This window comes from Amborella trichopoda, chromosome 7 (genome assembly GCF_054954075.1).
Source record: "Amborella trichopoda isolate Santa Cruz 75 chromosome 7, AtrichopodaSantaCruz75HAP2 v2.0, whole genome shotgun sequence".
Taxonomy (NCBI): Eukaryota; Viridiplantae; Streptophyta; class Magnoliopsida; order Amborellales; family Amborellaceae; genus Amborella; species Amborella trichopoda.
The window spans coordinates 39116634-39260812 of record NC_142342.1 but is presented as its reverse complement, the minus strand read 5'-3'; the positions used below and the strand labels follow the sequence as shown (position 1 = coordinate 39260812).

The 144179-nt window shown below is 35.2% G+C and overlaps 4 protein-coding genes and 1 long non-coding RNA gene across 8 annotated transcripts in view; 2 read left to right on the top strand and 3 right to left on the bottom strand.

Annotated features, from left to right (window-relative positions):
* Positions 1 to 31510: 31510 nt before the first annotated feature.
* On the bottom strand, positions 31511 to 69611 carry LOC18422968 (protein DETOXIFICATION 35). Of its 3 annotated transcripts, XM_011627619.3 has the most exons (7): positions 69231 to 69611; positions 40793 to 41418; positions 33732 to 33788; positions 33351 to 33589; positions 32908 to 33026; positions 31915 to 32001; positions 31511 to 31821 (listed from the first exon to the last, which is right to left on the bottom strand). In XM_011627619.3, the coding sequence occupies exons 1-7, from the start codon at positions 69489 to 69491 to the stop codon at positions 31753 to 31755; spliced, it is 1458 nt and encodes a 485-aa protein (XP_011625921.1). In that variant the 5' UTR covers positions 69492 to 69611; the 3' UTR covers positions 31511 to 31752. The 3 variants fall into 3 exon arrangements, with proteins under 3 accessions (XP_011625921.1, XP_088728597.1, XP_088728596.1); XM_088872471.1 differs by lacking the exons at positions 40793 to 41418; positions 69231 to 69611 and adding an exon at positions 38966 to 39435; XM_088872470.1 differs by lacking the exons at positions 40793 to 41418; positions 69231 to 69611 and adding an exon at positions 33967 to 34050.
* Positions 60174 to 72405, bottom strand: LOC148781407 (uncharacterized). Its single transcript, XM_088872472.1, has 4 exons — positions 71538 to 72405; positions 61264 to 61391; positions 61102 to 61177; positions 60174 to 61012 (listed from the first exon to the last, which is right to left on the bottom strand). The coding sequence occupies exons 2-4, from the start codon at positions 61333 to 61335 to the stop codon at positions 60813 to 60815; spliced, it is 348 nt and encodes a 115-aa protein (XP_088728598.1). The 5' UTR covers positions 61336 to 61391; positions 71538 to 72405; the 3' UTR covers positions 60174 to 60812.
* A 7339-nt stretch (positions 72406 to 79744) lies between these two features.
* On the bottom strand, positions 79745 to 96890 carry LOC18422828 (protein DETOXIFICATION 35). Its single transcript, XM_006827471.4, has 7 exons — positions 96515 to 96890; positions 83473 to 84098; positions 82054 to 82110; positions 81672 to 81910; positions 81323 to 81441; positions 80267 to 80353; positions 79745 to 80173 (listed from the first exon to the last, which is right to left on the bottom strand). The coding sequence occupies exons 1-7, from the start codon at positions 96773 to 96775 to the stop codon at positions 80105 to 80107; spliced, it is 1458 nt and encodes a 485-aa protein (XP_006827534.2). The 5' UTR covers positions 96776 to 96890; the 3' UTR covers positions 79745 to 80104.
* Positions 85125 to 87406, top strand: LOC148781406 (uncharacterized). 2 transcript variants are annotated; one of them, XR_016059588.1, is made up of 2 exons: positions 85125 to 85544; positions 86156 to 87406. It is a non-coding gene; the product is annotated as an uncharacterized LOC148781406 (long non-coding RNA). The 2 variants fall into 2 exon arrangements; XR_016059587.1 differs by having other exon boundaries at positions 85314 to 85544; positions 86130 to 87406.
* A 43040-nt stretch (positions 96891 to 139930) lies between the features above and the next one.
* The window catches only part of LOC18422826 (GTP-binding nuclear protein Ran1B), an 8801-nt gene continuing 4552 nt past the window's right edge, over positions 139931 to 144179 (top strand). Inside the window, exons 1-6 of the mRNA XM_088872468.1 lie at positions 139931 to 140006; positions 140186 to 140255; positions 140407 to 140455; positions 140816 to 140824; positions 140891 to 141008; positions 144030 to 144119. Of these exons, the coding sequence (XP_088728594.1) occupies positions 140244 to 140255; positions 140407 to 140455; positions 140816 to 140824; positions 140891 to 141008; positions 144030 to 144119 (278 nt within the window). The 5' untranslated portion in view covers positions 139931 to 140006; positions 140186 to 140243. The remainder of the gene's footprint in view (positions 140007 to 140185; positions 140256 to 140406; positions 140456 to 140815; positions 140825 to 140890; positions 141009 to 144029; positions 144120 to 144179) is intronic.

Genomic DNA, 144179 nt, shown 5'->3' with positions numbered 1-144179 from the left:
CACTTACAATGGCACCAAAGTTCTAGTGGCATGGGATCTGATGCCATTTGAAGTGGCGCCCTGCGTATCCTGATGTCATTCACAGCGGAGCCATACTTCTGTTAGGGCAACATTTGGGATGGTCTCGGCCTAGGATTGTTCGGATTCTGATCTTTACCTTATTGAACTCTTAGGCAGAAGCCATTCCGCCCTAAGGCAACCCAAAGAGAGACCTTTTGGGGTCTTGCTTTCCTATCCCTTGAGCTTATCAAGGATGGACATACTTCTATATTGATGATGATTATTATTTTTTATTTATTTCTTTTCACTTCTTCCATGCCCTAATGATGGGCCTTAGGGTAGGGAGAACTGCTTATGTGTTTTGGTATGTATTCTCCCCCTTATCCTAAGTGAAAATTCTAAGGATAAGGGAAGATTCAATCAATCTTTAGTGATCTGATGTTTTTGTTTATTTATAGCCCGTACCTTTGAAGACGTTCAATTATCTATATGGACATAGAATATGGGCTACGAAGCTCTCTGCTCGATTGATTCAAGAAGTGATGAAGGTTGGGTCGTGGGAAATCCTTTGAGAATACGGATTCCTATTTCTTAATGATATCCCATGATTGAGACGTGTGGGAAATTTGCAGGATAAGACCTTTCCCTATAGATCTCCCTTTGATTAGCGCTCTAGTACATAGATTTTCCCCAAAAACTGGGACCTTCCCACTTCCCATTGGGGAATTAGGTATTACTTTGGAGGATGTCACCCCCATCTTGGGGGTAAGGAGTGATGGGGACTTCTCCTATGCAAGCCTCCATTTGCAGGTAGGGGTATCTAGGAGAAAGTAGAGGGGTTGTTGGGCCAGGTTCCTCCTAACAACCACAGGCGTAAAAATGAATGGATATCCAACTCTTGGTTTTTAAAGGTTTTAGGGGGAATAGTGTTGACTCGAAAGGAGCAGGATGCTCATTCAAGGAGCGCCTTACATTTCTAGGCTAGAAATCTTCCGCCTTCAAGTCGACCGGAGCCGACTGTGGATGAGACGGAGATACCCTCTAAGGAGAACATCCATGTGGAGGAAGTGGATATCCCTGGTGAGGCGAATGATTTTTCAAATTCTGATGAAGAGGACATAGATACTCATCCTCCCATGCCTTGCGGTGATGCAGCAGAAAGTTCGCGTGCTGGTCACAAGAGGACTAGGGAGGCGAGTGGAGGGAGCGATGGGAAGTAGACGAGCCGACCGAGGGAGGCTTACCGAAGTTCATGTCGAGGACATAGTAGAGGATGCCACTCCTTTGGCCATGATATACCCTAAAGCTCCTCCCCCTATGGCTGAAGAAGATATCCTTGCTGTAAACGTATTCAGACCTCCTTTTTTTATCCTCCTGATGATGGTGTCTTGTCCCTTGAGCGCGCCCTATTTCCTAATGCTTCCAAGTGATCTCCTCGCGTGCAATGCTTATGGGTTGTGAAGGACATCACCTACCTCCATCGAGTGGCCTGAAGGCCAGCCATCTTGACTTTTCTTTTCAACGGCATGTGGAAGGCTTCCTTAGAGGGGCATATTTATGTCATGGGCTTCATGGCTTTCCTCCAAGTAATACACTTTCCTCCTTGTGCTTTCTTGAATTTCATGGGAGTTAGTGTCCTACTCCTTTCCTTGTGTTTGATGTAGCTTTGGGCATGGGAGCACATTGCTGTTACCTGTTCCATTCTTTCAATGGAGGCCAAGCGCTTCCCCCACAGCTAGCGATGGGCCGAGGGATGGCGCAAGAAGGTCAAAAGTTTCTCAATTTCTCATTATACTTTGGTATTTGATATACTGGAAGAGAATGAGGTATAGGGTCGTTACTTTGTTCATTTCCATCCCATTTCTTTTGAGATTGTTTGAATGTTTAAAATTTTATGTCTTAGATTGACTGGTACCCTTATGCAAATGAGGAGAGCCCTAACTTGGTTCAAGACTCTTCGAGCGTGTTCAGTACAACGACTCCTCTCGTTTGCATGGATATTGTGGAATCTTACCACCCCGATCGATTTTTGAGGAATTTTTGTCATCCCCAGCTGGGGTCACCGTAGATTCCCATCTTCGATGTTCCTAAGATTAGTGATAGCCGATACTGTCGAACAGTTTTGGATTCCTTTATTGCTCAATGGGGGATCGTTTCGACCTTTAGGAGGCTATTCTTGAGATGGTGCCTTATGAGATGTTCGAGGCGTATAGTCAGGAGTATTATAGATCCATCCGGTCTTTTGTCTTCAGCTCCCCTTGGTTTGAGCCATTTGCTCGTAATATTTCGAATATGAGGCAGATGAGAGAGGAGGTGTCCCAGGGAAGAGCGGCCCTCTAAGCTCTTCAGGTTCACTTTGACCACTTGCAGCGCCAGTTTCATGAGGCTTCCCGAGTTCGCCCCCAATTACAATGAGAGAGAGGTAATCTGCCACACTCAGTCCCTCCAGTGGTGCCTTCTTCATTGGATATCCCTCATATTAGCGCTCCTCCCCATGTTAAGTCGGAACCTTATGTGGCCGCCCTTCAGGATATAGAGCGTCTCCAGGCTCTGGTGGCTGGCCTTCGAGTGGATTTAGAGTGGTGGAGGTTTGAAAGGGTATGTATCTTTACCATTGTTTGCTTCGCACTCTTATTCCTCTTACTTCTATTAATTCCCTTCTTTTCTTACAGGATCGCGTGATGGCTGAGTTTGAGGAGAAGAAGCATATGGTCGAAGTTCTGGAGGCTGCGTACATTGGGAAGGGCAGTGACTTAGAGCCCTTGAGGCGACTGGCTCAGGAATGCTGCACTCCATCTTCTTCCGGGGAGGAGACCTTCGGTCCATCGGTAGCTCGGTCGGGTAGCAGGAGATCCCATAGCTCGGGCGGCCATAGATCTACTCCGACGGGCGTCAGATCTCATCAATCTGGCGATGATCAGGAGGTATCTTCTTCGAACCCTTCCCCGAGTGGGCAATAGCCTTTTCTTATTTAGACTTTGAACTTTTATGGGAGACTATTATTTGAGGGTTTTGTGTGCCCTATTATGGTTGACTTATTGGGTTTGTAATAATTTTGCTTAGCCACCATACTTTCGGGTTTTGTTGCTATCATGGATGATCTTCATCTCCTTTTGCTAATCTTATGGTACGCCTATTGATTGCTTATATATTTGTATGTCTTTTATGTAGATGGATTGATTGAAGCCAACCATGTGCACACACTCACAAGCGGATCTTTTTTTCTTTTCAGCTTGTAGAAGCCATTTCCCTCATATGTTGAATATACATAAAATGGAAAATGAGTCACCCCTTAATTGCCTCATAGATACGAGCGAGAGAGAGACACCTCTTTTTGCACTGGTTATACTCGTCATTGGAGGGGAAACATTGTTTCCATCAAATGGTAGTTAGCAATTTAAAGTCATGCGACCATGGACTATATATCCTATTTTAAAAGATTTTGAAAATAATTTGGAGCAAGTGAAAGCCAATTTTCATAAATCATTTTAAAATAGGAGTGGGCCTTACAGTTTAGACACTTGTGGCCCCTTGGTGGAATGAAATTAGGTATGTTTTAGGGGTTTAATTAAATCCAGAAACTAGTTTAAGACCCTGGTTTTGAAATGAATTCTCGCCCCAAGAGTGGATTCTTATGAATGAAAAGGACCCATTTTCTAAAAATCATCAATTTTTTAAAAGGGAGTTTGACTTTTAGAAGGCCTAGTCAGAGTTGGGCCGGTTCCATCTAGACCAAAAGGACTTGGAAATCTCAAGTTTTTCTTGCCTCGAGCACCTGCCCATTGTCTTGTGCATCAATAGATCTTCTTTGGTTTCTTTTCAACCTACCATCTTAGAGGCCAAAGGAGTGTCTTTCTTGGACTCTTTGAACTCCCCTAGAATGTACGAGAATTCTTGGAGGTTTGTGACCCTTGATTTTACCACGGGCCTTCCTGGTTGGATCAAAGCCTGGAACGCCCCTTTTGGGCCTTTCATCAATGGCATGGGGTAACAATGTCTTTTTCAGATTTTCACTATTCCCCAGATTTTTATTTCGACTTTATTGCCCATAGTATTTCTACTATGTTTGTCGTTTTCATTTTCACCCATGGCGCCCTTTCAGCTTTTCACCATGTTCAATTATTTTGGCATTTTTATCCATGGGCCGTGTTTTCACCATGTCTGCCTTTCTCTATTTTTTTTATATACATTTTTTTTGCTTTTTTGATTTTTTATGTTTCCTTCTTTTTTTTGTGTATGTGTCCCCTACGGTTAATATTCCTTAAGGTATAAGATGTTGATAGGGTCAGGTATTTCCAACCCTTCTTGGTTTCTTAACTTGTAAGAGTTGCCTGGATGTACCTTGGTTACCACGAATGGTCCTTCTCGATTAGGTTTGAATTTTCCCAATGGGTGAGGGTTGGCGGATGAATGAAATATCTTCTTTAATGCCATGTCGCTAACCTGAAATTGTCTTGGAATGACCTTAGGTAGGCTTGCTCGATGCGCTTGTGGTAGCTTAGGATAGTATTGCAATCTGGAGGCATCTCATTGAGAGTGAGAAAGGAGGCTAATCATGCTTCATGTATTCCATTGTCATCGAAAGCACGATGAGCAAGTATCCTAAGGGAAGGGATATCGATTTCGACAAGCATGACCGCCTCCATACCATAAACTAATGACTATGGGATCATACCAGTTTGTGTCATTGTGGTGGTCTGGTATGCCCATAAGGCATCTGGCAATTTTGCATGCCAAAATTTCCCATTCTCTATGTTTCTATCAATGATCGTAAGAAGGGATTTGTTTATGGCTTCAGCTTGGCGATTTCCCTGAGGATAGTAGGGAGTTGAAAATTTAAGGTGATGCCAAATTTCATGGACACCCTTGTGACAATATCATTTTTTAAATTTGTCTCATTGTCGGTGATGATTGCTTCTAGAACCCTGAATCAGTAAATGATGTTGTTTTTGAGGAACCACGTCACATGTTGTCCTTCAATTTTTGTGAAAGAGGCAGCTTCGACCCATTTGATGAAGTATTCAGTGGCAGTTAGAATGAACCTATGTCCATTTGATACTCTGGGAGATATCATTTCTGGGGCAACCTTGCAAAGGGCCATACTGGTGGTGTTGAATTCAGAGGGATGGATGGCACGTGAATAAGGTCCTCATATACTTGACATTTGGGACAACTCTTTGCATGCATCCAACAGTCCTCGTCCATGGTAGTCCAATAATATCCTTGACGCCTACTTTTCTAGGAGAGGACACCTGCCCCAGGATATCCCATTCGCTCTGTGCCTCGATGAGGATTCTATTGATTTATGGGACTCCATCAAAGGATTTCTTATAAATTTGGTTGCCTCAGACGACAAAATTGATTGAAAATCTTCTTAGGGCTTCCTTGCGTTTTGCACTTGCCCCTTCTGAATATTTATTATTTTTTAGAAGGGCGAGTATGTCACTATACCATGGCTTGGTAATGTTTTTCAACATCTGTGTACCTAGTTTCATAGTCGACCAAGGTTTTACTTAGGTAATAGATTGTTCGTTCCTTTCCTTGGTCGTCATATTGCCCCAACATAGCCCCCATGGTTTTATTTTTCATAGAGAGATATAAGAAGTTAGGAACAGGTGGGCTCAACAACGATGGATTTACTCGTTTGAAAGCTTCTTGACACGTTTCATTCCATTCAAATAGCGTATCTTTTTTCGATAGGCAATTGAAGGGTTCACATTTGTCCACTAATTGGGATAAGAAGTGTATTATGGTTTGTATTCTTCCTTGCATGCCTCGTATTTCTCGTATGTTTTTAGGAGGTGGCATGTTGGTGATAGCCCGAATTTTTACGGGTCCACTTCGATGCCCCTTTGATTGATTATGAATCCTAGTAATTTTCTCGAAACGACTTCGAAAGCACATTTTTTAGGCTTAAGCTTGAGTTGATATATTTAGAGTCGCTCGACTACCGATTTTAAGTCAGCTTGGTGGTTATCCCTAGTTTTGGATTTCACTAGGATGTCATCTACATAATCTTCCATGTTTATATGCATCATGTCATGGAATATAGCGGTCATTGCCCTTTGGTAGGTTGCTTCTGCATTTTTTTAGTTCGAAGGGTATGACTTGATAGTAGTAGGTTCCCCATGGCGTAATGAAAGATGTTTTTATCTAGTCTTCCTTAGCTATATGGATTTGATTATATCCCGAGAAACCATCCATAAATGACAATAACTTGTGTTCGGCAGTATTGTCAACTAGGGCATCTATATTACGAAAAGGAAAATCATCTTTTGGACATGCCTTGTTTGGATCCCTAAAATCGACATGCATTCTAATTCGGTCGTCCTTCTTGGGGACAACAACAATATTGGCCAGCCAATCGAGATAATCGACAGATATAATGAAGTTTGTCTATAAGAGTTTATCGATTTCCTCTTTGGTCTTAAGTTTTAGGTGGGTCTTTAGTCGTCAGGCCTTTTGTTTGATAAGATTAGCCTCATCTTGTACGTTGAAGTGATGCTCAACTAGGGCAGGTTCCAGTCCAGGCATGTCATTGTATGACCAGGCAAAGATATCCTGGTATCCTTTGAGGAAGGCCACCATCTTATCTCGCTCTTCAGGTGACAAGGAACTCCTGACTTAGGTTTTTTTTGGGTCGTCCTCAGAACCAAGATCATCTCCTCGATGACGACTGACGAGTTGCCATTGAATTTCTACTTGAATTGCTCGATGTGGAACTTGAGCTCTTTTAGTTCGGAATCACTTTCGATTTCCGCATTTGTTTGATCCGAGATAGAGGGGCCTGGCTCATCACTAGGGATTAAACTTTCCATTATAGGACTTTTGAGTTTATATCTTTAAAAGCATTTTCTGTAACAAAATCTGAATTTTCATTAGATTTGTTAAGATTTTTATCACTTTCAGAATTAGCATCTCGTACGAGACTGGATGAGGTGATAGGAAAGGATGAGGGTGTAGAGCACCCCTGGGGATACCCCGCGCCTACCTGTTTTTTTGCACCTGTGTTTGTTGGTGCCACTGGAAGCCTTCCAGCACACTAGAGGTCATCAAAGCGAGAGACCATTCCGTCCTTGGCCCTCTTGAGAGGTCGAGAGAGCGTGACCTGCATCCAAGTTCATTCTTCGGCTACCCAAGTCGAGTTGGGCGAGATTGTCTTCGACTGGTTTGTGTGAGTGCTCACTTGAAATTGGGATTTTTGAAATCCATGGGGAGCCAGCGATATTGGGTGAGAAGGTGATACATGTTTGTCTGGTGTCCGGCAATCGTGAAGTTTCAGAAGCAGTATTATACAGTAATTGAATGATGTCTTCCATTTGTTGGGCTGGAGGAACATGACTTATGGAGATGAGATTTTGAGTACCCGGGAAGATGAACTTGATCAGCCTTTCGGGCCTCTCATAGTCTTCCATGAGGGTGTGTGAGGACCCTAACCCTCTCTAATCATGTTTTTCTTATTTAGAGTTCATAGATTCCGTGACTGTCGGGGTCGCCCCTGTTTCTAAGGGTCATACCCGACGTGAAAGCCTTGGGTTACAAGCATGTACCAGGCTTCGGGCGACCCGTATTTATCATAACAGAATCGAACTTGCTCGAAGTGTGGAGAGTTGTGAAAATTTTGAGAGCAGGGTTGTCTGTTTTGAGAGTGAAAGGGCACATTAATATCACCAGAGGTGCGTCAAAGCTCCTCGGGATATTGATGGCTTCTAATGGGTTTGATTCTAGTAGATTAACAGCTTGGGGCTGTTCAGCATAAATGGTGACTACCCCTTGATCTTTAGGGAACTTGAGACACTGGTAAAGTGTCAAGGCTATGAGTAGATTTTCATGAAGCCAACGCCATCCTAAGAGAAGGTTGAAGGAGGAATCTATATCTGAAACATAAAATCTAACTTGCTGATATATAGGTCCTACACTAAGGGATATGGGCATAATGCCCTTTGCCTATTTCTTACTCCCATCGTAAGCAGTGATGGTAAGCTGAGAGGAATCTAGGTAAGCTGGGTCTATTCCTATTCTTTCTGGGGTCCTAACTGGACAGATGTTGAGGGATGCCCCATTATCAATGAACACCCTTGGGATTCCATGGCCAGCCATATGGACAGTGATGTAAAGGGCCCGATCAGTCAGTGTTAGGAAAAATGTCGTTATCACTAAAAGTAATGGCCATTGACATCATTAATTGTGTGATCATTCCATTGAGTTGTTCGAGTTTGATATTGCGAGGCACATGCGCTTTTTGGAGCACACTCTCAATCTAGCGCCAGTGGACAGGAGAGCTCCTATGCAAATCTAGAATGGATATGGAAGCAGGGATCCTATTTAGGTGTGCCTGGAGACCATAAGTGCTAGGGAGACTAGTGATTGCCCCCTCTTGAACTGGTTGAGCACTGGAAGTTACTTCGTTTGTGACTGGTTGCGATATAGGGGCAGGATTCCCCAACCTTTCTTATAACATATCGGCTCTAAGATGAGTTGGCTTGAAATGTCGACCGATTTAGTCATTGAGGTTAATGTCTTGAGACTGTGGCAATGATTCCTTAAGGGTAAATTCTTCCAAGATCTCCAGAGCGATTGTCATCATGATGTCTTGATGCCATGTTTGAGGTTCTAAAGAGGTAGCATCCCCTTGGTCATTTTGAATGGTGGGCATAGGGATATCTCGAAGAGGTTCTTAAGGGATGGTTTCCCTTGGAATCGGAGTAGCCGGTATTATGCACGGGAAGATGAGTAGGGACAGGTCTATGATATAGTCTCTTCATATATGGTAGAGGTCCAGGCCTTACCCATTGGATCCGGTGGTGGAACTTTAGTGGCTGCAGACGGTGGTGCACTGGGCTGAGGGTCACTAGTTGGTGGTGGGTCGACATAGATTCCCATCTCGTGATTGGCCTCTTTAACGGGCTCACCAGGTTCCACCACTTTAATGACCCCTCTTTCTATCAAATATTCAATTTGATGTTTTAGAGTGATCCAATCCTAGGTATTGTGTTGATGATATTGACGCCACTCACAATATTTGATTTTATCCATCATTTCATATGGGAGTAGTGAAGGAGGTAGAAGAATCAAATCTCCTTCCTTCAGAAGCTGCTGAAGTACTTCAGTCAGAGGTTTCTTTAATGGGGTGAAGCATCTTTGAGGTTTGATGGCTGACTGTAGGGTCTGTATCGGTTGCGCCGCCCCTCCCCCCATTTTGGTTTCCTCCTTGGTCTTGACTAGGTGGTCAGTTCTACCTATTTGGATTCACTTAGTGGAGGAAAATTTGGTTTATGTCCCCAACTTGTTGTGGTTTAGCTCGAGAGACTTCTCTTAAGGTTTTGTTGGTTTTTTTATTCTCGCCTGGCTTAATACTAATCATATGATATTTAGTTATCTCATACAACGTGATCCTTTTTGACGTAATGTTGAATTTCAGAGGGACAATGCCATGGCTGAAGAATTCATTGTTGGCATTTCCCAATATCATGTTGATTTTATCATGGTCAGATAATGGGCATTTTGTTATCTTTGAGACCATGACATTGAACTTGTTGACGAAATCTGTGAACAATTTGTCTTAAACATTTCTCATAATGAAGCCTCGGGGTAGTCCCTTACGAATTCATTATACCAGGTGTTGGTGTCTCTTGTGAGATTGTGGACGAACATCGCTTTAAGGGCGACCGATCTATCTCGGATTGCTTGCACAGCTAGCAGATAACTACTTACATGAAGCCATAAGTCTCCCTTGCCATTAAAGCGATTTCGAAATTCCGGCTGCAAGAACTTCATAGGTAGGTTTGCGAATCCATCTAAGTAGGATTCATCATAAGGGTCGGTGAAAGCCGGATCGTTGACAATCTTTGAAGCGCTGCATGCATGATTTGCATTTGTCCTTCTAAGGATTGTTATTTCATGTCTGCTTGTGTGGATGATACTCAAGGGTTACTTCCTAAAGTGTTAGGTTGACCAGCCGGATGTAGAGGGGTTGGCTGGTGCACTGGTGGGTATGTTGGCACCATAGGAGGAGATTCCCTGGGTTGAGGGTTATAAAATGGGTATGATGGTTCGAAGACGGGCCAGCTTGGTACCATCCCCCAATCTAGTTGTGATTAACCAGGTTGAGGGGGCCTTAAATTAAGTTGGGTCGAGAAGTTGGCAGCTTGTCCTAAGCTAGGATTTCTTATGGCTTGGAGAACTGCTTCAGCTATCCTAACTGGGTCAACGGGGTTTTCTACGACTGGTTGGCTTGGCCCTAGGGAAACTGAGCAACACTAGGGTTGGGTGCTAGTCTTATGCTAGGTTGGGCGACTCTAAGAGGAGCTCGGTCAGCCCTATGGTCGTTGTGGGCACTTGAGGATCCTATAGCACCACCCCTAGCGAAATGCTCTCTTTTGGGAGGACGGGGAACTACTGGTATGTGAGGATCACCTATGCTTAAATCACCAACTTGACCACCGCTGAAAGCATAGACCCTATATTGCGTTCGGCGTAGGGATGGGGGTAGTACTCCGGCTTGTTGGAGGACTACACCCGGCCTAACTCCTTGGCTGTTTAGGGTGCTTCGGGCAATACAAACTTGGCGCCCTTAAGTCGGACCGGCAAGTTAGTTGGTCTCCGGACTGATGACTAGATGACATAACCATAGGCCTAGGTGGAGGCTGGGTGGCATAGTCCCATGAGACAACTGCGTGATGTCTCGATGGACGATCGGACGACATACCCGATTTTCAGTATGAGTTGGTGGTTGACTGGGTGTTTGATTCTCCTACCACATTACTTGGGTCATAATACATCTAGCTACTTATGCAAACAAAGCAAGCAAAGACAAGGGTACATCTAAACCGCTAGTGGGTGAGGCCAGAATTAGAGTTCCTACCTAGGATAAGACCTAGCTTAGAAATGAGGTAAGGCATCAGGGTCCACCCACCTTTGGTCCGAGCCACTCCTATAAGCAACCATGGGTTCAAAGTATTGTGGGGTTTTATTAGAAGCCGAGTATATATAGAGGGTGCACTCCTGTTGCGGGCCCACAATCCATGTTGCTCTTCCTCTAGGAACTAGGTGCCTACTCCGAAAACATTAAGGCCAGATGCAGGTTTTTCAAAAAACTGAGTTTGGAAGAAGTTTTACTTTCATACGCTCGTACAAACTAACATGTAAGTATTGACAACCGCACTTTGTACTGACAACTGACATGTCAATAAGGCGACGAGTACGAATTGTCATGTCATCCCATCACATTAGTCATTCTTGTTAAGCTGTGTCCCGGCTGTTGAAGGGCTCGGGGCCTGATGCTATTGGGAATGGCGCTAGCAACATTGGCTCTGTTGCTAGGCATTTGATCATGTTTTGGTCTTGAAAGTGGATCTTGTTTGGGCTTGCAGATGGGGGCCCAGGACTTAGCACCAATGGGAGTAACGCTGGTGCCAATGGGAATGGTGTCAGGCCTCTGGTGCCCAGAGTCGCTGATATTGTGGTCTTAGTCCCTCTGGTACCTTGCTTGCGGAGTTTGGGTAGGACTTTGGTGCCCGCTGAGGTAACATCAGAGCCTTTCCTTTTTGAATGCTTCAAAGTTAGGCTGCTCTGGGTCTTCCTCTTCTTATTCGGCCTCTTGACATCCTTGGTCCCTCTTGAGCAGTGAGGGTTTGATGGAGGCTAGGTTTACGAAGAATGGGTACTGGTAGGGTGAATGGTTCAAAATACCTGAGTAGTTTGCCCACGACATTTCAACCTATCAATAACCTTTCTAGTTGAGATCGGGGTGTCTACATCTCTTTATCTCCTTTGTCTTGAACCGACGGCCAGGCCGTCGGTTCGCACTCTCCTCTCTCTCTCTCTCTCTCTCCCCCTCTCCCTCTCCCTCTCTCTCTCTTATCTTGAACCGATCACCAGGCCGCCGGTCACACACACACACTCTCTCTCTTCCCCCTCTCTCACTTGGTCCAAACCGACGGCCAAGTTGTCAGTTCCTCCTTTGTCTCTCTCTCTCTCTCGCTCTCTCTCCCCCTCTCCCTCTCTCACCTGGTCTGAACCAGTGGCTAGGTCACCGATTCCTTCTCTCTCCCTCTCCCTCTTCTTCCCTCGTCTCAAGGTCTAAACCGACGGCCAGGCCACCTATTCCTTCTCTCTCTCTCTCTCTCACCTGGTTTGAACCGACGATCGGGCCCCCTGTCCTTCTCTCTCTCTTCCTCTCTTTATATTTCCATCATCTCATCTCTCTCCCTCAACCTCTCTCACTTTCTCTTTCTCTCTCCCTCACTCTCTCTTGATTTCTCTCCCTCTCTCTTTCTCCTTTCCCACTCTCAATCTCTCTCTCTCTTTCTTTTGCTCTCTCTCTTTCTCCTAATATCTTTTTCACTCTCTCATTCTCTCATTCTCTCTCTCGATCTCTCTCTGTCTTTATCTCTCTCTCTTTCCCTCACTCTCTCCCACTCTTGGTCTCTCTTTTTCTCTCTCGACCTCTCTCTTCCTCCCTCATATTCTCTCTTACTCTCTCTTTCTCTCACTCTATCTCTCAGTCTCTCCCTCTCTCTCTGTCTCTTGCTCGGTCTTCCCCTCTTTTTCTCTCTCAGCCTCTCTCTTTCTCTTCCCTCGCTCTTCTCATCACCTTTTCATCTCATCTTCTTCATCCTAACTCCCCCCAAATATTCTTAAAACACATATTTCAAAAGACAAGCCAGGGTCTTTCGACCCCTTTTTCTGGTCATCTTACGCATGTGTGTTTATAAGGAGCAGAGTATAGCAAGGGAGCTACAGCCGAATCGAGCCATAGGCTAGGGGGCTTTCCATCGTGATCTAAGAGGGCGGCCTGCATGCCCGAGCGTGTCACGAATCCACCGTTAGGTAGGTCTCACCTCATACCCCTAATTCTCTCTCTTTAGTTGGTGCGCACAGTGCTTTCCGAGAGAGCGATCTCGGGCCGAACCCCATAGTTGCGTCCCCGCTTACGAAACCGATGAGATCAAGGCCTAACCACCAACCTCTACCCTAGACCACAGTCCTCTCTTAACCCCACCATACTTCCTAGACCACTAAACCCCAAACCATAGACCGTAATCCCTACTTAACATTACCATACTCCATAGGCTACCAAACTTCCTACCATAGGCCATAGTCCTCACTTAACCCCATTATAGCTCATAGACTACCAAAGACCTACACCCTCACAACCTTATATACCTTAGCTCACCTAGGCTCATATCCATCCAACCCATACACCTTAACCCTCCATACCAAGATCCTAGCCCACACTCAATGAGCACTTAAAGGCCATTAGCACTGAACCCAGCACCCGGGCTCGAGATCTCCCTCCCTATCTCGATTTCTCTCTCCCGACCTCCATCCATCTCTCTCGATCTCTCTTCCTCTCTCAATCTCTCTCTCCCTCTCTCATTTCTCTCTCAACCTCTCTCTCTTCCCCCCAATATCTCTCTTTCACCCTTTCCCACTCTCTCTCTCATACTCTCTTCTTCTGACTCTTCTCACCTACACTCTCTCTACTTCTTCTTTCTTATTCTGTCTACCTCTCCTTCATCTTCTACTCCACTTCTTTGCTCGAATTGCTCTTGAGAGGCTCTTTTGAGGCGCATATTGTATCAGGTTCGTCCCTTAACATAGCACCTTGAGAATGCTCTTTCCGTTGAGGTAATACCCTCCTCCCTCAGAGGGGTTACTTCTGAAGGCTGTTCGAGCATTGAAAGGTCTTCCCTTCATTTCTCGTCTCTTCTTCTCTCTTCTTCATTTCACTCATTCCTCTTCTCTCTTCTTCATTTCACTCATTCCTCTTCTCTCTTCTTCATTTCACTCATTCCTCTTTCTCTCTAGAGCACCTTTCACTCATCACTCATTCAATCACTTTTTGTGAGGCTCTTATGATGTGCATGTTGCATCGGGTTTGTCCTTTAACATAGCAATCTTAAGAATCGTTCGAGTATTTGGACTTCGGTCTAATACCCTTTTTGTTACTTTTGGTAATACCTCATGGGGGAAGTAGCACTGGAAGGCTGTCAGATTACCGAGTGATCTCTTTCTCTTCTCCTTACCCTCAATCTCTTATTCGTCTTATTCGTTTATTCTCTTCTTCTTCTCTCCCTCTCTGCTTCTTCTTCCACTCAACCCTTATCCACTCTATCACTCTCAAACCTCTTTCCGAGCCAAGGTTATCGCCCCATTAGCTAGCCATCTCATATTTGAAAGGCACATCGCAGCGCAAGGGACCTAGAGTCGAACCGAGCCGAGAGGCAGGGGCTTTCCAAATTTGTGATCTAAGAGGGCTGCTTGAGCGCCCGAGCGTGTTACGAACCCAACTCGTAAGGTAGGTCCCACCTCACACCCTAAATCTTTCTTTTTGCTGGTTATAATCACACATGCATGCACACACGCACCACAATTTCTAAGAAAGTGATCTCGCACCAGGCCCCACACCAGGTCCTCAGTTGCGAAGGAGACAAGATCAAGGGTCGACCATATTAGAAGATGTAGTTTGATGGAGCTTTTCGATAAGAACAAGGCGGTGATGGGTTAGTGTTCTCTATGCCCTAGAACGATCTCGTCCCGTTATCATTTTCTCTTCAAGGGGTGGAGTCTCATAGTGAGGCCGAATATCAAGTGCTCATCATAGGCCTGGAAATTGCTTCTTACATGGAGCTGAAAGACTTGGTCATCTTCAAAGACTCTGAATTGGTAATACGGCAGCTCAAGGGAGTGTATGATGTAACAATCTCAAATTTTACTACAACACCACCAAATCCCTCATGGCAGAACTCGAAGGGGTCTTCCTCAAGCATGTCCCGTGAAGGCTCAATTCACAAGCTGACGCACTCGCCAAACTGGGTGTGACCATCCAAATCCCAATAAAAGAGCTAACACCAATATGGGTAGCCAAAGGGAGACTCGTCAAGCTCATGGATGGACTTGATAGTGACGCTGAGCGGTATTTGTTCCCAAAGTGCCCACTGTACCGATTCAATACATTGTTTGCTGCCAAAGATACCCTTAAAGCTTCAAGCAGTTCTCAAGAACCTCACATAATGGAGATAAACAATGAAGAACCAGAATCTCCGACACCATTATGTGCTGAAGTCGAGCAAGTTGAATATTGGAGGATGCCTATACTCGACTACTGGACGCTCCGAAAATGTGATGACGGATTAATCAATTAAGATGTTTAAAGAAACATGACACTCCAAATAAACAACCCGAGGACAACACACTCCGGTCCAAATTCGCCCACGCATTCTGTATCATAGAAATATAGGTTTTATATATATTACTAGGAACAAACAAGTTCCATATATTTAATCCGTTGTTACAATTTATATCAGCCTAAACTAGGCCTACCATGGGGTATTATGAGCCCGTATATCTACCTTTACATAAGGTTCTCATATTACCTGGGGAGGCTTTTGTAAATCACTGAGATGATTCATGGACTAAAACAATGAACAATTTGAAAAGGAAAAAAAAAAACTCTATGGTTTTGCCTCAAAGCTTAGCTCACCTCCATGGTCGAAGTGAACAGTGCAAGGTAATCAAGGGGAAATGCTTCAAGATGGAACATCATGTAATGGTCAAGGTGGTACTTGATAAGGAAAGCAAAAGTAAATTGGAGAGATGGAAGGCTTGTACAAAGATGATAAAGTAGGGAGAAATAAGAAAGGAAGCTTCCAGATTGTTTCACAAACCTCTTAGTGATCTTTTGGAGAGAAGACCATAATTTATTGGTTCCTATGAGAGGGTATCAAAATAAGAAAAGCCTCATCGCATAACCCTTCGAAATTTGCAATTCAAGCATTCAAAAACCTTTACATCGATAATCTCGGCTTGAAATATTATGGTTGTAGAAAAAATTAGGATTTCAAGCTCTAAAAATAGTGTATATTGAAACAAATTATTTAGGCTGTCTATTTCACCTTAAAAATAAGTGTTAAAAAATCTGCAAGATGTATACATTTTTTTAGTTTCAAATTTTATCGTTGTTGTTGGAAATTGATTTTAGGGCAATTATAGAGATTTCCGTTGCCAAATGTGCATTCCGGTGAGGATTTGAGGTGGGGTTATTTTGCTTTCATAAAGCCTAGAGCTTATAGAAACATACAAATAGTTTATGGAGGAGAAATGGCTAGAAAAATGGCCAAAATAACAAGAGAAGTTGATGGTATGTGAATCCCCAAAGCTTCCAAGGAAAACTGATTGTTCTTTCCCTCATAAAACCTATAACAAATTTTCCCTTCTAATAAGGATAGGACAAAAAGTTGATTTCATGCCCATGTATCATCTAACTCTTTGGTCTCTGATGCAGGGAAAATTGAGGGAACATTAAAAACAACATGGAGCAAACCAAACACAGGCACAAGTCAAAGAAACCTAGGGTTTCTTCTTCATAGCCTAAGCTAGAGTTCCAAAAGCCTAAGCTTTTCTCTCTTTCAATTTATAAAAATATGTGGAATTCGACTTTCAAGGCTCCACACACCTCTTATGTATTATAATCCAATATTCAAAGACGTTACATATCCATACAATGATTAAAATGACATGTATATCCTAACTTAAACTTAAATTTCGTAATGACGATTTTATCTATGTGAATAATATTCATGAACATAATTCGTGAATAGTACTTGCGAATAGTATTTATGAAGTAAATAAAAAAATAAAAACCCTAGAATCCTTAAAAAACTAAAAAAACCTTGAAATAAATCTTAAAAATAAAAATATAATATACATCATTTGAAATTGAATAAATATAGAAAATAAGAACAATTTTATGTCCATCATTCTCCCTTGATTGGAGAAAACCCGTCCTCGAGTTTTGAAGTGTGCTAAGATGAAATTGGCGTTAATCTAGCAATATTATTCAACTCGAATATTATAAACATGATCATGGGACTTGTGGGTTACTGCACTAATCAAAACATGATGATTATACATTAGAACTAAGAAACTATCGAAGAAAGAATCATTGTATGCCAATAGAATATTTTTAATCATATAAACTTATTGAAATCGCATCACTTCAACCATGCAACCCTGTTGAATTTACCCAGACTCAGCTCTAGAACATACTATAGGTTCATCTTTGGGATCAGAGACTAAACCAACATTTTCACCTATCAATTCTTGTTTGAGTCCTTCATCTCTTTCCTCATTAAATGCCAATTCAACCACAAAATCTTGATTATCATCATAGATTGGATCTCCTACAAGATCTTGTTATATAAGATCTTGTTATTCATCTAAGTATGCGTCGAAGAATGGTGGCAAATCCCAATCCTCATCCTGCTGTTTTTTTATATGATCTGTATCAAAATCAAGAATCTCATCCTCTAAATCGAAAACCCTAGAGTGATATTCCTAATATCTAGGTCTTCTATCACTATCCTCATCACTCGACTCCCCACGTAGAACGTGAAAGTGAAAAGGCATGTACTCGAAATCCTCTTAGACTGAAAAATCACCATCTTGCCCATTATTGAGGCTCGTGAACTATTGTGCCAACTTCTAACTTGCCTTTCAAATTCCTCAATTCTGTCATCTATGGATCATGCAACGGATCTATAAAAATCCCCCTTCTACAACCCCTTCTCGCTATCATCGCCAAAATAAAAAACCCTAGGCAAATGATCAGCAAAACTGTTGAAATCAGCAAGATCTAGGCTGTTTAGGCAAAACTTTGGCAAAAATTAGCAAACCCTAAACCCCCATTGTAACTTCCCTTCTTTGTTGTTGATCTAGGGCATAAAAAATGTGGTGCTACAGTAACTCTGTACACTGCTACATTAACATCATACCATACTACAGTGACTCCGCACACTGCTAAAGTGATTTCTTTGTAGATTGCGGGCTCGTATAGCATTTGATGCAAGGAAATAGAGGGAACAATAAAAACTACAAGGAGCAAACTAGATTCAAGCACAAGTCGAAGAAACCTAGTTCTTCTCCATACATCAAGTTAGGGTTCCAAAAGCTTAAGCTTTTATCTCTTTCAATTTCTTAAAATATGTGAAATTTGACCCTCTTAGGGCCTCACATACCTCTTATATATTATAATTCAATATTCAAATATATTAAATATCCATACAATGATTAAAATGACCTATGTATCCTAACTTAAATTTCATAATGATAGTTTTACCCCTATAATAGTACCCGTAAACACTACTCGTGAATAATACTTATGAAGAGTATTTATGTAGTAAATAAAAAAATAAAGACCCTAGAATTGCTAAAAAAAAACTAAAAAACCCTAGAAATAACCCTAAAACCAAAACTATAATATACATCCTTTGAAATTGAATAAAAATAAAGTAATAAGAACAAGTTTTCCCTCCATCACTTTCTCACCCATGCTTCATTCTAACTCTATATAAACCCCACACCTTGATCATTTGATGATGGACAAGGAAAAAATAAAAATAAAGCACCCAAAAAAGTAAAAGAAAATGATAAAGGATGAGAGCTTATACCCTCTTTTCAAAGTCTGTAAGAGAATCTATCTCAAAAGGATTTTTTTTCACATGACCAAAAATAAGGGATTATATACTATGAGACCATTTACCTTTGTTACAAGGAGGTCATAGATACTCCTAGTCATTTGATTTCAAATTGAACCGCTTAAGGTGTGTCATGAAATTCAAGAAATTTTTCTTTAAGTTTTGAACATGGTCAATGATGCACTCAAAATCACATATTGAAAATCTGATAGACAAGAGTGATTGTGAACTCCTTAAACAAAATAAACTGTTCTTCTTGTAGACACCCCCTAGAAATTCTAGCTAAGGGAACTCCTAAAAACCTTGATTCTGGTCCTTAAGGACCACACAAACCCTAGTAGACCATAGGCAACCTAGACCCAATTTAATTAACCCAAACTACCCAAATCTTATCCCAACTTTAAGTAGAGCTCAAGAGCTTTCCAACGGTCTAAGAATCGCCTGAATCGGACCTACGGATAAAAAAGATATAACAAATAACAATTTAGTCCATGTGGGCTGATGACGTAGTCAACGCATCTGATGATGCAGTAAACATGTTTTTTTTTAATTAGATAAGGATAAAACTTCAATATAAATTAAAAAAAATCCAAAAACAACTAAAAAAAAGAGATCAGAAACCATAAAGAAATCCCTTAGAAATTCTCGAAATTAAAAAAATAGCCCCAAAATAGGAAAAAACTTTAGAAAATTCCTAAAAATTTAGGCAAAATCCCAAAAAATTAGAGAAAATCTCTGAAGTCGTATTCAGCCTATGGAGATCCTAAAAACCTTAGAAAACTAAGGAAATTCTCCTCCAATCCCAAGAAACCTACCTAAAATTCTCAACTTTTTCCCCTGCCTTAGGAACCCTAGATTTAGGTAAAAGAACCTTAGATCTACTAATTCTAGTAAGCAAAGGCATCCAAAAAAGGAGATGGTGGCGTAAATAGGAAGAGAAGCCTGATCCAAGCCCGAAACTCAAGGTTTCGAGTCCCTAGAGGTAAATATATCTTTTTTTGCTTAATTTAGTTTTTTTTTTTTCTTCATTTAATTATCTGTTTTATTTTATTTTTTCTGGAAATTAATTCATCATTAGATCTAATTAAGTTTAGAAACGTTTTTTGTCAAAATATGGATTTGGAGCTGGCGCAGTCAGTGGGCTCAGAAAAAAACCGGATCTGTATAGATTTGGGATTTTTCTAAGCCTATAATTCAAGTAACCCCACTTTCTTTACTGTTTCAAAAAGGAACTCAATTTTTTGAGCAGATCTCATCACAGATATTGGTGCAGATCTGACTGTAAACAGTTTGGTGCCCACCGTGGGGCATCTTGAGCTTTAGATCCATATTTTAGACTTAAAAGGCTTATTCTTTTTCTCATATTTATTTATTCAACAAAAATAAAAATAAAAAGTATAAAAAAATAAAAGAAGAAAAACAAGGTAGATTTGAAAAGATTTCTTTTTTATTAGATTCGATCTTTTCTTTTTAGATCTTATTTTTTCTCTCTTCATAAAAAATTTAGGATCTTTTTTCTCTTAATCTTTATGATCTTTTGGATTGTTTAGATCATATATTCTTTTAGATTCATCTTTTATATCAATCATTATTATTATTATTATTATTTAGATCTTCTTTTATATCAATCATTATTATTATTATTATTTAGATCTTCTTTTATATCTATTTTGATCATCTTTAGCATAAGATCATCTTTAGATCTATCTTTTAGAGCATATTTAAATCAATCTTTAGATCATCATTATCTTTTTTAGATAATCTTCTTTTATATCTCATCTTGATCATCTTTATCTATAGATAATCTTTTAGATCATCTTTATCATCTAGAACATCTTTCGATTCATCTTGATATCATCTATATCTTATTTATCATATTTATCATATCTTCTTTTATTCATACTTTTCATCTTTAGATCACATTTATCGTTTTTAGATCATACTTATTTTCTTTAAGTGCATCTTTATCTTTTTAGAATACATCTTTTTTAAAAAAAAAAGAAAAAAAAAAAAAAAAGGAGAAAGAATCTTGATCTCTTTTGATAAAATAAATTTTTTTAAAATAAAAAAAGAAAGACAAAAAAGGATATATCTAGGCCTTCTCTACTTTATCTATTTAGAATAGAATAGATCTCATTTTTTATCTTATATTTTGTTGTTAAATCTTATCTGCATAGCCTATAATTTTCTTGACATTATCCTCTCTCTTCTTCTTTTTTTTGAAGAAAAATCTTTTCTTTTAGATGCATCTTTATCTTATTTTTTTATTAGATAGCTAAAAAAAAAAAAAGATAAAAAAAAAGAAGAAGAAGAAATTTTTTGTTGCATAATTTTCTAGTCATGTGTGTAGTTCATGATGACTCAGATACTTAGTCTACTACCCATACTAGACCCAAAGAGCTAAGCGACATGATCAATCTTTTAACGACACCGATCCCCATTACATTTAGTGATGATGGCATACTTTCGGATTTCAATCGTTTTCATGCCCATCCACTTTATATCTCTATTTTCATAAGAGGTTATGAAATCAGGAGAGTGATGGTTGACAATGGGGCATCTCTGAACATATGTCCCTTGAAAACTATTACAAGAGTAGGGTTATCATAAACAGACCTTGAGGTCTCAAACATCTCAATTGCAGCCTATGATGGGGCTCTAAGAGAAACTTTAGGGATCATCCCTCTCACTCTTAAGATTGGGCCAGTGGTCCAAATAGTGAGGTTTTATGTCCTTGACATTGAACCTTCTTTCAATCTACTTATTGGCAAGCCATGGCTACATGAAAATCTTGTTGTGACCTCCACTTTGCACCAACGCCTGAAGTTCCCAACTGTTGGAGGAGTGGCTCGTGTACGTTTAGATGTAGTCAAATTGAAAATCCAAGAGATCCCACCTCTAGCATATAAGGAAAATTGTGCTATGATCCATGAAACACATGAAGTGTCTGAGAAATTGAAAATTTATTATAGTCATTATGATTTCGGTTTGTGCACAGCATGGAATATGTTATTGGCTCAGGGGTACTACCCCGGCTCTGACCTTATAAAAAATGGGCAAGGTGTTGCTGAGGCAATTACTCATCCCCCTCATGCTAAAGTAGACACTGACGATCGAAGAGGGTTGGGTTGCACACTTTCTAAACTTCAATGTATACTCAAATCTTCTCAGCATCCAAGTTTTATTCTTGGAGGAATTCAAGGTCTTGACTACCAAAAGACCGAATCTCTTCCAAAACCAAAGATCATAATTGAAATTCCTCTAGAAGAAGAGCTGGAAAACTTTCCTGGCTTACACTTGGAGCCCATATTGTGGCTACCACCTCCTCGGCTCCCAAGCAAATTAGGGAAATTACTGAAAATTTGAGCATTACTCCCTTATCTATTGAATCCATCAAGGGGATACAATGACACTTTCAAGTCCCTATGCCAAAAAACAGGCATCCTGCACGAAGCCTCTCTAACACCATTACCTTTCCGATTGTAGAAAATGCAGTCAAGACCCTTGACAAACTCAGTGAAAACTTAAACGAAGTCAAAGGAAGAAAATGAAAATGAAACAAATGAGGACTAACCTGCCAATGAAAATTTCGAGGCGGATGAAGAACCTTCCACTGAGGAACTCATGTTCCAAGCTGAGCAGTTGAAGACAAGATTCGACGGTAGTTCTATTGCTATTATCGAAGAGACCTTAGACATTAATCTAGGAACTGAGAAAGATCCGAAGATCACAATAATTGGAAGCTCTCTGTCACCAGAAGAACAAGACAACATGATCTCCCTCTTAAAAGATTACATTGACATATTTACCTGGTCCTATAAAGATATGCCTGGCTTAAATCCCGAATTGGTACGACACCATCTTGTACTCCATAAAGGGGCAGGAGCCATCAAACAGAGACTACATCGACAAAAGCCTTACTTGGAGTTGAAGATAAAAGAAGAGATTGATAAAGTTTTAAAGGCAAAGTTCATCTTACCTATGGACTATCCGAATTGGTTAGTCAATATCATAGTAGTACCTAAGAAAGATGAGAGAATCAGAGTTTGTATCGACTATAGGGACCTAAACAAAACATGTCTAAAGGATGACTTTCCTCTTCCAAATATAAATGACCTAGTTGACAACACTGCTGGATACCAAATCCTATCCTTCATGGACGGTTTCTCTAGCTACAATCAGATCCTCATGGCGAAAGAAGGCCAGAAAAAAACTTCCTTCATCACGCAATAGGGGACATACTGCTATAAAGTCATGCCTTTTGGTCTTAAAAATGCTAGGGGAACCTACCAAAGGGCCATGACTACTATATTTCATGCCTTGATGCATGACATTATGGAAGACTATGTGGATGACATCCTCGTCAAATCAATAACTTGGGATGCTCATCTTCCCAATTTGAAAAGAGTATTTGACCGACTTCTAGAGCATCAATTAAAGCTGAATCCTTAGAAGTGCGTGTTTGGTGTTGAGTCTGGCAAGTTTCTTGACCTTATTGTGAGCCAAAGAGGAATAGAAGTGGACCCAATGAAAACTAAGGCTATCTCAGAAATGCCACCTCCAAAGAATATTCGAGAAATTCGTGGGTTGCAAGGTAGAATACAGGATATCCGGAGATTTATATCCCTATTAGCTGAGAAATGTGGTCTATTCAATTGTCTATTAAAGAAAGACACCTCCTTTATTTGGGATGAGACATGTCAAAAAGCCTTCGACCATATAAGGGAGTACCTTTCTAACCGATTGATCTTGAGTCCACCTGATTCCAACAAATCTCTATTCCTTTACCTTGTTGTGACAAATAAGACAATGGGGGCGATGTTAGGGCAATATAATGACCAAGGAAAAGAGAAGACCATCTACTACATCAGTAAGACAATGGTTGACTATGAAATACGATACTCGGATGTGGAAAAACATTGTCTAACCTTAGTGTGGGCAACTCAAAAGTTGAGGCATTATATGTTGTCTCATACTATCAAGTTGATATCCAAGATAGATCCACTCAAGTACCTGCTAGAAAGACATGTTTTAAATGGACGATTAGTCAAATGCAGAATGCTTCTAAGTGAATATGACATCGAATATGTTGCTCAGAAATCAGTCAAAGGGGCAATTTCTGATCATTTAGCTGAACATGCCTTACCTGACTGCGTCCCCATCAAAACGGATCTCCTTGATGAGGACCTCTTTGTCATTGAGGATTCCACTTGGGAGTTATACTTTGATGGGGCTAGGAATGAATATGGCACTGGTGTCAGAGTCATCCTATGCTCTCTAGAGAAAATAATGTTTTCAACCGCTATAAAACTCAAATTTTCGTGCACAAGCAACATTGCAAAATATGAAGCCTTAAGAGCTGGTCTTGAGAATGCTTGTGAACTCCAAATTGAATAATTACGGGTCATGGGGGATTCTTTGCTTGTAATAAATCAAACTAACGAAGAATGGAAGGTTAAAGACAAAAAGCTCCAGCTCTACCAGGACTCAATTGCAAAGTTGTCAAAGTGCTTCAAAAGAGTAACCTTTCAACATGTGACTCGGAAAAACAACCGGTTCACCGATACCTAGCCACTTTCGCATTAATGGTGAACATTCATTCCCAAATGAGTGTCCAACCATTCTACATTAGACACAAGAGTAATCTTTCTCCTCCCAAGATGGAGTCCGAAGAAGAAGATCAAGAATCAGAGAGGGAAGAAGAAGTGTTCACCCTGGGGGCCAACCAGATAGCCAAAGCTAAGCTTTGGTATCATGCTGTATCAGTCTTACTGAAAGATGAAACGTATCCCGAAGGAACCTCAAAGAGAGACATGAACACCTTAAGAAGATTCTCAATCAACTTCTTGATCAAAGATGACATCCTCTATAAGAAGTCATTTGAAGGAATCCTCCAGAGGTGTATTGATCAACCAGAGGTCGACACGGTGCTCAAAGAACTACACAACGAAGGAGGACACGCATGGGCAGCACTCTTAGCTCAAAAAGTCAAAAGACAAGGATACTACTGGACTACTATGGCCGAAGACTGTTGGAAATATATGAAGAGACGTCCTAAATTTCAAGTTTATGAGGATCTCATATATGTTCCTTCCATGCTACTCAATCTAACACCTCTGCAAGAGTTAAAAGAAATCAAACCCCAAGAAATTTTAAGGGGACCATCTGGGCCACTTTCACAGGATTTTCTGAATAACCCACCTATATGGGATGAAGAACCATACTTTAAAGATCAAATCTTATTATTTCTTGAAGAGAAAGGATCCAAAAAAAATGATAGGAGCAGCGGCATGATTTCACTACTTGGGGCACCCCACATACAAAGAAAAGAAGAAGATCCAACAGAAGCAGACGTATCCACCAGTTTGATAGGGATCGCCCCATATGATGAAAATACTATAGAGGCGGTCTCATCTAAGATACTGATTGTCTCATCAAATGGAGAAGACCCTACAGGGGCAACCTTGTCAAACCACTTGATAAGGATACCCTCACTTGATGATGAAAATAAAGCAAGGGCAATCGGTGAGGCCCACGCCTTATATGAGGACTCCCAAAATTCCTTGAGGCGATGTGCTCATCAAGAGCAACATGAAATTGTAACGGAAAAAGATTACCGAAAAGGTGTGGGGTGATCACTTATGTATCTCTTTCAAATAAGCCAAGTGGGGCATCCATGCTCTGCTTAGGCATTCTACTCTGTGGTATTGACAACCTAAGGAGTTGAAAAATAAAAAATAAAAAAAATAAATAAAAAAAAGGAAAAAATATGAGATTAGCCTACCTAACAAGATATTGAAGGATTAGGAAGCTTAGAGTGACTCCGAGTCTGGAAATCAAAGCTCGAGTAAAGGATGAAATATTCTATAAAGATTCGACAACCTTTATCAAGGAAGTATCAGATACCAACTAGGAGCAAGGAAAATCGAAGGATAATCAAGACTAGGACCTTCCTGCCATTTGGAAGTAGGAAGGATAATCGAGTTCTTATTTGTTTTTTTAGGATGAAGTGCCAAAAGAAGGAAAAAAACACCACCAACTCTTCTCCTCCTCCTCTATTTCCATCTTCTTCAAAAGAAAAGAAAAAAAAAAAAAAATCTACCAAGATGAAAATCGAAAAGAATCTCGAGCGTTGGAAAAAAAGTCATTGGGATGAACAACCGAAAGGGACCCTAGTAGCAGAGAGAAAAAAAAAAGAAGGAAAAAAAAGAAAAAGAAAAAGAAATCTGTTGGGCTGAAAATCTGAAATGAACCCCAAGCATTGGAAAAAAAGCTACCAGGCTGAACACCCGAAAGGGACCCCGGGGTGATAGAAAAATAGAACTTCTCTATCTGTTTTGTCTCTTCTCCAAAATCTCCAGAAATTCTTCTCTTCTCAAGTCAGAATGAAGTCAGAAAGCAAAGGAAGGCATCAGTCCAAGTAAAAATTGAAGAGGCTCAACTATCTGAACTTCAAAAGAATGGTAGTGGAGGAACAAAATTGGAAGTCCAAGGATATTTTGAGCACTTTGAGGCACATCTCATATTATACAAGACACCGGTTTGCTCGAAAAAACAAAAAAAAGTCTTCCTTGAATTGTGGCATAAAAGCCAAGATTGGAAGATGAGGAAGTACTTAGTGATTCCTCGTCCTGACAGTCCAAAGTAGAGGCTCAACAAGCTCATGAAAAAAAAAAAAAAAAAAAGGAAGAAAAAAAAAAACAAAAAAAAGAAAAGAAAAGAGAGAGCTTTATGGTAGCATGAGCCTAAATTGCTTACCAAAAACTTGCTTTTCAAAATTTCTCATCCATCTTTAAAATTTCCCCTATGTGTTTCAGGAGTTTTCAAAAACCTTAATTTCTTTAGTTAAAACGTAGCTCGAAACTCTGTTTCTGTTTCAAAATTCAAACTATCTTCAAAACCTTCTAAAATGTTTAAAAAACAAAGGAGTTTCATGGAGGCTGGGATTTGATGCATCCGCCGCCACCAAATCCTGGATTGCCATGCTTGCAAACCCTTGGGAATACAGAGACCAACCCATAGGTTCCCATACCAAAAAGCCTGAACTTGTGGACCCCAATAATCAGAATCAAAGGAAAATAAGAAGTTCAATTAGCCAGAAATTCATCATCCCATCATTTCTTCTAAATCAAAATCCCAATTGATTGGAGAATCAGACCCCGAGAAAAAGGTCTAAAGTCGAAGATGACTACACTGGCAGCTTCCCAGGTAACATTGCAGTGACTACAACAAGGAGTGTCACCAGCTCAAAGATAGCACAGTTCTTTTTTACTGTCAGTTTGGATCCCGATTGTCGGAGACCTCTCAACCGCACTGAATCAAAGATAGCAATGCCAGTTCAATATCTTACGGATCAAAAGCATCCATCGGCGTACCACCTACCCAAAGGGTACTGGTCATTCAAAAGAATGATCCCTCGAAAAATGTTTTCCTTCCCACCATGTCTCAGGTGTCTACTTCTTTGCTATTCACTTGGTGCCCCAGGTGAATGTCAAAGAGGGGCAACTGTAGACACCCCCATGTAATTTTGGCTAAGGGAACTCCTAAAAACCTTGATTCTGGTCATAAAGGACCAAACATACCCTAGTAGACCATAGGCAACATAGACTCAATTTAATTAACCCAAAACTACCCAAATCCTATCCCAACTTGAAGTAGAGCTCAAGAGCTTTCCAAAGGTCCAAGAACTGCCTAAATCGGACCTATGGATAAATAGATATAACAAATAATAATTTAGTCCATGTGGGCTGATGATGCAGTCAACTCATCCGATGACGTAGTAAACGTGTTTTTTTTAATTAAATAAGACTTAAACTTCAAGAAAAATCCAAAAAATTCCAAAACAAACTCTAAAAAAGTTAGGAAAAATCACCAATGGAGTTCTATAAATACCCCCTTCATAACCCAAAAGAAAGAGACTAGAAACCACAAAGAAATCCCTTAGAAATTCTCGAAATTAGAAAAATAGCCCAAAAATACCAAAAATAGGAAAAACCTTTAGAAAATTCCTAAAAATTTAAGCCAAATCCAAAAAATCAGAGAAAATCTCGGAAGTCATATTCAGCCTATGGACATCCCAAAAACCTTGGAAAACTAAGAAAAGTCTCTTCCAATCCCAAGAACAGGCCTAGGTAGACCGTATCTAAAATTCTCAGCTTTTTCTCCTGCCTTAGGAACCCTAGATCTAGGTAAAAGAACTTTAGATATATCAATTTCAGTAAGCAAAGGCATCCAAAACAGGAGATGGTGGCACAAATCGGAAGAGCGGCTTGATCCAAGCCCGAAACTCCGGGTTTCGGGTCCCTAGAGATAAGTATATATTTCTTTGCTTAATTTAGTTTGTTTTTATTCATTTAATTATCTATTTTATTTTATTTTTTTGAAAATTAGTTCATCATTAGATTTAATTAGGTTTAGGAGCTTTTTTTTGTCAAAATACAGATTTGGAGCTGGCGCAACTAGTGGACTTAGAAAAAAATCTGATCTGTATAGATCTGGGATTTTTCTGAGCCTATAATTCAAGCGACCCTACTTTCTTTACCTTTAAAAAAAACAACTCAGTTTTTGTAAAGATTTGAGCAGATCTCACAGAGATCAGTGCAGATTTGAGTGTAAACACTTCTCCTCTCTATTGTTTTTTTTTTCTTTTTTTACTTAAAACTTCCAAGAAATCTGCATCATCAAAAACTTGAACTTCCATTCCTACCGCTCAATTCTTTACAACATAAAAAGACTAATACATTAAAGTTAAACTAGAAACCCAAATAACCCCAAACCTAAATTTCAATCTCCTAATAAAATGATAATAATAATAATAATAATAACAATAATAGGAATAGTACTAACAACAACAACAATTTTAAGTTATTCAAGTTTTCATAGATCTGCTCCATCTACACTATTTTGAAAGCTTTAAGTTTTATAATTAAAGATAAGATATACTTTAAGGCTAGTCAAAGATTTCTAATATTGAAACCACATTATAATTAAAGATGAAGATATATTTTAAGGCTAGTCAAAGATTTCCAATATTGAAACCACATTTCTCGTCAGTATTTAAAGATGAGCTCTAATTTGATTGTTCAGAGCCTCGGCTCTATATAAACCGCACCCTACATACATTCTCAACTCTAATAGTGGGTTTTAGTACCATTGTGATGGATAGATCTTTTAAAATCTGATACCAATTGATGCAGAAAGAATGGAAAAAAGAAATAAAAAAATAAAAAATAAAAAATAATAATAATATATGGCAAGAAAATATACCCTCTCAAGATAAGCAAAAGAGTCTACTTGAAAAAGATATTTTCATATGACCTAAAATAAATATTACTTCTTTCTCTCTATTTTTTTTTGTTAACAGCTACCCTTAAACCTACCTTTCTCTCAAAGAAACCCTAGTCAATCTTAAATATTTGTTTTTTATCTTATAAAAATTAAAATTTCAATCCTACACCTTAATTCTCTATAACAAAAAAAATGACACAAATAGCCTGAACAAAACTTAGAAATCCAAATAATCTCAAACCTAAATTTCAATCTGATAATAAATTGAATAAAAAATAAAAATAAAACCTAATTGATCATTTGAGGAGTTGAAGAGTTAGAAATTAGAGACTTCGGTTAGAGAGAAAGAGCTAGTTAGAGAGAGACCCTTGCCTAGAGAGAGAAACCTCTTAGATTGAGCCATAAGTTTCCCATTCTAGAGAGACAACAAACCCAACCCTAGCCTAGAAAGTAAAGTCTCACCCTAGTACGAAAACCCATTCCCAAGGCCTCCTGGCTAGTGAGAAGGCAAGGTCACACTCCCCTTCAAGACTCATAAACTTCGGAGATTTGGAGGGGGAGACTCATATCAAACCCTTAGGAGATCTCCTGCGTTCCTTCTGCTCAACCCAACTCACCTTCTAGAGTGTGCGAGGACATCTCGCCGGTAACATATAAGCCAGGTCCCAAGACAGTCTACCTAATCGGTTTCACAAGAGCTCACAAACCCAATGCAAGCATTTTATTTTTTTGATAAATTGAAAAGGTGTTGTTCTTTTCTCATTGTGTTCTACATTTCATTTGTTGGAGTCGTATATCACCATACAAACACACGGAAAAGAACACACATCAAGGTAAAAACAAGTTACTTTTGAGTTTAGAGCAGTGGGATTCATTTATAAATATTGAAATATTTAGAGTTTTTCACATCCCAGGTCTTGTGGTGCTCTAAATGCACCTTAAGAAGAGGTTGAGCTATGCTCTTAATGAATCATTTGTCTAGGTCATAAAATGACTGGGCAGGGATGTCATCATACAAGGCATTCTTCATGGACTCGCCTGTATGAGTGTTGAAGTGAAGTTTCTTCCTACAAGATTCAGGCATTCTCTAGAGCGCTCTAGGAGTTTGGAGGGCATGGCCTTTAACCCACAAGCATTTTTAAGGAGAAATGATCTTCTCATAGATAATGTATGATATGTGGGATATTTTATGTACACATAAACACAATTTAAGGTTTACCCACTCACAATTATAGTATACACTATGTAAAATTTCAAGCCTCTAGGACACTTTCAGGATTGTACAGTCTCTCCTAATTTGCTATTGGCAAGAGTAATTGTTTCAAAATGGGGAATGTTAATTTTAGTAAAGGGTGATCAATACCAACAAAAGGAATTTCATAATTTGTTTGTTGCATTTTCATACTTGAGGCAAACTATAATTTATGTGAGTGACTCACGTTTGTGTCGTCAAATTACGATGAGAGAGGCAAGTACATATAGAGAAATCCTGAGAAATTCTCTCTAACATTTTGTGCATGGGCATGTAGTCTACACTTCGCATGCTCGCATAGGCGCCATTTTCTTGTGCTCAAGTGCAGAGGTTATTAGTGACTCTCATTTGACTCTTGCTTCTCCACAAGCTTTGGCTGCAGTTATGACTATTAAACCTAGGGTGAATAGTGTTTTGCAATCTTTAGTGACAGTTATAACGACTCACTGCCACTAGATATCATGTGAATTTTTCACCACAGTTATGGCATAGCTCTACCTCGTGTCGCCTATTTCTTTGCCACACGTCTCACTTCATTATAGATCTTTATAAACGTTGGACCAAATCAAAATCTATCCAATGCCAAATCGTTTTATGGGCAAATACGTGCGAAGTTTTTCTTTGGGTGGCTTCTCTTGAATGTGCAACTCAAAGAATCAATACAATGCTTCACTGAGCTTGGTAGTATCCCAGGGGTATTCTTGCCACAACCCAATTGTATGTTGGATCTTCCAAGTTAGGGGCATTAGATGCCTCTAAGACAATGAGCATCTCATGCCTCCCAGTCTTACTGTTGAAGCAAAGAGTTATGTTGCCTTGGCTAAGTCCAAGAACCACTACAATACAGATCATGTCAATCAGACTTCCATTTGGGACTTAAGACTTTGCAACAACGGTCTTGATTTCAGTTAACGACTTCGAAATATTATGGATCCCAAAAGCTTAGTTCCATTTCGGAATTGTCTTCAGAATTATTGTATAGAACTCAGGTTGAGCAGTTTTAGGCCCTGGTAGTGCAATCTAGACCTTGGTTGAACGTTTCATCTCGGTTATGCATGGTTATGCAGTGTTCTCCTGGTTATGCTGTTTCAGCGGTTAACCAAAGTCGAACCTAAAAGGATGAGGTTACTTTCCAGTTTTCAAGGACAAAGAAAACAACATATGTCTTGAAATATTGCACCTAGGTGGTCATCTATACATAACTGCCTATTTTCAAAATTGTTTATGAAAGACGAATCACCAAATCATATTGGAAACCAAATCTGAATCCCAATGTCATCACCCGGCAAACGAAAAATAGCATTTAAAACCAAAATTCATGTGTTTGCCTCTTTCCATAAATTCCAATTTTCAGGTAACAAAGTTGAACTTTTACAAGTTCATGTTTGGTTTAGTCCTCATGTGGTTACAGTATATCATTAGAATCTGAAAAAGAAGTGAAGTTGGACCTTTGGACCTTATTATTCAAATAGACCAAAATTCTTTGATATTAGAGCAAAGGGGACTATTATTGAACCAAGTTAAAGCACAATAACTCTTCAAAATCTTCACTTTAACCCCTTAAACGTGGGTTAGATTCCCTTATTTAATTATCTAACTATAGTAGAACTAAATTGAAAACAAAACAAACTTGAGAAGGAATGCAAACCCTCTACCACTTGCATTCAAAAGTTTGTGCATTGAATGCACAATTTATAGAGCATGTAGCAATAATGATTTGATAAGATCCAAAACTCAAATTTGCTCCTCCTTTTTTCTTTCTAATCCTCCCCATTGCTGAACTCGTTCAACCGCAGATGCAGCCTATATTGTGAAAACAATTTAAACAGACACAGATATGAATCAGTTTAGCTTTGGTTATGTAAATGCTAACAATCTCCAGAAATGGATTCTCACCTCGTTGTTCCAATTAGTCTGCCAAATGATAAATAGCAGTATTAAGGTTTGCAATGCAAGTCCACAAAGCATGCCAGACCAGATACCCTAGTAAGATGTGAATTGCCAGAAAGTCTAAGTAAGCCCAGAGCATGACAAAATTAAGCAAATATCTACAAGTATCAACTTAGTGACGATTATCGTTCTTGATATATCATAGGTGGGGCATTTCATCAGAATTACTCATGATTATCTGTTATATCGGGAATTAATTGAATAATTCCAGGACTTTAATTGACATATAGGCTATTGGGAATTCAGCAAATATATTATTTATCACGAAATAACATTTTAGTTATATATGAAAAGTTATATGGAATTAAAATATAAATATGATAATAAGTTTATAAAAGATGAAGTTGACAACAAATTCTACTTTCTATCCAAATTAAAATATCAAAAACCACTATCCAACTTAATGGCTTTGACTTGTGTATCCATTATCATTTACTTGCAAATTGCTTTCGATTTGCCTTATTGAGATATCAGAGTGACATGCTTGTTATCAAATACAAACTGCTGATTTCATTTTCAAATGACATACATGTTATCGGAAAGAGTCTTTACTGGAGAATAACAGGAGCGATTTGCAAAAAAAAATATCGAAATAGTATCTGGTCATCAACATTAGAACTAATCATGATAATTTAAAAAAAAAAAGTGCGTAGAAGATAAATGTCTCTAAGATTATCAGTAAATATGACAAGCCCCAATGGAAAACAAAATACAGAGAAATCCAGACCAGGTCATGAGAAGACCAGCAGCCAGGATTGAAGGGCAGAGATTTACATTTATTTGTTAGGCCAAAAATAGGTATATTACATTTTGAAAGTATAAGAAAGAAACAAAGGGGCCCTTACCTCTGAAACCATGAACTGTCCTTTTTAAACTTAAATCTGGTCAAAGAACAATGAATTATTTTCATTATCATAAGAGACGAAGTTAAGATTTGACCTTAACACCCATGTTGAACTTGTAACCTAAAAGGTACCCAAGAGGAAGCCCAAAAATATAATAGCAGGCCAAATTAATATAAGCCACTAAAGTTTGCCATCCTCCACCCACCGCAACACCTGCAAATACCAATTAAAAGTATAAAGCACCAACCACAATTAATAAATTACATAATTAGTCAAATGGTGATCACAAGTTAAAAAGAATTAAAAACAGCAATATGACATAGGCGGAGTTATTCTTTTTTTTTAACATGACATGAACTAGGCCGAGTTACTCAGCCGAGACTCGGCCAATGTCCGATTTCCTTGGCCGAGTCAATTTTTTGAACATTGATGCAAACTATAAGGAAATAATGCTCTCTTTCTCTCACATGTAAACAAAACACATTAAACTGAGTGTTTAGATGTGGCGCTGATGAGGCAAAACAGTGAAAGAATTGCCTGAAATGACAGGTTGAATGCTGTTAAGCACCATGGTTACTGTAAGTATGGGAGCTAACTTAGAGACAGCTTGTTGGATAATGTCACTGCTAGTAAAAAGGATGGCAATATGGTCACGGGCTGCAAGAATGACAAAACTGAAGAAAATCCCAATAATCAGAGAAGTAATAACCACCACAACAACAGAGATCTTTGCAGCCCTTGGGTGGCCACAGCCGAGTTCATTGGAAACCCGAACACTGCAAAATAAATTCCAATTAAGGAGCTGGTAAGATTGTCATTTTCCTCAAAGAATCATAAGGAAGACGAACAAAAAATATTCACATTACGCATCAGAAGAATAGCAGATCTTTAAAAAAAATTGGTTGAAACGGTTAGCACCTGATGGCGGCAATGAAACCGATGAAAATCATGGCCTCCCACCCATTGACATTCATGCTGAAACACAAAAAAAGTAAAAAAAAAAAAGGTCATCAAGCAATCCTCTATCTTCTTATACAGTTTTCTCTTTTTTTGGAGTAATTACTTCAAATAGATGTAGATATAGAAAATTGGGTGCTCTACATATTATAAGTTCTCAAATTCAGTCATTTTCTTTGTGGGGTTTTCTTCTTACAATGTTTCTTGCTAATATCACGGGACTAGCTCGAGTCCGCCCCGAGCGACTAACTTGGCCTCGCCCATAGGGCAATACTAAGTTAACGCGATTTGTGTCCAACTTGGGGTACATAAAACATTTTCAAAAAAATCCAAAAAATTGTAAAAAAATATATGGGTATGTTTTATAAATGTTTTGTATATGATTTAGATGTTTTAGTCTCTACTTTTATATTTTCCTTTTTTGGATTTTTCTTTTTTAAATGTCCCCAACTATAAACCAATTTTTTTAGATCCATTTTTTCTATACGGTTTTAAGCATATTTTGGAGTTTTCTTTTGGTTTTATCTTACTTTTAATATATTTATTTTATTTGTCATATTTTTATGCTTTTATTTTAAATTTTCCCAAGGCTTTTTGGCCATGTACAGGATTTAGGATTCGACATTGTCCTAACCACTGTTTCTTGCAAACTTATTTCTTCTTGTAATTATAATATAGAAAGCCTGTTGAAGAAATTTAAGAAGAAGAGAAGAAGAATATACAATGATTTAACGTGGTTCGGTCTCTTGGACCTACATCCATAGTTTAAGGGTTATCCAATTGTACCCATTATTTCATTCACCAAGTATTAAATAGAACTTACAAAATAACAACAAATAAAAACTGATTCCCCAAATATCTCTGGAATATTTGACCAACTTATCACCAAGATATTTTTCGCATTTAGTTACCCAAAAATATTGAATATGGATAACCATATCATCCATGTACTATATCGAGTACTATTTCAACACTCCCCTCAAGTTGATGCGTTGATATCTATCAAACCCAACTTGCTTAATGTTTCTTGAAACTGTAGTTTGCGTGTGGCCTTTGTAAGTACATCTGCAAGTTGATATTTGTTTCTTACAAATGGAGTAGTAATTTCTTTGGCTTGAACTTTCTCTCTCACATAATGACAATTTGTTTCTATGTGCTTAGTTCGTTCATGAAATACGGGATTTGATACAATATGTATAGCAGCTTGATTGTCGCAATTCATAACCATTGCACACAAAATATTGAAACTCATATATTTTAGAAGAAATTTTAGCCAAATTTTCGCAGATTGTAGTTATCATGGCTCTGTATTCGGCCTCTGCACTAGATCGAGCAACCACTGATTGTTTCTTACTTTTCTAAGTTACAAGGTTACCCCTTACAAATGTACAATACCTAGTAGTGGATCACCTATCTATAGGACTACCTACCCAATCAGCATCAGAAAAATGCAATAATATCATAATGACCAATCTTTTTCATTAAAATTCCGTTTCCAGGTGACGGCTTAAGGTACCTTAAAATTCAATTGCCAGCTTCAAAAAGAGCAGTTTTTGTAAAATGCATGAATTGGCTTACCATACTAACCTCATAAGCAACATCGGGTCTCGTGACAGTGAGATATATAACTCGACCAACCAAATGTTGAAACATCCCAATATCTTCCAAAGCTTTGCCGAAGTCAATTGTAGCTTTATAATGTGTCTCAATTGGAGTATCAATAGGTTTGTACCCTAAATTGTCAGTGTCGCTTAAAAGTTCTAAAACATGTTTCTTTTGGGGAATAAAAATTCCTCTATGAGAGTAAGCAACCTCAAATCCAGAAAAATATTTAAGTTTTCCCAAATCTTTAATATCAACCTTCGTATGAAGGTAATTTTTCAATTTTGTTATGGTGTTTGAATCACTTCCTGTTATAACAATGTCATCAATATAAATAAGGACAATAAAATTCCTAGTTTGCTTTCTTTTTACAGACATGGATGAATCGGCATTATTCTGAAAAAACCCTATATAAACGAGAGCTTGACTTAACTTTGTAAACCATGCCCTAGGAGACTATTTAAGCCCATAGATTGCTTTCCTGAGCCTACAAGCCAGAGTTTTGTTGCTTTCTTGAGGATGACCAAGAAAAAGTTTCATGTAAATTTCTTCTTCCAAATCTCCGTGCAAAAAGGAATTTTTTACATCTAGTTGATAGAAAGGCCAGTCATTATTTGCAGCAATAGAAAGTAAAACCCTCACAGTATACATTTTGATCACAGGAGCAAAGGTTTCTTTGTGTCAACACCATAGGTTTGGCTGAATCCCTTTGCAACAAGTTTCTCTTTGTATCTCTCTATAGTTCAACCACTTTTGTATTTCGTTTTATAGATCCAGTTGCAGGAAGCCAAATTTTTCTGTTCAGGAAGAGTAACGACATCCCAAGTATAATTTTTCTTTAAAGCAACAAGTTCTTCTTTCGTAGCAATTTTTCATACTGCATTTGAATTAGCTTCTCGAAGTTAGTGGTTTCTTTAGTTGAGGAAATTTTGGTAAAAAAATGCAAAATATTTTGGAGATAATTTCTTCTAATCCATTTGTTTTTCAATGGGGTAACGAATTTTGTGATTGTTTTCCTGGACATGATATGTATAGTAATCTTTTAAAACTAGGAGGAGGTTGACTAATATGACCAGATGGTCTTGGTTGAAAGTCTTCAATAATTATTTCCCCTTAATATTCATTGGATTGAACATCCTCATTAGATTATTGTGCTGTGTCAAGAATGGATTCTTGAACTAATTCCTTATTAGGAGTAGTACTCTTAATGACTTCGACTCTAAAATTAGGATCATCTATTTTTTAGAGATCTTGGATAGAGGTTGTCTTGATAATCTCCCCTGAGGCTTATCAGTTTGAAAATAAAGAATTTGTTCATTGAAGACAACATTTCTTGAAACATACATTCGCATGTTTTTTGTGTCATAGCATTTGTAACCCTTTTTGGTAGCTGAATATCCTACGAATATACATTTAATGGACCATTTACAAGTTTATCTCTATGATTTTCTGATAAATGTAAAAAATATTCACAACCAAATATCTTTAAATGATGAACAATAGGAGAGAAACCAGGCAACATTTCATAGGGGCTTCTATTGTCCAAGATTCTAGTTGGACATCGATTAATAAGATGACAAGCAGTAAGAATACCCTTAGACCAATATGATTTAGGAACATTCATTTGAAAAAGTAAGGCACGTGTTACTTCAAGAAGATGCCTATTTTTTCTCTCAGGAATTCCATTTTGTTGAGGAGTTTCTACACATGACATCTGATGAATGATCTCATGATCCATCAAATATGAAGAAAAATATGTAGTTGTATATTCTGTGCCATTTATCAGTTGTGAAAAATTTCACCTTAACATTAAATTGATTTTTTATCATGGCATGAAATTCCTTCAAGGCAATGAAGATATCACTCTTAAACTTCAATATATAAATCCAAACATAATGAGTTCTATCATCGATAAAAGAAAGTACATATCTAAAACCAGAAAAATCCACTGGAGCAGGTCCCCATAAGTCTGAATAAATGATATCAAAGTTATTTTTACTGACTCTATCAGAATTTTGAAATGGAAATCTGATACGTTTAGCATACCGACAGGCTTCACAAGTTGCAAACGATGTGTCAATACTAGAGGCCACTTGTTTCATAATTCTATCAGATAGATGTCCTAATCTACAATGCCATGTACTGTTCTCGGATTGCACTTTTCCTGCAAATAATGTTTTTTGAGGTTTGATCAATAAGTACAACCCATGTGATTGGTTACCCTCACCAATCTTCTTCCCAAATACCCGATCTTGAAAGACAACTTTGTTAGCAAAAAAAATAGCCAAGCAATTATAGGTTTTTGTTATTTGACTAACTGACAAAATATTCGAAAGGAAAGAAAGAATATATAAAACTTTAGAAGTCCTATCTTTAGAAAAAAGATTAATATTTCCTACTTCACAAATTGGTGTCATTGTCCCATTAGCCAATGATATAGGACTCCTTGAAGACGTGAGCTCAAACCCTTCAAGTTCTTCACAATGGCTTATCATATGATCTGTACCTCTAGTATCAACAATCCAAGTATGACAATTAGTAGAGGCAAAGCTAGCAAAAAAATTAGCTTTAGTAGGCAGTATCTCAGAAAAGGAAGCAATGTTCGCATTCCCAATTTGTTGAAGCAACTCTTTTAGCTTGTCAACAGCAAGGAGCTTCTCATTTTGAGCAACTTGAGCAATAGGTTTCCCCCCTACCAGGGGGTTTTCCATGGAGAACCCAACACATTTCTTTAGTGTGTCCCAACTTTTTGCAATGAGTGCACTTAGATCGACCGCGACCACGACCTCGACCACGACCAGTATTCTCGAATTTTTCAACGATGGTAATAACTTTTTCATATTTTTGAGACTCAATAAGAAATGTTGATTTCTCAATGTTGTCATTGAGATCCTTCTTTTTAATGGCAGGGTTCATAACCTTGTGCCTAGTTTCTTCTTTCTGAATAGTTGCGCATGCAGAAGTATACGAAAGAAATTCAGAGGCCATTAATATTTGACTTCAAGATTTGACTTCTAATGGCCTCATACTCAGGACTAAGGCCTACCAACATAGCAAAGGTTTTATCTTGTTCGACTTCTTTTATTCTGATGTTTATATCAAGAGTTATTGGTGTATATTGGGACAACTCATCCCACATACCTCCAAGCATTCCAATATACCCCCTAAATGGCTTTCCTTGCTGTTTAAATTGACATATATCTTGGTTGAGCTGAAAAATCCTAGCTGCATTATTTTTTTTTCCATAAATCTCTTTAACAGACTTTAAATCTTCAGCAGTAGGCTGGAAATACATGCCTTCACCAAGTCATGATTCCATTGAGTTTATAAGCTACGATCTGACGAGGTTGTTCCTAGACTCCTACTCTTCATAAGTAGGATCGTCGGCTTTTGGAGCTGGTTTTTTTTCATTCGCAAAACCCAACTTACATTTGCTACTGAGATACAAGGTTGCAGCTCTAGACCCAGTTTCATAATTGGTTCCATTGAGAAGCATGAGAGTAATTTTCAGATTTGGATTGTTACCCTCATGCCCTACAATATTTGAACCGAAATTTTGATCCCCCATTTAGAATAAAGGTCTTGGAAATTACCTAATGGAAGCTTTGATTGACTGCTGCTGCAGAATTGGAAGTAATATAAACTGATTTTGGAGTCATTATTTTTCCGAGCTCTCTCAAGGTGTCTCCTGATGGCCACCGCTTTTTAATGAGATGATAAAAATCCTCTGGGATCTCTGGAGCAAGACCGTGAGCGTTCACAATCCGTAAGATCTTATTTCCAGTAACACTTCTTTGCAAACTTGCAAAGAATAACGATTTTGACCATTGGAAGGTTTTACCAAAGAATAACGATATTGGCGTCTAACACCAAAGGTGAACTGATGATCCCACCTAACGCCTAACCAGAGGCACAAGGAGCTCGAATTGATCAATGAGATTCTTAGTGTTACTGAGATACTCGTGATGCAAAACAATGTCCATCATGCAAGATGGCAATATTAAGAGTAGAAGGATGCAATAAGATGGTGCGTCAAAACTGTCGGCAAATTTTCTGTTACAGTACATTATTTCATTCACCCAATATTAAATAGAACTTACAAGATAACAACAAAATAAAAACTGATTCCCCAAATATCTCTTGAATATATCCCAACTTATCACCAAAATATTCTTCACATTTAGTTACCCAAAAATATGGGATATGGATAACCATATCATCTTGTACCATATCGAGTATTATTTCAACAAAACCCCATTCTCTATGTTTTCTAAATCACCATTTTCAGTTATCTCTTTTGTGGGTAGCATCTTGCTTTTAAAGTTATCAGAATTGGGTCCTCACAGTCAACAATCACTTGCCAATATGTTTTTCTCTCGTACCTTTCTTCGTTCATGGTTTGATATTATGGTGCCCTAGGCGTAGAGGAACTACACCAGTCCATCCTGAACTTGGTGGTTAAACTCTACTACGGTGACGATACTATGGGGGAGGTCCTGCAGAAAAATAGCTCAACCCCAAGATGATAAAAAGATTAACACCTCTTATTCAATGAAAAGTTCGTCTTATTCAAAACTGCAATTATGACATCCCTTCTCTCCCACTTCTTTGTCTCACTTTAAGGAAATGCTCATCCACTCAATTGCAATATGGACAAACCCAATATAAATAAACTAGAAAATGGAAACCCAATTAAAATCTCAGACTGAGGATTAGATAGTCTGAAGTAGAGCTCTCTACTCCGCCACAAGGTTTTAGGTCTGATTTCCAGATCAGCCAAAACAAAACTACACTAATTAACAATAAACTATCTTTAACACAGGAGAGAAGAACAGCAAATATGAAATAAGGAATATAATTTCAACTTTCAAGTAGCAAGCACCAATGGAGAGCATCCTTAGAATTTAAAGTGAAGTTTTCTTATGTAAGAACAGAGTTTAGTATTAGAAAGCTAATTTGACAAGATCCCAATAATCCTCCCCAAACCTACATTAAAGTAATGCTGTTATAATTTTTTAGAATTTAAAGTGAATCTTTCTTATGCAAGCACAGAGTTTAGTATTAGAGAGCTAAGTTGACAACAACCCAATAATCCTCCCCAAGCCTACATGAAAGTAATGCTGTTATAATTTTTTAGAATTTAAAGTTAAGCTTTCTTATGGAAGAACAGAGTTTAGTATTACAGAGCTAGGTTGACAAGAACCAATAATCCTCCCCAAGCCTACATGAAAGTAATGCTGTTATAATTTTAAGAACAATTCAAACTATGTTTTCTTATCCCTTCTGCACTCTTATCACCCCAGCTCTAATTACTAAAGCATCTCCTAATTACTTAATGAAATCATAGAGAAAACCTACATAGAGCTTCTAAGCTATATTGCAGCAATTTAGAAAGAAGAATATAAATCATTAGAGCTCACCATATGGAGATCGAATCGACGGCAACCTCTGCGTTCGCAAAATGTCCTGCGAGCACAGTTAGTGACATCAAGTACCATATCTCCAAGCAAAGCATAACAGCTGAACCCAAAGAAAGTTTCACAAAGGCCCACATGTCCTTGAAGGCCAGCCATGAAAGGCCTTTCCAGCAATCGTTACACCAATACACCACATAAACAGCTTGAGAAATTGCGATGAACCAAGCTGACAAATTCACAACAACTGCGGCTGCAGGAAGACCCCAACCGACCAACCAAATAAAGATCCACAGAAGAAAAACATGGAGAACCAGACCTATGAATCCGATCCATGTAAAGGCCGCGACTTTGCTCTGAGCTTGAAGGAACTTTTGTGCAGGGACGTTAATGCAAAGTGCAAAGATTAGAGGTATCGTCCAGATTGTGAATTTGCCTGCAAGGCTTGCGATAGTTTTGTCTTGGCCTATGAGCACTAGAATTTGGGCCGAGAACACATACACAGGGACGAGAAATAGGCCAGAGATGAGGAGGATTATCCATGAGCGCTGCAGATAGATGCCCAGCATTTCGACCTGGCCTGCTCCAAAGGCTTGGCCGCACAGCGTTTCTGCAGCGCTCCCCATTCCCAGCTGCGAGTTGAGGAGACAATGTGGTGAGAGTTGTTAGCATACATCTCTCTCCAACCAAATGTTGGACTGGTAATAGTGGGTAAAGTCCTTCTTGTGCAGATGACAAAAGATGAACTGTCTCTCTCGAACCAGAAGTTGAACTTGTATAATAGATTACCAAAATGTTGTTCTCTCTCTTACCAAAATGTTGCTCTCTCTCTCTCTATCCTACCGTATGTTCGGGTTCTGGTAATGGGGAAAGCTATGCCCAACAGATAACCAAAAATGGATTCTCCCTCTTTCTATCATGTAGAAAAAGGGGCGCAGCAAAGGCAAGGAGGTGTTCATAAGTATTCTCTGTCTCTCTCTATTGTTCTCGTAAAAAAGAAAGACACATGAGGCAGGAGACATTCATGAAGGGGTTGAATGCCTGTTGAAAAAAAATGTTTTAAACAGTGCATGAAAAATCATACCGGACCAATTAACTGAATGTCTCCTGAAGGGGTTGAATGCCTGTTGAAAAATGTGTTTTAAACAGCGCATGAAAAATCATACCGGACCAATCAACTGAACATGGGCTTGGAAGCGGTTCAATCGGCCTAACTGACCCAGCTTAACCGGTAAATCAGCCGGTTCATCCAGCCAAACCGGGTTTGTCCGGATCCATAAAAAAAATGTTTAAAAAATAAAAATATATAAAAAATATTAATAAAATATATAAAATATATTTAAAACATGATCAAGCAAAGCACATCCAAATGAAGATTTGGATGTTGAAAATTAATGAAAAATAGATTTTAAAGAATTGATATGTGTGAATGGGTTTTTTTTTAAAAAATAAAATAAAATTTAAAAATATGTATTAATAGCCCAAACGATTTTCAATCTTTGCCATAATGATGAAAAATATTAAAAAAAATGCATTACAAACACAATCCCTTATTTTTTTATATTTTATATAAAATTGAATTTTTTTTTAAATACCTAGCCGATTCATCAAAACCAGAACCGGTTCGATCTAATCGGGCGGTTAGATTTTGAACCACTCGATTTGTTCTACCTCGATTTAAACCCCCAACTAATCTAATTATTATTTATTTTTATAGCAAATTCAAGGAAGAAAATAGTCTTGTTTTCGACATAAATTTGTCAAAATATTTAGAAAATGAACTTATCTTAAATTTCAAATTTAGAGAGAAAAATTTATTTTATAATTTTTTGGAGAAAATTATTTTATAATTTTTAGAGAATGCAATTATGTCAAAGTTCTTAAAAAGAAACTATTATCAATTTTCAAAGTTTTCGAATTGAGAAACTGTTTCAAACTTTTAAAAGAGAATCTATATGATAATTTAAGACATAGAATCGTGTGTTTATACACAAGGGGTGCTGTTTGTATAGAGCTTGGGCTCTAAATAATAAAGTTAGAACATTAGTGTCGAGAAATGTGGTTTCAATACTAAAAATCTTTGTGATAGCTTAAAAATATATTTTCATTTTTATTTATAAACTTTCAAGGTTCAAAAATAGTGTAGATAGACAGATTTATGAAAACTTGAAAATCTTGAAAATTGACAGTCCAAAAATGCATTACAAAACACACTATTTCCAATACTTAAAATCCATTTTTTCTCATGTCCATGCATCTTGATGTCCAGATGATCAATTTAAAGATATTTGAGCATCAAAACAACCTCTTCTAAAAAAATTTTAGGTAAACTCTAATTTGATTGTTTAGAGTCTCGGCTTTATGTAAACCTTTCCCCGTACATAAGAGGCATTTTCAGCTAAAATAAAGTCATTTTCTTCGGCTCTAAAAATAATAGTAATTTAATTAGCTCTCAAATTTAAAAAGTATCAAGAGCGACCATGCCTTATTTGTATAATCTATATAGATATGCATCATCATCATCAGAATCCATATAAAATTTTGATAAAGTTTTGCTTATGGTGTCTACCTAATACTATCTACCTTCTTTACAATTTAAGCCCTCACCTTCCTACTAAATATATATGCATAATTTTCTGAAGTTATTAACATTAAATTAGCAACGAAATCCTCCATTAGACACAAACCCAAGTATCCACAGAATTTTCACTCTCTCTCTCTTTCAAGATCGCCTCTTGCATCACCCTCTCTCTCTCTAGAATCCCTTATCTCTCAAGACGGCTTCTCAATCCAGCTGCCTCTTCTCTATCGCCTCTAACAAAACCCAAAAATCAGTCAAACAGGTGTACTTCCAACCTTTAGAGATAAAAATACTCTCTAAAAACTTTTACACGTTAAAAGGAGGTGGGAAAAGGAACCCCTAATAAAGCTTTAAAATGGGAGGATAATATTTTCGAAGTAATATGAGCAAAAATAAATCACAACTCTAAAAAAATTATGAAAAGATACATTAATTTTAGTCAATTGAATTCAAGCCCATGGCATATGGTGTAGAGAGAGAAACCATTTTCTTTAAAGAGAAAAATAGAGACACAAACAGGTTCTGTAGAAAGAGAAACAGGTGTCGTGGAGGTATGACTTTTGGGCCATTGGTCTGGTATTGCATGCCCATCGCGAATGGGGTGTGGTAATAAAGGCTGTGGACAATACGTTTGGGGCGTGCAAGCCATGTGGGATGGAGACTCGGGTCCTATACATTTCTCATCTTAATGATGCAGAGTGAATGGGAACAAGGATTATTGGAGCGATATTTGGGGGAAAATTTTCCGTTATAAGCCCTCACAAACAATATAGAAAAGTATTTGATCTTTTGTATAGTTTGGTCAACTTTTTGTTGTCCGTGATGAGGCTTTACACCAAATATGGTGTGGCGTAACAAAACCCATCGGAAAATTATAGATACCCCAAAACTGAACTCGGTACGCATCCCTAATACATTTACTATGGTACCCTGACAATATTATTTTATTACTTTTACTATGGTACCCTGACAATATTATTTTATTTATATTTATCCCTAGTCAAAAAATCCAAAAAATTAAATAAAATTAAAAATATTTTTCTCTTCTATCTCACTTTCCACTCACCCTCTCTCTTTCTCCCTCTACGTGCCTTCTTTCTCTCTATCTATCATCTCTCTCTCACTCTCCCTACCACTCTCTCTATCTCTCTTTATCTATCTACCACTCCCTCTACCCACCCTCTCGCAATATCACTCTCACTCTCTCTCGACTTGCCCTCTCTGACTCTCCCTCTACCCGCTCTCTGTCTATCTCTCTCTCTCTCACTACAAGTGGCCAGATAAAGAAGAATTTCCGGCAGGCATGATACATTGACCAAGATAGGGAGACCATTTATGAAGAGGTTTTTGCCTGAAATTCTAATTGGGGCTTCAGAAGGTGGTTGGGTGTGACACATTACAGAGCTCGGAGCCTCACCCATTGCTGAAAATGGGATTCTCCCCCCAAATTTGAGATATAGGAAAGTCAAGTGACTGAATATTTAGGCTTGTAAGAAGGATATGGAGCGCCGAAATTTTATCAACAAAATATGTACACTGCACGCTACAGTTATGATTAGCAAAGGCGGATTAAGTGTGCAACTCACATAATAGTTAAGTGGCCGGAATATGGGCCTGATATGGTGACCGGAAATTTAGAGGGAAAGAAAGAGTGAGATGGCAGGTAGACAGAGAAATAGAGAAGGCGGGTAGAGAGAGAGAAAAGGTCGGTAAAGACAGAGAAAAAGAATAATTTTCTAGCCGTGTAGAGAGAGAGAAAGACAGAAAAGCGCGTTTTAGTCCCAATAGTTTTTGACTTTTCCAATGGATGTAAATACCAAAAAATAAATAAATGTTGGCTTTGAGAGTGTGATATTAAAAATATGAGAAAGTATAGAAAGAAACCATTTATTTTTTAAAGATGGTCACAATAATCACGACTATTGGATGTGAAATTGAGTGGCTTCAATTATTTCATTGACTAAGCTCAAACTTCAAAAGAAATTTTTTCGAACTTTGTGATACATCCAAGCTATCAAATTTCACATCAAATGGTTTTAAGGAATTGTGACTACCTTGTATCAAAAGTAAATGGTCTTATTGTATACAATCCCTAAAAATATTCGGGGTAGAAAGTTCATTTCGGGGTATCTATAATTTTTCTAAGTTTATTTAGGAATTTTTTTCAGTTCGGTCCAAAAACAAAAAAGCAATTTGGTGCTTAGGCCAATTTGGAAGAAATTTTAAAATTTATATATATATATATATATATATATATATATATATATATATATATATATATATATATATATATATATATATATATATATATATTAAAAAATATCCATGTACAAAACAAGGGTATAGAAGTATCCAAAATTGTTACGTATAAATTATTCCATAGTGTGAGCACCCTAACATATCCCTTGTAACCTAACATATCCATAGTGTGAGCACCCTTCTATAACCCCCAAGATATATATATATATATATATGGGTGCGGTTTTATAAGGTTACAACCTTAAACAATCTAATTAAGGCGCACCTTCAAAATTTATCATAACATATAATTTTGATGTAATTTTTTTTTAGAATTATCTTAAAAACTATTTTCATATCTAATTAAAAAATTTTAAATTCCAAAAATGGTTAAAATCAAGTAAATCTATAAACATATAAAAATCTTGAAAATGGATGGTCTAGATAATGTGTTGCAAGATGCAATATATTTGAGACTCAAATTTTTTTTTTTTTAATATTAATACATTTTGATGTCGCATATATATATATATATATATATATATATATATATATATATATATATATATATATATATATATATATATATATATATATATATATATATATATATATATATATATATATAAGAGTAACAGAAATATCAATTACAAACCACGATGTGTGTGTGTAATTTCCTATTTTAATACTAAACACAAGTTTAAACTGCATTCCAAACTAACTGTATCACTTATTACAGACACAATACCATCAGTATAAACAGAATTAAACAAACTTACAAACAGAAAGCATAAACAGACACTTACAGTTTACATACACAATAACTGGATAATAACTTCCACTTGTGAGGACAATACGATGGGAGTGTGTGAAAGTTGCAGTCGCACATAATAAAACAGAGAAAATTAAAAAGGAATAAGAGAGAACCTGGTTATGATGAAAGGAAGGTAAAGGACCTAGAAAACATAAGATGTGTTCAGGTTGACAGAGTAAGCTGTGAGGTCAGGACAGCAGAGGTGGAGCAGTTGAGCAGAAGGTCTATAAGGAAAGACCTTAAAGGTTGAAGCGATAGGGTTCAGAGAGCTGGGAGAAGAAGAGAGTAGAACAGAGCAGAGAGCTGGAAGAAGAGAGCAGAGAGTCTGAGAAGAGCTCCGAGACCAGTAACTCAAACTGGTCAAACTTTAAGAGTAAAAAATAAAGAAGAAATAATAATAAATGATATTGAAAAAGATATACAAAACTGGAATATTCCCAAGATGCCCATCTCAGATATTTACCAAACGGGAACATTCAATTTAAAACTAGGATATGCAATTAAGACAGTGGAAGAAAGTTTATCAGTAATACAAAATCAAGAAGACTTCCAACTGTTATACCGAAAAATAATAGGAAAACATAAAGAGAAAAAATATAGATAAAAGCAGAGAGAATGGCTTGCCATCGAGCAAATATTTGTTTGAAAACAAGATTTTGAACATCTTTTTGCAGAATATCTTTGGCTGCTTTGCAGTCAGTGCGAATAAGAAATCTTTGATTCAGAATATCGCTTTGAAATTTGGTGACACAATGAACAATGGTAAGGAGTTCTTTTTTGACGGTAGAGTAGTTTTGTTGAGTTGAATTCCAGGCTTTAAAAGTATACCTGAGGAGTTGTTCATGATTATCAACTTGTTGTTTTAGGATTCCTCCTAAACCCAACTCTGAAGCACACATTCAATAACAAAAATGCTGAAAAAGAACGTGGAGTCCCTAGATTGGTCATAAATTATAAACCATTAAATAAAGTATTACAATGGATAAGATATCCAATTTCCAATAAAAAAGATTTATTAGATAGAGTAGCAAATGCTTGCATATTTTCTAAATTTGATATGAAGTCAGGATACTGGCAAATCCAAATTAAGGTAGAAGATAAATATAAAACAGCATTTAATGTTCCATTCGGACAATATAAATGGAATGTTATGCCTTTTGGATTAAAAAATGCTCCATCATAATTCCAGAAAATAATGAATGATGTTTTCAATGCTTACCATAAATTTATGATTGTCTATATCAACGATGTTCTTATCTTTTCAAAATCCATAGAAGAACATTTTAAACATATTAACGCTTTTATACATGCAGTAACTCATGCAGGATTAGTAGTATCGGCTAAAAAGATTCATTTGTTCAAAACTACTATTAGATTTCTAGGACATAATATTCATCACGGTATGATTATTCCCATAAATCGTTCAATTCAATTCGCTGATAAATTTCCAGATAAAATTTTGGACAAAAAAGAACTTCAACAATTTTTAGGTTGTTTAAATTATATTATTGATTTCTATCAAGATCTTGCTATTGATGCCAAACCATTACATGACCGATTAAAAAAGAATCCTCCAACCTGGACAAATAGTTATATCAGGGCAGTCCAAATAATTAAACAAAAGGTAAAATCTTTACCTTGTCTTTCTCTGCCTAACCCTACTGCTTTTAAAATCATTGAATGTGATGCTTCAGAGTTGGGTTTAGAAGAAATCCTAAAACAACAAGTTGATAATCATGAACAACTCCTCAAGTATACTTCTAAAGCCTGGAATTCAACTCAAAAAAACTACTCTACCGTCAAAAAAGAACTCCTTGCCATTGTTCATTGTGTCACCAAATTTCAAAGCGATATTCTCAATCAAAGATTTCTTATTCGCACTAACTGCAAAGCAGCCAAAGATATTCTGCAAAAAGATGTTTAAAATCCTGTTTCCGAACAAATATTTGCTCGATGGCAAGCCATTCTCTCTACTTTCGATTTCACAATTGAACTATTTCTTGATTATGTTCATTTCTGGCTGTCCATTGTCTAGTATTGGTTAGGATTTTATTTTTGGTTTCATCATCAACATAAAAATCCCACCAACCTCTTAGCCAGCCTGTGAATCCATTGACTATTGCTTTGGCAACCTCTTGATCAGGGTTGCCAGCCATTTTATTGGCTGATGCAAACATAGTCATATGTCTCATGACGTCGAATATTTTTAAATCAGATAAGCCATCACTAGTCAAATTTACAATTGATTTGCCGGAATATGATATTATGTCTCTTCTGCATCTTCTCCAATCTTTGGCATTTTCTCCGCCTTCGCCTGTAAGAGGAGGCATAACTCCTCATCCTCCCCAGGTCTCGAAGCTCTTCTCAGACTCTCTGCTCTCTTCTCCCAGCTCTCTGCTCTCTTCTACTCTCTTCTTCTCCCAGCTCTCTGAACCCTATCGCTTCAACCTTTAAGGTCTTTCCTTATAGACCTTCTGCTCAACTGCTCCACCTCTGTTGTCCTGACCTCACAGCTTACTCTGTCAGCCTGAACACATCTTATGTTTTCCAGGTCCTTTACCTTCCTTTCATCATAACCAGGTTCTCTCTTATCCTCTTTTAATTTTCTCTGTTTTATTATGTGCGACTGCAACTTCCACACACTCCCATCGTATTGCCTTCACAAGTGGAAGTTATTCTCCAGTTATTGTATATGTAAACTGTAAGTGTCTGTTTATGCTTTATGTTTGTAAGTTTGTTTAATTCTGTTTATACCGATGCTTTTGTGTCTGTAATAAGTGATACAGTTAGTTTGGAATGCAGTTTAAACTTGTGTTTAATATTAAAATAGGAAATTACACACACACATCGTGCTTGATCCTCCAGATTGTCATTATCCGCAACCTACAGATGGCAAATTTAATTAGGAATCTAAAAGGTAAAATAGTAACTCAAACTGGTCAAACTTTCAGAGTAAAAAATAAAGAAGAAATAGTAATAAATGATATTGAAAAAGATATACAAAACTGGAACATTCCCAAGGTGCCTATCTCAGATATTTACCAAACGGGAACATTCAATTTAAAACTAGGATATGCAACTAAGACAGTGGAAGAAAGTTTATCAGTAACACAAAATCAAAAAGACTTCCAACTGTTATCTCGAAAAATAATAGAAAAACATCAAGAGAAAAACTATAGATATTTACATATTGGACTAATACAAATAGCAATAAAACCTTTAACCCGGTTGGGTTTAAATAACTCAGTGCTTGTATGCCTAAGAGATACAAGGCACAATAAGTTTTCGGACTCACTCCTCGGCATGGTTGAATCCAGCCTTTGTAGTGGACCCATTTACTTTAATTGTTTTCCAAATTTTTCTGTTTCATTAACAGACCCTAATATCCTAAATGTATTAACAATAAATCTTAAAACCCACGGATTCAATATGACCCCTGGATCTCAAAACCTAGTCATTGTATATCGTATATATTACAAAGTCATGAATACTCTTTGTTCTAACATTATGCAAACAGATGCAAAGGGACAAATGGTATTATTTCAAACTAATATAGAAAAATCAAATACCATTATTCCAAAAACTATTGCCTGGTCAGACATTATTCTACCCCAATCATGGTCAATTCAAAATGAAAACCAATGAAAAGAGGTACCCATGCATAATATCCCTAATCAAATAATTGAACATCATGATGTTAATATAGAAATAAAATTTCAAAATAATAAACGATTAGTACAAGATGACTTAGAAATAAATAGAAAAAGGATGAGAAAACTAATAGTTCCTGCAAGAAAATCTTGTCATACAACTCCAGAAATAATAATTCTTCCTCCTCCATCAACATCTACAGGATCCTCAAACTTACAATTACAAGGAATAAAGAGAACAGCGGATCATGTAGTTATACCTACTTATACATCAGAACCAGATATATCTGAATTCAGATATTAACTCTGCAAGAAGAATATATGGAAATAGATGAATACTTCTTAACATCAAAAAAGAAAAAAGTAGATATTGAATATCTGAAAAATGATTATTTGGCGCAAGAAAACCAAGGTATTAGAGAATGGTATCTTAAAGCTTTTCAACCTAGATTAATAGAATTATTTCATAAAAAATACAATAAATTTCTAAGAAAAAAAAAACAAACTAAAGGATTTTTCATATGGTTACAAGAAATCTATGCTCAATATAATATCCAAATTCCTCAATTTGAAATTCAAACAATAGAAGAAAAACCTTATATAAGCACAGATGGAACTAGTACTGCCAGTGTTCATCCCCCTTAAAAAAGTATAATACTCAAAGGTGTCAAAACTCCACTACTAAAAGGAGAACCACCACAGACCTTATATGAGATTATTGCAACACCTTATAAAGCTATACTAAAAGACATGGTAAAAAAGTAGGAATTAATACCCCATATAGTGGAACAAAATAATTATACAAATCTATATATGCAATCCTTAGGAAGACTGGCCGAACACATAGAAAAATTAATTACTCCTCAACCTAAACCAGTAATTCCTCCTACTCCTAAAGCTGTTTTGTTCAAACCTCCTCCAAAACTCAATTGAACTAAATTTCATATTGGAGAAAATAACAAAACATTAATGGATCAATTAATATCAAAATTAACCCAATTAGATATCAACAGAATCCCTTCTCCAAAGATAGATCTTCCTATACCTATACCTAGTATTCCTGAATCATCTGATAAAGGAAAACATAAGATTCTTGAGCATGATACCTTAATGATCCATGAACCTCCTGAGCATGATAATTTAATGTTTCAAGAAGAAGAACCAACCATAGTGGATAATTTGCATAATAGAGAACTAGCGTTTATGGATACCTCAACCAATGATCTCAATAGAATAGCACATGGTAAATCATGAAAACCAATTACAGCCTAACCATATGATAAAAGACCTACACCTGTTGATGTCCAATTGGAAGAAGACGCTATACAACAAGCAGTATCATATTCCGGCAGATCAATTGTAAATTGGACTATTGATGGCTTATCTGATTTAAAAATATTAGACGTAATGAGACATATGACTATGTTTGCATCAGCCAATAAAATGGCAGGCAACCCTGATCAAGAGGTTACCAAAGCAATAGTCAATGGATTCACAGGCTGGCTAAGAAGTTGGTGGGATTTTTATGTTGATAATGAAACCAAAAATAAAATCCTAACCAATACTAGACAATGGACAGCCCGAAATGAACATAATCAAGAAATATTGCATATTTCTTGCATATTCTAAAATGCATATTCTAAAATGCATATTCTAAAATGCATATTCTAAAATGCAAATCAAAAAGCTTTTATCCTATGAGGAGTGGGGTTGCAACCCCACCCAAGGAAAAAAATTACATAATTCAGATTTTTCCTATAAATACTATAAGTATGCAGAATATATTGAGGCATGGCATAAAATATTTTCTTATCAAAATCCAAACAATTCTCATAATTGGTACATCCAATTTCGGATGCCTCTCTATGAACACTTTCCTAGTTGGTTTAAAAACTGGTTTCTTATATAGGGCTCTACAAGTGTTATTTTACCTCCTGCGTTTAAGAAAGCATAGGAGCAATTTGAACTATTCAATAAAATTGATAGTAATATTGATCCACACTTATATTTTGCCACTTTATATCAACTCCTATGGATTATGAAGTGGGAATACATTGTTTCTTCTAATAATACAGCCGATTATACCTATATCCCTCGCTTGGAAAAAACCATCTCTGTAAAATGGTAGGATATTTTCAACATGGATCCCACTACTATTGTACCCAAAAGAATACCATCAGATAAACCTATATATAATCCCAATCTTTCTGCTTATAATATTGCAACTGCCAACACTTCATTTAACTTCCCTACATATCTCAGAAATATGCTTCAAACCAATCCGAATGCCACTAAAGAAACTCTGGAACAACAAATGAGAGAAATATTTGCTGAAGCAGGCCGCAAGCCAGTCTCGTCAGATGAAACAATTCAATCATCCCCCAACCGTACCAATAGATATTTTTTGTTGGAAGAAACAGACCCTGATGAAGAAGATGAAGAAGAAGACCCTAATGAGTTCAGCCAACGACCATAAAGAAACCTGACCCAATCAAACAGATTCTCACCGACAAAGATTCTCAGCCGTACCATGTCATCTCATATCACCATCATGGTATCAACATAAAAAGCTGCACAACTCCATGGTGATAGACTTGGTCTAATTAGTTTTTTATTTTGGAGTTCAGCAATTTCTTTTCTGCACATATCCAGTAATGTAGTATTCATTTGAATTGGTCTTTCTTTTGTAGTTTGTCTTTCATCAAATCCTGGTTCATAGGGGAGACTTATACTATGTTTTTTCCTGTCCCAAAAAGCATTGGGATGCTCACTACAAATAGAGGTTTCTATCTGTTGTTGGAGTTCTTGAATTTTATTTACAATAAATGGGTCTTGTAATTGTTCTTCCACATGCTTATATCTAACTTCTTGTTTTAAAGTACATAAAAAATTTTCTTTGTTTTTTAATTGGATTTTTACATTATTTATTTCCTTTATTTTAGGTTTATTAATAAACTCAAATTTTATACGGATGTTTTGGTAAGTAGATGTTATCCCTGTATGGTCTATGGAAAGAGCGTATAATAATGTAAGAAATGGTACACCTAAAATAACTGTCTGGCTGAGTCCTTTTACCATGATAAAAGGTGTTTAGATATACTGTTGGTTATTACAAACAGAAGCATTGGATAATTTATAATTGATAAAAAGTCTGCTGCCATCAGCAGTATTTAGTATTTGAGTTGTTTTGTCAAAATACTTAGTTGGTACAAGACCTTCATTTATACAATTCAAATCAGCACCTGAGTCTATTAATGCTGATGTTTGGAATTTATAATCTTCTGCTACTATAATGGTTACTAGTACAAACCATTTTTGTGTAATAACTCTATCAATAAGATTGACAGAAGTAGGACTATCATTTATGGGTTTACAACCGGAAGATTCTGGAGTATCCACTGTTGTTTCTGGATTAGGAGAGAGAGACGCAAATGTTGTAACCAGACGGTTGAATTCTAATTCATCTGTATCAAAATTGTGATTAGATAAATTTTGTAATTATAATATTTTTATTTTATTTTTTAACTGTTGTACTTCATTCTTTACTTCATTTATCTATTGTTTTAACTCAGGAATAGAAGGTTCTTTTTGGACAGTGATGTGTTGTTCACTTACTCTTTTCATAATAGCTGCAAAATTATATTCATCTGGTGTTTTGACTATAGGAGGTGGTTTTGGTTTAGTTTTTGCTAGATTAATAAATTTAAAAATTACAAATCTTTTCTCTTCTGGATCGGTGATTTTTTCTATGAGATCTAAAATTAAATTATCTTCTTGTGTTAGGGTATGGAGATTATGTGTTTGGGTAGGACAAGCACTAGATGGTTCTTCCATAGGATCAGATGAATGTTCATCAAAGGAGGAAGAGGAATTTGTCCATTCAAAATCATCTTCCTGTATATTTCCTAATAAAGATTCATTTGAATTTGTAGTAGATGAGGATGTACTATCATAATTGATAATATTATATATTTTGTTTTTTAATGACTCATCCAATTGTAAAGCGTCTATCTTCTTTTTTAATTTACATTGGTGCTTATAATGTCCAAGTTTTCCACATTTGTAACATACAGGTATTTTTTTTTTATTCTTATTAGTCGTAAATTTTTTTATGTACTTTTGTTTTTTAGATTTTTTATATTTTTATGTGCTTTGTCTGGCCTAAATTTATATTTATGGTATTTTTTCTTTTTCTTCTACAATTTTTCTAGTTTATTTTTATTATCAATGTGATAACCAAATTGTTCACAAAAATCACCAAGCTCTTTTCTTTTAGTAATTTGTTGTTTGTCGAGTTGGCGTTTAAGCTTCAGGTCTGTGCATAAGACTAATCCTTCAGCACATATTTCTGCTGATAATTATCCTAATGTATAAGCAGAATAAATAATAACGTCATTATGTTTTTTTCTTAGTCTTTCTTTAAATTTTTCAGCAAATAAGAAGGGAAGACTAGCAATAAACTTTTCCTTACAATGATCAAGTTGACAGTCTTCTCTTATCAATAATCTTGAAAAGAATACATCTTTATACCATTTATAATGGGATAATGTGGGACATCTGAGGTTTGACAGCAAATCCTCTGATCTTGCTGCTAATAAAGTTGTACTTCCTACGAAATGTAGGGTGATAGTATAAATTAAAGTGTTTACAGCATCGCTTTCTGTATAAACTATTTCTTGATTATATTCATTTCTGGCTGTCCATTGTATAGTATTGGTTACGATTTTACTTTTGGTTTCATCATCAACATAAAAATCCCACCAACCTCTTAGCCAACCTGTGAATCCATTGACTATTGCTTTGGCAACCTCTTGATCAGGGTTGTCTGCCATTTTATTGGCTGATGCAAACATAGTCATATGTATCATGACGTCTAATTTTTTTAAATCAGATAAGCCATCAATAGTCCAATTTACAATTGATCTGCCGGAATATGATACTGTTTGTTGTATAGCGTCTTCTTCCAATTAGATATCAACAGGTGTAGGTCTTTTATAATATGGTAAGGCTGTAATTGGTTTCCATGATTTACCATATACTATTCTATTGAGATCATTGGTTGAGGTATCCATAAACGCTAGTTCTCTATTATGCAAATTATCCACTATGGTTGGTTCTTCTTCTTGAAGCATTAAATTATCATGCTCATGAGGTTCATGGATCATTAAGGTATCATGCTCAGGAATCTTATGTTTTCCTTAATCAGATGATTCAGGAATACTAGGTATAGGTATAGGAAGATCTATATTTGGAGAAGAGATTTCTTTGATATCTAATTGGGCTAATTTTGATATTAATTGATCCATTAATATTTTGTTATTTTCTCCAATATGAAATTTAGTTCTATTGAGTTCTGGAGGAGGTTTGAACAAAACAGCTTTAGGAGTAGGACGAATTACTGGTTTAGGTTGAAGAGTAATTAATCTTTCTATGCATTCGGCCTGTGTTCCTAAGGATTGCATATATAGATTTGTATAATTATTTTGTTCCACTATATGGGGTATTAATGCCTGCTGTTTTACCATGTCTTTGGGTATAGCTTTATAAGGTGTTGCAATAACCTCATATAAGCTCTGTGGTGGTTCTCCTTTTAGTGGTGGAGTTTTGACACCTTTGAGTACTATACTTTTTTCAAGGGGATGAACACTGGCAGTACTAGTTCCATCTGTGCTTATATAAGTTTTTTCTTCTATTGTTTGAATTTCAAATTGAGGAATTTGGATATTATATTGAGCATAGATTTCTTGTAACCTTATGAAAAATCCTTTAGTTTGTTTTTCTTTCTTTAGAAATTTATTGTATTTTTTATGAAATAATTCTATTAATTTAGGTTGAAAAGCTTTGAGATACCATTATCTAATACCTTGGTTTTCTTGCGCCAAATAATCATTTTTCAGATATTCAATATCTACTTTTTTCTATTTTGATGCTAAGAAGTATTTATCTATTTCCATATATTCTTCTTGCAGAGTTAATATCTGAAATTCAGATATATCTGGTTCAGATGTATAAGTAGGTATAACTACATGATCCGCTGTTCTCTTTATTCTTTGTAATTGTAAGTCTGAGGATCCTGTAGATGTTGATGGAGGAGGAAGAATGATTATTTCTGGAGTTGTATGGCAAGATTTTCTTGCAGGAACTATTGGTTTTCTCATCCTTTTTCTATTTATTTCTAAGTCATCTTGTACTAATGGTTTATTATTTTGAAATTTTATTTCTATATTACCATCCTGATGTTCAATTATTTGATTAGGGATATTATGCATAGGTACCTCTTTTGGTTGGTTTTTATTTTATGTGATGCTTCAGAGTTGGGTTTAGGTGGAATCCTAAAACAACAAGTTGATAATCATGAACAACTCTTCAAGTATACTTCTAAAGCCTGGAATTCAACTCAACAAAACTACTCTACCGTCAAAAAAGAATGCTCGATAAGAATTCCAGAAAATAATCTTTGATTGAGAATATCGCTTTGAAATTTTGTGACAATATATATATATATATATATATATATATATATATATATATATATATATATATATATGAAGATACTAACAAAGCACTTGTAGGCAAAAATGAACAGTGATTTGGCCCACCTTTATCACCGTCCAAAATTCATCGCATGGATACGATTGTCCAGTAGTGTTTTATTTTTCATTTTTCATTTTTTTTCTACAAATCACACGGTCACGATTGTCTAGTAATATTTCATCACACGCTCCAAATTTCAAGTCATTTCGATTTTTAGAAAAAAAAAATGAAAAATAAAACACTACCGGACAATCATAACCGTGCGATGAACTTTAGACGGTGATGAGGGTAGGCGAAATCACTGTTTATTTTTGTCTATAGGCGTTGGGTAGACTTATATATATATATATATATATATATATTAGGTTGCAACCTTCAATGTACAATTGCAGATGCACCTCAAAAATCCATCGAAAAATGTTGTTTTAATGTTGAAAAACCTTCTAATTGATCATCTCGATATCAAGTTGTATGAATATGGAAAAATAATAAATTTGAGTCTAAAAAATAGTGCAACTTACAACACATTATCTAGACCGTCCATTTTCAAGATTTTCATATGTTTATAGATCTACTTGATTTTAAATATTTTTGGAGTCCAAAATTTTATAATTAGAGATAAAAATAGATTTTAAGATAATGTTAAGGATTTTTTATACTAAAATTTAAAGGTGCGCCTTAATTGGATTGTTTAAGATTGCAACCTTATAGAAACCACACCCATATATATATATATATATATATATATATGGAAAAGTCTTTCTATCGCCTATAGGTGAAAATGAACAGTGATTTCGCCTATGCTCATCATCGTCTAAAGTTCATCGCACGGTTACGATTGTCTGGTAGTGATTCAATTTTTATTTACTTTTATATAAATCGGAATGGTATGATATTTGGAGAGTATGTACATCTTAGTGAGACGCACCTAATAAAAATATGAAAAACATATTTTGTAAAATATAAGTGGTTCAAAATAGCCCCGTAAATTTTCAAGGGTATTTTGATCAAATTATATTTTACAAATTATTTGTTTTATATTTTTATTAGATTTTTTCATATTTTATGAAAATATGCTGTAAATTTCAGATCATTTCAATTTGTAAAAAAAAAATGAAAAGTGAAACACTACTAGACAACTGTGGCCGTATGATGAACTTTGGACGGTAATGAGCATGAGAGAAATCACTGTTCATTTTCGCCTATAGGCGATAGAAAGACTACTAATAGAATGCCACTATTTTATTATAAAAATATCCATTCTATCCTTCTAAATGACCAAAATTGCCCCTACTTGAAAACTTTTGTATTACAATTCAAGGGTATTTTAGTATAAAAAAATGTTGAGCACTTTAAATGTCTACACCAACAAGTTGTGAAGCCTAACAAAACCCTATATATATATATATATATATATATATATATATATATATATATATATATATATATATATATATATATATATATATATATATGAAAAACACTACGTAACACCTGTAGGCAAAAATGAACAGTTATTTTGCCTACTTCTATCCCCTTCCAAAGTTCATCGTGCGGTCACGATTATCCGGTAGTGTTTTATTTTTCATTTTTTTTATAAAAATTGGAATGATTTAAAATTTAGAGCATGTATTCATCAAAAATAAGAAAATCTTAAAAAATTATAAAAAAAATATTTTACGTGAAATAAATTCATCAAAATACCCACCAAAAATTTTTGGAGGTATTTTGGTCAATTTATTTTTCACAGATAATATTTTTTATATTTTTATTAGATGTACCTCAATAAGATATACATACCTTCTAAATTTTAGATCATTCTGATTTGTATAAAAAAAATGAAAAATAAAACACTACCGAACAATCATGGACGCGCGATGAAATTTGGACGGTGATGAGGGTAAGCGAAAATGAATAGTAATTTGGCATATATATATATATATATATATATATATATATATATATATATGCTCCTGTGAGCTAGTGGGCTCACAAGAAAAATGAACCAACGGCCCAAATTGAATCGGAGCCGATCCGACGATCACGGATGTCCAGTAGTGTTTGAATTTTAATTTTTTTCTATAAATTCAAATCACTTAAAATTTTAGGGAATGTGTTCTTATTATTAAACCGCACCTAATAAAAATATAAAAATAATAATCTGCAAAAAATGACCAAAATACCCCCAAAACTTAATGGGGGTATTTTGGTCAAGTTTTTTCATATAAAATATGTTTTTGATATTTTCAAAGATTCACCTATTTTTAATAAACACACTTCTACAATTTCAAGTGATTTGGATTTGTAGAAAAAAATTAAAATTTAAACACTACCGAACATTTGTGATCGTCAGATTGGCCTAAATTCAAGCTGGGCCATCAAGCTCATTTATACTTGTGAGCCCACTGGCTCACATGATTAGTTTCCATATATATATATATATATATATATATATAATTTAAAGTATAATTTTTTAAAAATAATAATTTATATCATTTTTAAAAATAAGAATTTCAAAATAATTTTTTAAAAATGATAATTTTATACTTCGCTTCGCTTCACTTTGGTCTGGGCTGAAAATCCAAAGACTTTAGTCTCTTCATTCGAAACGAAGCAAACATTGATAACCATCATTCTATTTTTCAAAGCTCGTTAACTTTTGAATAAATGTCTCTGACTCATTCTCTTCCAGTTGCCGATAAAAACATGGGATTGTATACATCGAGACCATTAACTTTTAGAAATAATTGAAGAAACGTCTCGAACTCATTCTCTTCCAATTGCCTATAAACTCTTGGGATTGAAATAATTGAATAAACGTCTCAAACTCATTCTTTTCCAATTGTTTATAAAAACTTGGGATTCTATACAGTGAGACCATTTATCTTTAGTACAAAGAGATCATAATTACTTCTAACATTTCGGTATAAAATTTGATAGCTTGATTGCATCATAAAGTTTGAAAAAATCTCTTAAACTTTAAGCTTAATTAATCGAATAAATGTTCCCGTCTAATTTCACATCTAACCGTCGACATCATTATCGACCACCTTATAATACAGGAAATTGATCTCAAAAAGCCCCAAAAGAACAAAAAGTAGAAAGTAAATGAGAAATTGACTTATAATTTCGAAAGTTTGAAATAAAAGACAAGTAAATGTATCAATTTCGTTTGTGCGAACATAAATAATAGAGGCATTTAAGCCAATGAGACATCACAATTCCAGAATTAAATAGTTTTGCCCAATGGTTTAAAAAGCGGATCGGTGACCCGGATTGGGCACCCAAAAAACCGATACGGATAGGCGAATCGGCAATCCGGATCGACGAATCGGCGATCAGGATCGGGAATCGGGTGAATCGGTCAGAATAAAGCTTCAAAAATATCCGAAAAAATTATTAAAATTCATTATAAATATTATTTTTTAGGAATTCAATAAGAAATGAGGGTACTCCATTAAGAATTTTCATGTTTTTGCATGAATATGCGAATATTGATATGTTCTTTCCCTGCATGAACTACTATTCAGCATTTAATTTACATCACACAAAAGGATAAACATAGAATTATCATGGAATAAGTATATCAACATACATGGACTACAATAAAGCATAAAATTAGTAACATACGATCTAAAAATAAAATGATAGACGACGTTGTTGTTCTTCTTGGTCACGCTGGTGTCATTGATTGAATTCGTTTGACAATTCATTAATTCGATCTAAAAACGAATCATCGATATTAGCAGGCGTCTGACTATTCCCAAATCCTTGAGTGTTAGTGTTTTGTTGTGTTCCCAATCCAAAATCCCCGAAGCTTGTCCATCCTTCATGCTCACCTGCACTGTGGTGCTCATCCCTACACTGTTGCTATTGGGACTCGATATGTGAATAATATGGTTGGGATAGGGTGGCCTCAGAATCATCATCTCTCTCATTTTCTCTTAAACCCCCTTCCTACTCTCCCTCATTGGGTGCAATATCACCGACATCTCCAACGAATTGTGGATACGATGGCTGGCTGCTTCCTCTTTCATGTTGCTCATCACTTTCTTCAAGATCTTCATCACCGATAGCCTCAAGGAACGCTCTCTTGTGCAACACTGACTCCTCCTCTTCTACTACCCATTGGTCTGCAGTGTCTGTGACAAATATTGTGTCTACGTCTATCGGCCCATAGTCTTCAAGCTTCCTTCTTATTTGTCGATCTCAGAGGTTTAAATTATAATGAACGTAGACTAGTTTATGAAGCTTCTCAGAAGCGAGTCGATTCCTCCTAGTAGTGTGCAACCATTGGAACGTACTCCAGTTGCGCTCACAGCCAGTAGCAGAACATGTCTGGGAGAGCACCTTGATTGTTATCCTCTTTAGGTGAGGTGCATCAGTACCATATATCTCCCACCATTCAGCTGGATTAAAATGCAAAAAGCATTGTAAGGACGAGAACAATTCATCAGATTAAATATATGAGTGAACAAAATATTAGCGAGGGGATAACCTGGATCCATCATAGTTCGAGAATTCCTGGCAAGTCTAGTTCCGAAGGATCCTACAGCATCCCTATACATAGCAAGCTAAAACAAATATATTACGGTTTAGTGCATTATTCCTTACAAATATAACAACTCAATGAAGTTTTTATCCAAACATTAAATAATACCTCTTGTATTGCTGCTACCTGGTTTCGATGGCTTCTCTCCAACCTCACAATAATGTATCTGACCCCTTCCATAATCTTGTGGGGTTGTTCAGGTGTCAAATAGAAAAATTTTGGGTTGAAGTAGTAACCTACAAAATATATATAGAAAAATGTCATTTACAATTTCATAAAAAAATGATTTAAAATGAAACATTGTAATGATATAAATATATATTTACTAGCATAATAAATTGGACGTCCAAATTTGGTGTTCCACCTCCTTTCTATAATCGCGATCACTTTGCTAGATAAATTACACTTCTCCCCAATAGCTGATTTCGCCCTCTCAATACCTTCATAAAGGATACCCATGGTAACTTTCTTGTCAGCATCCACCATTCTTACTACCATGACCAAAGGAGCAGTTGCCTCTACAACACTGGAACATCGAGACCAGAACCGCCTATTTGAGACTATGTTGTCCACTTTTATACCGGTACTGAACTTCGAGAGGTGGTCATTTAACTACTCTTCACAGGTAAACAATCTCTTTAATGTACCTTCAGATTCTCGAATGGAGTCCACAGCTAAGTAATCGGTCGCAAAGCGGGTTATGTTAGGCCTGATTATCTCTTTTTTCTTAGAGTGTTCTCTAAACAGAAATAAAATTTTAGAGTGGTTGTATATAAATCTCGACACCAACCTTGCTTCCTCTAGAGTCTCCTTCACAATTTTGATCTCACCGATCTCCTCTAACATAAGATCGATGCTGTATGCAGCACACGGGGCCCATACTAGATGCTTCCTCTTATCCATCAACTTGCTGCCTGTAGAAACACATGCACGCGCATTGTCTGTAATAAACTGGACTACATGCTTATCTCCCACCTCCTCCACTATCTGATCATATAGTCGTACGTAGAAGTTTGCATCCTTCTTCGTCCCTGATACGTCTTTGCTAGACAAAAAGTTGTACCTTTTGGGAAATAGGCCAAGAAGTTTAAAAACTCTTTTTTGCTAACTTTATTCAACCAACCATCACTCATGAGAGTAATGCCTGTCCTTGGCCAACTCTGTTTATATTCTTCAATCCACTTTTGAACTTCCTCCACGTCTTCATCTAATATTAGCCCACTGAGCTCATATGCCGTCGGGGGTTTTACCCCGGGCCCGACTCTCTGGATTGCACTGACCATAGGTGGAAAATATAGGCTATTGGCTGCATCAAAAGAAATCCCTTTATCGTAGAACCATTTACCAACATATCTCCCCAACATGTTTCTTGTACCTTTAACCATGCCTTTTAGGGTCATCTGTTGTGACTTAGGCTTTGAGAGAAATGGGTCTTTACGACCATGACCTGCAATACTGACACTACTAGGTAACCTAAAAACAATTTCTTCAACATCTGATTCTCCTTGATAGATATTGCCATTAACCCCTCCATACATATTTGAGCTGGGCCCGTCATACATGCTCGAGCTGGGCCCGCCAAGCATATTTGAGCTAAGCCTACCATTCATGTCAGAGCTAGACCCACCGGGCATTCTAAACCCACGTTCCCTCTGATATTATTCATATAAACTCAATCTTGTGGCCATGTCTAGCTCATTATTATATTGCTCTTCTAGGTCATTATTATATTGCTTTTCTGTATCATTCCTGCTTGATGGCATATATAAACTAGCTATCTCATCATTCATCCTATGTTTGGCAATTTTTACCTTTGTTAGCATTAAGAATTGCCGCCATCTATTTTTTTACATTACTAGGGACACTAACGCATGCAGAAACTTCTCCCTTAACCCCTGCCAAGTGTTGCTTGAACCTATGTACCCCACTACTTATCACTCTTTGACAGTAATTACAAATAATTTTGTCTTTTTTGTTGGGATCAAGTCTGACCCCATGTTGCCATGCACGGTCTTCTGCAGATCTTGACATGATTCAACTGTTTTAAGATGTAAAAAGTATAAAATTAACCTGACAGTTCAACAAGAAAAATAATCACCATGTGTAGTGATAATATGTTGGGGTAGTTCATGTAGTCATATTTGTTGTTATTTGTTATTGCAAAATACCTCTATTGACAATAATATTTTCGTACATATCAATTACAAACATTCAGGATAATATAATACCAAATGCAAGCTCCAAACATGGCTACAACTCAATTATCAAGAACATACATTTTTTGCATTAAAAAATTAATAATAAAAATAATTCTTCACAAAGCCAGCTAACAGCTGTCATTCCAACTAAAAAATGCATTAACAACAGATAAAAAAAATACAGTTTTGCATTAAAAATATAATAACATGCATTTTTTTGCATAAATAATCTATCAACATACAATTTTTTCAACAAAAACTTTAAAAATAAAAATTTAAAATATGGTTTAATACCTCATGATAATTAAAACCTTGTCACGATTTTCACATCTTTTTAGAAAATCATCATTTTTCAAAAAATTCGATCGTGGAAAAAAAAAGTACAGCAAACTCAAACAATAAAAATTAAAAATTGGGTTTAATACATCATGATAATCAAAACCTTATCACGATTTTCACATCTTTTCGGAAAATCATCATTTTTCAAAAAATTCGATCATAGATAAAAAGAAATATAAAAAAAAAGTACAGAAAATTTTCAAAAAATTCGATCATGGATTACAAAAAAAAATTCGATCATGGATTAAAAAAATAAATTAACAAATTTTCAAAAAATTCGATCATGGATTTAAAAAAAAAAATCACAAATTTTCAAAAAATTCGATCATGGATTACAAAAAAAAATCGATCATGGATTAAAAAAAAAAAATCACAAATTTTCAAAAAATTCAATCATGGATTACAAAAAATTCGATCATGGATTACATAAAATTCGATCATGGATTACAAAAAACAAAAAAAACAAAAAAAAAAAGCTAAAATTCGATCGTGGATTACAAAAAAAGAAAAAAACAATTCGATCATGGATTACAAAAAATTCAATCATGGATTACAAAAAACTCTATCATGGGTTACAAAAAAAACAAAAAACGAAAAATTCGATCATGGATTACCAAAAAAAAACAAACATTTCGATCATGGATTACAAAAAAAAAATAAACATTTCGATCATGGATTACAAGACAAAAAAACAAACATTTTGATCATGGATTACAAAAAATTCGATCATGGATTACAAAAAATTCTATCATGGGTTACAAAATAAACAAAAAAACGAAAAATTCGATCATGGATTACAAAAAAATAATTCGATCATGGATTACAAAAAAAATCGACCAAGTATTACAAAAAATTCGATCATGGATTACAAACAAAAAAAAAAAAAAACAATTGTTCTTCACAGAGCCATCTTACATAAGCCATTTTAACTAAAAAATCCACCTCTAAGCGAATAAATTACATCCAATTGAGTACATTTTCTGATAAACAACAATATAAGGAATCAAAACCCTAAATTTTGAACGCATTATTTATAATATATCATGAACAAAAAATCAAAAGGCGGAAAAAAAAAAAACAACGGAAATTTGGTTCCGCAGACATCTCTGTGTTCATGTGAAATTTCATGCTGTAATTGACCAAATTACAAAAAATTGAATACGTTAAATCATAATAGACACAATAAAGATTAAAAACCCTACAAATTGAACTTATTATCTTCAAAATATGCAGTGAAATTAATCATATGGCGGAAAAAAAAAAAACCCAAACTTCTTACCTGGTTTTGTGAACCGGAGCCTTAAATCTCCAAAAAACTCTGTTTTTCTCAACGATTATCACAATTAGTAACATAAGGTTTTGATGAACAACTTTACGATCAAAATGCCTACAAATTTTGAAAGATTCATGCCCTATTTGGCATGAAACACATGGAAAGGCAGAAACGCTAAAAATGCAAGTTTCGTGATCCAAAAACACAAAATTTCTCAACCATTTAATCCATGTAAAAGCTGAATAAAGTTGTTTAAAGCCTGCAAATTAGATCACATGCCAAAAAAAATGATCAAAAAATGACAAATTTCAAAAAATCCCGTGAAGAACACTGTGCAGCCCGTGTTCTTCACGGGACTCGCCGATTCCGTACAGTGAATCGGCGAGTCACTATACAGAATCGTCCGGTTCTCTCTAGAACCGGACGATTCCCGATTTTTTTAGCTATTCGAGCCGTCCATGACGATTCTCGAGTCGACTCGACGTTTTTTTAAACACTGGTTTTGCCTTTTGTTACATGGAAAAAGTTCATTTCGAGGGTGTAGAAAAGTCAATGAGTAAAGCTAGTGACACGTGTACCTATTGCAGCGGAAAGAACAATATAACACGATACGAGGGAAGAGTAATGATCTAATAAGATGCTCACCCTGTGTAAGATTTTAAATCACCACGAAATTTGACATAAGTTTTAGAAAAGTTATTACAGTGTAGAATTTGATTTTTTTAATGATTTGTATCACATTTTAATGATTTGTATCACATTTAAGTTTTAGAAAAGTTATTACAGTGTAGAATTTGATTTTTTTAATGATTTGTATCACATTTTAATGATTTTTATCACATTTAATGATGACTATTTGAGGTCCTAAATGTAAGAGAGTCTCACAAAGTCATTTTCTATGAGCGAAATAGTATGGTCCTGTCTCCAAAATGGTCGATGTTAAAGTGTAAACGTCGCTAGCCACTTGCAGAGGAGCAACAGCATGAGGCTTCTTTTTTTTTGCCATGTCACTGGGGGCATCTGCATATTTTTAAAAATAATAGTTGACCTTAACACGTTCTTAAAATATTGATTTTTAAATGTTTTGTGGGAAAGAAAATCTAAACCGGTAGCTGTGAAAATGAAAACGTTGACCTATAGCTTAACACCATACCCACGTCAACATGAGTTAAACGTGTCTTGGTACAGATTTGAACATCGACATTTTAGTGGGTAGAGAGGGAGAGGATAGGAGTTTGTTAAGAGTGCGTGGTTGAGAGAGGAAGCAGTATTTGTGCTTGGTCATTTTAATGGTGTACTTTTAAACTTTCTATTAACTTTTTCAAGTTCGTAAAAAGAGGTAGGTTGTGATAAGTAGGTAGTCAACGAAAAATTTTATTAAAATTTTTTAATGAGCTCTGAATCTACATTATCTATTTTGATTGACTATGATTTGTATAGTTGATCTCAAATAGTTGCAAAAAAAACGATGAATATCAACTTTCGATACAAGTCGGGATGGGTTTGAGGCAGACCTGGATCCGGGTTGGGAAATTAAAAAATAAAACTTATTTTTTATGTATTATTAAATATATGTATTTTATATGTTGGATCAAGCACCAATCCGACCAGATTAGGTTCATGCCAGATCCCGGACTTGACCTGGTCAAGTCTAAATGATTTAGATCCGGACCTAGTTCGGGTGGTCGACCAAACCGGATGGCACCAAATCCACTAAATATTTAATATTTCACTAATTTTTAAACTATTCTAAGTATATTTTGATGGGCTATTTATTGAAAGAAACCCTATTAAAAAGTTAACATGTGGTTTTGACAAGTTTCCATGAACATTGGAAAAGCAATGATTAGGTTTCCAAAATATCTAGTACTTTCATATCTAATACGTCACTCATTTTAATCTATTCTAAGTATATTTTGATTGGCTAGTTACAAAGAAACCATATTAAATAGTTAACCTGGGTTTTGACAAATTTCCATGAACCGAGCAAAAGCAATGATTAAGAAGCCAAAGTGGCAATAGGCTGGGTGGCCTTACTCCGCGTGGTTATCTCAACTATTGATCGCAAAATAGCCCGATCTAACAGCTAACCAGCTGGATCGATCAGAACCGGTCAGTGGCCGGCTCCAGTTTTGGGCGGTTAAGGTGATCAATCAGTATTAAGAAAAAAAAACAAAAAAATGTATATAAATTCTCAAAAATAAAGAATTTGATTTGTAATATAATTTTAAATATTCTTTACATTATGGTAAAGATTAAAAAAAAAATTTATCATTAATACTCACTTTTATATTTTCCCATCTTTTTTAAAAAAAATTAAAAAATAGTCCTTGGAAAATATAAAATGGGTTAAAATCCATTTTTTTCTATTAATTTTCAACTTCATTTGAATGTGTTGTGTTTTAATTGTTCTTTATATGTTTTTCATATTTTAGTATTTTTTTTTCGTTTTTTTAATTTATTTTTTCAAGACCTTTTGTACCGCCCAAGACTTGTCCAGTCATAGTGGTTGAATCGGCCGGTTTATCAGTTAGGCCGGTTAAACCGCTTCCAGCCCTATGCCCGATTAACCGTTCCAGTTCAATTTTGCGAACACTGATCTCAACCTTAGAAAACTAGGGCCTAATGTAAAAAATGTGCCCCGAGGGTCGGGTTGGATCAGTCAATTTTTGGCCCAATCACGGCTGGGCGGGGGGCTGTGATGACCAGGGCCCGATTGGCTTAGGCCCGGTCCAGCCTATTGTCGACCCTATTCTGGGCACCAGAGTATTAAACTATGAAACCGTCACGAAAACTTAAAGGGAAAAATTTATATACAGTCGAGGCTCTAAACAATCAAATTAGAGCCTAACTCAAAAATTTCACTAGAAGAGGTTGTTTTAGTGCTCAAATATCTTCAAATTGATCATATCGGCATCAAGGTGCATAGACATGAGAAAAAAAATGGATTTAAAATTTTGGAAATGGTGTATTTTTTAATGCTAACCGTCAATTTTCAAGATTTTCAAGTTTTCATAGATGTGTTGATCCACAATATTTTTTAAACTTTAAAATTTATAAATAAATATGAAATATATTTTAAGGCTATCACAAAGATTTCTAGTATTGAAACCACATTTCTCAACGCTATTTGAAGGTAAGCTCTAATTTGATTGTTTAGAGCGTAGGCTCTATACAAACCGCACCCAAACTCAAAAGTCGAAATGAGTAAAAGTACAGCGAGAAAATGGGTGAAAGTTCAGCAAATGGAGTGAGTAAAAGTTCAGCAAATACTTCAGCAATTTGCAACTTTTAAATAAGTAAAAGTTCAGCAAATAGTGAGAAATTCGTGTCTATAAATAACTCCAATACACAAGAAACAAACACTAGGATAGCACAACGTAATCAGGAAAAATAATATATATAAAAAAAAAAAATCAGGTGAGATACTATAGTAATTTCCATTTGTTTTTTTAGCTACTCTATTATCACAATCTTTTCTTTTCTTTTCTTTCTTTTTTTTTTTTTTTAGATAAGTGGGGAATACTGGGCCTATTTTTTCTTTTTCTTTTTCTTTTCTTTTTTTTCCTGTTCTTTTTTTTTTTTTTTTTTTTTTGTTTGGGTAGATAGCCCTACTCATTTTTAAAAATAGTTAGTAATTTCTGAATATGATAGTGGGAATAGAAACTTAGACAGGCGGCTAGGCTCGAATCAATACCTGAAGCTTAAATGGTGTTACCAACATGACCTCTGCTTTATTATCACAATCTTTGCAATAAATTATTCAAAATCCAACTGGAAAAGCAAAAAATGTAAAAAGGAAAATCATAAAAGCTGGGAACTGTTGCACAAGTTTTCGTTTTTCTTTAAAAACACCCGAAAAAATGGTCTAAAAAATAACTAAAAAAGCATTAAAATCGCCCCAAAGTACGAGAAAACCAAAGAAGGTCAAAACATTCACAAAAAGAACTTGCTGGAAACTTCAGCCAATCGTCGGAATGCTGAAATTTCCGGCCAAAATTTCATAAATTCTCATCTCCAAAACTGAATGCATAAACACTGTCCTAGCTCTAACAACTCAAAAAAAACACCCATTTACTTTCAGGAAATGCATCAAACCGCGAGAAACCACATTCTGGCCAAACACACGCTGGAAATCCAAAATCTGGCCAAATCCCGGTGGAGAACCACAAGCTCTCCCATTACTCCTACTTCCTCAAACTCAGCTGAAAAAAAAGTGAAAACCTAAAAAATACAGAAAAAAAATGGTGAGAAGAAGCATTTACCATGAATCCAATGGTGAATGTGGAGATAACAGAGGTAGAAATGGCCACCGCTGCTAATTCCAAGGCCCCTAAATGGCCAGCAAACATCTGCGTAGTCGAACCTAGCGTATAAAAGCACAGCGTACTAAATATAATTGGCGCCGCGATTGTCCATAACTTCCGAGATTCCATCCCCCAGAGGGTTCTGGCTTGCCGACAATCAGAGATAGCCGGATAATCTTCGCCGGAAAATGTAGTGTTTTCCAGGAGAGGCACCTCCATTTCACTGGGTAACGACGAAACGTCGCCGGGATGTGGCCCAGATCGCCGGAGTCGAGAGCGGCAGGTAGGAATGGTATTTGAGTACACCACCAGGCCTCCCGCGTTGTGGTTTCTTACATGGAAAACAGGCCTTTTTTATGAATTGTGCTGCTTGTATAGAGCCGAGGCTCTAAACAATCAAAATAGAGCCTACCTTCAAATAGTGCCGAGAAATATGATTTCAATACTAGAAATCTTTGACTAGTCTTAAAATAGATTTTTATTTTTAATTATAAAATTTAAAACTTCAAAAATAGTGTAGATCAAGCGGATCTATAAAAACTTAAATAACTTAAAATTTAATGATCTAATACGTTACAAGATGCACTATTTTTAAAACTTAAAATCCATTTTTTTTCCCAAGTCCATGCATCTTGATGTCAAGATGGTCAATTTGAAGATATTTGGGCATCAAAACAATATCTTCTAATAAAATTTTTGAGGTAAGATCCAATTTGATTGTTTAGAGGCTAGGCTCTATATAAACTTTTCCAAACCTTTTCAACAAAGGTGCGTATACTATGCTCCCGAGGGAGCATAGTTACTTCTACTCCCTCGGTCACATGATGAAGGCATTTTTAAAATCTAAATTTTTTGGTAATTACCTCCGGTGTTAGATTATTATTTTAAAAAAATTAAATTTAAGTTTTACAAAATGTTGCCGGAGAGTTGCCTGGATCGCTGGAAAGAGTACCGAAAAAGGGCAAGTAGGATTGGTGACCACAGTCCACGAGGCCCCACCTGTGTGGTTATGGAAAATGCCCTCTTTATGAAGCCTTTTCAATGAAGAGTACGTATACTGTGCTCCTGAAGGAGCATAGGTACTTCTACGCCCTCGGTCAGATGATTATATTTTTCGCTAGAGCAAGTTTAATAGAAGATTGGACATACAAAATTTGGTATTAAAATACTTTATTAAAAAAAAAAAAAAAAGTGTAGAGACGTGACATTGTGGTTGGGGCAATAATAGCCCTTCATTCAGAATGGACAGTTGGATAAAGAGAAGTATATAAGTTTTAGGAAAAATTACCAAAAACACTCTAAAATAGACTATCTATGCAACTTACCCCCACCCCAATCTTTTCTCTCACTTTTTTTCCAAAAACAAACTTTCTTTGCAAAGCCCCCAAGGTTAAAAATTGTTATTTTTTGGATGAAAATGCCCTTCTCATACAAACCAAATCAATTCACGGATCCCAAGAAGCGTACTGCCGGAGCGCGTTCTCATAATGCCGGAGCGCTGTGGCTCAGACCTGCGTTGCCGGAGCGCTTGTTTATAATGCCGGACCGCGGTCCTCCATTGCCGGAGCACTGTGGCTCCAGAGACTTCATTGTCGGAGCGCGTCTTTGCACTACCGGAGCGAGTTCTCATAATCCCAAAGCGCTGCGGCTTAGACTTGCATTGCCGGAGTGCACATTCAGAATGTCGGAGCGCATGTTTGTACTATCGGAGCGTGTGTGAAAACAGGAAAGAGAAGGCCATGTGAAACAAACAAGGGTAGTTTAGTCTTATTTCATGCTATTTTTGGGTTGGGGGTTATTTGCAAAGAAAGATTGTTTGGGGGGAAAAAGTGAGAGAAAAGATTGGGGTGGCGGTAAGTTGCCATAGATAGTCCATTTTAGGATGTTTTTTGTAATTTTTCCTAAGTTTTATGTTGTAAGGGAAACATAGAAAGCTTGCCCTTATGTATATATGGACACAATTTAAGGTTTACCAACTCACAATTATAATAAGTATTATTATACACCATAAAATTTCAAGCCTCTAGGGCACCTTCACTATTGCACAATCTCTCCTAATTTGCTATTCCAAGAGTAATTGTTTCAAAATGAGGAATGTTAATTTTAGAAAAGGGTGATCAATACCAACAAAAGTAATTCCATAATTTGTTTGTCGAATTTTCATACTAAAGGCAAACTATAATATATGTCAAAAATCCAACCCTAATAACTTCAAATGCAAAGAAGGAAACCCAACTGTAAATTTACGGAGATTTGATGTCCCACCTCATGGTTTTCTTCTCGTCCACAAAAAAAAAAAAAGCTAACTTCCTTTAAGATATCTGATCAAAACCCCAATTTGCTTTGATGAGCTTGAGGCCCTCCTTTTCACGCCATGAGAGCAGGAAAGCTGCAGATTCAAATATTTGCAGATGAAATGCAATCCCACTCCATTGCGACGATCTGGCATGCAAATTAGAAGCATTTTTTTTTTACTAAAATTTGCGCCCGAATATTTTCACACCCTGGAAAAGAGAATCAGCAACAGCTTGTTGCTTAGAACCTCATAATTCCACACTCTCTCTATCTTTTTCTCACTTTTTCTCTCTCTAAATAAAAGGGTTTTAATCTTTTTAAAACAGTAAAGTTCCTATAACACCACAACCATTGGATTAGATGCAATCCAATGGCCCAAAGTAAAAGAGAGAAAAGTTAAATAAAACACCCACATGTTCGAATTGTTTTCCGACATGTAACAAGAGGAGTGATCCTAGAGAGAGGGGAATGGTCGTTTAATATCACCCATCTGTATACACTTCAATGATGAGCTAGCAGGACTGAAACACAGGCAAGGACTGCATTGTGGAGAAGCTGAGCTCCAATAATGGCGAATTTGCATAGGAATCTCTTAACACATAGAACCAATCTCGTTGTTTTGCGAAGAAATGCATTGTGTTTTGTTATGACAACTTGGAGCTCCATTAATGATTAGCATGGGAAGCTTTGAATAGAATGGACCAGTCTCAACTTTTTACAAAGAAGTGAATTGGGTTTTGTAAGAACAGCTTGGAGCTTCACTAATGATGGATTTGCAGTAGAATCTCTGAGCATAGGAGTGAAATAATTGAATTTTTGTGGAGAAAAACTGACTTGGTTTTTATATAACAGCTTGGGGAGCTCCATTAATGGCTGATTATCTAAGAAATATCTGAAACAATGGTAAAGATTTAAAAGATAAATGAATTGGGTTTTCTCAAAAAGCAACCGAAGCTTAATCTCAAGCTTCATCCCTCCTAGCCCACCTCCTCAACCACAGGTCTTTCATGGCTTCCTCCACCAAATCTAGTTGAACCCATCTCCTTATCACTTCCAAAAAGAACAATCAACCAGCAAAATAAGCCTTGTTGTTCTCTTCATTATTGCCATTTTAGCAGTGGTTTTTGTTTTAGAATCGGCATATCCCAATCACCCCTTTTGAGCAAATCGGGATATTTCAAATCCCATTAGATGTAGTGAGCACTACACCACAATGATTTCAACACTCAAATAACATGTCCAAGATGCAATAACAAGTGTAATATAATTAAAAAATATATAAAAACAATAAAACAAGCAATATGGGAATCATCAAAGAACAATACAAATGAAAGTCGAGAGGGACACACATATATACGTGGTTCACCCAAGATGGGCTATGTCCACGGGCAAGACGGTAAATATGTATTCACTATCAAGGAAAACTTACAAGATTGAGGTTACGTAGAGTTACCTCATACAATCTCAAAGAAAAGCTTAAACAAAAGAACTTCCTACCACAAAACTACCTACAATCGACTCTTCTTCGATTCACCGATGCCGCGAAGAAATACCGATAAAATGGCTCAACTCAAACCCAAATGGTTGTACTTGGGTTTTGTAGTAAAAACCTCCAAATTTTCTTGCCAACCTTCACTCTATATCTTTCACTTTCTCGCCCTCTTCTTTTCACCCAATTTAATGAGCAATAAAGCTTTATGAGAAAGAACCTTTTCATTATGACTAAAATAGCCCTCATCATAATGAAAATACCATGGGATTGTGATTTGACATCACGTCCCAACAATCTCTACCTTGATGCAAAATCACATATTTGCTTTGCCAAACCATCACTTTGTTCATTTCTTGAGACCTAGAGAAGTTAAACTTCATTCTAACTTCTCTACTTAAATGATATTTATAAACGTATCTACAAGGTTGTCTTCAATCTTGATCTTGACCAATCGAACTCTTCCATCTTCAACAACTTGCAGGATATAGTGATATTGAACCAATATGTGTCTTGATTGAACCAATATGTGTCTTGACATCATGTGGTTAACATGGTTCTTGGCCAAATGGATAGCGCTCATATTGTCACAAAATAGTTCCATGGGCTTGCATACAATATTCATCTCACCTGTCAATCCTTGAAGCCACACGATATCTTTTGATGCCTTTGTTGCCGTCATGTACTCGGCTTCAATAGATGACAATGCTACCGTGTCTTTGAGCCTTGACATTCAATTTACCGGTCCATTTGCAAACTAAAAAATAAATGCGATAGTCGACCTACCTCTATCAAGATCACCAGCAAAATTTGCATCCACAAAATTTTGTATTGGAGTTGAGCCCTTGCCAAATTTGATTGCATAACTAGTTGTACCTCTTAAGTACCGAAGCACCCATTTTGTTGCTTCCCAATGAACCTTTTCGGGGTTTGCCATAAACCGACTTATAACATCAACCGCATACGCAATATCTGGTCTTGTACATACCATGATAAACATTAAACTTCCAATCGCATTTGTATAAGGAACCTTAGTCATGCTTCTTTTTTCTTCTTCCGTCTTTGGACTTTGTATTGAAGATAATTTGAAGTGAGGCGCCAAGGGTATCTTCACCGGCTTTGTATCTTTCATGCCAAATTTATCAAGCACTCTTTCATTTTGTTTATTCCTTTCAATTTCAATCTCAAGGATTTGCCTCGGCAGCCCGAGATCCTTCATCTCAAATCTTTTGGTCAAAGAAGTCTTGAGCTCATCAATTTTTGTCTCAACACACCAAAAGCATGTCATCCACATATAAGACGAAAATCAAGTATGTACCATCATCAAAGACTTTTAAATAGATGCAATGATCATACTTACTTCTTGTGTACCCAAGGTTCATCATAAAAATATCAAATGTTCATTATCAATGTCTTGATGCTTGCTTGAACTCATACAAGGACTTCTTCAATTTGCACACAAGTCCTTCTTTGCCCTCCTTTATGAAGCCGTCCGGTTGTTGCATGTACCTCTTCAAGCTCTCCATGCAAAAAAATTGTCTTTACATCCATTTGCTCGAGCTCTAAATCATGCATACCAACTAACCCAAGCACCAAGCGAATTGAGACCAACTTGACTACCGGTGAAAAAATTTCATCAAAGTCAATGCCATGTTTTTGCGAAAAACCTTTTGCCACCAATCTTGCCCTGTATCTTTCAAGCTTGTCATCGAGGCCCTTCTTTATCTTGAACACCTATTTACAACCAACGATCTTTCTACCTTTTGGTAGCTCGACCAAATCCCAAGTCTTGTTTCTTTGAAGGGTCAATATCTCTTCTCCCATCGCTCTTTTCCAATGTTCGATACCATTGTTATCAATGGCTTTACGGAATGATGTTGGCTCTTTATTTTCGATTATCAAAGCATGCAAAGTATTTGGATCCACATAATCTTTGTACCCCCGAGTCCACGAGTTTCTCTAGTAGAGCGCCTATATGCCAAAGGCACAATTTCATCATGAAGGCCATGTGGTTCTTCATCTTAGCTTCCTAGTTCTTCATGCTCTTCACTATGATTAATGAGAATATTTTCACAAGGCATAGTTACACTTGGTGGAAGTATTTTGGCTTTGCTTTCAAATTCTTGGCCCTCTAGTTGCACTTCTTGAACATTGTCCTTCATCATCATCCTTTTTGCCAATAACTTGATTCATCAAAATGCACACCACGGCTAGTGATTATTTTTCAGGTACTTGAATCCCATAACCGGTACCCCTTCACACCCTTGATATAACGCACAAAGATGCACTTCTTTGACCTTGGATCCAATTTATTCCTTGGGCAACTTAGAATAAGTGCATATCCATCACAACCAAAAAATTTTAAATCGGAGCAGTCACTTGGAGTTTCATACCATACCTTATTAGGAGTTTTGCTATCCAATGTTACCGAAGGTGATCAGTAGATAAGATAACAAGTCATTGATACGGCTTCGGCCAATAATTCTTGTTCTATGCCGGCATTGCTTAACATGCACCTTGCACACTCCATCAAAGTGCGATTCATACTCTTGGCCACACTATTTTGTTGAAGATTGTAGGCATTTATGTAATGCCTAGTAATTCCCTCAGCCTTGCAATAATTTTCGAACTCCTTTGAAACAAACTCTCCACCATTATTGGCCCGAAAAACTTTGATGTGATGCCCCGTAGATTTTTCAACTCCAGCTTTAAAATTCTTGATACACAAAATACATCACATTTAGACTTGAGAGTTTTGATCCATATATTTCTTGAGAAGTCATCAATAAATGAAACAAAATATAATGTGGCTCCATAAGATGTAGTTGGTGAAGGGCCAGATGCATCCAGGTGAATGTAATCAAGTTTATACTTGTTTGTAGGCTTCTCGGCCTTGAAAAGTTGTCTATATTGTTTCCCATAAACACAATGCTAATAAAATTCGGATCCATCAATTTTAAGTGTAGGAAAAAATTCCTCTTCATCAAGACATTCATACCCTTATCACTCGTATGCCCCAATCTTCTATGCCATAGGCAAAATGGAACTTCCTCACCTTCGACCGCGGAATTAATTTCATCCTTTATTATTGTGCTTCTCAATAACTTGTACAAGCTTCCAACTAAGACTTCTTTCATCACAATTAAAGCCCCTTTTGATACTTTGATTACTCCACCTTGACTGATGAACTTATAACCTTCCTAATCTAGAGAAGATAGGGAAATCAAGCTCTTTTTTAGTTCCGACACATGCCTAACATCCTTAATTACCCAAATAGTCCCATCAAACATTCTTAGGTAAATCGAACTCATTCCAACCACCTTGCTAGTGGAATTATTACACATGAATACGGATCCTCCTTCACATGACTTATATGAGTCAAACCATGATCTATGGGGGCACATGTGATGGGTGGATCCATTATCAAGAGTCCAATTTTGATAGAATATTAATTATATGACACCATCAATACTTCATCTTCAATGAACCCGGATATACTCTTATATATGATTTGCTTCAATCTTGGATTCACTTGGCTTTTCACCTCTCGCATTAAGAGCTTTGGAAGAATTCACTTTATTTCTTTTAAAACAATTCTTCCTTATATGACCAGGCTTCCCACAATGCCAATACACATTATTGTTATTAAGCCATCTAGATTTTGATCGAAATCTTGAATTACTTCTTGAATGATTCCTTGATGAATCACCTCGTTCATTCGATCGACTTCTTGCCACAATAGCTTCCGTCATTTGATCGACCTCTAGCCACAAGAGCTTCCATTTTTAATTCCATCAAATTTCCCAAAGATTCCTTCTTTCGAAGTTCATCGACAAGTAGGGCACTACCCACCGAGCCCAAATCGAGATAATCTTTTTTACTACAACTCAATGTAGTAACAAGGTTATTATAGGATTCTGACAATGAACAAAGCAAGGTGGCCACTTTATCTTCATCATTCATATTTTATCTTCATCATTCATTCTCGCACTAATACTCTCAAGTTGACAAATGATGTTATTAAACGCATTCAAGTGTTACGACACATTTTCACCTTCTTTTATTATCAAGAAATACAATTTTCTTTTTAAAAAAAATCGGTTTGTGAGAGATTTTGTTTGATACAAAATTTCCAATTTTTCCCATAAATCTTTTATCGTCTTTTCACCAACAATATTAAACAAAACTTCATTCGCTAAACACAAGCGAATAGTGGCTCTTGCCTTCATATCGAGTTTGTCCCAATCATCATCAGTCATATTTATCGGTTTCTTATCTTTTCCAATTGATGTTTTGTGTTGTTATTGATATACCAATAAATCTTGTATTTTTAATTTCCAAATTTCAAAATTATCTTTCCCATTAAACTTCTCCACCTCAAACTTGTGAGATGTCATTTTCTCAAAAAATACTACACTAATTCCTTGAGCTCTAATACCACTTGTTATAAAATCGAGATAACCCAATCACCCCTTTTGTACAAATCGTGATATCTCAAATCCCACTAGATATGATAAGCACTACACCACAACGATTTCAACACTCAAATAACATGCCCAATATGCAATAACAAGTGCAATATAATTGCGAAAATATAAAAACAATAAAACAAGCAATATGGGAATTATCAAATTACAAATACAAATAAAAGTAGAGAGGGACACGCACATATATGTGGTTCACCCAAGATAGGCTACGTCAATGGGCAAAATGGCAAAAGTGTATTCACTATCCAGGAAAATTTATGAGATTGGGGTTATGTAGAGTTACCTCATAATCTCAAGGAAAAACTCAAATAAAAGAACTTTCTACCACCAAACCACCTAGAATCGACTCCTTTTTTCGATTCACCGATGCCGCGAAGATATGCCGATAAAATGACTCAACTTGAACCCAAATGGTGGCACTAGAGTTTGTGGCAAAACCCCTAAATTGTTTTCTCTACGTTTTTTACTTTCTCTCACTTTTCTTTTCACTCTCCTTTTCACCCAACCTAACGAGCTATAGAGCCTTATGAGAAATAATATTTTCATTATGACTAAAATAACCCTCATCATAATGAAAATGCCATGGTGTTGTTATTTGGCATCACGTCCCAACAGTTTTCTTTATCTCTGGCTTGCTCCACCTCGTTCGATTTCTTCTTAGGCCTCAATTGCCACCTCCAAGAGAACCAGAGCTCTCACACTCTGCAAATACTTTTCAGGCTCTCACTCTACATGCTCACTTTTGTGGGGGGAGCATCTCCTTTGATTTTTATGGAGTTTTCATTTCTTCTTTGGGGGACTCAATTGGGGTTTCTAGAGAGAGTGAGAGAGAGCAGTTTAGAGTAAGTGGTTATGGATGGTGAGAATGGAGGTGACCACGAATTTTAAAAGCAAGTGGAGATTGGGGTAGAGAGAGAGAGCAAAGGGGGTTGCCTTGTGTGATGGAAAAAAATTTAGTCCCACATTGAATTATTTAAAAAAGTAAGGTGAGGGGCTTTGCTATAAAAAAAAGGGATACGTAGAGTGAGAAAACACAAGAGGGAGCTTTGGATCCAGGGTTGGGTATTGGGTGGGTTTATTAATATCTAGACTTGGATCCATATCGGAAAACCTTCGGGTCTATTATGGATCAAGGGTTGGGTATTGGGTGGGTCTCTTAATATCTAGACTTGGACCCATATCGGAAAACCTTCGGGTCTATTATGAAGGATTTGGATCCTACCTGCAGGTCAAAGGCTTAGACCCATAGTTGGATCCATGTCGTGTATACTTGGTGGGTCTTGGGTTGGATTTGTCATGTATATCATTGTTTGTTGGTTTGGCCAGTTACGGTGATCAATCAGTATTTAAAAAAAAAAATTCAAAAAAATGTATATACATTTTTTTAAATAAGGAATTTGATTTATAATGCATTTCTAAATATTCTTTACATTATGGTAAAGATTAAAAATTGATTTGATCATTAATACTCACTTTTATATTTTAAAAAAAATTTAAAAATAATCCTTGACAAATATAAAATGGGTTAAAGTCTATATTTTTCAATAATTTTCAAATTCATTTGAATGTATTTTGTTTTAATCATTCTTTATATGCTTTTCATATTTTAGTAGATTTTTTTTGTAATATTTTTCAACACTTTTTTTTACTGCACGAGACTTGCCTGGCTAGAGCAGTTGAATCGACCGGTTTATCAATTAGGCCGGTTAACCACTTTCAAGCCCATGTCCGGTTACCCGTTCTATATCAATTTTGCGAACACTGGTGTATACCCGGCGGGTCACCTGGTTATGCTGTTTCGTTGGTTAACCAAAGCCAAGCCTAAGGGGAAGAGTTTACTTCCTAGTTTTCAAGGAGAAAAAAACAAAAAATGTCTTGAAAGTATTGCACCTAGGTGGTCATCGATACATAACTACCTATTTTCAAATTTCTTTACGAAAAGCGAATCACCTAATTATATTGGAACCAAATCTGAATCCTAATGTCATCGTCCAGCAAATAAAAAATCACATTAAAAACCAAAATTCAAGTGTTTGCCTTTTTTTCATAAATTCCGCGGTTTCATTAAAACACCAAGCAAAAGTAGTCAACCCATTTTTTGGTAACAAAATTAAATTTTACAAGTTCATGTTTGGTTAAGTAGCCCTCTTGTTGTTGCCGTATATCATTAGAATAAAAAAAAGAAGTAAAGTTGGACCTTATTATCCAAATAGACCAAAATACTTTGATATTAGAGCAAAGGGGAGTACTATTGAACCAAGTTGAAGAACAATAACTCTTACAAAATCTTCACCCTTAAACGTGGGTGAGATTCCCTTGCTTAATTATCGAACTATAGCATAACTAAATCGAAAACAAAAATATAAAAAGTTAGTTCCTACGAGTGGCTAGTCTTAATCATTGGATACATAACTTCCTAAGGATTGAAATGATGGGGAAAGAAGAAACAAAACAAACTTGAGAAGGAATGCAAACCTTCTACCACTTGCATTCAAAAGTTTGTGCATTGAATGCACAATTTATAGCACATGTAGCAATAGTGCTTCGATAAGATCCAAAACTCAAATTTGCCCCTTCTTTTCTCCTTCTGATCCTCCCCATAGCTGCACTCGTTCAATCGCAGATGCAGCCTATATTATGAAAACAATTTAAACAGACACAGATTTGAATCAGTTTAGCTTTGTTTATGTAGATGCTAACAATCTCCAGAATTGGTTTCTCACCTCTTTGTTCCAATTAGTCCGCCAAATGATAAATAACAGTATTAAGGTTTGCAATGCAGTTCCACAAAGCATACCGGTCCAGATGCCCTAGTAAGATGTGAATTGCCAGAAAGACTATGTAAGCCCAAAGCATGACAAAATTAAGTAAATACCTAAGAGTATCAGCTGAGTGACGATAATAGTTCTCGATATATTATAGATGGGGCATTTCATCAGAATAATTCCAGGACTTCAATATATTAATTGACATGTAGTTTATTTGGGAATTCAGCAGATATTTACTGGGACTGTAATATTAAACATATTATTTATCATGGAATAACATTTTAGTTATATATGAAAAGTTATTACGCAATTAAAAAATAAATATGCTAATAAGTTTATAGTTATATATGAAAAGTTATACACAATTAAAAAAGAAATATTTTAATAAGTTTATAAAAGATGAAGTTGACAACAAATTCTACAGTATATCAAAATTAAAATATCAAAAACCACCATCCAATTTAATGGCTTTGACTTGTATATCCATTATCATTTACTTGCAAATTGCTTTCCATTTGCCTTATTTAGATTTCAGGGTGACATGTTTGTTATTCAAACACAAACTGCAGATGACATACATGTTATCAGAATGAGTTCTTTATCGTGAGAATAATAGGTGTGACAAAATATTGCAAAAAAGAATTATCGAAATATTATCTGGTCATCAACATTAGAACTAATCATGATAATTAAAAAAGAAAACATAAAAATGAATTTGTAGAAGATAAATGTCTCTAAGATTATCAGTAAATATGACAAGCCCCAATGGTAATCAAAATATAGAGAAATGCAGACTAGGTCATGAGAAGACGAGCAACCAGGATTGAAGGGTAGAGAATTACATTTATTTATTTGGCCAAAAAGTAGGTGTATTGTATTTTGAAATTAAAGCAAGAAACAAAGAGGGGCCTTTAGCTTTTAAACCATGAACTCTCTTGTTTAAACTAAATTCCGATTAAAGAAAAAAGAATTATTTTCTTTATCATAAGAAAAACGAAGTTAAGAGTTAACCTTAACACCCATGTTGAACATGTAACCTAAAAAGAACCCAAGAGGAAGCCCAAGAATATAGTAGCAACCCAAATTTATATAAGCTACTAAAGCTTGCCATCCTCCACCCACCGCAACACCTGCAAATACCAATTAAAAGTATAAAGCACCGACCTCAATTAATAAAATACATAATTAGTGAAATGGTGATCACACGTTAAAAAGAAATAAAAACAGCAATATGCCATAGGAAGAAAGAGATGAAAAGAATGCAAACTATACAAAAATATTGCTCTCTCTCTCTCTCTCTCTCTCTCTCATGTACACAAAATATGTGGCGCCTGATGTGGCAAAACAGTGAACGAATTGCCTGAAATGACAGGTTGGATGCTGTTAAGCACCATGGTCACTGCAAGAATGGGAGCCAACTTAGAGACAGCTTGTTGGAGAATGTCACTACTTGTAAAAAGGACGGCAAAATGGTTACGGGCTACAAGAATGATAAAACTGAAGAAAAGCCCAATAATCAGAGACGTAATAAGCACCACCACAACAGCGATCTTTGCAGCCCTTGGATGGCCACAGCCGAGTTCATTTGAAACCCGAACACTGCAAAATAAATTCCAAATAAGGAGCTGGTATATATTATCATTTTCATCAAAGAATCATAAGAAAGAAGAAGAAGAATATTCACAATAATCATCAAGAGCATAGTATGTCTTTAATAAAAACTGATTGAAACGGGCTAGCACCTGATGGCGGCATTGAACGCAATGAAAATCATGGCCTCCCCCCCATTGACATTCATGCTGAAAAACAAAAACAGTTAAAACACGTCGTCATCAAGCAATCCTTCATCTTCTTGTACATTTTTCTCTTTTTCAGAATAATTACTTCCAATGGATGTAGATATAGAAAATTTGGTGCTCTACATTTTATAAGTTGTCAAATGCAGTCAATTTTTTGTGGTGTTTTCTTCTTACGATGTTTCTTGCTAATATTATGGGACTTTCCCATGTAGGGCAATACCAAGTTAACCCGATTTGTGTGCAACTCAGGGTTCAAAAAAAAAATCCAAAACATTGCAAAAAAAGATATGGGTATGTTGTATAAGATTTTGGACGTTTTTGGCATAGATCGGTGAGTGTTTTTTTTTTTTTTTTTCATAGTCCCTATTTTTATATTTTCCGTTTTTGGATTTTTTTTTGAAATGTCCCAACATTAAATCAATTTTTTTTTTAAATCCATTTTTCTATACTTCTTTAAAGCATACTTGGACTTTTTAAGTTTTTTTGGGTTTTATTTTACTTTAATACATTTATTTTATTTTTCACATTTTTATGATGTTATTTTAAATTTTTCCAGGGCTTTTTGGTCTGTATAGGACATGACTCAATCCACTCAGACTCGGCCGGCCAAGACCTCGTTCTCTACGATTTCTTCTTGTATTTGTAATATAGAAAACCTCGTTCTCTACGTTTTCTAAATCACCATTTTCAGTTATTTCTTTTGTGGGCAGCATCTTGCTATTGAAGTTATCAGAGGGTCAACTGCATTACCCTTATCTCACTTAAAGGAAATGCTCATCCACTCAATTGGAATATGGACTAACACAATATAAATAAATTAGAAAATAGAAACCCAATTAAAATTTCAGACTGAGGATTAGATAGTCTGTAATACAGCACTGCACTATTCCACAAGGTTTTAGGTTTGATTTCCAGATCAGCCCAAACAAAACTACACTAATTAATAATAAATTATCTCAAACACAGGAGAGAAGAACCACAGACATGAAATAAGGAATAGAATTTCAACTTTCAAGTAACAAGCACTGATGGAGAGCATCCTTAGAATTTAAAGTGAAGCTTTCTTATGCAAGAACAGAGTTTAGTATTAGAAAGCTAAGTTGACAAGAACCCAATAAGCCTCCCCAAGCCTACTTGACTTATCTCTACCCCCTTAGATATAAATGTCTAGCAAAAATAAGTAATCCTATTATAATTTTGAGAAGTTCAATTTATATTCCTTATCCCTTCTGCACTCTATCATCCCTGCTCTAATTACTAAAGAATCCCATAATTAATTAATGAAATCATAGATCAAACCCACAAGCTTCTAAGCTATATAACAGCAATCGAGAAATAAGAATACAAATTATTAGAGCTCACCATATGGAGATCGAATCGACGGCAATCTCTGGATTCTCAAGATGGCCTGTGAGCACAGTTAGTGACATCATGTACCATACCTCCAAGCAAAGCATAACAGCTGAAGCCAAAGAAAGCCTCACAAAGGCCCACATGTCCTTGAAGGCCAGCCATGAAAGGCCATTCCATGCATCTTTACACCAATACACCACATAAACAGTTTGAGCAATTGAGATGAACCAAGCTGACACATTCACGACAACCGCGGCACCAGGAAGACCCCAACCGAATAGCCAAACAAAGACCCACAGAAGCAAAATATGGATAACGAGAGCTATGAATCCGATCCATGTAAAGGCCGCGAATTTGCTCTGAGATTGAAGGAACTTTTGGGTAGGGAAATTAATGGCAAGTGCAAAGATTTGGGGTATTGTCCAGATTGTGAATTTGCCTGCAAGGTTTGAGATAGCTCTGTCTTGGCCTAAGAGCACGAGAATTGGGGTCGAGAACACATACACAGGGACAAGAAATAGACCAGTGACGAGGAGGATTATCCATGAACGCTGCAGATAGATGCCCAGCATTTCGACCTGGCCTGCTCCAAATGCTTGGCCGCACAGTGTCTCTGCAGCGCTCCCCATTCCCAGCTGCAAGTTGAGGAGAAAATGTGGTGAGGGTGGTGAGGATGCATTTCTCTCCAAGCAAATGTTCGACTTGTAATAGTGGGTAGAGCCCTTCTTGTGCAGATAACCAAACAAGAAGTCTACCTCTCTCTAAACCAAAAGTTGGGCTTGTCGTAGTAAGTGAAGACTTCCTTTTTGTGAAGAAGTCTCAGTTTATCCGAAGAGACACCTTGGGTCCATTACTTACATGAATGTAGAGATTTGTCTTTTTATAGACAAATAAAAAAAAATAAAAAAAATTACATATACTTAAACTATATCCAAACTTACCATAAATACAAATATTGTACCTATCGTTCTCATAAATCTTGATTACAATATATATCTTCTATATTAGCTTAGTAGAAGATATATACTTTCTTTTCAAACTTCTCCTCAATTTCAAGATACTATGAGAGAGTAGCTGGAATTTGAACACCAAATTATGAAAACGAGCGGTTGGATCTTCAGATGTGTAGCATGACCAATAGAAGCAATGATTGTCATGCTCAAATTGTTGGATCAACAAGAACATAAGAACAATCGATGAGGGCTAACTAAAGCAATGACAAATCAACAAGCCGTAGAGACAGAAGGTTCGAATAGATTTGGCTTGAGCAACAAACAAAAACTTCATATCTTCTTTAGAGACAGAAAAATAGTCGAAAGAGCTGAAAAAACAGAATGGCACTTGAAAGAGCCAACATAACTCGATGCATATCTAAGACAAATTCGACAGCTCACAAACCATAACATATAGGATCGAGTAACAGATTAACAAACTCGGTCTTACAGACAACGCAAAGATAACCTAAGAAACAAAATTTGTTTTTCTTTTTTTTTAACAAAGAATTAAACTAACCAACAAAAATCATTCACTCTCTCTCTAAGCTATAACAAACAAGACCCACAAAGTTCAAAAGATCAAAGGAATACGGTAGGCCACACAAGAGGACCACCAACCCACCAACCAGCAACAACCACAAAACCAGCAACCCCATTCAGTTTATCAGCAACTTCTTCAGTATCAACTAATGAAGCAAAAGCTTCATCACTAGCACGTGCACCTTCAACCTTCTCTCTTGCAACAAACCTATATGCAACAGCAACAACAAAGTAGGGTGGGCCTAACAGCACTACTAAGAGAGAGAAAAGCACATATTCGAAAAAGGTAAAAAATAGTGATAGAGGAAGAAAAACAAACAGTGATAGAGGGAGTTTCGGATCCAGAAGAGACAAACATGTAAGAAACTAGGAGAGAGAGAAATTGAGCAAGAGGATGCAGCAACGGGGAGAACTTTCGATCTAGATTAGGAGTTTCAGATCCAAAGGAAGATGAAGAAGATCAAGGATACATAGTGGATTTCAAAGATGCGATTTCATATCTAAACAAGAATGTAGTAGCAACAGAGGTGATCTCGGATTCCGTAGGTAATTTAAGATTTTAGTTTTTTCTTCTTTTTTTTGCCGACGTTTCAAAGGGAAAAGTTTATATAGAGCCTAGGCTCTAAACAATCAAATTTGAGCCTACCTCAAAACTTTGACTAGAAGATGTTGTTTTGATACCCAATGATCATCTCGACCTCAAGATACATGGACATGAGAAAAAAATAGATTTCAAGTTTTCAAAATAGACATTTTGTAACTCGTCTTTGGACGGTCAATTTTCAAGATTTTCAGTTTTTCATAGATCTGTCGATCTACACTATTTTTTAAGTTTTAAACTTTATAAATAAAGATGAAAATATATTTTAAGAATGTCACAAATACTTCCAGAAACCGCACTTCTAGATACTATTTGAAGGTAGGCTCTAATTTGATTGTTCAGAGCCTAGGCTCTATACAGACCGCACCCATTTTCAAAGGAGGTTGTTTTTTCTTTTTTCTTGGACGAATTTTCAGAGGAGGGTTAATCTCAGATCTGGTTGTTTTTGGGTGTTTCAGAATTTCTTTTTTTTTTTTGACGAATTTTCAGAGAAGGGTTAATCTCAGATCTAGCTGCATTGTGTGTTTCAGATTTTCTTTTTCTTTTTCTTTTCTAGGGTGAAGGATGGTTTTCCTGCAGATCTCTGGTGCTTGTTTCCCCGTAGATCTCAGGTCAAACTGAGTTTTCTAGCTAACTGTGAAATTGCGAGGATCCCATCATGTGCTCATCTTTATATGCTCCAACATGTGTTTAGAAATGCGGTTATCCAGGACATCAGTTTTAGCGACAACAGTAGGTGGATTATGATAAGTTCTTCCAAGGGAAGAAGCCATCTCTTTGCAATTTCTCCTTTTTGGTGGAAACATGGGTACACAGTCAAATGAGGTTATTATGGTCAACAGTGGTCATGATGGAATGTTTTCATTTACCAGACCGGGGGTTCCGTGGCCACCTACCTCATATTCTTCAAAGCATAAGCATTTTGTGCTTGATTTTCCAATCACTTTGTCGGCAGTGAGCCAAATAAGAAATGGGAATAATGGATGGAGGGCTACTGTGAATGATTCATATAGGTCAAATCGGGACAAGATCAAGTAATAGCAATCAGATAGGTCAAATCGGGATAGGATCAAGTAATAGCATATTAACAAACTCGATCGTTCAGGCTTTGATACCATGTGAAGAAGTATCAAGTTTTGTCTAAGATTTATTTCTATTATTATCATCTATAGTTGTCTATATAAGACAAGCTTGTATATTCATATTGATTACTGGACATTGAGTCTCTTCTGAGAAACCTGAGAATCTTCAAATAGTATCAAAACTAGATTCATCTTTGTTGTGTCCATTCCTATAAGATTATGGTACTCAAGCTACTAGATCGATTATGGATATACATTGAGTTTTGTAGGTTCTTCCAAATGTCATTTTGTTTTCTCGGTATTTGTACCGAGTTCTGTTGGTAGTTCCAAATGTCAGTCTATTTTCTCGGGCGACTCGATTGTTTTTCTTATCTCTAGAAAAAATCTGAAATTATTGTTTGTTGCTCAAACCTACTCTATTCGAACCTTCTGTTTCTGAGTATTGTTGATCTATGCGTTGTCCTGTGGTTCATCCGCTTGTTGATTAAGCAATCTGCGCAAAACATCCACTACTTCTACTAGTCATACTACGCACATAAATATAAAGATTCAACTGCTCATTTCTACAACTTAGAGTTCAAACTCCAATTGTTCTCTCTCATAGCATCTTGAATTTGAAAGGGAGTGTGAAAGAAAAGTACATATTATCTAGTAAGTTAATATAGAAGGTGTATAAATATAGAAGTTGTATATTATAATCAATATATGCCATTTTCATCGAGTTATGTTGGTTCTTACAAATGCCATTATATTTTCTCGGCCGACTCGATTGTTTTTCTCATCTCTGGAGAAGATATGAAGTTTTTGTTTATTTGCTCAAGCCTACTCTATTCGAGCCTTCTGTTTCTGATGACTGTTGATCTATGCACTGGCATGTAGTTCCTCTGCTTGTTGATTAATCACTCTATGTATGGCAACCATTGTTTCTACTAGTCACACTACACGCATAAAGATAAAGATTCAATTACTCATTTCTGTAACTTAAAGTTCAAACTCCAATTGCTCTCTCTCATAGCATCTTGAGTTTGAAGGAGAATGTGAAAGGAAAGTATATATTGTCTACCAAGTTAATATAAAAGATATATAAATATAGAAAGTACATATTGTAATCAGTACATATGAAAAGGATAGGTACAATATCTTGTATTTCTATGTAAGTCTGAGTGCCTTGTGATTTATTTATATTATTGTTATCTGTATTTGCTTATATAAAACAATCTTATATATTTATATTGATTAATGGACACTGAGTCCCTTTAGATAAACCTTAGACTCTTCACACTTTTGTAGATAACCAAAGTAGGGATCTCTTGCTCACCAAAATTTGGACTTGTACAATAGATTACCAAAATGTTGTTCTCTCTCTCCTACCAAAATGTCTCTCTCTCTCTCCTCTACCATATGTTCAGGTTCTGGCAATGGGGAAATCTATGCCTAATAGATAATCAAAAAATGGATTCCCTCTCTTTATCATGTACAGAAAGGTACTCAGCAAAGAAGAAGGTGGTCATAAGTGTTCTCTCTATAATGTTCTCGTAAAAAAAAAAAAAAAATGCACATGACGCAGGAGACAATGAGGAAGTGTTCCAATGCGTGTTGAAAAAAAAGTTTTAAACCACCCGACTAATCTAACTATCATTTATTTTTATAGCAAATTCAACGAAGAAAATACTCTTATTTTGGACAGGAATATGTCAAAATATTTAGAGCGAAAAATTATCCCAAATTAAAAGTTTTTTAGAGAGAAAACCTATTTTATAATTTTTAAAATCATCTCAAATTTCTTAAAAAGAAACTATATTTAAATAGAATCAAACTTTTAAAAAGAAAAAATATAATATTTTTAGACAGGGAATCATGGGTTTATACATAAGAGGTATTTTCAGCCAAAATAAAGCCCTTGAGATGGCACTAAAAATAAATAGTAATTTAGTTAGCCCCTAACATAAAAAAAAACTAATGCTTTTTTTTTTAAAACAGTTACGCAGCCTACTTAACACAACGCACTTCTTTTACCCGGATGAGTTTAAAACTGAGACAAAAAGAATCCTTGTATTATATCTTCCAACCGTAGACTAATTCTAACGGCTTTTGACCCTAATTGTTAGACCAAACAAATCTTAAATAACATACCTTTTTAAAACCGTCATCTCTCTCTAGGCATTATTTTCCCCAACTCTCTCTCTCTACAGATTTCCCCAACCCTTCTTTCTGTCATCCCCAACCTCTCTCTCCAGCCTGCCGCACTCTCTCTCTCCCCTTCTAGATTCAAAGCTTAGGAGTTAAAAGGAAATCACCCATCTGACTCAACCTCCCAAAAATGAGTCGTGCGGCTTTCACGTGAGGAGAGAGGATTGGTTTTACAAAAATAACATGATTTTAAAATTTATTTGGATTAACAAAATAGATTACAAATAGGTAAAGTTGGTTAAAGAAGTTAGAAAATATAATAAAAGGTGTGATATTTATAAGGTTGAAACTTTAAACAATCCAATTAAGGCGCATCTCTAAATTTTATCATAATATGTAATTTTGGTGTAAAAAATTCTTAAGATAATTTGAAAAATTATTTTTATATTAAATTATAAAATTTAAAACTTCCAAAATAGTTAAAATCAAGTAGATCTATAAAAATATGAAAATCTTGAAAATGGATGGTTTTGATAATGTGTTGTAAGATGCACTATTTCTTACACTCAAAATCTTATTTTTTTCATATTCTTATCTCACTATCGAGATGATCAATTAGAAGGTTTTTCAACATTAAAACAACCTTTTCCGATGGATTTTTGAGGTGCATATGTAATTCTACATTTTAATGTTGCAACCTTATATAATTTTTTTTCTATAATAAATGGGATCTTCATACTCTAAGATATATTTTGAAACTTTGGGTCTATTGATAAATGAAATTTTAAAACAGGGAGTACAGAGATATTTTCTCTTTAAAAAATAAAAAATAATTCAAAATTGACAATTTTGTTCGTCCCTTCACTTTACTTTGATCTAGGCTAAAATCCAAAAACTTCAGCCTCTTCAGTCAAAGCAAAGCGAACATGATTGATCCGGCCCTAGATCTTCATTCTCCAGTGGTGGGGTAGAAAACCCTTTCTTAAAACCGTGATTCCTTTCTTTTTGTTTTGGAAAAGGAGATAAAACGTGTGTCGGCTCCCCTAGGGTGAGTGCGCGTGTACGCACATGGGTGACCTCAGTGCCCACTAGGATAATGGTTGGACGATACAGTGGAGCGGTTTGAACCAATAAAATAAATGTACAAGGTTAATAACCACACGATTTGGCCTGTGGTTGACCATTTTGTGATTTTTGAAAGTCGTCGAAAAGCCACATTTCTGACTACCCGAAAATTGTTCCTTCTTTTGAGCCTTGGTTGGGTGCTTTCTTGGACATCTTTCATAGTGTATTTTACCTCAAATAGAAGTTCTTTGAGTCACGGTGGAAATGCCTCTGTTTTTGGGTCTATACGTCCTCTAGGCTTCAAGTTATGATCCTCGGAGTGAGAGAACGTCATGCACACTGGATAGGGTCACATGCCTCAAATGAGGCCCCCGACCACCAAACTTAATCAACCCTGACAGATTGGGTTACAAGCCCCTCAAAAGACCTCTGACTTCCAAAAAAATCCGAATTCTGACGAGTTAGGAAACACACCCCTTAAAAGCGCCCCCACTTGTTGGAACCAAGAATATCCACTAGTTACCCCGTTTTCAACAGGCTAGCCATGATTTACCCTCTTCCAAAGGTCATGTTGATACCGGGAAACAAAATTGGGAGAAAAATAATGGATTCAAAAGAGCTTAATTGAAAATCTACTACCCTTGAGTGAGGAGAAAGAAAACTATGTGCTTAAGGAAAAATACCCTCTCACACCATATTCCCTAGTTGGACTACACTTTCACGGGCCAAATTGAATCCTGATGGATCGGGTCACATGCCCATGAGGCCTCCGACCACCAAACTTAATCAACCCTGACATATTGGGTCACAAGCCCCTCAGAAGGCCTCTGACTTCCAAGAAAATCCGAATTCTGACTAGTTAGGAAACACACCCCTTAAAAGCACCCCCACTTGTACCCCTTTTCGACAGGCTAGACGCGATTTACCCTCTTCCAAAAGTCATGTGTGATACTGGGAAACAAAATTGGAAGCAAAATAATGGATTCGAAAGAGCTTAATTGAAAATCTACTACCCTTGAGTGAGGAGAAAGAAAACTTTGTGCTTAAGGACAAATACCCTCTCACACCATATTCCCTAGTTGGACTACACTTCCACCATACCAACCCATACACCACACCAACCTATACTTCCTACTGCCCATATACCACACCTATGGGACCGAGATGATGCCATTATAACGGCTCTTCAAAATTAGGCTTATTGGCTTCTTGTAGTCCTTGGGCATATTTGGCACCCATGGGCTATGGTTGCGACCGCTTCCTTTTTTATGTGTATGAGGAAAGAAGTGTGACAAAAATACACGACAACAATGTTAACATTGATAACCGTTATTGTATTTTTCAAAGCTTGTTAACTTTTAAAAATAAATGATTAAATGTCTCGGGCACATTCTCTCCCAATTACGTATAAATTTTTGGGATTGTATAAAAGGAGACTATCTACTTTTGGTATAAAGAGATCATAATTATTTTTAACCATTTGATGTGAAATCTAATAGCTTGGCTATGTCACAAAATTTGAAAAAATTTCTTTTGAACTTTGAATTTGATTAATAAAATAAATACAGCCATTCAATTTCACATCTCACAGTCAAGATTAATTATGACAACCTTATAAAAAAAGGTCTCATTGTATACCTCTCCTAAAAGCGTAGCATTACCTCCAAAATGAAACAAAAAGCAATAATGCCCAAAATGACAAAGCAAATGAACTTATATAATTGCAAAAGTTAGATGTAAACGACAAATAAATCTATCAAGTTCTAATGAAACGAAAAGATAATGCCCAAAAGGAATAAAAAGTAGAAACCAAAATTACAAATGAGCTTACATAATTTAAAAGTTAAGAAGTAAACGACAAATAAATGTATCAATTTCCTTTGTAGGACCATAAATAGTGGAGGCAGCGAAGCCAATAAAAGACATCAAAATTCCAAAAATTAAAAACTTTCTCTTTCATTATATGGACAGTTCATTTTCAAACTCTTGACACTTTTTCCTCTTCCTCTCCTGTTTGATTTCTGTTTCTCACACAAAAGATAGAACGAAAATACGCCATGGGATATGAGAGACGGAGAAAACAATCCCTCTCTTTCTCTCTCTAAAATGGTTGAGATTAACGGGCAAAAGTGGGTGGCCATTTGCAGAGGAGCGTCAGCGGTGAGTAGAAAAGAAGAGAGAGAAAAGGCATACGTAAGAGTCTCGGTCGTCAGTGGAGTGGAGTGGAGTGGAGTGGCGTGGGTAGAGAGAATGAGAGTGGGAACGTCATTCTAGATTTAGAGGTTAGGTAGAGTACGTGGTCGAGAGGAAGTCGTATTTTTATTTTGGAAGTTTTAATATCTACCTTAAAATGTGAATCTTGAACTTTTTCTCAATGACGTGTCTTTTCCTGAAAGTAGTCTTTCGTAAAATATTTTTTTATATTTTGAAAAAGTTACCGATTTGTTCGGCACTTTTCATGAAAAGTTTCATAAACTAATTTTCCAAACAAAAATTATTGGTTTTTTTTTTTACTTTTTTTTTTTTTGTTTTTTAAAAGTAAACAATGGAGTGTCTTTTTTTAATTTTTTTGATGATCACAATTCACTATACATAATATTAACATTATTAATATGAGATTATATAATACAATCTTAATAATATATAAATATCTTCTATTATATTATAACAAATACTATATATATATATATATATATATATATATATATATATATATATTATCAAACACAATATCCAAACCTTTCTTAGCATTCCAACAAGTTATCAAAGACATTATCTAGACTTTATTTAAGAAATTTTTTCAAACTCTGTGACACATCCAAACTATCAAATTTTATATCGAATGGTTGTTAGTAATTGTGACCACCGTGTATCAAAGGTAAATGGCCTCATTGTATATATATATTTTTTTTAATACGTCCTAAGCTCAGATAAAGATGTATTTAATATGTCCTAAGCCTAGATAAAAGAAGTTTTTAATATGTCTTAAGCCCAAATAAAAGAAATAAATTATGTTTAGATAGGTAGTCAATACAAAACTTTACAAAAAGTTTCAATAAATTCTGAATCTACCGTTTTGACGGATTAGGATTTTTATAGCTCATCACAAATAGTTGAGAAAATGACCATGATAATGATGAATATCAACCTCCGAGTTGGGTCGGGTTGGGTCCGAGACAGAACCCAACCCAAGTTGGCATATTAAAAATAAAACTTATTTTATATATTATTTAGTATACATATTTTATATTTCGGGCCAAGCCGACACGATTCAATTGGGTCCATGCCATATCCAGGCCCCGACCTAACCTGGTCTCACGTCCAAATGATTTAGAAACGGACCTGGTAGCGGTGGTCAACCGAACCCGACAGCTGCCACGAGAGACCCTGTCATTTATCACCCTCCAACTCCGTTGCACCACGATAGAGAGAGTCATTATTTACACTACTTTTAACATTTTTAATGTATGGTATCTTTGGGCCCGCACCACTCTATCACCGTCCGACTCATTCATCGATGGTAATAAGCTCATCGCGTGTTTTATCATAACCATATGAATACAGCGGGCCCTTTTAAATGTGGATGCGGTTAGCATGCGGCCAAGCCGGCACATATACAAGCGTACTTGGCAATAAATATATTTGATCTTTAATTTTAAAAAAATATATAATTTTAACATGGAGATCATAAATATGAAAAAATAAATCAATTTTAAAAATTAAAAATAATATTTATATTAAGAAAACATTTAGACCATTAGTTACAATTGTTTTTATTTTTAGATGGACCACCTATTTAATTTCATCTTTAAGATGGATGTTTTATTTCTCTAGAACACATATTGTACAATTGTGGTCCGGCCCACAAGATACAATTATTCTTTACATTTTCTTGTAAAAATTTCATCCATTTTCATGATTCTAAGCACCTGATCTTCACGAAGTAACCATGATAAATTTATCAAAACACACCAAAATTACTAATAAATGTTTAACATTTCACTCATTTTAAACTAGGATCTGATTTTTATGCGGCCAAGCCGCATATGTAGAAACGCATGCCTCGTAATAAATCTATTTTTAAGATCGATTTTAAGACTTAATTTTAAAGAACATAAAATCTCTAACATGGAGATCATGGATATAAACAAATAAATAATTTAAAAACTAAAAATAATAATTCCAATAGGAAACATTTTGATGGTTAATTTCTTTTGTTTTTAGATGGAACACCTTCTTGTATCCATATTGAAGACGGATGCTTTACACTTTCTAGACTGCATATGTAAAAATGCGGTCTAGCCGGCATCAAACTATTTTAAGAATATTTGACGGGCTACTTATCGAAATAAGCTCTATTAAAAAGTTAACCTACATGACAAGGTCCATGAACCATTGGAACGCAATGATTCGGTTTCCAAAATATCTAACACTTAAACTAATTTTAAACTATTCTAAATATATTTTGATGGGATATTTATCGAAAGGTGTCGTTGGTATAAGGTTACAACTTTAAACAATCTAAGTAAGTTGCACCTTCAAATTTTATTATAAGATTTAATTTTTGTATAATAGGATTATTTGAAAATTTATTTTCATATTTAATTATAAATTTTAGAACTCCAAAAATTGTTAAAATCAATTAGATTTATGAAAAAATTTTGAAAATTGACGGTTTAGATAATGTGTTGCAAGATGCACTGTTTTTTGAGATTTTTTTTTCTTTTTCATATTCATCATCTTGATGTCAAGATGATCAATTAAAAGGTTTTTCAAAATTAAAACAACACTTTCCAATGGATTTTTGAGGTGTATTTTTAATTCTACATTTTAAGGTTGCAACCTTGTATAAACTTTTAATTCTACATTTTAAGGTTGCAACCTTATATAAACTTTTAATTCTACATTTTAAGGTTGCAACTATATATAAACTTTTTCCTTTATCAAAAGAAGCCATATTAAATAGGTTTTTAAATTCATTTGGTTTTTTTTTAAATCATATATTAAATAGTTAACTTGGATATTAAATAATTAGCTTGGGCCTCACTCTAGCTAAACTGCCGGGCCCAAAAAAAAAAAAAAAATTTCTGTATAAATCCTTAATTCACCATCTTATTTCACGATAGACCATCTTTCTATTTTTTTTCAAAAAGCATAAAAAAACCTTCAGAATATTTCATGGTACCCCCTTATCTCTTTATCTCCTAGGTTTATTCATTTTTTGTTATAAAAACTAGCCCCAACAAATTGTTTTATTCTATTTCAATCCAAAAGCTTTTTTAACCTATGTTTCACTTTTTCAACCCCATCTTTCTCATTTCTTTTTTTTTTATAACATAGATATATTATAACAGAGAGAGAGCCATTGCCGTAGTAGAGAGAAATTACCGCGGTCAAAATGAAAACAGGAAGGACACGATAGATGGGATTGAAAAAATACAAAATATAGTTACTAACAATTTTGGATTGAGATATAATAAAACAATTTGTTAGGGTTAGTTTTTGTTGCAAAAAATAAATAAACGTGGAGGGTCTAAGCCACTAAATGTGTCCCGAAGATACAGCCGGGCCAGATAGCCAGCGTGTTTCGGCCCAGCCCTCTTTCCGTTCATTTTGTTTTATTTTGTTATTTTTTTATTTTATTCAGCCTGACAGGCCTGGCCTCAATAGGACTAGGGCCCGGGACTTTTTGGACCCGTCAAGGCTGGGCCGGGCCTGTAGTGACAAGAGGCAGTCTATTCCCGGCACTGGAGTATCATAAAACTGTTAAACCGTCACGAAAACTTCAAAAGTCGAAATGAGTAAAAGTTCGGTGAGAAAATGCGTGAAACTTCAGGAAATGGTTCAGCAATTCGCGACTTTTTAATGAGTAAATATTCAGCAAATACTGCTCAAAAAAAAAAAAAAAAAAGTTTAGCAAATAGAGTGAGAAATTCGTGTGTACATATAACTCCAATAAACAAGAAACAAATACTAAGATAGCACAACGTAATCGGGAAAAATAATATTTTAAAAAAAAATCAGGTGATATACGATAGATTTTCCATTTGTTTTTTCAGGTAATCTATTATCACAATCTTTACAAATAAATAACTCAAAACCTAACTGGAAAAACGAAAAAGTAGGCCCTTATTTCGTAAATTAAATCTAAAAAATGTATTAAAACAACCATAAAAGCTGGGAACTGTTAAACAAGTTATGCTTAAAGAAAACCAAGAAAAAAAATGGTCTAAAAAATAACCAAAAAAGCATAAAAAACGCCAGAAACTACAAGAAAACCAAAGAAAGTCAAAGAAATCGCCCAAAACCACAAAAAACATTGCCGGAAACTTCAGCCAATGGTCGGAAATGCTGAAATTTCCGGCCCAAATTTCGCAAACTCTCATCTCCAATACTGAATTCACTAAAAACTTTCCAAGCTCTAACAACTCCAAACAAAATTCCCTTTTTCTTTCAGGCAATGCATCAAACCGCAAGAAATCGCATTCCGGCCAAAAACACGCCGGAAATTAGAATCTGGCCAAAATCCCAGTGGAGAACCACAAGCTCTCCTATTACTCCTACTTCTAAGAACTCAGATAAAAAAACTGGGGAAAACCTTTAAAATCCAGAAACAAATGCTGAAAAGAGGCATTTACCATGAATCCGAAGGTGAATGTGGAGATAACGGATGAAGAAATGGCCACCCCTGCTAATTCCAGGTTCCCTAAATGGCCAACAAACATCTGCGTAGTCGAACCTAGGGCAAAAAAGCACAGCGTATTGAATATAATGGGAGCCGCGATTGTCCATAGCTTGCGAGATTCCGACCCAAAGAGGGCTCTGGCTTGCCGACAATTAGTGATCGCCGGATAATCTTCGCCGGAAAATGCAGAGTGTTCCAGGAGAGGCGCCTCCATTTCACCGGCTAACGACGAAAAGTCGCCGGAATGTGGCCCAGAAAGCCGGAATAGAGCGCCGGAAAAGGGCAGGTGGGATTTGTGATCGCTATGTGGACAACGAGTCCCCCGCCGTTTGTCCGGTTTTCTAAATGGAAAAAGTCCTTATAGTCACCCAAAACAAAAATTACCCTTTGAAGCCTTTTCGAAGAACGCGTATACTATGCTCCCTCAGGAGCATAGTTACTTCTACTCCCTCGTTAAGATGACCTAGAAGAATATCTTCAATCTAAATTTTTTGGTAATCACCTTAGAGTCGTTAGATTATTATTATTCTCAAAAAATAAAAATCCAAGTTAAGTTTTCTAACACTTAGATCCTACCCCTTAAATATTAGACAATTTTTATTTAATTTTGGGACATTTTCTTTTCAAGTGCTTAGAAGGTGTAATTAGGAAAAAAAATTTATTGAGGTTAATCTATATGTTACAGAGGTTATATTTTTAAAATTTGCAGTCAGAAAAATAATCTTAGTTGGGTTTTACTGGAGGGAATAAATGAACACTACACTCTTGAGGGATTGGAGTATCTTTCAATAATTAACTTTTTCGTGTCCTTTTTTAAATGTGTGCATTAATAGTGTCGAGAAAAGTCGTTGAGAGTTTTATGATAGCTTTAAAATATATTTTTATTTTTATTTGTTGAGATTAGCTTTAAAATATATTTTTATTTTTATTTGTTGAGATCTTATGATAGCATTAAAATATATTTTTATTTTTATTTATTTAGTTTAAAACTTAATTGGGCTTAATCTAAATGTTACAGAGGTACAAAAATTAATCTTAGTTGGGTAGAGTAAATGAACACCACACTCCCGAAGGAGTAAAATATCTTTTAACAATTAAATTCTTTTTTAAATAGGTCCTTTAGATGAAGCTTTTTTTTGTCAAGGGTGCAGTTGAGGTACGGATGCAATCGTAGCTGTACAGGTAAGGTGAATATCTTTTAACAATTAAATTCTTTTTTAAATAGGTCCTTTACATGAAGCTTTTTTTTGTTAAGGGTGCAGTTGACGTACGGATGCAATCGTAGCTGTACAGGTAAGGTGCACGTTCAAATTTTATAATGGTATATAATTTTGATGAAAATTGTTTTTGAGATTATTTCAAAATTTATTTTTATATCTAATTATAAAATTTTAAAAATGGTTAAAATCAAGTAGATTTATAAACATATGAAAATCTTGAAAATGGATGGTGTAGATAATATGTTGTAAACTGCACTATTTATGAGGCTTAAAATCTTTTTATTTTTTATGGCCATACATCTCGAAGTCGAGATGATCAATCAAAAGGTTTTTTAACATTAAAACTACCTTTTAAAATGGATTTTTGAGGTGTATCCGTAGTTAATTTAAATTGGCCTTTTCGTTTTGTCAATTAAATTGGCCTTTTCATTAATATTTTTATCCTTGGATTAGAGGACTAGGAACGAGCATTATGAACATTTATGATGTACCACCACTCGTGTGTATTATTTGATTGTTTCTTCTCCATATATTTCAGTTTTCTAAGGTTTAGAGAAAAGATTATGTGCCCCTGTAGGAGCATAGTAATGGAAGGAAATACTTTATCTCTGTGCAGTAAAAATATGAAAGAAAAGTATATAATGAGAACACTTATATTTTGTACAAGGAGGTCACAATTAATCTTTACAATTGGATGTAAAATTACATGACTACTTTTATTCCATTGACCAAGCTCAAACTTCAAAATAATGTTCTCAAACTTTGTGATACACCCATGCTATTAGACTTTACATTGGATATTTGTAAGTAATGGTGAGTATCAAAGGTAAATATGGTCATATATAATCCCAAGTATGATTTGGGTCGCAGTAAAAATATGAATTGGGTTTATATTTTTTAGTTTCTAGGCCTCTACTATCCAAATATATGATTTAATCAAATATTTAAAGAAGGTTTTACTATTTAGCCTTGGAAGAAGATAAAATTGATTTTGTGACACTAATTTGAGGAGAGAAATCTCACCTTATGCTAAAAGATGCAGTTTAATTCCTCGAAATTCTTGAGATGACTCCTAATTATCAAAATTAAAGTTGTATAAATATTGCATATTCTGCAGATTTATAATCTAACAAAAACATTGATAACGAAAGGTCCAAATAATGCATTACAAGGTTTATTCTTTATGAGTTTGCATTTTTTTTTATCAAATCCATACATTTTGAGGTCGAGATCGAGATGATCAATTTCAGGGTTTTCTAAAATCATAACCACCTTTTGAATGAGTTTTTGAGTTGTCTCACTTTAATAGCATAAGGTTGACCCCTTATATAAATTTTCTTCTTTGGGTAGAGAAGAAACTATTACGACAATGGCAAAATTATGTTCATGCAAAAAAAATTCTCGATTTTCATTCTCTTTGGATATACTACATGTAATATTATTGTGTTAGTTGTTTTATAAGTACTACGGTGTAATATTATTTAATTATTTATCTTTTTAGCTATTTTTGGCTAACAATGTGATTTTCAATAAAGTACTTTGAATAAAGTGAAAAGAGTTTTTTTAAAATATAAACTTACGTGTAAAATTGTTATAACGGCTCTTCAAAAAGATAAATTTACATATAAAACTGCCTATAGGTTTGCCTCAAATCATTTAAGATAGATAAACAATAGATAATCCATTGTCAAGATTAATTTTACTAAATAAGGGAGTTAGTAGTAGGGGTGACAACGGGTTGGGTCACGCCAGATCCGGACCCGGACTCATACCTAATGGGTCCAAATTGAACGTACTCAGAACTGTATCATATGGGTAATTTTGAACCCAGAACCCAAACCCATAACCAACACTAAATCCACAGAGAAAATACTCATACATTTTTATTTTTTTTTATCCACCAAATAACAAAGCCATCTTCATTGTCATCAAGTCTTAACAATCCATCAAAAAGCAAAATAAAAGAGAAAAGAGCTACAATCTCCATATACATCATTACTGATGCATATCTTACTGATACATATTAGTATGGATATGAATATCTCATGTTAGTATTGATATACATCATTATGAATACATATATGCTGATATGTATGTATCCATAACTATTACTAGCCGTATATAGGGTCTTTGTATATTTTTTATTAATCAATAAAATGAGAATTCTCTGAATATTTTATATAGGGTCTTTATATATTTTTATTAATCAATAAAGTGAGAGTTCTATGCAATATTATGAAATAATCTTTTATAGGGGCTTAATACTCAAATATACATAATACAGTTTCTAAAATATACAGAAATACAATAATCTTTTATGGGGGCTTAATGCTCAAATATACATAAATACAATTTCTAAAATATGCAAAAATACAGTTTGTAACATGATATCATAAGAAGGTTCACGATTTGGTATTTCGTTTCTCAAGCATCGAGCCTCTGTTTTCAGTTTCTCTGATGATTGTGACTCTCTGTCTAACGGCTGCCGCACCCTCCCTGATGTTGCCGAGTTTTGCTTCATATTGCAGCCTGTCCATCTTTAACCAGAAAGGAGAGAGCAAATATATTCTCCACTATTTGAGCAAATGAAGCTCTCTCTCTTTCATCACTTTGGCTTCTCTCTTTCAGACTTCAAGAGAGATAAAGGAGAGAGAGAGTGGGAATTCTTTGACTTTTTGATACTTGTTCTTTGACTTTTTAAGATTTGTAGGTTTTCTTTTCAAGAGATTTTGGTGGCTCACGTGATTTATTGAATTTAGTAGTCAGGATGTGTTAGCAAGCATGAAGTTTGCAATGTTACCCATTGCGAAGGTCTTCATGATGTGTTTTCTAGGGTCCGTCGAACCCGCGCAGGCCAACCCCAACAGATTTCGAGTTTAAGCCGTGCTTCTTTCCATATTTGTGTTGTTCTTTGCCATAGAGAAAGATGAAGAGATCGGGGGCCTTGGTGGCTTCTGCCATGGCTGCTTTTGCAACTCCTTTCACAATTTCTGGTGAAAGCCAGATCCGGGTATTTGTATCCAAGCAAGATCTAAGTATTCGCATATATTTTCATACTGATCTGCCTCTAAATCCACCTTTGAAAACAATCGATCTGCAATATCTACAAAGCAAAACAACCATCGAGTCATGGTTCGACTCTTTGATATATCTCTCTACCACCTCTCTACCTATTTTTGCCTTTGGATCTTGATCTTTGGTCCAGATCTGTCTAAAACCTCCCCAGCCAGCCTTGCCAACCACCTTGATCTAATCTTTTCTAATGATCGAGTTTATGTTACTCAATTTAGTCTAATGATCGAGTTTTCCATTACTCGATCATGTTTGATGATCAAATTTTCCGTTACTCGATCTCGTCTGATAATCAAGTTTTTTGTTACTCGATCATGGTTTATGATCGAGTTTATCGTTACTTGATCCGTCACTACAATATGTGTCGATCATGATTTATGATCGAGTTTATCGTTACTTGATCCATCACTACAAGATGTGCTTATTGTTCAAACCAGTGTTTTAAAAACGGCGAATCGAACCGGACTCGCCCAGTTCGACTCGAAAACATGCTTGCCTGTGCCGGTTCCAACCAAAAACCGGGAACCGCCCGATTCTAGAGTGGAACCGCCGGTTCCCATCCGGTTCTAGAGTGGAACCGTCGGTTCCCATCCGGTTCAGCCCGGTTCACACATGTAACGCATGACACGCACGTGCGAGCGTGCCCCACGCACACTCACATATGCACACGTGTGTCCGAGTGCACGTACGAGCGTGCCCCACGCACACTCACATGCGCACATGTGTGTCTGAGCGCACGTGCTTGATCCGTCACTACAAGATGTGCTTATTGTTCAAACCAGTGTTTTAAAAAACGGCGAGTCGAACCGGACTCGCCCGGTTCGACTCGGAAACACGCTTGCCCGTGCCGGTTCCAACCAAAAACTGGGAATCGTCCGGTTCTAGAGTGGAACCTCTGGTTCCCATCCGATTCTAGAGTGGAACCGCCGGTTCCCATCCGGTTCAGCCCGGTTCACACATGTAACGCATGACATGCACATGCGAGCATGCCCCACGCACTCTCACATATGCACACGTGTGTCTGAGCGCACGTGCGAGCGTGTCCCACGCACACTCACACGCACACATGTGTGTCTGAGCACACGTGCAAGGGTACTTATTGTGTTTATTGTTCAAACCAGTGTTTTAAAAAACGGCGAGTCGAACAGGACTCGCCCGGTTCGACTCGAAAACACGCTTGCCCGTGCCGGTTCAAACCAAAAACCGGGAACCGCCCGGTTCTAGAGTGGAACCTCCGGTTTCCATCCGGTTCAACCCGGTTCACACATGTAACGCATGACATGCACGTGCGAGCATGCCCCACGCACTCTCACATACGCACACGTGTGTCTGAGCGCACGTGCGAGCGTGTCCCACGCACACTCACACACACACATGTGTGTCTGAGCACACGTGCAAGGGTACTTATTGTGTTTATTGTTCAAACCAGTGTTTTAAAAAACGGCGAGTCGAACAGGACTCGCCCGGTTCGACTCGAAAACACGCTTGCCCGTGCCGGTTCAAACCAAAAACCGGGAACCGCCCGGTTCTAGAGTGGAACCTCCGGTTTCCATCCGGTTCAACCCGGTTCACACATGTAACGCATGACATGCACGTGCGAGCATGCCCCACGCACTCTCACATACGCACACGTGTGTCTGAGCGCACGTGCGAGCGTGTCCCACGCACACTCACACGCACACATGTGTGTCTGAGCGTACGTGCAAGGGTACCGTGCACATGCGAGCGTGCCCCACGCACACTCACATACGCACACGTGTGTCCGAGCGCACGTGCGAGCGTGCCCCACGTACACTCACACGTGCACACGTGTGTCCTAGCGCACGTGCGAAGTTGCCCTAACAATCTTATACACATTTTATAGTTCATATTGCATAGGTATTTATATATCAAAGTTGAATACCCATCTTTCGATGTGGGATAATTCTCAAACATCATTAAATGAAAATAAAATGTAAATATAGTCTATTAATCAGCAATTTATAATCACATGTAGTTAAATGGCTTGATGGTTATGATTTTATTTTTTTACTTGAGGTCCCAAAATCGAATCCCCTTGGGCATTTGTTGCATTTTTGTTGTGTACATAGTGTTTGGTATAAATATAAATATTTTTGTTGTATTCGAATCCCCTTGGCCATGTGTTGCATTTTTATTGTATATATAGTGGTTGGTATAAATATAAATATTTTTGTTGTGTATATAGTGGTTGGTATAAATATAAATATTTTTGTAAATAATATAAAAGACATAAAAAAATAAAAAATAAAAAAAATTAATTTTTTATATAACCGTTAATTTTTGTTGTATATAGTGGTATAATTATTTTTGTAAATAATATGAAAGGTATAAAAAAAATAAAAATAAAAATTTTATTCTATTTGAAATCTCCATCTTTCTACTAACAATCGCTTTTACTAAATTTATTATAGAAACCTAAAAAAGTAAATTTTTGAAAAATTGAAGTGTTATTTCCAAAATTTGTACACATTTTATTAATTTTTACATTGATAACCAAATATTTTATTTTATTTATGAATTTTTACATTATAAATCATGTAATGTACTATTTTTCTTACAGTTGTCAACAATACATTTTAAATTAGATAATATTATAAAATATTTTAAATTTGTTATTATTTGTCTAATAAAATAATTATAAAATGTAAACTAATAATTATAATTTCAGTATATAATATTATAATTAGTGAGATTGTAATAATTTTGGATTATAGTTAGTTAGACTGTAATAGTTTGGGTTTTTTTAGCGGGTTAGGGTTTTTCGCCAAAACGAGATTTTAATGCCCATTCTTTCACTGATTAGTCTACTCTTTATAATAGTCCATATATAATTATATATTTTATCCATGATAATTCTATGATTTTTCTTTTATGTGATGCAAATTTAATAGTTAAAATAAATTTATACAAGGAAAGAACATCTCAATATTCACAAATTGATAAAAAAAATGAAAGTTAAGAATGTAGTATCCTCATTTTTTATTGGATTCCTAAAAAACAACATTTATAATGAATTTTAATAATTTTTTCGGATTTTTTTGAAGCTTTAATCCGACCGATTTAGCTGATTCCCGATCCGGATCGCCGATTCGCCGATCCAGATCGCCGATTCGTCGATCCATATCGGTTTTTGAGGTGCCCGATCCGGGTCACCGATCCGCTTTTTAAACCATTGGTTCAAACAATATGGGCTTGTTGTTCAAGCAATCTGAAAATCACTACTATTTTTTGGCAACTTAGTATTGTGTCAAAGCATCTCTTTTTTGGCAACTTAGTATTGTGTCAAAGGATCTTGAGTTTGAGGTTGAGTTTGAGGGAGAGTGTTAGTATATGGATATCTCATCTTAGTATATCTACGTCATTCCTAAGATTAGTGTATAGGCCATATTAGCTGGTAAGTATCAATAACTTTTGATGTCTATCCAAAACTCTTATTAAGATTAGGTGTCCATCTTGAGTTTAAGGGGGAGTGTTAGTATATGGATATCTCATCTTAGAGAGGGGGAGTGTTAGTATATGGATATCTCATCTTAGTATATCTACGTCATCCATCTTGAGTTTAAGGGAGAGTGTTAGTATATGGATATCTCATCTTAGTATATCTATGTCATTCTTAATATTAGTATCTAGGCAATATTAGCTGGTAAGTATCAATAACTTTTGATGTCTATCCAAAACTCTTACTAAGATTAGGTGTCTAGGCAAGATTAGGTATCTAGGCTAGCTAATAAGTATCAATAACTTTTGGTGTCTATCCAAAACTCTTACTAATATTAGGTGTCTAATAAAAAATAGTTAGTAATAAGTATCAATAGCTGTTGGTGTCTATCCAAAATTGTTACTAGCTGTATATTTATACGGAGTCTATCCAGTTACTAGCCATATATTTATACGGAATATTGTATATTATTAGTCTTGTATATTATTTATTAATTCTTAATTAATCAATAATCAATCAAATGAGAGTTATATGTAATATTATGAAATAATCTTCCATAGGGGCCTAAAGCCCAAATATACCGCTCTAACAAGATTGAAATTCACCTAATTTCTAAGAGCTAGTGAATTTGGTCACAGTCTTGGTACCCTCTGAAACGACATGCTTAGCAAATAGCAAGCTCATTAGGAAAGAGCAAACGTGCAGAGGTCTAAATTTCCTTGGAAGTGATGGTGGGTTACTTGTTGCAGAGGGCAAGTGTTGAGGCCCCAAGCAAGCTTCTCAAAAATGTCATTGATGAAGCTCTTCATGAGGGTAAACCTGCTTCAAGACGTTGAAGATGCAGATCTTGTAGGTCTCAATGCTTTTCTTTGACCTCTTCTACTTATCCAAAGTTCCTCTTTTTGTAGGGAGGCATTTGGCGGAGATTATCTCTGAAAGAGAGCAAGAGAGAGAGAGAGAGCCCTTTGGTCTTTTCAATAAAATACAATATAGTATAATATAATATACTATAATATATTATGTTACAGTATATCTTATTAAATTTTTATCTCCGAAATTTCAGTGTATTTGGTGGAAGAGGTGGTCACACCGAGAGAAAGCGCACATTCAAGTAGATCATCAGGTGTACATTATATATTTAGTCTCTTATATTATATATTTCAAGAGAATTTATAAACTAAAATTTTGGGTCTGAATACCCGTCGGGTTGGTATAGCAGGACCCGTATCTAGACCTTGGATTATCTAGGTATCATTTATTGAACCCAGATCTTAATCGTGGGTCCAAAACTTGGACACATATCCGGACGCATGTCTGGTATACCCAGCGGGTATAAGTCGGTCCTTATCCATTGCCATCCTTAGTTATGGGTCGGTCCTGATCCATTGCCATCCTTAGTTATTAGAGATAGCGGGCATATTCAATCAGGCCCTTTATTTCAAAGTTATAGATTTTCTTCGGTTTGTAATAATAATAAAAGATCATTTTCCTTTTATAAAAATTTCACCCTTTTTTAGGAAAATAAACATTTTTGTTGAGGCCAAATAACCTGATTATTTTAAGGAACTTTTTTTTTCTTGACAGAGTACGAAATTTAAGGGATGGCCACTCTTGTCGGCCCTTTTTCATGTGTATGTTAGTGTGTTTAAAATTTTCAACTCATATGCTCCCACCCTCAATTGTTTGTAAAACCCAATCAAACAAATTTTTGGGAATACAACCTCATCAACTTTGCATTCAACCTCAAAATGAAAATAAAAAAAAGATACACATACTTTGCATGTGCTTGAAAGATTAAAATACATTACAAGACTGTCCAAATATTAGATACTTAGATCCAAGTGCTTAAGAATTCAAATACACATTTTTTTTATTCTCAAGCAATCATCTAGTGATTCTCAGGTTGATCCCAAAATTTAGATCAAAATAATCCTCATGAGCAACTCTTTCACTAGAGCAAGTATACTCCAAAAATTTACTTTTCTAGAAAAATAGAAGAGACCACTTATTTTACAAACTCGTTTTATTATAGATTAATGGATGGCTGCGATTTTGGTGCATCAACCGACACAGCTATTTTATATGCTCCCCCCTTCCAAATTCTATCTTAGATATGTATTTTGGGTCCGAAATTTTGGTGATCGATAATCTCGACCATGGTCATGAATCTACAAAATAAATAAAACTTTCAATGAAAATGTTATTTTTTAATTGTTACCATTCATTTTTACTTCTTCACGGATCCTCAAATACGTGCCTTTTGGGAGCTGCATAAAGATCGATGTATGAGGGAATTGTACTTCTAGTGATCTAAAATATGTTTTACACTCGCTTATCTAAAAATTGCTTTTCATCCTAAATCCATGGAAAACCTAGGTGGACTTATGCAACTAGAGACTCATATGGATATTTCCTCGCGAAAATATATATACATGTCCAAAATATTTTTATGAAATTAGAAAATGGTTCACATTTTAGGACATTTTAGAGTGAGGTCCCAAATTTTTAAAATGTATTATTTCCATTTTACCCCAATCCGAAAGTTGGACTTTGGAGTTCGAACCACTCACACATGCAAAACACTAAGGGGTTGTTTGGTACTTGAAAATATATTGTCGGTAAAATGTATTACTGGCGTAATACATTACCTGTAAATGGATTGTTACTATTTGGGTAGTATTTTAATGCAACCTGAGAAATACATTGTTATTGTTTGGTTACGTCTGGAAGAAATATAGGAAATGCATTACCAACATTTTACCAGCACGTGCCTATAAACTATCATTTCTTTTTTTTTTGCCACAAAATTCCACTAAAATGCAAGATTATCATTTCCTTCTTTTTTGTCACAAAATTCCACTAAAATACTGAATTAAAATCATCATCACACCATTCCAAAAATATTTCTAATAATAACATTATCACCATTTCATAAAGATTTTCTAATAATAACTTGTACCATTTTACAGTCATGATACTATTTCCTACTTATTTTAATGCCTTTAGCACTTATATGCAATCACATGTTTTCTAACATGACATTGGTTTCAACATGATAAGTCATTGTAACAATATGATTGAAATAACATGATTTTATTATGATAAGCCTTATTTTTATTTAATTTTTATAGAAATCTTTCAAGTGTCTCTCTATATAATTTTAAATAAACAATAAATTTATGATACTAAATTCAAAATTTGTAGAGTATGAGTTAAAAAATGGGAAGATGTTTGATTAGTAAACTAGAAGGTTTGGTAATTGCAATATAAAATTTTGAGGTATTGAAAGAGACTAAAGATGTATGTTATTTCAATTAAGATTTAGTAATCTCTTTTGATGATTATGTTGTGAAATTTTTTATTATGATTGTGTTGTGTAATTTATCATTGATTACTGATTTTTATGACACTAATGCCTTCAGATGAGGGGACGAGCTTAAAAAGAGAGGGATCACATTTGTTGTGTAAAATATTTTATTATGATTGTGTTGTGTAATTTATCAATGATTACTGATTTTTATTTTTATTATTTTTATTTTTATATGACAGCTGATTCCTGAGGGGAAGAGTTTAAAAAGAAAGGGACCACCTACCTGAGGGGACAAGCTTAAAAAGGGAGGGATCACCTAGTCATTATGAAAAGAGAGGGTCTAGAAGATTTTTTTTAATCTAGAGTAGACAAAAACGCCTGCTAAAGATTTCCCAAAATTACCTATAATAGATTTTTCACTTATCAGCATCGTAATAGATTTACTGATTTTTGGGGAAATCGTGCGTAATCTTTTTCCATTTCTTTACGATTAAGTATACCCAAACAGTGAAAATGTCATATTTTTTATAATCTATTGTCACGTAATAGATTTCCAGTTACCCAAATAGCCCCTAAGTATCAGGCAGTTTGAAAGTTTCTCAAAGGTCAAACTTTCTAAAGGCCCTTTGTAATTGGGAAGTCATGCAGTTCGAAGCGTACATCTTCAAGCCGCTCATTGTTAAAAAAACAATACTAATACAGTAAGTGGTTCGCAGGTTCGAATTTTGAACCACTGAAAACCTAAAAAACATGTATTTGGGTAATTTGAATGTCTAAACTTCGAACCACCCTCGAGGTGCTTTATAATTTTGACCTTCCAACTGCCCATATACTTCCTTTATTATTATTATTTTTATTTGAATGTGCAACTTTGAACTAAGAGTAAAATGAGAGTAAAAAAAAAAAAATTTAAAAATTTTAAACATCACCATAAAATACCAAGATATAGACCATTTTCATAGGTATAGTTTATATAAAGTTGCATCCTTATTAATAGAAGTAAGGTTGTAACACTCCACACCGTTCATTTTAGTTAGACGACGTAGATTAGAGACATCTTTTTAAGATAGTGTCAAAAAGTAGCATGTCTTTTAATACGATACTAAATCTATATTATCTAAATAAAATGCATGGTGTAAATTACTGCAACCATATTTTTACAAGTAACAAGTAAGATTGACACGTCATATAAATTTTTTCCTTTTTTATTCCGTACAAGACTTTGGGTCTCCACATAAATTTCTTCATTTCCTTACTCGCTATATCATGAGTTTACCATAGTTAATGGTGCACTAGGCCATTGTATTGGTACGGGACGTCTCACTTATTTTGTCCTTTTTGTGAAAAATATACATATAAATAAGAGTAATGATCCTATGGGACCCTGCCACACCTTCTAGTATAGGACCCTTAAGGATCACCGTTAGATGTACTTCTCAATCTTAAGATAAAAAATAGTTTTACCAGCTAGCCCTTTCCTACAACTGGCCACAGCGGGTTATTTTTTTCTCAAAAACTCCCGTTCTGTTGCTGCTCTCGTCCTCACCCCTTTTTCTCTCCCTCTCCCTAGCCCACCGGTTTTATGAACCACCATTTGTCATGAGGCCCGAAAAGAGTCACTAAAGAAGTTTTTGCAGGTTTTTGTGACTCTTCTCGAGCCTCCATATTTCATGGTTCATGATCGTTTGAGCTCTTTGGTGAAATTGGGAAGCTTTTCTGATGTTGGGTTCGATCGATTGGAGCTTCATAGCACACAAATTGATCTTCTTCAAGGTGCTCTGTAAACATCTTTGTATTGTTAGGACCCATAAAGAATACAGTGAAAAAGGAAAAAGAAGCAAAGCTAAATTTATAAAATTAAAAAACAGGAGGGCTAACTCTGTGAGCGAGAGAGTGAGAGAGAGAGAGAGAGAAAGAGAGGCTTAGGACTTGAAAGTGTAACCTCTGAGATGAATCACAGGCTCTTCTTCAATGGTTTGTATTTGGGATTGGAGAACTGAGTCCGGGCTTGTAGAAATGGCAATACAGTATTTCTCGAGTATGAAGCTCGAACCCTTCCATCTTCCTCACAATTCAAATCCTCAGCCTGAAAAGTTGAAAGAAATTCATGGACTTTCAGTGACATAATGTACACAATCTATACTACAAATATTCTACATTAGTCTTCTAAACCATAGTGAGCCTGTACATATATTCCTTGTAGTTCTCTCTCTTGATGGCATTTTCTTTAGCCAGGTGTATATTGAGCATTTGTCTCTAGGACTCTTCATTATTGGCCTCAAAACTTACCTGCAGATATCACTTTAATATATAAGAAAATGCATTTTCTATACTCCAAGAGAGAGACAGAGCAAATAAAAAAGATCTAGCACCTAAAAAAATATGTCAAACATGATTCAAAGAGAAAGATGAAACTCCAAATGCATTTTGGCTCTCCCACTCATAAGTGATTCATCATACGGCAAAATCAAAGACGCAACCATACTATGGTCTTAAAAAAATACTAATTCATCATACTACAAAACCAGTCACGCTCCTAAAAACAATTTTATAAGATATTCAATTCCACTAAAATTTAAAGCCTTAACAATAGCAAACAAAGCAACTCCTAAGCTCCAATGGAGAATTCCACTACAAAAGTCAATCTTAACAAAGAAACCATCACTTTTGACAGAGAATGCCACCATAATAGTAAATTTTCATAGAGAAAGTTCCAATCAATAGTGCTTAAGTAATCAGTCACATAAAAAAATTACTTAATGATCTACTGTTTAAATCACAAAGTAATTGTTATGGAAATAAAACTGTGATTTTCATTTGTTTCCCTTTTTGCTGTAAATAAGCATAAGTAATTGTAAATAACAAAAAACCAACCCCCAAAAAATTCAAATACAACCTCATTTTGAAATTTTTTGTGATTTTTCTAAGTGAATCGCTGCAACTCAAATAATTCAGAGTAAACATTACTATGATTTTATTTATTTATAGTGAGAAAATGGGGTGGTCCAAGACTCCACTCTATTTATTGGGGCAGTCGGTTTTTCTACAGCGATCGTTGATCCATTGAAAACCAAAAGTGGTGCCCTCCTTCACCTCCTGCACCCCCACAAAGACCAAAATCGTCTTCTCCAACCATCTCTAATCTTCTTCTTTGCATCAAATGATGAAAAATCTACAGAAAAAGCCCTAAAATTCCCTAGAGAGAGAGATTGAGAAATACAAAAAGAGATTGAGAAACACTACCTCAATAAAAATGAGATACAAAGATACAATTTTATAGAGAAAGATTGAGACATACCAACCCCCAAAAAAATAGAGATAAAGAGAGAGATTGAGAGATACCTTACCCCCAATAAAAACAAGAAATAAAGATACAAATATAGAGAGATTGAGAAATACCTACCCCCAATAAAAGCAAGATATAGAGATACAACTATATGGAGAGATTAAGAAATACACTAGAGATTGAGAAATATTTACCCCCAATAAAAACAAGATATAGAGATACAAATATAGAGAGATTGAAAAATACAAAGAGAGATTCATAGATAGAGAGAATGAGAGACACAGAGATATAGCATATCCGATTTTTGTTCTTCAACCTTTCTCTGAGAACTTGTGACCTTGCGAAACAAAAAGGGGTGTTCTTGGCAGCAACATCTCTTTTTGTTTTGGGCAGACCCTAGTGTTCTTTGTAGAGAGATGAGAGGAAACCAGTGGGCTAGGGAGAGGGAGAGAAAAAGGGGCGAGGATGAGAGCAGCAACGGGGCGGAAGTTTTTGAAAAAAAAATGACCCGCTGAGGCCAGTTGTAGGAAAGGGTTAGCCGGTGGAACCATTTTTTATCCCAAAATTGAAAAGTAGATCTAACGGTAATCTTTAGGGGTCCTATACTAGAAGGTGTACTGGATCCCATAAAGTCATTACTCTATAAATAAATGCAAAGTGCATATTAATGTCGTACGCAACTCGTTCTAATGATGTCAATGTACACAAGCCTACAACGGTACAAACTTCTCCTTATTTTTTCTTCATTGGCTTGGTTTTTGGTAGGAAGCATATGTTGTGAGAGGTGTTATATACACCACAAGTCACCTCCTAACATTTACTCTCACTAAAGATCAAGATCTCTTTCTCGCTCTTAAATCACTAATTTATAACCTAAAATCCCTACTCTTGTACAATTTGAATTGTTACGTCGTATCTTCTCATATTCCAATTTATACCTCTGACTTCCTAAAATCTCTAATCTATATCCTAAAATCTCTATTTTTTCCTAGTTGAATTATACATGACAAAAAAGATTACATCCCGCGTGGAGAATCTCTCAACATATATATAGAGAGAGTTGTGTACGGATCATAAGAGAGAGAGTGAGAGTTGTGTGCGACCCTAAGAGAGAGATGTGCAGTATATATTTAAATAATATAAAATTGACCATCATCTAAACATTCAGGTATTTTGTATTTTCACATGCTAAATAGAGAGAGAAAACAAAATCAAGATAGATGCTTATCATATCAATTTCCTGAAACTTGGAGGTCAGAAGTCTCAAAACTACTTCTTTAACAAAAATTCCAATTCGAGCTGAAAGTTTCAAATAAAAGCTCATGCCAAAAACCTAAAAAAAGAGAACCAAAAAAGATCATGCCAAAAACCTAAAACAAGAAAAAAGAAATAAATAAATAAAAAGAAGTAAGTACCCAAATTTGGAACACCTCGAAAAAATAAAAAACCCAAATAAAGATGTCATATGCGCAATCAGACATCGTATAAAGATGTCATTTGCACAATCCGACTTCGCGAAAGAGAGATGTCGAGAGTTCAACCTTCAAACCGAAAGAATATCTCTCATCTTTCTATTCTGATAAGATATATAGATGAAATTTATCCATTTAGCTGGAAAAATTGTCTCATGCGGGTTGTACCGCATGACTAAGGATGCACTCTAAAAATTATAAAGCATCCATCTAAAAACAATGGAAATTAATGATCCAAATGTTCTCTTACTAGAATTATTATTTCTAGTTTTTAAAATTTACTTATTTTTTCATATTCATGATCTCCATGTTAGAGTTTACATGTTGTTAAAAATTAAGACACGGTTTCTTGCGGGCAGCCCGCATATTGTAGAAATGAGAGCTTCGCAATAAATATATTTTTGAAATATAATTTGATCCTACTTTTTAGAGAATATACAATGTTTAACATGGAGATACAAGCTTTAACATGGAGATCAAATATATGAAAAAAAAAACTTTTTTTGAAAACTATAAATAATAATTTTATTAAGAAAACATTTGAACCAATAATTACACTTGTTTTCAGATGGACTGCCTATTTGCATCCATCTTTAAGATGGACGCTTTATACCTCTGGACATTATATTGTAGAAATACGGTACCTAAGCGAATTAAATGAAGTACAAAAATCCATCTTAAAAGCTAATTTATTAATGGAAAACGTTAATATAAGGTTGCAACCTTAAAATGTAGAATTACATATGCATCTCAAAAATCTATTTAACAAGGTTGTTTTAATATTGAAAAAACCTCTAATTGATCATCTCAATATCGAGATATATGAATATGAAACAAAAAAAGATTTTGAGTCCTAGAAATAGTGCATCTTGCAATACATCATCTAGACCGTCCATTTTCAAGATTTTCATATGTTTATAGATGTATTTGATTTTGACCATTTTTGGAGTTTAAAATTTTATAATTAGATATGAAAATAGATTTTGATATAATCCTAAGAAGTTTTTTTTATCAAAATTATATGCAACGATAAAATTTGGAGGTGCGCCTTAATTGGATTGTTTAAAGTTGCGACCTTATAGAAACCACATACATTATTAAAAGGGCAGCATAATATACGCGGGATTAGTCGATAAGAGTTCTAATATTAAATAGAAGAGCAAGGGTTTCTCTCGAGAATGAAAGAGCAGGACCTTTCTCTCTTCCTCTTACTTCCCCTTCTTTATCTTTGAACCTTTTACCACCTTACTCTCACTTCGCTCGCTTTCGAGATCAGCCTTCAACCATGGGAAAAGTAGAGGGAAAATAAAGAAAGAGAAAGAGTTCATCTCAAATTTGCTTTTCTCATATCCCTTCTGAGATTTTGATATGCAGTTTGTCAGCCCTCCCCTCCCCGTTGAATCAATCTGCAGGTTCCAATGTGTGTGTAAGTCATGGCAAAAACTTCTCAGCTCCAAGGAATTTGCATGAGATCCATTCTCTCTCTCCCACCATACCTTCTAATACAATTGAGTTGCTTATGGATTCCTCTATCTTCCATTTCTCTGGCTTCTCCTTTATTCAGGTATCGAAGAATTTCACCCAGAAATTTTCGAATCAAACCCTTCTAGTGGTAAGGCTACCTGGATCAGGACCTTTTACCAATTTCCCTTGCAGCAATGGCATTGTGTGCTACACAACTACAAGAAACTTTGAAAACAAATTTTATGTGTGTAATCCTGTAACCAAGCAATATCTGACCCTTCCACCATTGCCCCATCCGCTCTATTATTATCGGTTCAGTCATGGTAGCATGAATTTATTTCAACCCTGTGAACCACACTTTCAAGTTACTGGTGGGATGCCCGGTGTTTGCCATGTTCAGCTCGGACACGAGAACTTGGAAAGAGTTTAGCTTTCCAGCACCCAAGTATTTGATGTTGCCGGACACTTGCGTGCGTGGGGTTTGTTACAGAGTCTCCTCTATGGAGAGGGAAACTTGGGAATACATTACTATAATGAACCCACATGAGGGATATCCATCACCTAAATTGGACCCATATACGGTGTATTATCAACCTAAATTGGTGCTGTGGGAAGGACGACACTGCTTAGTCAAGAGAATTAGCCGGTGCGAATTTTAGACATGGGGCTGATCGAGGAGAATAAGAAGTGGGAGAAAATTCTCAACCCGTTTGTAATTAAGAGGAGATTTGGACGTATTTACATGGACAATAGAGTTTACGATTGGGATCTAAAAGTTAGAGTAAACGATTGGGATATAATTCCCCATTGCCGTTTCCTCGAGAAGGAAATTCAAGTTGCTTCGCGAAAATAGTCATACTACATCACATCGAATTTATCAGTTTACGGATGAGGCTTTGGCCTTCGGATCCTTTGGCTCACTTTTAAGTATACTGACCTCATCAAGGGATATATCATAATCTTTATCGGTTTATTTTCTAAGCCTAGGTAGTATGTTTTTCCAACCGGACTGGACTAGCATGTAAAGCTCAGTCCGGTATCAGCAAACATTAGTTGCTTATTATGGCCCACACGAGACCACACTCCCACTAAGTCCATGTTTCACTATATAAATTCATTTACAAACACTCGTAAGTCTTTTAATGGCCACACACACCCATCACAATGTTGGGGCATATAGGTATCAATCTAAAAGGCACAGGATCTTGGGGTAGGGTTGGGGTCGGGATATGGGTCTGGGATCAGCAAGTAGTAGGTGGCGGGTTGTAGCCGAAGGCCATGATGAGATTTACCATCTCAGTCTAGAATATCTAAATCTAAAGAACCCAGGGGCAAAACCTCTCATGTCTGGCACTACAAACTCACGAGCATGATTGCAAGAAGCTCCTGCTTGTCTTTCCTACAAGTCCACTCGATAGTCAGCCCAACATGTTCCATTATAGCCAAAAACTTTGCCTCTTTATCATCTCTAGTAGATGCATAATGTTATCTCATTCTCTCGTCAATCACCCTCTGAATATGCATCTTCTTTCCTTTTGCCATCTCTAATGCCTTCTGGATCTACTCCTTAACTGCCACATAGTTGAACATCACCCTGAATGTTTTGCTCAGCGATGTTTCAGGCGATTAACCCCTCCTATTATCTCCCTCCCACAGATTTCACCCTTTCCGTTTCTTGGACAGTTTCTCCCCATGCTACCAAGCAGGATCCTCTATTATCATTTCTTAGGCCTTCAATATAACATATGTATAAATATTTTCATATAACTAATTGGCAAATATGTAGTGACAAAATAAATCTTATTATAAAATTAAAATAGAGATAATGGATATCAAAAATAAAATAAAATATGTATATGATTCCTTAAACTTAAGATAACAAATCTTTTAAAATGTACCTAAATGCATAAGATTTAATCTATTTCATAAAAATGAATCCCATCAATCAAAAAATAATTCCTCTTAGTAAAAACATTAATTCCTTAACAACACACTACATCCTCGATGCCAAAAAAGGAAGAGAAATACTAATTATATTGTTAAGCTTACAGAAAAAAAAGAAAGAAAAGGACCTTCTCAATTTATGCTTATGAGAAGTCATGAACTTATACTACTTCTTTGAGATAATATTTCTACTTCTAACACAAATATAGCAATTTAAATGGATAAAAAATTAAACAAAACAAATTATAAAGAAGAAAAAAAAAATCTAAAATAGCAAAAACTATGTTTAACAAGATCACATTCATCGTAATGTCATTGTAAGTATAATAAAACCGCAGGAAAAAATAACTGATACATGTGTTTTTATTAGATTTAAAAATAAAAATAATTGCAATAATAATGCAAACACTAGTATAGTAATTACTAATATAAAAGCCTAAATTTTTAAGGTCAAAATCATCTTTGTGCTTGGTACGAATTGGGGCTTATGATCTAGGTCAAATCTTCTTGATGCATTACAAATGGAAACTACCAAACTTTTAGGATCTGACTTTGGATTTATGAGATCCAAGGCTTTGAAATTTTTAAAATATTAAATCTTTTTTCTCTCTTTTTATTTTTTAAAAAGAACATGCCTATTTATGGATCAAGAACACAAATATGGTGTTATCCTTAAAATTAAATAAGAGATCGGCTATCAGAAAAGAAGAAATTAAGTTTTCAAAATCAGGGAAAAAAAATCTCAGTTGTTTCATTTTTGAAATGCAACAAATCAAAGTCTTTTTTTATCAAATTTAACACTTTTATTGGGTAAATCTGGGAAAAATGAACCTAGATCTCAAATTTGGGATCAAATGGGAAAGATTTAGGTTCAGGTTTTTTTGCCAAAAAATGAGGGCTGGATTTGATCCCCCTTATAGATTTTTGCAAGTAATGGTACCTGGAAGTACTAGCCTGAGGGCTGTTCATCTTAGGCATGTAACCAAGGGAAAGCTTATATGGATACTCCCCTCTGCCAAGTATGAGTTAACTTGGACAAGTAAATTTCTTCAAACTGCCAATTTGTTATTTGCAATGTTTCTCCCCATTTCTTCATAGCAAATGACGTAATTAATGCGAAGTTTTAGTTTTTATGCCACTTTTCAATAATTTTTTAATAAAAAAACCAAAATTGAAAACATCTAGTCTAAAGTTTGGGATTTTTCAAACCAAAATAAAAAATATTCGATCTCTCTCATTGTTTGACCAAATTTTGTCATAATATGTTCTTATTGCATTTGAATTGAAATTGCCATAACAAAATTTTCAAATCAAAACAAAAAATCTCTAGATTCGATTTTAAGTTTTCTCCGACCATTTCTTTCAATTCTACTCTATTATTTATATATTTTCCCTCAATAGAACATAATTTTGGGTTTTTCCTTTGAGCTTGATTTTTTGATTTGATTTATATCTATATATTGTTTGAATAGAACTATTTTTCAAATTTTAATTTTCCATTTTGGGCCCAATGTTTGCTTTTTTAATATTTTTTTTTTTTTTTTTCATTTTCAATCCCTTGCTTTTTTTTTATGTTATCCTTTCTTTATAAATATCACGGCTCGTGAGCTAGCCGATCTAACTCCGAACTTGGTCCAATCTTCAATTCAAAACATGGGAAAAACATCTCCTAATATTCAAAAGCCCTTTCAAGCCATTTCTTTGAGGAAAATAGAACGCACAAAGGTGTAAAGCAACGTGCGATCATGATACAAGCCTCAACTCTGGGTTTCAAGTGTCCCGGTCCATCTAGCCCGAGTCATGTAAATTTTTTTTCTTTCTTTTTTTTTTTTCCTTTTTTTTTAAAATTTTTTAAAAGTTTTATTTTTAATTTAAGATTCCCAATTAATTTAGTTTAATTGTAGTTTATTTTATATTTCTTGGTTCTCACGTAATTTCAAGCCGGCTTTGCGGACGATTAGGAGAAGATCTATTTTTCATATCCTTCTTCGGATACTCTTTAAATCGATGGACCTCAATTACTTAGTTTGAACTTTGAAGCATGAATGAGATAAGGTGTCATTTGCTAGTCTCCTGGATTTGCTATAAACACCCACAAACGTTAAAATCCATTAATTTAATGCCCAAAAACTATTTTAAACCTTTGCAAGTCCATTTTCACCCAACTAATTTCGACTTGGGCTTCTAAAATGGGGCAAATCGAACAATTTGGATGGTCCATATCACATGTTGAGATTGCACTTTAGATAGTTTTTTTCCCAAGTTCTTGGAGGTCGAGAGGCTAGATTTTGCATAGTTCAATATTTAATCATCGAACTTACAGAAAAATGAGGGATTGTCAAACTTTTTCGGTTGGAGCAGTTGGGAGCCTTTTTATTTATATTCGACATACAAAGAGTTGCAAGAGCTCGTGAGCAACATGTCTCGTTTACATATGTACAATATATAGAAAGGAATACCCTAGATCTACACTCAAAAGAACAAAAGTGTTAGAGACACTAATGCTGAAGACTTATAAGATCTTTGTACGTGTTGTTGTGAAGAGTCCCAGGTTTATCAAAAGAGACTCAATGTCTATTAATATGAATGTACAAGCATGTCTTAAATAGACAAATAAGATATGACGAGAATAGATACAAATTGTAGATACCTAAACTATACTTAGACTTATTATACAAGACAAGAAATTGTACCTATAATTCTCATATATACTTATTACAATATACACTTTATATATTAACTTGGTAGACAATATATAGTTTTCCTTTCACATTTCCCCCTCAAACTCAAGATGCTATGTGAGAGAGCAGCTGCAAAAACGAGTAGTTGGATCTTCAGGTGCATAACATGACCAATAGAAGCAGTGGTTGTCATACTCAGATTTCTTGATCAATAAGCACAAAAAACAACAACAGATCAACAAATATCAGAAACATAAGGTTCGAATAAAGTAGATACGAGTAATAACAAATCAACAAGCAGAACATGACATGCTCGATCAATGACATATCAGCAGGCCTTAGGAACATATGGCCATATCAGAGTAGGCTCGAGCAATCAGATAAAAACTCTAGATCTTCACCGGAGATAAGAGAGCAATCGAGACAACCGAGAAAATAGAATGGTAATTAGAAGAGCCAACAAAACTTGGTGTGGATCCAAGACTGAATCAACAACTCACATACCATAACAGACATGATCAAATAACAGAACAATAAACTCGATCATACAAATTTTGGATGAATTTGTCAGAGGGGTGTTTTCAGGTCGAGTTTGTTTTTTTTTAGTGATTTTTTTTAAAGGCAAAGTGCAGCTCTTAGATTTTGAGGTTTCATAGATATCATAGTGGTTTTTTAGATATTATGGAGGGTCGATAGCAGGGAGTGTAGATCTGAGTGGTTTTGGTACTCTCGACCCCATCTCCTCTCTCTCTCTCTCTCTCTCTCAGCCGTTGGTCACCAGAATCAGCCGCTCGGTTCTTACCTACACAGAGGGACATGGTAATAGAAGTCACCCAGACTCTTTTGAATGCACAATCAGTGGATGGTATAATTTGTAAGTACGCATAGCATAGATTGAAAGAATTTCATGAACAAAGCCTCTCTGACTTCCTGTTATCTCTCTTTGCCGAAATGGGAAATATTGACAAACTAGACTCAAGATTTTAGTGCATCAAAGAACAAGATTTTAGTGCAACCTTTTAAAAGGATGAAAAACGACAGACAAAAGGGTTTAGTGGGAGACCATCAAATAAATTAAGAGAGAAGAAGAGATGCAACAAGGATGAGTTTCCATTGTCCCAGCGAATAGAAGACAATGCCGAAACTTTTGAAACATGAGCCAACAAACGAAGGGACTTGCATGCACTGGGTCAATAGAATTTTCAGAAGAACTTAAAGGGACAAAAGATCGAGCTAAGGCTCAGGAGAGATGCTTAGTAAACAATCTGGGACTCTTGAGCGAAAGATGCAAAGGGCATGGTCTTTCTCTCTCTAGTTTAGTAATCTGATCCGAGCCAGGCAGCCTGGGTAGATTGATCCCTGATTTGAAAAGCAATTGGGCAGATTGGGGAGATTTCGATTAAGGGATTCCAAGACACGCAATAGAATTAGAGGTCAAATCGGGATAGGATCGAGTAATAACAGACTCGATTGTACCAAAATAGACACAGTGAAGATGATGAATCTGGCTCTGATACCACCTAAAGAATCTCAAGTTTATTAGAATAAACTCATTGTCTACTAATCGACATGAATATACAAATTTATCTTAAATAAACAAATAAGAGATGACAAGAATAGAAACAAAGACACTTAAAATATACCCAGACTTACCATACAATGCAAGATATTGTATCTATCATTCTCATATATAATGATTACAGTATACACCTTCTATATTAACCCGGTAGACAACATATATTTTCCTTTCACAATTGTCAATTGAAGGTACCTAATTGTGCTCGTCTTTGGCTCCAAGATGTTCTTGATTCTCTCTCTTGCTAATAATTCTCTGCAAATCTCGGATATAGGAAAACTTTAAGCATGCTTCAGACCCAAAATGGCATAGATTTGGCTCAAGAATAAATATATATGATTTTTGGAACTCGAAGTTAAATGCTTCTTTATATGGAGGGTTGAATGTTCCAATAGTTGATAGATTCCTAATTGAATTTGGATGATAATCTTAATCCAAATCTATATTCCTCGTAGTTTCATCTCTATTAGTGATATGACAGGATGTATTCAAATTTTGATTACTTTTTTTTTTTTTTCTGGTTCATCATTGTGTTTACCATGCTTTGAGTTTGATATATATATATATATATATATATATATATATATATATATAAAGATGCTAGGGTGAGCTCATTAGCTTATGGAATAGTATAAGCCCAATGGCCCAAATTGAATCTGGGCCGATCTGACGGTCAGGATGGTATATCGGTAATATAATTTTAATATATTTATATAAATCTAAATAGCATAAAATTTGGAATATAAACTATTCTCATCAAGGTGCACCTAATAAAAATATTAAAAAAATAATTCACATAAATAAATTAACCAAAATACCTCCAAACTGTTTCATAGGTATTTTGATCAATTTAATTTATGCAAATTATTTTTTTGATATTTTTATTAAATTCTACTATTCTTGAAGACTAGACACTGCAAATTTCAAGTAATTTGGATTTGTAGAAAAAAAAAATTAAAATGCAATTACGAAATACAATTATGATCATTGGATCGGTCCAGATTCAATATGGGCTATATAGCTTACATTATTCCATGAGCCCATGGGCTGACAGAATATGGTATTATGCCTCCATGTTTACTTTTAAGTCTATTCTTTACCTTTTCAACAAACAAGTAAGGTAATCCTGCTATAAATTTTTATTTTTAATGATCTAAGTGACCGTCTTCTCTAGTTAATAGTCTTGAAAAAAATACATCTTTGTACCATTTATAATGTGATAATGTTGAACATTTTAAATTGGATAATAAGTCTTCAGTTCTAGCTTCAAGTAGGGCTGAACTCCCCACAAAATGAACAGTGATAGTATAAATAATAGTATTGACAACATCACTTTCATAATATAATATATTTTGGTTTTGTTCATTCTTGACAGTCCATTGTCTAGTTGTATTTAGAATTTGATTTTTTGTATTTTCAGGTAGATGGAAATCCCACCAACCTCGAAGCCATCCAGTGAATCCACATACTATGGCTTTTGCGACTTCTTGGTCATAGTTTCCTAGCATTTTACAAGCAGAGGCATACATAGTCATATTTTTCATTGTATCAAGAATTTGGTGTTCAGACATGCCATCTATATTTCAATTGACTATGGTTCTTCCTGAATAGGAGGTTGTATGACATATTAGATCCTCTTCAAACTGGATATCTACTGGAGTGGGTCTAGGTTGATATGGTCTAGCTGTAGCAGGTTTCCAATTTCTTCTATAAGATATTCTTTGGACAGATTGATCATTATTATTTTCAGTGAATGTTATTTCCATATTTTCTATTGTATCTTCAATTATAGGTTCTTCTTCTTCTTCAAGAGTTAAGGTTTCTGTTTCTTGAATTATTAATTTTCCTTTACCTTTTATATCTGTTTCTTTTTTAGTATTTTCGTTTATTTCAAGTTCAGCTAATTTTGATAGTAACTGGTCCATAAGAGTCTTATTATTATCTTCAACATGGAATCTTCCTTTATTTAAAGTTGGAGGTGGTTTAAATAATACAGATTTTTGTGATTCTTGTATTGATGTTGATCTTAACATATTTTCAATTCTTAATGTTTGTTTACCTATAGATTGCATACATAAATTCGTATAATTATTTTGTTCTATTATATGAGGAATTAATTCTGACCTATGTACTATTTCTCCAATAGTCATTTTATATGGAGTAACTTTTGTTTCTAGAGTAGGTGAATTATCTATTTCTTTTCCTCATATTACAAGACTTCTTTCTGGAGGATGTACACTAGTAATTTTATTTCCTTCTGATGTATTATAAGTACTATATTGGCTTTCTAAAGTATGTATTTCAAAATTAGGTACTGAAACTCCTTTTTCTTTTGAGATTTCTCTTAGCCATATGAAAAATCCTTTATTTTTTTTTTCTATTTTAAGAAAATTATTATATTTTTTATGGAAATTAGTTATGGACAGTCAGAAGTCTATAATATAAACAGTTGGTCTGAATACAGTCTGTAATTGTCTGTAATATCCTTTTGATTTCAATAAATGGCTTGGTTTGTTAAATTTTGAGCATGCAATTTAGAGTAGTATTTAGTATCAAAGTTTATCAATCTTCTTATGCTACTTGGTTATTGATTGATATATCTCCATTCTCCTTATTTGTTATTATCATCTTATTAGTATATCTAGGATATCTAAGACTGTTAGCATAAAAAATAAAGCAATAAAAATAGTTAAAATAATATAGGGTAGATCTTGGCGTTCAATGGTATCAGAGCCAAACCCTTAAAACTTTTATTCAAAAGAATATTATTATTCTGAGATAATACTTTATTAGTTAGAAACCTAATTAAATTTCCCATTAGAGAAAGTTGGTCCGAGAGTTGAGGCTAAGGACACCCAGTCTAAGAGACTGTTAAGGCCAGGAGAGCCGTTGAGGTCAAGAAAGACATAAGAGATAGTCAAAAAGCACTCATCCGCAAAATAATAATGGAAATTTTTATTAGGAATCTGTCTAGTAAAGCATTACCCCAGTCTAGTAATAATACTATTAATCTTGGTTCAAATGTTTTAAGATACCAAGTTCTAATTTCTTTATTTTCTTTAGATAGATAATCTTTTTCTATAAAATTTTTATCTATTTTTATCTATTTTTTGTTCTTCTTATAGGGTTAGTATATGAAAATCCATTTCTGAATCAGAAAAGTCTGGATCTCCTTTAGATTCATTTGTATCTTTTTGTATTGAGGTATTACAATACTTTCTTTTGTTCTTATTACTCTCTGTATTTTTGGATTTATAGATTAAGTAGAGTTTCTAAATGATGAAGTTCAGTGTCTAGATGGTTCTAAATATGTTTTATGTGATGTTACTTCATAATCATCTTTACTATTTTTATTTGTTTTTGGACTAGCAAATTGTATTTCTATATTACCATCTTTATGTTCAATTATTTTATTTGGAATATTGTTTGAAGGTGTTTGGTACTGATGATTTTCATTTTTTATAGACCAAGACTTTGGTAACACTATTTCTGACCATTCTATTGTTTTTGGTATTATAGTATTAGATTTTTCTATGTTGGTTTGGAATAAAGTAGGTTTTCCTCTTGTATCCATTTGTACTACTTTTGGACATAAAGTATTCATAACTTTATAATATATCCTATATATGATAGCAATATTTTGTGATCCTGGGATCATATCAAAACCTTGGGTTTTTACATTTAATGTTAACACATCAAGGATATTCGGATCATTTATTGAAACTGAATAATTGGGAAACAATTAAAATACATGGGTCCACTACATAAACTAGATTCTATCATTTCTAGTATTGAATCAAAAATTTTATTATGTCTAGTATCTCTCAAACATACTAAAATAGAATTATTAAGTCCAAATCGAGTTAATGGTTTAATTGCTACTTGTATTAATCCTATATATAAATAATTATAATTTTTATTTCTATGTGTTTGGATTATTTTATTTGATAATAGTTGGAAATTCTTGAGTACTGGTTCCTGATAAAGATTGTTCTACTGTTTTAATTGCATAGCCTATTTTTAAATCAAAGGTACCTTCCTTCTATATATTAGATATGGGTATTTTTGGTATATTCCAATTTTGTAGTTGTTTTTCTATATCATTAATTAATATTTCTTTGTTATTTTTTATTCTAAGAGTATTACTAGACTGGGGTAATGCTTTACTAGACAGATTCCTAATCAAATTTTCCATTATTAGGTTGCGGATGATTGCTTTTTGACTATCACTTATGTCTTTCTTGACCTCAGAGGCTCTCCTAGCCTTAACGGTCTCTTAGACTGGGTGTCCTTAGCCTCAACTCTCGGACCAACTTTCTCCAATGGGAATTTAATTAGGTTTCTAACTAATAAAGTATTATCTCAGAATAATAATATTCTTTTGAATAAAAGTTTTAAGGGTTTGGCTCTGATACCATTGAACGCCAAGATCTACCCTATTTGACTATTTTTATTGCTTTATTTTTTATGCTAACAGTCTTAGATATCCTAGATATACTAATAAGATGATAATAACAAATAAGGAGAATGGAGATATATCAATCAATAACCAAGTATCATAAGAAGATTGGTAAACTTTGATACTAAATACTGCTCTAAATTGCATGCTCAAAATTTAACAAACCAAACCACTTATTGAAATCCAAAGGATATTACGGACTATATTACAGACTATTACATATTGTATTAAGACCAACTGTTTATATTATAGACTTCTGACTGTCCATAACTAACTGTATGCAAACTTAACTAACTATATACAAACTGTCTTACATCTAACAGACTGTATAGAAAGAAAGAAAGAAAGAAACTTACAATTTACACAGGCAATAACTGCAGAAAGCCTTCCACTCAGTTGGACAATAACTAGGTAGACGACTTAGGTTACAATCACACATAGAATTGTTTACATTAGAGAAGAAGAAAGGAGAGAAGAGAGATTTTGGGCTCTGAGAAGGATAGAAGAAGAGAGCTTCAGAGGAGAGAAGAAAGCGGAGATCTTCAGAGCTTCTTCCGATGTCCTCTGCTGAAGAGAGGAATGACCTATTTATAGGCCTGGTCTGAAGTGCTAGCAGGTAAGTGGACTCCAGGTGGTCGGCTGAGATGAAGGATTAGTGTCGGTGGTGAGTGGATTCCAGATGGTCGGTTGAGATGCTATGTCGGTGATTTTTTGGACAAGGGAATCTCCTTTTGCATGAGTAGATGGCTGCTTCTAGACAGGTGGATGGATGAGGAACGAAGGAATCTACTTTTGAATGATTTGATGGTTGCTTTTAGGTGGCTGGGAGAATCTTGTTATTGTAGTTGAAATGCTGTCACTGTAGCTGAGATGTTGTCACTGTAGCTATCGATGCTTTCTGAATGGAAATCCACGATAAGTTGGAATCTTTTACAGGTGGCATATCTTCTAGAAGCTTTTCTTTGGATTCTTGGGTTAGGCCGGGTCGGGCCTAATACAAGGTTTGTTTCTGCCAACATCCATGAGCAGACTGGTCTTCAAATTCTTCTACTTCTTTTTCTTCTTCATTATGGATCTGTCATGTTTCTGCTTCTTCATTAAACATTTGTAATAATTGCTTTTCAAGCTCTGCATTGGTAGCCTGGGGGTTTGCTTTTTCATAAGAGATATATATTCTGATAAGCTATTTGGGTTGAGATATGAATATGATCCATAAGCTAGAGGTATTTGTTTCAGCACAATATTATCAGGTTCAAGATTATGGTAGACAAAGACGTCCCACCATTTTATTGAAATTTGTTTTCCCACACATGGAATATATTCATAAGTTTGAGAATTATTTTGGGAGATTGCATATGTCCATTTAAGGATCCATAGAATTTGATATTGAGCAATAAAATATAAATGATAATCAATGTTGGGATCTCTCCCATTGTGATCAACAAATTTAGATTGGGATATTTGCAGGGCTTTTGGCATTATTTTGGAGCTTGATCCCCATACCGCAAACCAATTTCTAAACCAGTTTGGGAATGGGTCAGTTACTGGCATTTTAAACTGGATGAAGCAAGTATGAGAATTATATTGGTTTTGTATTGTCAGAACTTTGTGCCAGGCTTCAATATATTCTGAATATCGATAATGTTTATTTGAGAATTCGGGGGATATTAATTTCTTTGCTCTGGAAGGGTCTGATCCCCATTCACTAAACTGTAACACTTTTCTTATTTGTAATTTGGAATATGATACTATTTTTTAATTCTTTTGATAATAGTGAGCTATAGTAATAGAACTTGTTTCCAATGGGACCATCTCATACCATTCTCTGTTTTTTATGCCATAAGAAGGGTTAAGATTATTTCAGAGATCATATTTGGCTACAATATTTGGGTCATCGTTTACATGGATATCTTCTATTATCGAATCTTCAGTGAAAGTAGTTTCTTCATACTGGGATCTTCCAGTATAAGTAGTTTTTCTGGGAATTGGAGATTGTAAAAATACTGCTGTTTGTGGAGATGGTGATGGTTGACTGGAATATGGTGGATAATTCATAACTGGACTATTTGGGTTACTTGGAAAATATGGTGTAAGATTTCTTATTGGTGATGAAGAAGAGCTTATGGTCATATCCATTGGTGCTTTTCCTTTATCAAAATTCATATTTCTATTTTTATTAAATAATATTAAACCTAAAGAGAGTTCTTTTGGGTCAGACGGATCTGTTCTGCCCCCTGCAAAAATTCACGAGTGAGAAAATCAGGAAGATGATTAGCAGAACCGTGCAAGTGTTCAATAGTAAAATCGAAAGCTGAGAGAATAGCTTGCCATCGGGCAAAGATTTGTTTTGACACTAAATTTTGCACATCTTTAAGAAGAATGCCTTTAGCGGCTTTACAATCAGTACGAATAAGAAATGTGGTATTTAAAATATTACTTTGAAACTTGGTCAAACAATGTACTATAGCTAAAATTTCTTTTTTAACAGTTGAATAATTTTGTTGAGTAGAATTCCATGTTTTAGAAGTATAACGAACTAATTGTTTAGTAGAATTGATTCTTTGTTTTAATATTCCTCCTAAGCCTAATTCAGATACATCACATTCAATAATTTTAAAAGCATTTGGATCTGAAAGTGAAAGACAGAGTTTTCTCACTGCCTGAGTATGAATATCAGTCCATTTGGGAGGATGCTTTTTTAATCTAATCATATAATGGTTTTGCATCTACAGCTAAGTTTTCATAAAAGTCTACTATATAATTGAGACATCCTAAAAATCTTTGTAATTCTTTTTTATCTAATATAATATCTGGAAATTTATCAGCAAATTGTATAGATCGGTCTATTGGTATAATTGTTCCTTGAGCTATATTATGTCCAAAAAATCTAATTTTAGTTTGAAATAGACTCATCTTTTTGCAGAGACTACTAAGCCTGAATGTTTTACAACGTTTATAAAGACATTTATATGTTTTATATGTTGTGGTAGATCTTCATAAAAAATTAATACATCATCAATATACACTATCATAAATTTCAAATAAGGATTAAACACATCATTCATTATCCTTTGGAATTCTGATGGAACATTTTTTAATCCAAAGGGTATAACATTCCATTTGTATTCTCCAAATGAAACATTAAAAGCGGTTTTATATCTATCTTCTTTTTTTATTTGAATCTGCCAATATCCAGATTTTAGATCAAATTTAGAAAAGATATAAGCATGTAATAATCTATCTAATAAATCTTTTTTATTAGGTACGTGATATCTTATCCATTGGAGTGCTCTATTTAATGGTTTATAATTTATTACTAATCTCGGCACTCCTCTTTTCTTTTCTGTATTTTTATTCACATAAAATGCAGCACAATTCCAAGGAGAAGTACTTTGTCGTATTAAACCTTTTCTCAGTAATTCATCTATTTTTTTTTTACAAAATTTTAATAATTTTATGTTCATTTGTATAGGTCTGGCTTTTGTAGGAATTTTAGACTCAGTAAAATTTGATTCAGAAGGTAGACTCACCATATGTTTCTTTCTATCCCAAAAGGCATTGGGTAATTCGTTACATATTTTATTTTCTATTTATTTTATAATATTTTTAATTTGCTCTATCATTTCAGCAGATTGTAATTTTTCTTCTATCATTTTATATTTGATTTTTTCTTTTAAAGAACAGAGAAAACACTTTTTCTGTTTAATACTATCTTTGACTCTATTTATTTCTTTTATTTTTGGTTTATCGAGAAATTCAAAATTTTATTACTTCACTAGATATTGTTGTTTCTATTCTTGTATTATTAATAGTTATTGAATATAGTAAGGTAAGAAATGGTACACCAAGTATTACTGCTTGGCTTAGTCCTTTTACTATTATGAATGGGGTAGGAAAACAATATCCATTATTACAGACAGTAGCATCAAATAATTTATAATTGATAAATAATCTACTTTCATCAGCAGTATTTAATATTTATGTTGTTTTATCAAAATATTTTGTGGGCACTAGACCTTCATTAATGCAATTTAGACCTTCATTAATGCAGTTTAGATCTGCTTCTGAATCTATTAATGCTAAGGATTGGAAACTATATTCTTCTTTTACTATAATTTTTACTAGTACAAACTATTTTTGTGTAATTATTTTATTTATCAGGTTTACTGATTTATTATTGTCTATTTCTTCTATTTTTGTTCCTGATGATTCAGGTGCATCTATAATTACTGGGTTATTATGTTGATCTATTAAAGAAGTAAGTTCTATTTCATCAGTATCTGTTATGTTTCCTGAGACTTCATTATGTAATTCTAATATTTTAATTCTATTTGTTAATTGTTGTACTTCTATTTTTACTTCATTTAGTTCCTTTTTTAATTCTGCAATGGTTGGTTCTTTTTAGTCATATCTTTTCTATTAATCCTTTTAGTTATTTCAGTAAAATTATATCCATTAGGTGGTTTTATTAGAGGAGTAGGTTTATTTTTTGCTTTAGTTATATTAATAAATTGGGTTATAGTTTCTCTTTTTTCATCTGGATCTGTTATTTTTTCTATTAGATCTAATATTAAATTATCTTCCTTAGATTACATATTACATGCCCAATTTTGATTTTCATTGTCATTATCAGATTCTTTTGTACTTGTCCATATAAGAGTTTCATCTTCAATATTTCCTATTAATGATGTATCACTAGAACTTTTTGTAGAATTTTCTGTAGAACTATCTTGATCATAAATTTGTATAATATCATATAGTGTATATATATATATATATATATATATATATATATATATATATATATATATGGGAAAAGTTTATATAGATCCGAGGTTTTAAACAATCATATTTGAGCCTACCTCAAAAATTTCACTAGGAGAGGTTGTTTTGATGCCCAAATATCTTCAAATCGATCTTCTCGACATCAAGATGCATGGACATAAAAAAAAATAGATTGTAAGTCTTGGAAATAGTGTATTTTGTAGCATATTTTTGGACCGTCAATTTTCAAGAATTTCAAGTTTTCATAGATATGTCGATCTACACTATTTTTGAAGCTTTAAACTTTATAAATAAATATGAAACTATATTTTAAGGCTATCACTAATATTTCCAACATTGAAACCATATTTTTTCTCGAGTTCACTAATCTCCTCAATCGACATATCCAATGAAGGGTTGAATGCATCATATTCCTATAATCCATTTGTACTTCTGTTGTCGAGTAAACACAATAGCATATTCAACACTTGGATATTTATGAAACCAGGACTTATCTTTTGCTATTGGTACCTTTGTACTTAATGAATAACATTGATATGTTCTCAAGAAGAAAGATTGTAGGGTGTAGATTGTGACTACTTGCATCAATGTATATGTATGGGCCTCATAAGTTTGTTGGAATTGTTTTGTTGAGCATGAGGCATCTTGTGTTGTTTCTTCTTAAATAACTAGTCATCCGACTGCTTCAAATCACATTATGCCACCTGATATTGATGATGATTTCACTTAAAACATAAGAAACTCTCAACTTTGTTTCCCAATAATTAAAAAGAACATGAATAAATATCACATTAAAATTTATTTAAATAAAATAGAATTCCATTAACTAGAATGAGAATAATAAATAAAATAGCTAGATATAACAATTTTTGAGAAATATGCCTTCTAGATAAGCGGTTGAGAAGAGGATATTGAGATTGATGAATGACATGCAAGAAATGATAGAATCCAAAATGAATACATCTAAGAAAACTTAAGGGTAGCTCTAATAGGTGATAAAATGATGGAAAGTAAACTTAGATGCTATGGCCATGTATCGCTTCGACCTAAAACAACATTGGTTAGATTGTTGATAATTTGGTTCAAGAGGAAAGCTCTAAAATGATAACGGATGAAAATAGTGAGAAGATATATGATGACTTATGGTCTGAATGAGGGTATAGCCCTTAATAGAGCGGAACGAAAGAGTAGGATTGGTGCAGTTATTGCAAAATGGTTGGGAAAAGACTGGTGATGTTGATGATGATATCTTCCAGATGAGCCAAATGGTCGAGATGCATCTTCTTAGTTTTTTCTAGATGCTATCCAAACATCATACATTCATTTTCTAAGATATATATCTTCCAAAGGAAGTCTCTCTCGAGAGGCAATTCTTGGTCCCAAATGGACCAGGACATGGCAACTCCAATCATATTTTCTTTGAAAGAAAGACCTATATGATCTTTTACCGGGGAATACATTTTTTTTTTTTTTTTTTTTTTTCACCCTTTTCTTTTGGCAAAAGATTACTTACATGTGGTCTTTATTATAATAAGATAAATTTCAAAATAAAATCAACATAACAATAAAACCAAGATCTTAACAATTTGATGTCATTGAAACACCTATACATTATGTTTGAGAATAAAAGATAAGATTGCAAGAAACAAAACAAAGAGTGTCAGAGATTACCTCAATCGGGCTTATTACACCCCACACTGAGTCACCACCATCCGATGGCGCGGGATCAACTGTCTAGCTTCAATCTCGAACCGAGAAAGCAAATTTCGGCCAAGCCACATCAATGGAACATAAACCCCTATTATCACAAACTCAAACCCTAGATGAACTCTCTTAGCAACCTAGTTTGATAGAGATGGATTATCTTTTTGCTAAACCCTAAACCCTTAGCCATAAATCCATATTTGAGAGATAGAAGAGAAGAACTTCGTAACCTAAACCCTTAGGTTCTTTCACAATGTGGGAGAGAGAGATCAAACATGAGAGAGATAAACTTTTTTAAGAGAGAGATAGAAAGATAAGGTGTAGAGATTTTTTGGTAGAGACTATCCATTTTTATAGGCTTTGAATAAGATTAGGATTTCTTAAGGTTTCCCTAGCTTGCCTCTTTTTGTGAGAATGAACATAGACCGTCGATCAAGGGTGACTTGTGGGGTGAGAGATCTGAGTCATTGATTCCATAAATGGGACATCAACATTATAGAAAGTGCATGAACCATTATCCCCTTTTCCTAAACTATTTTCCCATCAATATATTTAAATAAAATAAATATCATGCATTCTATAAATTTGCACGATCCATGTCACATATTCCATAAGGATATGTCAAATAATATCAAGTAAATAAATACTACCAAATATAAATAAGATAATATTCATATCAATACAAATTGACCATATCTCTTTAAAACAAACTTGCTACAAAATAGATAAAGCCATGGTCAATAAATCCCTTCCAAGATTTGACCACATGCCACAAATCAAAATATAGGAAAGAGAATAAGGACGGGGCGTGCCACCTAAGGGAGGTATTCAATAGGCCCCACCTTCTAAAAATATGGCGGGCCCATATGTACAATGAGCCTTCATGAAATTTTTATATATTTAAAATTAATAAAAGGATTTTATAATATTATTTGAATATTTAAACAATTATAAAATCAATTTATTTAATTTTATAAATCTAAAAATTATAAATAAAATATCCCGGGTTCATAAAAATTCAAATAATAATCTTAAAATAATTTTCATCATAAAATAAATACAATTAAATTAATTTGATGAAAAAAGGATCTATATGGTTTAGGAATCAACAATCATGGGGCAGTCCACCTTCAACTGTGGACTACAGACCACACTTGCTTTATCAGACCGACCCAGTATTTTTCATGACCCACAATCTAAGCAGGGGCTCATTAACGGGTCACCAAAGTCCGGTCGATGAGCAGAGGGATCGCAATCTCAGTCTGTGGATTTCAGGTCCTCCCCTAGAGACGAGTCTAGGTTACCACAACCTGATGCGACCATAGCTCTATGACGCATAGGGGTATCTCTTGTACATGCATACGCTTCACCCAAAGGTGGATATATGGCTTTCCCGAACGATCTATCGATATGCGTGCCGTGTGATGAAACATAGATGAGGTTTTGGCCCCCCTTTTAGTAGGGCACTATCACACACAAGGGTCACACAGTCCCTCGGCTCACTCATCCGGGCATGTTCTCCGACCTCATCAAGAGCTAACCCAGACACCCTCATCGATTTGTTCTTCATGCCCATGTAACATGGATTTTTTCCAACCGACTGGCGTAGATCGTTAAGTACAGATCAGTATCAGCAAACCATTGTTTGCTTAGTATGGTCTACGAGGGACCACACTCCCACTAAGTTCATGTTCCAATATATTATTTCAGTTTTCAAGCACTCATAAGGCCTTTAAAGGCCACATAAACCGAACATCTCCTTTAAAGGCCACATAAACCGAACATCTCCCACTTAGCCTTTGAAGGCTTTACGTTCTCTCTTTCTCACTTTCTCTCGTTCCCATCTCTCTCTCTCCCAATTACAATATCTCTCAAGAATATTTATTTATTCTCTCAATACATTAATCATGGCTTTTGCCATCAATTCTTTTTCAAAAGGATTTATAGAGGCAATACATTTTTCTCTTTGCTGCTCGGATCTCATCCCAAAAATGATCGTAGCTCATCTTTCACATTGCATCGCGAATCATGGACCTGTTGTCGCAAAAGACCATCATGTACATTCATCGCATGGGGTCTTATGTTCATGGGCTCAAAAGAGTTCTTCAAATAAGCTGTTCCCTTTTGTAGCGCTACAACCAGCATCAAACATTTGAGTTCCATGAGTGAATAACATTATAGTCTATTGTTCCATTTAGCATGTTAAATAGTAGCAGGTGCTCCCACTAGAATATTTAGTTTATCTAAATCTCGATCTTTCTCGATCTCACCTCATTCTTCAAGTGATAAAAATATGGTTTTATATGCTTGGAGTTTTTACGCAATTGTGTTGCTCCTTTGACACACATATCGTCGTCGTGCTATAGCAGAAAATTCTTACTAGCTCACAATGCACGAAGTGAAAGTCAAGTTGATTAAGAAATTTTTTAATCCATACGGCTTCCTTGATCACTAAATAGCACGCCACGTACTTTGCTTTTAGGGTGGACAATTTCGTCACATCATATTTCTTTGATTTCCAAGAAACTGCACCCCCTCAAAGCATGAACACATATCCAAATGTAGACTTCACGTTATCTAGATCTGTGAAGCTTGCACCTGTATATCTGAATGTCCAAGCAACTAAAAAACATAGACTGTAGCAAGTCCTACTTAATTATTGCACATACAACATATACATTCTCAACATTCTTATGCATATATCATAAGGTAGCATATCAAGTCTCATGCAATATGTAATTCAATACCCGTTGGTTTCACGATATATAAAAACCTTCATGAACCATAAAGATTCAACCACACTAGACATCTTGGTAATAAATTCATATAAACTAAGTTATCTAATCAACACAATATGTCAGATAAGCCTAGCATGATGACATTTCTACAACATTCCCTATGGTTCAAAATCTTAGGTAATCGAGGATTCTAAATAATTAGAAATATGGATAAAAGCATATAGGTATTTTAAAAAAAACAGTGCATGATAGTTTTTCTCCCACTTTTATAAATACCTTCAAAATACAATGTTTTTCTTTTTAATAAAAAAATTGACTTCGTATATATATATATATATATATATATATATATATATATATATATATATATAGACATACATATATATACATATATATACATCCACAAGCAATATTTTTATAATAGTATGACAGTTTAAAATGATTTTCATAAAGACTTAATGGACCTTGCAAGACTATGTGGTTTTCTCAAAACCATAGTCATAGATTTAAGCTTTTTTCAAATCATCCAATTTAATTTTAAAATACATGCTTAGCCTTCATAAATCATTTTACTGCATTCACCTTTAATTTCCTACCAAGTCAAGTTCATGGCCACAAAAACAAATCTTATATAACATCTGATAATTTTATCTAAAATAAAGCACGACTAAATAATGTCTATTAAAGCTTTGATAAAATACTTCATTTTTGGCAATTTTGGAGAATTTATCAAGAGATCATCATCATCACATGCAACACATCATATTATAGACATTATTGAGAAGATGGTCACTAACACCAAGTTCCATTAGAACACTCCCTTTGTGCTTACATATTTAAATGAGTCACACCCATCTCTCGTGTTTCATCCTTAGGGCTCAAAGCCCTTGATCAAATCACATATCTATGTGTATCACTACCTTAAGTAGTTCATACTCAAGCATAAGGAGGCAGAAAAACACAATGTATTCAAAATCACCACTTTCAAATTTGTTAGCACTTCTCACTTAATGTTCATACACTCTATACATATTTATAAGACAATTAGTCAAAATATAACCAAAGCACATTAAACAAAGTTATTGAATCATCTTTTCCTATATGACCTTACCATATAATGTGAGATAGATTTCATACCTCAAAATCATGTAGTGTGGTACCTGAGCTTTCTCGATTCACTGATTTTACTTGTTTGATAAGCTTTTGTGATCTTGGGAGTGCATGCAACTGATGGAGAATATATTGGTCATTGAATTCACATGTCACGAAGTGTCCATCTCTTCAGCACTTGGATTCTCCTACCTTACAGTGAAGAAAATATCTTCTTCATCCCATTATTTCAAATATAACAATTTCAATTCTCCCACTGATCTTTAGCGTTTATATGCTACCACCAAGTCTCTCTATATATCATTTTATTTCGAAGAAACCAAGATGTTTTTATAGGTATTGTATTTATTCTTCTTTCTGCTATTCCTAAATCGAATACTCTTCATATAAAGTTTCTTATTTTGCTAACTCTGCATTACATATCTCTGAAGTTGTACTATAATAAATCATACTCATGGCACACTATAAAGCCTTTTAAAGTAAATCTTAAAGGTCTCCATAATTGGAAATTCAAGGATGTGCCTTAACATGCCACATTTTTTAATTTACTGCAGAATATATAACTTGAGCATCCCATGATAAAAATATGATATCTCTCAACTCATGAAAAGTTTATCTCTGAATCATTTTGAGCATTGAAATAGACTCAAAAATAAAAAATAATGCTCAGTTCCATTCCTAAATCATACCATATAATCAGTCTTCGTTTCAGTGACATTTAGGTCACAATGCAATTTTCTCAGCAGAAAATCAGATTGAGCACGTCTCAATAAAAAATAGTTTCTCTTAATTCTCAAAGAATTTCTTTTTGAAATCTTTTGTGTTGAAAACTAGACTCAAAACCAAATCATAACATCATAATTTGAATCCCAAATAATAATTTTCTTCAAATAAATAAATAAGTGACATTCACGTCACAAAATAAATTATACTGCAAAATTTCAGGATGAACACTATCTAGTAAAATTGTATTTTCTCTCTACCATCATGGAGTTTTCCTTTCAAACCAATTTTGTTTGAAAGTAGACAAATAATAGTAACATATATATCTTCACAAGCCTTATATAACTCTATTAAGTAGGCTTGATAAATATAGCTATTCATGTCTTCAATGAAAGACATACCAAATTGCAGAAAATTTAGGATGACCTCTTTTCAATCTAAAATTTTTATTCCTCGCTTCCTATAGATATTCCTCTTTCAAATAAATTTTATTATAAAATACAATAAAACATTCTATTAAGTATAGAAATAAAATCATGACTTCCAAGTCATGGAAATAATTTTCGTTAAAAGAAAACAGTACTTGCGCACCATTCAATAAATTGATCATATCTTTTAAACCACAAGGAATTTCTTGATGAAAATTTTGTTGCTTGAAAGTAGACTCAATTTTGTGAGTTACAGTAAATTTAGCAAAAAGAAAAAATCATATGATTGGTGGAAAAAAATCATGGAACTCAAAGGACAGTTCCTGGATTTTGCAGGGTCAGAACTGACACCCTTCATTGTTGAGTCCTTAACTCTCAATTCCTATAGGATCCCCCACTGGAATTTTGTAGGTAAATCCTAATCTTAAATACAGAAAATATCACTGAAGAATGTAATGGAAAAATACCTCATTATATTCTTCATATCTCTACTCCAAAATAGCCCAGCATACTCATTATGCATTGTGCTTTTTCGGTGTTGGAATATTTCAATAATTATTAACCGTGGGTGTATTTCTTGACCACAAAGGTCATTAGCTTTCTTATATTTCATTCCTAAGTTTCATCTAAACTCAATAAAGAGAAATGATAACTAATGGCATCAAGTATTAATAGCTCTGATACCAATGAAATAAAGACCTATGTGACCTTTTATCCTTTTTTTTGACCCCTTTCTTTTGGCAAAAGATCACTTCTAGATGGTCTTTATTATAATAAGATAAATTTCAAAATAAAATCAGCATAACAATAAAACCATGATCTTAACAACTTGATGCCATTAAAATAACTATGCATTATGCTTGAGAATAAAAGATAAGATTGCAAGAAACAAAAGAAAGAGTGTCAGAGATTACCTCAAGCAGGTTTATTACACCCCACACTGAGTCACCACCATCCGATGGCGTGGGATCAACGGTCTAGCTTCAATCTCTAATCGGGAAAGCAAATTTCGGCCAAACTACACAATGAAATATGAACCCCTTTGATCACAAACTCAAACCCTAGGTGAATTATCTTAACAACCTAGTTTGAGAGAGATAGATTTTCTTTTTGCTAAACCTTCAATTCCTTAGCCATAAATCCATATTTGAGAGATAGGAGAGAAGAAATCTATGACCTAAACCCTTAGGTTCTTTCACAATGTGGGAGAGATAGATCAAACATGAGAGAGATAAACTTTCTTAAGAGTGATAGAGATAGACTTTCTTAAGAGAGAGAGATAGAAAGATAAGGTGTAGAGATTTTTTGGTAGAGACAATCCCTTTTTATAGGCTTTGAATAAGATTAAAATTTCTTAGGATTTTCCTTAGCTTGCCTCTTCATGTAAGATTGAACATAGACCATCGATCAATGATGACTTGTGGGGTGAGAGATCTGAACCATCGATTCCATAGATGAGCCATCAATATTATGGAAGGTGCATGAATCATTATTCCCATTTCTTAAACTATTTTCCCATCAATATATTTAAATAAAATAAATATCATGCATTTTATAAAATTGCACGATCCATGTCCCATATTCCATAAGGATATGTCAAATAATATCTAGTAGATAAATACTACCAAATATAAATAAGATAAGATCGATATCAATACAAATTGACCATATCCCTTTAAAACAAACTTGCTACAAAATAGATAAAGCCATGATCAATATATCCCTTACAAGATTTGACCACATGCTACAAATCAAAAAATAGGAAGAGAATGAGGGCGGGGCGTGCCATTCAAGGGAGGCGCTCATGGGCCCCACCTCGTAAAAATATGGTGGGCCTATGTGCACAATGGGCTCCCATGATATTTTTATATATTTAAAAATAATAAAATGATTTTAGAATATTATTTGAATATTTAAACAATTGTAAAATCAATATATTTAATTTTATAAATCTAAAAATTATAAATAAAATATCCAGGGGTTCATAAAAATTCAAATAATAATCTTAAAATAATTTTCATCATAAAATAAACACAGTTAAATGAATTTGATGAGAAAATGATCCATATGATTTAGGAATCAATAATCATGGGGCACTCCACCTTCAACTGTGGACTACAGACCACACTTGCTTTATCAGACCGACCCAGTATTCCCATGACCCACAATCCAAGCAGGGCCTCATTAGCAAGTCACCAATGTTTGCCCGATGAGCCAAGGGATCGTAATCCTAGTATATGGATTTCAGGTCCTCCTATAGAGACGAGTCAATGTCACCACGACCTGATGCGACTACAGCTCTTTGGCGCATAGGGGTATCTCTCGTACATGCATGCGCTTCACCCAAAGGTAGATATCTGGCTTTCCCGAACAATCTATCAATATACATGCCGTGTGATGGAACATGGATGAGGTTTTGGCCCCCGTCTCAATAGAGCACCATCACACACAAGGGTCACACAGTCCCTCGGCTCACTCATCCGGGCATGTTCTTCGACCTCATCAAGGGCTAACCCATAAACCCTCATTGGTTTGTTCTTCATGCCCAGGTAACATGGGTTTTTCCCAATCGACTGACCTAGATCGTTAAACACATATCAGTATCAGCAAACCATCGTTTGGTTAGTATGGTCCACGAGAGACCACACTCCCACTGAGTTCATGTTCCACTATATTATTTCATTTTGCAAGCACTCAAAAGGCCTTTAAAAGTCACATAAACCCAACATTTCTTGAGGGTGAGGCACATTTTCCTAATTTTTTTTAGGAAAAATTATACAGGAACAAGGCTTTTTAACACAATCATGGCTTAGTCCAAATTTTTTGAGATTTTTATATGGAGGTCCCTCTTTTTTTTGTATTTTCGATGTCACAACTATTTTAGTTTTACTTATTAATGTTGTTTTTGAGGTTGTCCAATGGCTTAGATATCGGACAAACGTATCTTATTATTGTTGTTTTTAAGGTCATCCGATGCCCTAGATATCCGACAATCTCCGGGGTTATTTGATATTGGAAGCACCAACTTGCCCCATATCATAATTTTTTTTAAGTATACCGGTATGCTTTCACCAACATTGAATTGTATTTTTTTAAAAAAAGCAAGTCGAATATCTCTAACATCGAACAAGCGAATAACTAATATTCCAAGAATTGTGTAATAGGTAATCTACCCAACCCCAAAAGGAACAAACCATAAGTGCTTCCCTCCAACGCACGGTATATAACAAAAAGTCACGTTAGTTAACTACCATTTGGAGCACTATAACAACACGTTCAAACTCCTATACTGGGTATTTGGGGTCATTAAGACCACCTAGAACACAAGGTCCTTGAGTATTAGTACATTAATTATTACTAGGCCCGTTCAATGTTAAAGATTTCGGATTGCCCAAATTTTTTTTGTTAATGGGGTAACATTTAGATATTTAAGACCAGTATATGTCAAAAAAAAGAAAGAAAAAAAAGTAGGTGATTTGATGTTTTTAATATAAGACCGCTCTATAAATGTATCAATTTGATATTTGGGACATTGGATTACCCCAAAAATATTAAAAATAATCATTAAAATAGTTTGATATTTGTAACATCAAACGGGTTGTAAAACAACTAAAATTAAAAAAAATAAAAAAAAGGACCTTGATGTAAAATATGAAAAAATGAGGACCCAACCTGCTGTAATTTTTCATTTTTTTAGAAAATTTAATTCTACGGTACTTTATTCAAAAGGTTCGGGCTCCAGAGGAGATTTGCCCTTTCAAATACAAACAGCAAAGGAGATCGAACGGCGGACATTCGTTGCCGCCGTTCTGTTGCATCTATCCGTACAAAAAAGGATCGACATAAATCGGACGATCAGGATTCTCGCGTCCATATTAAGCTAGTAAGTATTGGTTTCAAACCCCAATATAAGGACAAAACGCGTCCCTAAAATTCCAGAATTTAAACTCCTCTCTCCTTCTCTCTCCAGAAGCTGCTTCTCCCTGTGGTACCTTCTCACTCTAGAAAACATGGTGAGAGCTTGCTCATGTCGGTTTTCTTTCGTTTTTAATCTCTCTTCTGAATCTTCTCGCTTCGTTTTTTAGGGTCTTCTGATGATCGGGTTTTCTATTGATGTTATCCTTCATAGCTTCCTTTTTGTGTCACTTTTTGTTGACTAGGGTTGCTATTGATGTGTTATTTTGATGTTCAGGCTTTACCAAACCAGCAACAGGTTGATTATCCCAACTTTAAGCTCGTGATTGTAGGTGATGGAGGAACTGGTAATGTTGCTCAATTCTGATCATTTTAGGGTCTGATCATTTAGGGTGATCATTTAGGGTTTTTTATGTGATTTTTTACTCATTTTGGATTTGAATCTTGAGGTTTTTTTATGCGAGTTTTTTACTCATTCTGGATTAAATCTTGTTTCAGGGAAGACAACTTTTGTTAAGAGGCATATTACTGGAGAGTTCGAGAAGAAGTATGAACGTAAGTATTTGAGTCACCCTTTTCTTTCTATGTTTTTGTGATTTAAATTATTATTATTTTGTTAGTCTACTTTTTTTGTGTTATTGCAATTTTTTTTTTCTGGATCCTGTCTTCAAGGATTGATACACATTTGAATGAAGTAAGTGATGATCTTGTAATCTGCAGAACTGAAGAGCTTGTAATCTGTGGATTAAAAGAGATTTTCTGATTTGATTTTGTGATTTTATGCGTGTAATAGGATAGAAAGACCCAAAATATTTTATCTTATTTTTTAATTTTTCCTTTATTGTTTTCGGTTCATCTTCTGAAAAGTAAGTTTCTCTGATTTTCCACTGCTATAGAATTTTATAAGAAGTTGAATGTTAAGTTTTAAAACTTGTTAGGGTGATTGGCTGTAAATTCATGTATTTCGCTAATCCTGTTTCAGCAACTATTGGTGTCGAGGTTCATCCACTGGACTTCTTTACAAACTGCGGAAAGATCAGATTTTATTGCTGGGATACAGCTGGTCAGGAGAAATTTGGTGGTCTCAGAGATGGTTACTAGTAAGTATAATTTTGGAACCATCTGTCGTTCATTTATTATTTATTGAGATATCCTACTTCTCTTTTCTTTTTTATTTTATTTTTGTTTTCTTTGGTGATGATATTCCGCTTCTTCAGTTGCTTGGTAATCCTGCATTTTTCGGACAGATATTCTTACAATGCATATGAATATGTATGTGGAATGTTGCAGTATAATATTTTATTTTATTAAACCTATCTGAAATGATCTTCACACAACATGGTTACTGATGATTCCTTGTGGCATGGGTCCATTGGCTCCTATGGGATGGAGATGTAAAACATAATTTTATACAATGTGTCTATGTTGCAAACTTGCTACAAGAAATGAAAAATCTTGACTTTCAACGTATTTCTTCACACATTTTGTTTTAGGCATATTTTGGTGATTGCTGCACCAATTTGTGACTGCTTGTATTGAAAGCTTTATATTAGTGATCTGTTATGTTTGGAGGTAAATGTGATAATTATGGACTATGATGGTGATCCATTTGATGAGCAATAGTCACAATTTAAAGAGCCCTCCTTAGAGTGTTATGTGTCGTTTCCCTTAATGTGTATCATGGTCCTCTAATATATGGATGGAAATTTCTTGAAACATTCAGGATGAAAAATTATGGAAGTGACAAATATTAATTTTCTTTTTGGTTGATGATGGTGCCGTGTGACTTCTAAAATAACTACTTACATGCTTGAAGTTTTGTAATGTAGCTTCTGAGTGGCATGAGGTTTGAAAAGAGTAAGTCCTTGTGTCATTTTTTGCATTAGGTGTCTTCTTCGTACATTAATTTTATCTTGAATTGTTGGAGATAAATTCTCATGGAATGAGTTTATTCACGATGATTTATATGTGTACTTCCTTGATTGATGTTCTCATGCTCTAGTTTGACAAGGACAAACGCACGTGATGAATGGTAAAGATCCATTGTTGGGAACATGATTCGAGATTGGCCGGATTGGTCAAGGTTTTGACACTATCGCCACAGTCCCTAGACACATAAGAAAAAGATGCATTATTGGGAATGTGAGTCCTATTGATTCTTTGGGGGACAACCTGAAGAGGGATGGTGTAATGATGGGGACCGCTTTTAGAACAGAGGATGGATCTTGGTAGCGTGATATCAATGATGATGCAAACTTTTTAAGGGAAAGGCTATTCAAACAAGGAGATGCATTCATAGTGCATTCTTGTATAATGAAAAAAAAAGAAAATAAAAGAAAATAAATACATACATGGTGCATTAAGGAACGATGGTTAACAGGTCTTTATGGAACCATTCTCTTGGAGTGAATGGAGTCTTGTTTTGTGTCATACATCATATGTGAGGAGCTAAATTTTAGTTACGGTGGCAAATTTTTCATGGTCCTTGGGGTTTCAATGATTTGGTCTTCTTTGCTTTAAAGATGAATACATTACTCATTCACATGAAATCATAAAGAGCATATTGCTGATGCTGTATTTCATTATTCTATGGTGAGAGATGGAAATCCTAAAATAAGGTTTCTAAATAGGAAAATGACGTAGAGATTCTTTATGCTGAGATGTGATTAAAATGTTTCACTTTTAGTGGGACTGCAGAAGATCAGGTGGTAATGATTTGTGCTACCAGTACTGGGTTACGACTGATAATTAATGGTTCTTTATGGAAACCATATTCCTTTTGGGGTTATGTGTTGCATCATCACATGTGAGGTAGTAACTTTTAATTCATCATTATCGTCATGATCCAAGCCTTATCCCGATCATTTGTGGTCGGCTGGGGAAGTATTTTACGGTCCTTGGAGTGTTAATTATTTGGTTTTCTTTATGTTTAAAGCTGAGTACCTTACATATTCACTTGAAATTATGAAGAGCATTTTGCTGATGCTGTCTTTCATCATTCTATGGTGAGAGACGGAAATCTCAAAGTAAGGTTAGACTTTACAGGAGATAGTTGTCTCATACATTGTAGTACATCTGTCAGAAAACTCCATGAAAATTGGGATTACCTTGGTTTCTCTGGTAAGGGGGGGATATGTTTCATGACATGCATTGCTTGAGATGTAGCATGCTGAAGTTTTTTAGTGTTATTTAAGCCTTTAAGGGGAGGGGAATCTACCTTACTCTAGCTAATGATGTGTGTAGGTTTATCATATTCTGAAGGATGAATTTTTATGTCTCTTTAAATATTAGGGAGAGTGGATATAGATTGCCAATGCTGAAAAGCAACATGCAATCGAACCACTGGGGAGTTGATATCCCTCAAGCTGGAGGGTTACCTCTTAAGTTGAATATAGCATCTAAGTGGTTAACCAATTTGATGCATAGAAGTGAAGGAAATTACCAAGTCTTTTGTTGCATCAATATTTATTAGACATACATTTAATGATCCATTTAAGTATTTGAAGGAAATGTATTTTTACTTTTTTTGTAGATAGAAAAACCATATCAAGTTTTCTTCTAAAAAAACTCGAGTAGGAATTCAAATTTTTAATATCACAATTTGATGTTATGGACAAAAATGTTCACAGTATAATTTTGGTTATTTTATCCAATAATATAGATTGAGTAGGAATTTAATTTCTGTTACTCCAGAGTGTAGGGGCTCAAACATTGTCTGTGGATTGGTTATTCTTATTGACAAGGAGAAAGAAATGCAAAGCCGTCGTGTTGTCTCAAGTTTACATTATCTTTTCTTGTTGTATAGAGAACTAATTCTAATAAAACCCATAATTCTTAATAGGAAAAACATTTTTCGGCCCTAACTACAGTGGTCTAACCTAGGATGCCTGAAATTGGGGAGGACAAATACAATGGCAGCCTGCCACCTTCCCTTACTAAAAACCCAAAATCCATGGTTCCTGGGTTAACTTTATTGCTCTCACGTTATTTAACTTTGGAATTTGGAACTTGCTGCTGCCCACACGCACACAAGCCCTGAAGTTTTTCGTTGTGTAAATTGCTTTTTAACTACTGAATGGCTGTTCAGTTCCTAACAACGATATTACCTTCATGCGTTGCAGCATCCATGGGCAGTGTGCCATTATCATGTTCGATGTTACAGCCAGGCTGACGTACAAGAATGTTCCAACATGGCACAGAGATCTATGCAGGTACTTTCCCCCCATTTTATAAGGTCTCTCCTTGCGATATGCCCATAGGTTTAGCATCAT

Bases quoted from the DNA above. Each gene is read 5' to 3' on its own strand.
- LOC148781407 (XM_088872472.1), bottom strand. From the start codon at position 61,335: ATGGAAGGGGTCAGATACATTATTGTGAGGTTGGAGAGAAGCCATCGA. The intron at 61,178-61,263 runs GTATTATTTAAT...TATTTGTTTTAG, and splicing joins AGGTAGCAGCAATACAAGAG to CTTGCTATGTATAGGGATGC. The intron at 61,013-61,101 runs GTTATCCCCTCG...ATTTTAATCCAG, and splicing joins TCGAACTATGATGGATCCAG to CTGAATGGTGGGAGATATAT.
- LOC18422968 (XM_011627619.3), bottom strand. From the start codon at position 69,491: ATGGAGGTGCCTCTCCTGGAAAACACTACATTTTCCGGCGAAGATTAT. The intron at 33,027-33,350 runs GCAATTCTTTCA...TGGTATTTGCAG, and splicing joins CATTCAACCTGTCATTTCAG to GTGTTGCGGTGGGTGGAGGA. The intron at 31,822-31,914 runs GTGAGAATCCAT...TTCACAATATAG, and splicing joins AGACTAATTGGAACAACGAG to GCTGCATCTGCGGTTGAACG.
- LOC18422828 (XM_006827471.4), bottom strand. From the start codon at position 96,775: ATGGAGGCGCCTCTCCTGGAACACTCTGCATTTTCCGGCGAAGATTAT. The intron at 84,099-96,514 runs GTAAATGCCTCT...CTCAACTTGCAG, and splicing joins CATTCACCTTCGGATTCATG to CTGGGAATGGGGAGCGCTGC. The intron at 81,911-82,053 runs GTGCTAGCCCGT...TTTATTTTGCAG, and splicing joins GCGTTCAATGCCGCCATCAG to TGTTCGGGTTTCAAATGAAC.